General features: G+C 40.8%; 4 protein-coding genes across 8 annotated transcripts; 3 read left to right on the forward strand and 1 right to left on the reverse strand.

Annotated features, from left to right (window-relative positions):
• Positions 1–365: 365 nt before the first annotated feature.
• On the forward strand, positions 366–76,087 carry igf2bp2a (insulin-like growth factor 2 mRNA binding protein 2a). Of its 4 annotated transcripts, none has more exons than XR_008572413.1 (17): positions 366–767; positions 1,571–1,631; positions 39,641–39,689; positions 42,387–42,438; positions 44,119–44,182; positions 44,487–44,783; positions 46,009–46,143; positions 48,139–48,261; positions 49,607–49,742; positions 55,110–55,247; positions 55,691–55,759; positions 60,321–60,437; positions 60,545–60,619; positions 62,419–62,449; positions 62,920–63,051; positions 63,162–63,275; positions 65,433–65,468. XR_008572413.1 is itself a non-coding variant. In XM_054786608.1 (17 exons), the coding sequence occupies exons 2-17, from the start codon at positions 593–595 to the stop codon at positions 65,529–65,531; spliced, it is 1,836 nt and encodes a 611-aa protein (XP_054642583.1). In that variant the 5' UTR covers positions 369–455; positions 590–592; the 3' UTR covers positions 65,532–76,087. The 4 variants fall into 4 exon arrangements, 3 of the variants coding, with proteins under 3 accessions (XP_054642584.1, XP_054642583.1, XP_054642585.1); XM_054786608.1 differs by lacking the exon at positions 62,419–62,449 and having other exon boundaries at positions 369–455; positions 590–767; positions 65,433–76,087; XM_054786609.1 differs by lacking the exons at positions 55,691–55,759; positions 62,419–62,449 and having other exon boundaries at positions 65,433–76,087.
• tmem41aa (transmembrane protein 41aa) lies at positions 75,296–80,962 on the reverse strand. Its single transcript, XM_054786611.1, has 5 exons — positions 80,700–80,962; positions 79,947–80,097; positions 79,544–79,705; positions 79,319–79,457; positions 75,296–79,018 (listed from the first exon to the last, which is right to left on the reverse strand). The coding sequence occupies exons 1-5, from the start codon at positions 80,867–80,869 to the stop codon at positions 78,798–78,800; spliced, it is 843 nt and encodes a 280-aa protein (XP_054642586.1). The 5' UTR covers positions 80,870–80,962; the 3' UTR covers positions 75,296–78,797.
• A 1,068-nt stretch (positions 80,963–82,030) lies between these two features.
• ehhadh (enoyl-CoA, hydratase/3-hydroxyacyl CoA dehydrogenase) lies at positions 82,031–93,946 on the forward strand. The gene is made up of 7 exons (XM_054788265.1): positions 82,031–82,221; positions 82,572–82,675; positions 82,850–83,019; positions 84,486–84,597; positions 84,887–84,991; positions 89,908–90,249; positions 91,810–93,946. Exons 1-7 carry the CDS (start codon positions 82,145–82,147, stop codon positions 93,051–93,053), a joined length of 2,154 nt encoding a protein of 717 aa, XP_054644240.1. The 5' UTR covers positions 82,031–82,144; the 3' UTR covers positions 93,054–93,946.
• A 2,371-nt stretch (positions 93,947–96,317) lies between these two features.
• zgc:162707 (UPF0524 protein C3orf70 homolog B) lies at positions 96,318–115,400 on the forward strand. Of its 2 annotated transcripts, XM_054788030.1 has the most exons (3): positions 96,852–96,998; positions 108,636–108,833; positions 111,662–115,400. In XM_054788030.1, the coding sequence occupies exons 2-3, from the start codon at positions 108,806–108,808 to the stop codon at positions 112,348–112,350; spliced, it is 717 nt and encodes a 238-aa protein (XP_054644005.1). In that variant the 5' UTR covers positions 96,852–96,998; positions 108,636–108,805; the 3' UTR covers positions 112,351–115,400. The 2 variants fall into 2 exon arrangements, with proteins under 2 accessions (XP_054644004.1, XP_054644005.1); XM_054788029.1 differs by lacking the exon at positions 108,636–108,833 and having other exon boundaries at positions 96,318–96,998.
• Positions 115,401–115,628: the final 228 nt, after the last annotated feature.

Below are 115,628 nucleotides of genomic sequence, written 5' to 3' on the forward strand. Positions count from 1 at the left end.
AGTTTGCAATCGCTCAAGAGGAGTCACGTCGTTTTGTATGACTAGAATACCGGAAATAGTCTTTATTCTGTAAAAAAAACAAAGTCACAAAAATGAATTATTTTTTGCATGCACGCATTTAATTAACTGATGCAGGTGTGCAAAAATAAAAAAGGCACACTGCAACTGGCATTATGACATTTCCACAATATGGCTTCACTTATTTAATAAAATCCATAAAGTCCATCCCTTGATTGCCATTTTTTCTGGTGTTTTCCTCACAGTCCAAACCAGAAGGGAACCCCGCGTATAGGCTACCTTTTTTTTAATTTGAGGGGCGCTTTTATTTTAGAGGCGGTGCTTGTTGGCTCCAGAGTAGTGTCGTAACTCCCAGAGTCCCCGTGAAAAGAGTTTGTCCAGGGCCAGAGTTGCTGTTGCAGAGGGGGTAGCTTTGCTTATACAGCTTTTCCAAGGGGGTAACTACTGCTTTTGTCCCTCATTAGATCCTTTTTTTAAATTTAATTTTCTCTTTTATTTTTTTTTTTAAAACAGAATATCACCTCTCGCTTGGAGATTTATTGCCCCCTCCACTTCCTTCTCCTCCTGTCAGATCATGAACAAACTATATGTTGGGAATTTAAGTCCTTCGGTCACTGTGGAGGACTTGCAGCAGCTCTTCGGGGAGAGGAAGCTGCCCGTGGCCGAGCAGGTCCTCCTCAAATCCGGCTATGCCTTTGTGGACTTCCCCGACCAGAACTGGGCCGTGAAGGCTATAGAGACTCTCTCTGGTAAGTAAGAAGTGATGCTTGATGAGATGACACATTTAAAGGACATATGTTGAGTGTTTATTTATTTTTAAATATGATTTCACCCATATTTGGGGAGGCACGCGCATCAAGACTGATTGGTGATCGATAACCGGACACTTTTTTTTTTTTTTAAAGAGAATGGGTTGCTTTAATGTCCGCTTGAAGGTAACACAAGAATCGTAAGACAACACAAAAAGCGTGCAGATTCCGATATATAGTACAGCTTTTGTGGAATGTGTGCGTGTGTGCATGGGGTGCCTTTGATGCTTGGGGTAATTATTTTTCACTTATTTTTTCTCGTGATTTTATTGAAGGCAGCCGAGCGACACCCGCGCGGAAAACTTGTCAGCTTCGTGTTGCTAGGATGTCTGGCCGTGTTTTTACGAGGTGTCTTGGAGGTGGGTCGCGGGGGTCCGCAGGAAAGAGCCCATAAACAGGTAGCTGGAAAATGGGAGGTGGGGGGGGCGAGGAGGTGAGACGCTTAATTCCGGGCAGCACCGGGGGACCACTACGGAACCGCCTCTTAAGTACAGTGCACCCCACCCTGACTACCACCTTTAGGTGGTGCCCACCTTGCAGAACGTCTAATCCTTGTTGTCGTTTATGCGCGGAAAAGAGGCGAGGGATTGTGGGAGTGGAGAGCATGGCTGCCCCTCATGCACACACACACACACACACACTTTATATACAAGTTATTAGTCCTACATGCATTGTATGGTTGCGAGGGTTTGCACAAGCTTTGTACGGATTGCCTAATGTTGCTCCCCGTCTCCCTCCTACAGGTAAAGTAGAATTGCACGGGAAGGTGATAGAGGTGGACTACTCTGTTCCCAAAAAACTAAGGTAGGCCTTCAACGTGCACACACACCTGCATTGTTGCAAATGACGTTTTGCCCCCCACTTCTTTTCTTGTTGTGGTTGTTGTTGGTGACTTTTGCACATAAACGCACGAACACACACTCACTTCCAGATTGTTAAGTGGGTCGTAAATGACTTACATTGTCATACACTGTCCTGTGTACGTGTGTAACCAAGTCCTGCATCAGAGTCGTGTTTTTGTGTTTGCGCCACTACACAACTATCAATTGTAGGTGCTTTCCTGCCTTTCATTTTGCGCCCTTCGTGATATTCTATAAGTTTACGTCGAGGCATTGATTGCACACACGCGACCTCGCCTGTAGGGAGAGGCCACATTGCGTGACAAAAAGGTAAATATTCAACCCCCTTGTGGAGGAACACGTGACCATACATTATGTGCAACCAGCGCCCCCCCACCCCCCTTTTGTGTACGCTTTCCTACACTCCCACGAATTTAATGACGCGAACCATACGCCAGGAAACATTAAAAAGTAACCTAAATGTTGATTTTAACGTCATTTGGTATGCAGCTGCGCATTAAGGAGTGCACTAGGCGCACCAACATGGCGCACAATGGGTGCGCCACTCCCCTCGGCCAGCCAACGTGCACGTAGGCCATGATGGCTGAGCCTCATAATGGCTGCCACGATGGCCTTTCCTGCGTGGGGCGGGATCACACGGTGTGGGGGGAAAAATATGCATACATGTGTGTACGTGGTGCAAAAAAAGTGCACACACCCTTGTGTGTGGAGCCGTATGTGTGAAGGTACACCGCACACACACACGCACATATATACACTCTCCCCCCACTCGGTGTCACGCAATCCTCGCCATTGCAGGGAGGTTTCACATGTATGGGCGGAATCACATAGGCAGCACCGAACGTCTTTTCTACACGTTATGGATTTTTTCCCGCACACGTTTATAATTGAATTTCACGTTAACGTCTCCTCATTTGAAAGAATTGACTTGCTTTATATTGTAGAAGCAGTCACATAATTGCCAACTGCGGCCATACTAATTGGATTAAGCTGCAAATATATTCATTATATGTATGGATATTTGACACTATATTATTAGTACAGTATAACAATTAACAAAATTGAAATAGATATTTCCCCTGCTTATGTGATTTTATAATTCTTGCATTTAAATAGGATGAATAGTTAAAGCATGTTACAGTTGTGACATTTAGTCAAACAGCATGTAAGCAAATGTATCACTAGTGGTGTGTGTGTGTGTGTGTGTGTGTGCACGCATGTCCTCTGGCCTTGTGATTTTTGTTTTTTTTGTGTGTGTTAAATTTAGCATGGAATGGTTCAATCCTGGTGATTTTAATCATTTGATTGTTTAAATGTATTTGTAGAGGTAAAAAAAATAGGTGCATAGTTTGATCTTTCATAGTATTTTGCTGTGTTTTTTCTGTGAATGCCTTTTGAGCATCAAGTTGAAGACAACGTTGTAGTATTTGTTAGTTTAATTGTATTATCTTAGTCAAGTTGAAGTATTAATATTTTAATTCAGTCCAAAGATGACATTGTTTGCCTAGTTCTTAGTTTTAAAACATGTTGCATTTTTGGTATTATTAAAGCGGAATAACGCTGTTGAATACTTAGTCACAGCAGTTTTAAAATGTTGAATAAACACAACCATAACTTTTCTTATTTTAATATTGGAGATATAATTTTTGGTATAAGTCTTATTTCTAAATTTCTCTCTAGAGAGGACTCCATTTATTTTGTTTCCATTACTATTAAGTTTTTAATTGTATGCTGAAAAGAATCATTTAATTTAATAGCAGCACTGCTATAGAACACGAGGAAAATAATTACATTTTTCAGGCTTTTGCCCCACAGATTTTTGTGAATACATATGCTAGAAATTTAATTAGAAGGCGGAAATTTAATTTGAGCAGGAAATTAATTAATCTCCATCTGTTTGCCTGTATGTTTTTTTTAAACTATGACAGCTCATCTTATTTAAGTTGACGTGGTGTTGTCAGTCCACCTCAGTGTTATTTAATGAAGTGATATGCAGTGTTGTATGGCAATTAAACGTGCAGACTGTGTCACGTAAAATGTACTCTGGCTGTGCCTTAATTTGTGTACACATTTCTATGTTTGTCCCTTTGCACATTTGAGCGAAGGGGCCAATTGTGTTCTTGCATCAGTCTTTTTTTATTTTATTTACCAAGATGGATTGCAAGGCCATTTTGTTGTTTTGCAGATAATTATGAAACAAAGTGTAAACATCTGCATTGCACCACATGGTTTGTGAGTCAAAATAGCGATAGCCGTCAGTTGATCCATTCCGATTCCATTAAAACTCCCCAGTTGATCCCAAAGCTCTCGGTAAGGCTCTGGTGATAGCAGGAGGTTCTACACTGACCCCCTCCATCCCTTCCATCTCCTGACTCTTAATGTTTCCTCTCACCTGTCTTGAGTGGAGAACAATAAGGTACAAGAAATTAACAACATGCTCACATTCTTTTTTTTTTTTTAATTAATGAATCTACACGTACTCATTTGTGCAGCATCCATTAGCTTTATTCACAAAAAAGCGGTGTAGTGTATTTTTCCTCTTAAGCGGACTCGATGTAGCGCGATGAAGCACACATAGCTCAGGGGAGAGCCCAGATTTAGATGTGAGAGAATTGCAAATTGTGCCTCTCCGAGACTGCTGGGAATCACTGTTTAATCTCCTGGAGAGTTTTCCTGAATCTGCGCTTATACCAGCCCAGCGCTTCCAGCCCGTCCGTGGCTCCCTGGCAAGTTTTCATTCGACTCCAACCTGTTGCCTTACAGACGAAGTGAAACTATCAGTTAACTGGCCTGTTGTGGGAGACGATGGGGGTTGTCTCACCTTTTAGCTCTTTGAATATTCATTAGCACCTTTTTAAAGATGGGGCGAGAAGTGAAAGAAGAGCGTCGGTTGTTGCTGCACGCTCTGTTGGAGATTGTTTCACCTGCAGTGATGTGACAGAATCAGAGCAGATGTCAATGCAGAGATGGAGTGGACGCTCCTTTCACCTTTTCAGATGTTCTTGTCCTTGTCATAATATATCGCTGGTTTTTGCCTCTGCCTGAATGATGAGTGCTTTGATTTGATACAGAGGTGCTTTTACACCAGCATCGTCTGTCCATTTTCAATACCGCTTGTTCTCATTTGCCTCACGGTGAGCTGGAGCCTGTCCCAGCTGATTATGGGTGAGAGGAGGGGGACACACTGCATTGGTCACCAGTTAATTATATATTAGACCCATACATACGAGCAACCATTCACACCTATGCACAATTTAGAGTGTCCAGTTAACCCATCCTGCGTGTTTTTGGGTTGTGAGCGAAAAGAGAGAAATGCAAACTCTACACCTATGTTCCAACGGAGACTAAAACCCAGACCTTCTGATTGTGCGGCAGGCATGCTAACCACTAGTGCACTATGCTGCTCACACCAGCAGCCTTTGGTCCCTATGATTCAAATTCTTCTACTGTAGTTCCATGGTTTGTTTAGTTACATAGAGACATAGTACCTTAATTGAACTCTGGTTGGGATCATCAACTAGTCCAGGTGTTTTTAACGTGTGGCGAGTCTCCCCTCAGAATCTAATCCAGTTGGAACCTCCCTTACTCCCCGAAAAACTGATTTTCTAGAGCATATTTTGTGGCATTTACTGCTCACCCGATAGCCTACTATGTGTACTTTCACTGTAGGGAATAAAAATACATTTTCCTTTTAAAAACAACAGACTTTAGCTTAGCAGGTTGGAAAAATATGTTATTCTTTATTCCTCTCAAGCTGTTGCGTCGTAGTCTTGGTACCGTTTCTAACAAACTCCAGTCCAGTTGTGTTGAGAAAGCAGCCCAGTTCTTAAGCTGCCCCAACTGTCAAACAAAACAGTCAAGTTTGACCCTAAATGACTCAATGGTTTTATAGCGACAGATAGTAAACGGATGAAGCTGGTGACTCACTGAACACATCTTGGGTTTCGAGTCACTAACAGTAGAGTGCAGGGGTTCTCAATTTTCCTCCCCTGAACTGAAATACTATTGAGAACCTCATCAAATGTATTTATCTCTGCAAACCACTGCATGAGTTGCCGGCACAAGAATTCTGCTTCTAATCACCTGATGGAGTAGATGGAGAAAATGAGCTGAGATAACCTCTGCAACAACTTGAAACAATTTCCAAGTGAAGTGTATGAACACAGTTTGTAACATTTAAACAAGACTGCTGAGTCTGTGTGATTCTCAAAACAGAGAAAAAAAAGCACATCTTCTTTGTTTTTCTTTTCATTTCTGTCAGAAACGTCTCCATTGCTCAACTACCGTCAACTCTGCGCACCGGCGTTCCTGAGCACTTCTACTGGGTTGAACAGGCAGCCTGTTGATTTAGTTTGAACACTGCTGCCACCTAGATGGAGGCTTGTGTATAATTCAAACATGAATACAATGTATACACGCAATGCATGAAGAGACTAATACTGAAACCCCTCTCCCCCCCGCCTCTTACTGGACCAGGGTGGGTTCATTTCCCAGCTCAGTGATGTTGTAAACTTGAGTATTAATGAGAGTTTCTAAGCGTGCATTCACACGAGTTTGGTAGTTTGGTCCGGGCCAAAAGTTTAAAAAAAAAAAAAAAAAAAAAAAAAAAAGGATACTTGGTGGTCATTTTTTAGTGCAATCTGGTTTGCGTTCACACTTGTATTTTTGTAAGTGGACCAAGTAATGTTCTCTGTTTAAAGGAAAACTGCACTTTTTTGTAATTTTGCCCATCATCCGCAATCTTTATATGAGAGATGAACACACATTGTCTTTCTCTTTTCTGTGCGTTCTAAAGATATAAAAACGGCTCCAAAAACCTCCAACAGGGTTTTATATGCATGCTGAGACCATGTAGTAACAGGTACATTCATGATAAAATGTAATATTTGCAGTATTTTGTGGTATTTTGGCCCTTTTAAACATTACCGGAACTTCTTCCTGGGCGCTTCAATTTCGCATAGCAGCATAGAAACCTACACCTAGCATTAACTTTTCCCAACTCAAAAATAGGAACACAGCAGCAGCTCCAATATATGTAGCTTTACCCTTCGGTAGTTGCCCGAGGCGTTGTGAGCGCGTTGTGACGCACTGCGGGCAAGTGTGTGGTGAAGCTAGCCGATGTGGTGTGGCCAGGTGTCAATACGCCAGTAAGGTAGTTAGAGCTGCTTCAATCCATCCATCCATTTTCTTCTGCTTAGTCTCAGTAAGGAAGTCCAGACTTCCCGGTCCCTCTTTCAGTTCCACCGGGAGGACTCCAAGGTGTTCCCAGGCCAGCTGTGAGACATAATCCCTCCAGCGTGTCCTAGGTCTGCCCCGGGGCCTTTTCCTAGCTGGGTATGCTCGGAACACCTCACCAGGGAGGCGTCTGCCGTCGATCGGCGTAACAATGTTAATAATCCATCCACCTTCTATGCCGCTTATCCTCATTAGGGTCGCGGGTGTGCTGGAGCCTATCCCAGCTGACTTTGGGCAAGAGGCAGGGTACACCCTGGACTGGTTCAATGTTGGATGTAATACATGAACTGTGTGTCGTAATGAACGTTGCATAGCTAATTTGGCTGACATATTACCAGTACTCAGGTTATGTACACAACTGTTTAGGAGTTATGTGTAATTATCCTTATTTCCATATTGAAGTGAATTATGATAGCAACTACTTTTATTACCTGTAAACTTTGAAAATATTATATTAATCATTAATATTTACAATAGAACTTCAGAGTTTACTGGTTACATTTTGTATATGTTTTATAGAAAGAGGTAGATCATTTTGACTTGTGCTTGCATGCTGAGAGTGTGTGCACTGCTGATATACATAAATACGTACTCATATTTTAAAAAATTTAATATAGTAAATATATATACTTTCTATATGTATAGTAGTAAGTAGATCTTTGGGACTTGGTCATTTTAAAAGTAGCTCCCAGGCTAAAAAAGTGTGCGCACCCCAGCCTTAGACTATTGACAAAAGGGCTTCATCTTTATGATTTGTATGTTTGCGTCAATGCTGTTCTTCATGTTTCTTCACAGGAATGGCACCTTTTATTTTGATGTTTGCTTATAGACTGGGCGGCAGGGTGGTCTTGTGGTTAGCATGTTGGCCACAGTCAGGAGAACTGGAAGATCCCGTTTGAACCTCCATTGGACATCTCTGTGTGGCGTTTGCATGAGCATGCATGGATTTTGTAGTACTCCGGCTTCCTCCCACTGTAGATACAGTGCGCACATCCTGTTTGACTCTCTTCCTACACCGTAGTTTGAGGAAGTAGCTGTCACATTTTAGCTTAACTGGCAACTCTAAATTGCCCATAGCTACGAATGAGAGTGTGAATGGTTGTTTGCCTATACAGTATGTGCCCTGCGATTGGCTGGTGACCAGTCCGGGGTATACTCTGCTTTTCGCCCAAAAGTCAGCTGGGATAGGCTCCAGCATACCTGAGCGACCCTAGTGAGGGCAAGTGAGAAAACAAATTAATGATTATAGACTCCTTTTTTAGAAGGGTTTTTCCCCCCCCTGAAATTTATGCATGAAATATGTTCACACTCATTTTAAGGACAACAATTGAATCCCATTAGGCTATGATCCCCCTGGGCGGGTGGACAGCTGGGACACACAGCAGGTGGCGATTCTGTGAGGTTGTCCTGTATCAACACCTCATATGTGTAACTGTGCACTGATGGCTGCTGGACAGGTGGAGTGAAATGGTGAAAAGAAGGATGTGTCCAGCCCCAAGTGTACGCCGCCTTTTGTTTGTATCTTGGGACCCAGGTCTGAATGATTGATGGCTTTCAGCATATTAATCCTCTAGTGGTGAGAAAACCACACATGCTGCAAAAGACTGTTAGATATTCATCCAATAAATAATGCTAATGATATGTTTGGATAAGCGGCACAGTGGTTAACACTGTCGCCTCTAATCCCTGTGTAGAGTTTGCATGTTCTCTCTGTGCTTGTGTTCTCTATGAGGACTCCGGTATCCTCCCCACAGTCCAAAAACTTAGGTTCAGTTAAGACTATAGATAGATTGTAGGTGTGCGTGTCCATGTGTCAGTGATTGATTGGTGATCTATCCAGAGTGTACTGTGCGTCTTGCCTTTAAGAATACACATCAAGAAGCTAGTAAAGCTGTTTTTTGAAATACTCCGGTATTGTGTATGTACTTTGTGACATGCCAACATTGTCAAAACGTTCCCAGTTCCAGTTGTAGCAACGTGACTATTCGTTGCTCCGCCAGTCCCAATGTATTAATCTGCCTATGTATTACTCCGCCACGTACACGTAGGTAGTTCTCTTTTTCTTTTCGAACAGTATTAATAATTCATGGCAGTGCATATGTAACCACACAAAAATGCAGCAAAAGTTCTCATACTTGTCTCTGCTGACACTTATTTGCATGCACTATGTTTTCCAGCTTGTACATGGGTAATAATGGCATTTTTTTTAAAAACATGTACTTTGAGAGAGCGCCAGTTTCAGTTGTTTGTGTTTGTAAACCAACATCCAAACAGCACTTAAAAAAAAAAGTCAAACATGTCATGGTGTAAACAGCCTCTAAATAAGTTGGTATAAACGTCAGCTTCCCTGTGAGTGTTAACGTAATAAGCAACAAGAAGACCTTGTCATCTCTCAGTGGAGCAGAGATTGCCCACTTGTTGTAACTGCAGGTCCAGCATGTATTGGTGGCACACACCGTAGAGTGGTCAGAGTGCTGATTTTATTTGACAGTGAATACATATCCCAGCAAGCAGTCAAAGTAAAAATACCAGTGCTCATTCCGTTTCTCCGAGTGCAGCAAAAAGGAAAAAAAACTGCTGAGTCTGATCATGTGTCACAGCCCGAGCCCTTTTGTGACCTTTTTTTATTCATAAACCCAGCTCAGAGCCATCATTTTCCTGTTTTTCCATATGTATGTGCACCCACCGCAGGAGCAAGTCCTTCGCGGTTTGCTTGGCACAAAAGCTGACTGTCATAAGCCCGCCATTGTGCCTCCTCTTTTGTTTCTGAGCGAGAAGAGGAGGACACACAGGGACTTCCGAAAGATGGGAATATTTGTGTAGGCGCATGTCCGTTTCCCTGTCTGCTCCTGCAGTACGTGAGGAGACACAAGCACTGCTGATAGAGGGCAGCATTGCCTCCCCTTGTTTGTGGAGCTCATGGGGGCAGCAACAACTTGTTGCAGCTCACACAAAATTCTCCCAGTGGAATACAGAATGGATTGTCTAGATGGCTTTAGGGCTATTTTTGTCTGCTACTGAAATATATTACATTATACCACACATACGTCAACATTAGCTGCATGACATAGCAAACAAAACTGAAAGTTATTTTTCTAACCAATTAGCATTTTAAAATGAAGTATCACTTTAATATATATTGCTATAGATGCTTTTAAATGTGCCTTAAATTGTCACAAACATCCTCCAAAATAGCGATGTATTTTGCACGTAACATGGAGCTAGTGGGTGCACCCGGCTTCAAACTCAAACGAGACTCAACACTGTTATTTAAAACATTGCTTGTTTGCACTGAAGTAATACACTTCACATTCTACAGAAGCGTGATGTAAAAAAAAAAAAAAAACGTTCCCCAACATTTATTGCTTAGAAAAAATAGAATGAATCCTAAAGGTAATATATATTATATTATATAATATTACATTACATTACATGCAGCGGTGGTCCCCAACCTTTTTTGACCCACGGACCGGCTTGTGTTTCCACAAATCTCCTGCGGACCAGCGGGGAGTTTGTACATTATAGCGATCTAATTTATCTTATTTATTATGTATTATGTAAAACTAAGACATGAACAAAGTCAATTTAAAAGCACAAAATGAATGCAGACCCACCATGCACCAGTACAAGCCTGGAGTTTGTTTTTCAGACAGATGATTACATGGCTGTTTGACGTGTGTGGTAGAAGGCAGTGTGCTAGCATGAATTAACTTGAGACAAATGTGCACATTAGCAATCAATAAGTCATCAAAACTTACCTTTAAGCATTCTCGCATAGTATCAATCATGAGGTGAAAGAAAAACGGAAAAAATACAGTATAGTAGTCTATCTGTGCGGCATGAGAGAAAGTTAACACACACATTATGGTGCATTCACGGACCGTCGAACAAAGTGGGACAGGTCGCCAACTGAAATTGATATGCATTTACATAAAATTTGATAAAGATAAAATACTGATTTATATAAATGGTTTTTAGATTTAATTGTAGTTTGTGCACACCTGGAGGTAAGGTGGACTTGAACAAATGTTGTGTTGACCAACTGTACCTTTGGATTTGTTCTAATCAAACAGCACGGGCGGCACGGTGGTCTTGGCCACACAGTCAGGAGATCGAGAAGATCTGGGTTCGAATCTATGTTGGGCATCCTCCCACATTCCAAAAACATGCATGTTAGGTTAATTGGCGACTCTAAATTGTCCATAGGTATGAATGTGAGGTGAATGGTTGTTTGTCTATATGTGCCCTGAAGTCAGCTGGGATACCCGCGACCCTAGTGAGGATAGATGATGGATGGATGGATACTACTACACTACTATCAGGAGATTGTGCTCCGAGCAGCCGGTGTGCCGCTGCGGAAGTCAGGAGAACTGGAGTATGGAGTGGGAGGAGCCACCTGGCGTGGCCCAGGAAGATGCATTGCATTCGGTATGCTTCGACCAGCCGGTGTGACTCCACGGAGGTCTCTGGCAAGCCTTTTTCACTTTTCAAACGCTGCGCCCAGGCCCCAGGCCCCTTTGCTGGCATTTCAGGTGGCTGATAAGGTTGTTTTTTTGTGTGCGCTCGATGGGGAGCATTTGGTACAGCGAGCACGCAAAATGTCTTTCTCTTAAAGTGAGCTCAGGGGAAGTTACGACAGGCCGTAAACGTCGCAGGCAGAAGAAAAAAAGAGCACTTGATTTGCTCACCTGCACCGTACTGGTAATCTCACCCCATTGGATCGTTTTTTAAACAAAAATGATTAATGGGTTTAACATACACATGTACAGCAATCCCCGTGTCAAATGTCCATGCCTGTACACCAAAGTGAACCAGTTATTCAGGATCTTGCCTTGGCTGCAGGCTGTCCTTCATTTCCTGCTGAAGTGTTATTCAATATCGGCTATATTGCCTGTTTTTTCAGTCTACTGTATGTGATTGACTGTGACTGAGCAAGCCCAGTGAGGAGTTATTTTGGGCCAGGCAGGTGCTGGAGAGTCGAACAGACCATCAACAGTGGCATTTTTATGAGGATGGTGGGGCACCAACAATAAACGTACACACACTGTTTCTGTTTCTTCATCTGCTCTTATCCTCCATGAACCAGAAAGTAGTCTGCTAACAAGCCAAGGAAACGTGCTATAGTGGAGGTTTATGTGGCTGAAGCTTAACTTCCCATAGCGTCATAGTTCGCCCTCATAGTCCAACCCTGCGCACTCCGGGGCTCGAACCCTAATCCTAAGACAATGAGAATTAAGTCGAGCAGCACTAGCAAACAGGCTAAAAGTCCTGGGCTGTCAACTCATTGTCCAGTGCAGCTCTTAAGTCATCAAGGAGCTACTGTAGCTGGCATCCAGTACGTATGTCATGTTAAATTCTTTAGATGGCAAACAAGTAGAGACAAAACCAACAGCGTCTCTGCTGGTTGCAGTTAAGTAATGCATTCCATTTTGCCTCAGTAGGCTCCTGATTTTATCACCGCAAATAAACGCAAACTTAATTTTCCACACAGTAGACCACCACCGTCAAGGTCGTGAGCAGAATGAAAACAAACGTTTGTAAAAACTTGTTGTCTTGCTGGCTCTTTGATGATAGGAACCCTCCCCCCGAAGGGTGCAGAATATATTATGTATTTGACTAAATAGCCCGCAGTGGGGGCTTCTACCATCACAGGTGATTTGCTATCTCAGTTGTATTATTTTATACTTTGAGTGTCAAAATAGACGTTGCTAGGAGACTGGGAGTATATGTGTGTTTTCCATGGAGTTCCACATAGTTGTACAGTAGATTAGCTGGGCAGCACGTACAGTATCTTCAAGCACTGAGATACAGGTGAAGATGTTGCACTACAAGAAGGACATCCAGAGGCTTGGTGGGTTAATAAATATTTGATGGTGAAGCAGCCATGCATATGTTCTTGCAGCAGGGGCACTATTTTTATTTTTTTTTTGATGGCTAGAGGGGAGGTTATTCTCATTGATGGTAAATCTGCCGTTCACCTCCTTGCCTCATGCTCAAGGGAGCGTCACACCCTCTTTCCACTGCAGCATTCTCCTCCTCCTCCTCCTCCTCCTCCTCCTCCTCCTCACATGTGCACGTTTTGTGTCAGCATATAATGCCATGCACCCCCCCACCCAAGAACACCACCACCGGCCCGCCCCCATCCTCCAGCTGCCTTCCAACAATGTCGCTGCTTCCTGGCACAGTGTGGCAGCGCAGAATGAGGCCAGCTGTGCGTGAGTGGGTGTAAATAGTGTACAACTGTGTGTTATGTTCTGTAAGCTGAATGTGAGCCACCCCATGGTATGGAGTAACAGAGACAGGCGGTTTATTCTTAGCAGAAAGACCAGCTTACTCTTTATTGGCATTCCTCAACAGCAGTACACATCCTTTATGCATGTGTGTGTTTGCATGTCCTCTGCATGACGTTGCTGTGCTGCTACCATTCCCCGAGCGGGAGGCAGCAGTTCATCTCAGACGGATAATTGCTGTTATGGTTTTTTTTTTGTTTTAGGCGATGTGAGAATTGACTCCAGGCGGCGCGGTTTTCGCTTGATGTTGCGCAAGGAATAAATCACAAGACAGAAAATGACGAGCTTCAAAGCTGACTCTTGTCTCAAAGAGATGGTGGCGAAGACGAAATACGTTCTCTTGATTTATCACACGGCATGCTTGTTCTCCCCTAATACCCACAGATGGATGGAGTGAAGTGACGCTATTTCAAGACGACTGTAAACGTGTTTGCAGCCTAAAAAAGTTGTGATTTATGTCATGGGGACTTCTTGCCAAGTCATAATGGGGAATACCTGCTATACAACCACAATTGCCAGCAGACTAAACACTTCTTTACTGGCATATTTTGTTTGTAAAAAAATTGTAGGGTACCAACCACTGATGTAGGCTACATACCAGGAAAACTACTGTGCTTTCTCTTTCGGTTTGATTTATTTTATTCAAAACCACTTTCTTGTGATTATAAAACCTCATTTGAATAAAACCAAAGCGATCTAATAGTTGAGTTGGGAAAAAACAATGGAAAGGTATCTGAATCAGATAAAATACAGTATATCTGCAAGGTTTACATGGAGCAAATAACAGGGGAGATTGACTGTAGACGTGAAACTTTTCATTTTAGCGTCGACCCATACTCGTAACATTGAATAATAACAATAAATACTCATGTCCACACCAGAAGGGATCACTGGATGGAAACTATGTAATCCATAAGGCACACCTACATGTGCTGCTGGAAACTGACACGCATGTCTTCCGCTTGTCCAGTAGACTTACCGCTATGTGGTTACTTGAGTTACTTTGGAGTGTAAGACAAAAAAAAAACTGTATCAGGAGAATGTGGGTTGTCTTGCCAGTTAGAATATTCAGATATTATTTGAATATTCAGAATATTCAGATTTATATCTGCTCTGGAAGTCGTTTAAAAAAAACATTTCAGGGCACCCAGAACGTTGTCGCCGTGTGGATGAAAGGCTGAAACAATAAAATCCTCAAACGTTTGACCTGAAAACGTGCCCGTGTAGACAGTCCCTCAGACTCTTACTTTTTCCATTTGCCCATTTAAGTGGTTTGAACTTGGTTTTCAGTTTTCCAAAAATGCTTGTTTGTGTTTTTTGCACTTTTTCTTGACATTTGTTTGGTTACGTGGCTACTAGGGATGTCATTAGACACCCAACTCACGAGACCAGACGGTGTACAAGATTGGGTCCATGAGAACGAGACGAGATTGGAACATTAATTTTAAGAAAAGTACAATGAAAAAATATGACTGGACAAACCAACTTTTTAATTTAACCAAGTCATAAAACAATGCAGGTGCGTTTACATTTTTTCTAGTTGCATTAAGCCTTTCTACTCCATTTTTCTAATTTTGCTGGGCTTGTGTTTATGTCATTTCTGCAATGAGCCACGTTCCACAAATGGGCCCTGCGCCACACTTTGGACACACGTGTTTTTTGCCAGGGATGTAAGTGTGTCTAAGTGCTGCCTTCTTGGCGCTGTTTGTCAAGGGCTGGGTTGCAATGCTTTTACAACTTTCAGACGTCAATTGTACGGCGTTACGGCGGTGGAACTCACTCCCGCTCACCTGCTAGGCGGATACTTCACCTTTGTTGATTGCTTGTGTTTAATTACCGAATAAAATGCATGGCACAAGAAATACTTTTATGCACACTCTTACTTTGTATCTATCTACGTCTACGTGGATTTATCTGACACAATCTTAAGAAAAACTGATCAAATGTAGAATTACTACAATTTCTGCTTGGACATCAATAAGTAGCAAGCAGCCGTTTAACTCCGATGGGGGAAAAAAACAGCCACGCACCACTCGCTGACGCCGGGAACGCTGAGATAGGTTGGATTGCAAGGTGTGCCTAAAGCATTTAATATGCTCTTCCACTAATACCTTGCACACTGCCACTTCCATATTACTGTGTTATCATTCATAGTAGCAATGCCATAGTTCAGTCTGATTGACTTCTGGCCACCCTGTTCTCGCAATACAGTTTTTCTCTAGATGAGAAATCTTGGTATGTTTTAATCTCGTGAGATCTCGTCACATGAGTGTTGTGTAGTAATTCCAGCAATGCAGACGCAACCCAGCTGCTACTCTCGCTACTGGGGTGTGGCAATTTTAAACGAGGTAAAGAGTGGCTTAGATTATCTCAAGTGATCCTGTCATATTTGTAAGACACTTGTTGTTAGGCAGAATTCATTGAGCACAATCATTGCTAACTAATCAAGTATACGGGGCTGTCTGTGCTGGACATAGAGCAGGAACATGAAGTCAGACAGTCTATGACTCAGGGAAATATTACAGAAACAAAATTATAAGAATTATGAGACCTTGAATCATTTATTCTGTATTAATTGGAAGATACATTTGGATAGATGTTAAACTTTATGGGAATGAAATGGAACATTTGCATGTGTTTTTGTTGTACAATCTTGGTTAAAACTATTTGATTTTCCACAAATGTATTGGACCTTTACCTCACACTGTGCATGTCTGTCCTACATAACATACTACTATACTTACTGCAGGGCTATTAGGCCGCACCCTGTACATGCAATGGCCAGTCCTCCATAACATGCAGGCGCATGGGCCAAATTCACTACTACATCTTGTCTAGTAAGATGCATTTCTTTGCAGTAGCAAATAAATCAACCCATACAGCAACAGTGACATCGTGACAGAGATAAAGTGAAAATGTTAAAACTACTTTATGTTCATGGGTTTTGCGAGAAATCCATTAAGCTTAACTTCCCACTTTCTAGACATTGACCAGAAATGTTCCACCTGCTCCAAAACAGCATTTGAATGTATAATGTTTCATTCGTACACATTAATTTAGCAGCTGACTCTGTATTGAATATAAAATACATTAACAAAACTAAGAAAAATGGCTCCATCTGCCGGATCTGGTTGCATGCTGGTGCCCCTAGTTGCTTTTCCTCACCTTTTATTTCTACAGTCTTTCTACTCACCTGTATATGCATTACCCTTCTAGCAGGGGAGACATTTTCTGCTGTGCGTCATAAAGGATAAGTATGTCGATTTTCAGATCCAGTCCTCTATTAAGAACTTAACCTTTTGTTTAAAAAAAGTAGGCGAACCGAGAATGATGATGAAAGCAACTCGGCCTCTAAATGCTTGCAGATTTGTGTCTGTGGGGAGTTAGTATTTAAGCCTAGGCAGGGCTAGAAATAGAACAATTAGTTGTGTTATTGTGAGGCAATAGTGTTTATTCCTGGTGCAAGTGCCAGGTGTGTGGGCTTTGCTGAAACCTTTCACACAGCGGCTCCTCAAATGAGAACTTTCTAAGAAACTTTTTTTTCTGATTTTGCCTTTAATTTTCCATCTGAATTAGGCCGGTTGCAACTTGAAGTACACATGCACAATATAAAGATATCAAATACCACAGCGGTATCACGATTGTCACTGTCTGAGATACTGTATATTCATTTAACAACATCTTTATTATTTAGCTCCACAAGCGATGCAAACCCATAATAATAAGCATAATGTGAAATGAAAACCTTTTTGTGTAGAGTTTTTTGACAGTACTTTTAAGCGCTATTCTTTTCTGCATTTCTTCTATTGGATCTCTGTGCAGCTGTACCTAATATTGTGGCCAGTGAATGCACAGGCATCCCCCTCACATCTGTCGCTAACAACTTGACAGACACACACTCTTCCGAGTCCGAACCATGTCCAGTCCACTTCCTCCTTAAGCCCCCGCCTCATTTTAAAGAGTAGGATTTGGAGCCATTTTAGCCGCCAGATTAAAGGCTGACAGAGATAATGCCACTTGAGCCACTTTTCAGTCACGTGACACAAGACGGTCTGACGTTTGAGGACTACCGAAGTACTATGATGTCCTTCATATATTTTGCTTTGTCTAATCCAGACCTGGATGCCCATTACAGCCAAGAACTCCCTTTTTCACATTTTACAGGCTGCATGTTACTTTTCCACCCCTTCTGATCCAGCGTCTGCTGTAGTTTGTATCATATGATGTAACTTTTGTCTGCTGTGAAAACAACGCGCACAATGCTTCCTGTATGGATAATCCCGCCATTTTGCCAATCTCTTGATGCTTTTAAGACAAGGAGTAACACACTGTTGGACGCAACGATCCTGTAGAAAAAATCTATGATCTAAGGCAGGGGTCACCAACGTTTTTCCTTGTGAGACCTACTTTTAGAAAATGAAAATGGCCAAGAGCTACTCATTTTTGTAACATTTATTTTCAGAGCTTATTTTAAACCCAAACAAAGCGAATATGCTTGTTTTACCAGAACATTAACAAAATGCTGGTATCCACAACTCACATTTTGTATTTCAGAATGCATTTCTTTCTACTCTTCTTTCATTATTAACTGAAAACCTGAATGAAAAGCAGGCTTGCGGGCACCTCATGTGGTCGTGGGGGGCCACCTGGTGCCCGCGGGCACCACTTTGGTGACCCCTGATCTAAGGGTTAGTGTATTGTTTTTTTTTTTGTTTTTTTTTTACTAATTAATACAAAAATCTTTATGTCAAAATAGAAGCATAAGCAGAATGCCTACTGAATGCCATTTTAGAGACACTTCATCCACTTTCTATTATTGTCGTCTCTGGATTGAAGGACATTCTTTTGTTCCGGAACCAATTATGTGCTACAAAATGAAAACAAAATGAAAAATCAATAAAAAAAAATAAAATAAAACAAATGAGAATAATAAAAAAATGATCGGATGAAAATACACACAGATAATAGTAAATAAAACAATTATTTAAAAAGATTGATGATAAAAAATATATATTTAAAAGTAATTAAATAGTGACAATTAATTTTTATAATTAATTATATTGAACACATATACAATTGAACAACATATCGGTTCAAAATAATTATCTCATTCCACAAAAAAAAATCAATAAATGGATCATGGCTAATAAATGAAGCAAATTTTAAAAAATCTTTTTTTTTTAGATCAAATTATTTTTATCGATGGCATCCAGCCTCAGTGTGCCAATAGTACAATTAGTCTACAAAATAAATACCTTCAAAATATGTCCTAACTCTCCTCACCTCAGATTAAAATGAAGAGACATCATGCTTTCATGTGGCCTTTGACAAGTTGAACAAGAGAGGGCAGACTGTTGCAACTGGTCCTTGTGCCTTCACACCCCCCTTTTTAATCCTAGTCATCACTTTGAGCAGTACACGATTGAACTATCCTTGTCTGCTTTGGCCGTCCACATTCCTCAGTGGCCTCACATTCCTGCTCCGTCTCTCACCAAAAAGGGAAAGCATTTGAATTCAATTAAAATGTGTGTGAACGCAACAGTGCAAACCACCATAAATGTATGTTAGACGTCAGAGTAGAGCCGCTACTGTTTCACATCAAGAGGAGCCAGTGGCCGGTGGCTCGGGCATCTAGTCCGGATGCCTCCAGGACGCCTCCCTGGTGAGGTGTTCCGGGCATGCCCAGCTGGGAGAAGGCTCCGTGGCAGACCTTGGACACGCTGGAGGGATTATGTCTCACAGCTGGCCTGGGAACGCCTTGGTTTCCTCCCGGTGGAACTGGAAGAGGTGGCCGGGGACCGGGAAGTCTGGACTTCCCAGCTGAAACTGCTGCCCCCGCGACCCGGACCCGGATAAGTGGAAGAAAATGGATGGATGGATTTGTGCATTTGTTTTATTTCCTTTTTTTTCCTTTCATCACCACATAACCACCACTGTTGCTACACATTCTCTATTCTTTTCTCTCCTTACTATAAAAACGGGTGCCATTTAAACACTGGAAGTGAACAAAGTATCAGTGATTGCTAATAGATGGAAGAGGGGTAGGATTAAATAAGATCTGCTTTTTTCTATTCCTTTTCGCACAAGTTGAATTGTAATACGATGTTCCTTAATCTAACTTGTGAAGCATGTTCAAAACAAAACAGTTACCATCACCATGACTTAAAAATGCGCTTATTTTAATGTGATTCAGTTGTCCGCTGAAAACACTCAACCGTGCTTTTCGAGAGTAGAAAGCACGTTTGTGTGTTTCAGGCTTCCACAATGTTACAACCGTTAGCCCTGTCCAGTTGGTTTTCCCGAACTCATTCTCATTTGTCACTTGGAGCACATTACGCTACGTTAACACGCTCCACCTCTCCATCTTTTGTTTACCTTTGCATGTGATAACAAAAGTTGTTTGTACGGTATCAAGCCGAGCAAACAACAGCGAGGTTGTGAATTGATCCGTAAATGCAGCGGGTTGATATGTTTTTTTTTTTTTTTGCCGATTCACAACCATTTGTCAAAATCAAGGTGGCCATGCCTTAAAGTGTGCCGGGCTTTATCGTCATCCATCATCTTCAGGAAAAATACAAAGTAACCGCTGTGTTGTCGTGTAATAGACTCGGAACATGATTCACATGATTACATTTTCTGAAAAATGTTTACTGATTCAGTAACTCTTTCCCCATAGTCTTCAAAACTGTCCAATATATGTTGCTCCTCCTGACACTTTATGGGACTTCACTATTTGCTTCAGCTATTCATGGGAAGTAGAGGTAGTCTGTGGGTTACGTGCAAGTTTTATTCCTAAACTGTGATGTAAATGTGAGTTTTGGTACACGTCGAATCTTGCGCCTAAATTACAGTACAGTGGTACTTCGCGCTTTGAATTTTGCAGTTCACTCTAATCCAGTTTTTCAAAAATATATTAATTAATAAATCATGCCTTTTCGTGGTTAAATGTGGCCTATAATTAATTTGGGAGGTTGAGCGACAACCCAGTCCGGCGGGGCAGTGTTTGAACTCAAGTCAGGATCTCACTTATCACCTTCGACCTATCATCGAAACATCAATGAAGGAGGATGCCCACCTGACGACCCCACGGAAGTTTGAAAGCCACCCCCCACCCACGACGTCACCATACATCACCACACATCACCACAGCTTTGTGATGACCGATGCATACATCCTTAACATTCATGCCCCAGGCGTCTACTTGTGTTCATTCGGGGATTGATCCACCTAGTCTTAAAACAGAACAGTCAAAATATGCATATTTAAGCAAATGTTATGTATTTTCTGCCTAAATTAATCATTTTCAAGCATAAAAACTGCTAAATGAACCAAAATACAAATATGAGGCATTCAGAGACGATGAAATGTAGTATTCTACACTGGTTACTCGGGGTGAGATTAAATGGTGATGATTCTTGTTTAGAGAAGAGCTGTCTTCCGAGAACAGGGCAGCCAGAAGCCAATCAAACTGTGAACTTTGGCATTGCTTCTATGAATGATAATAAATGTGATATGGTAGTGGCAGTGTGCGAGGCATTATTCGAAGCGCATATTAAGTGCTTTACACACACTTTAAACTCTGCAATCCAACCTACCTTGGTGTTCCCAGTGTCAGCATCAGCGAGTGACGAGTGGACGTTTATCCATCACAATTAAACAGCTGTCACTCCAGTTAATATCCAAAGTTGCTAGCTTTATCAGGTCAAAACATCAGCTGTTCAGACTTCTTTGCACTTCTCTGCTTTTTGAAAAATTTTGCCCATCATCAACAATCCTTATGCGAGACATGAACACACGTCGTTCTCTTTTCTGTGCATTCTAAAAATTTAAAAACCGCTAAAAAGTAGTAACAGGCACATTCATGTAATACTTACAGTATTTTGCCGTACTTTGATCATTTTAAGTGTTATCGGAACTTTCTTTGTGGGCGCTTTGAACATAGAAACATCTTCATGGAATAGAATCTTTATCCTTATTGATGGTTGTGATAGTCGAATGTTTAATGCCAAAAGTGCAGCCAATATCGGTGGCTGTTTCTTTTCTCTCAGCGCTATGATGTCCATTTTCACTTCCATTGTGATGGCCTTTTCTTTTCCGTGTTGTGTTTCCGCCAGAAGAGCCTGCCTTATGCTTCGGAGACATAATGAAATGCATAAAGTTAATTAATAAGCGACGTGATCTATTCCATGTAGGTATGAAGGATGCACACACAATATTCATCCGCGGTGCACGTGACGAGCGCACACTGCATCCTTGCAGCTTAACTGAAACTAGTTCTGGAGCGAGTCTAGTGTTAATTACTTGTTAATTGCGTAACCACAATATGCCAAAACTCGGAATGTTGTAACTCCAAGGCCACATGTCATTGAATTGGGATTAAACTGTACCGGTGGCCAAACTGTCACCATCACAAAATCTTTATTCATTGATATACATTTTCAAAATAATATTTAAATAATTGAATTGTAAAAATGGGCCCTGTTAAAATAGAGAAACAATAATATGTGACCAACACAGTGACTTGGGAGGTGAATCTATTCACATAAAGACTAAAACTGCAACTTATTTCCATTGATTTTCTTCTATTATTGTTGTTGACCTATTGATGCTTTAGCCATGTTGTCCTGAGCAACCAGGACAGGGATGCATGGACGACTTTCCTATTTCTAGTTGTTTGGCTCCCATCACACTTTTACCCTTTGAAGGCACTGGTGCCCTTTTGCTGTGGCATCACAAATCATCATATAAACGCCAAAGAAAAAGCAAAACAGAGGTCATGAGATATGCTGAAGTCTCTCTTGATGTCATTCAGGATGGTAGTTGGGTTGATAGGTTTGTGTGTGCCAATTATTCCCCCATATTTTGGTTGTGCGACCAGGCTTGTCCAAAGAAGTTCAGGTGTTCTTATTGTAAACACAATCAATGCATCATACAACAGACACCTGCAACAGTGTAAGCCTGCCAGCCTGAGCTCAGGGTGAATTTCCGCATAGACGTGCTGCCAAAATGAGATGTAAAACACACCCAACTAACTGGAACTTGACACTTTTTTCCTTTTTAGTAATGTAATCTACACTCGCCAGTAGTCACTTCATTAGGTACACATGGAAATTTAATGAGACCCTGTACAAGAGCTGCATGACAAGAAAAAACCTCTTCTTGCGGTCTTATACATGCGACACTACACTCAATGGTGTCTCATTATTTTGAGCCACTCATGTAGCAAAATAATAAGGTAACCAAAATATGACAAACAGCTCTCAATATGATGCAGTGCAGTTGTACACCAAAACAAGCTACAAGCACAGGTATGAACCCATTGTTAAATGAATCATATCTGAGCATTATTGTCTATGTGAAGGCAGTATTTTTAATATGGTGTTGGATCTTAAGTGTATGTGTTTATCTGTGCATTTATGCACTTTTACAAATATGTTGTCTTATTTTCAGTGCTAACATACAGTAGGTAGCAACAAAATTGTGTTGCAGAATTTAATGAAGTATACTTGCCAAATTTAATGCTAAATTTAAAGTTTTTAATACAATTTTTTTATGTTTTTATGGCAAAACTTGTGTCTTTGTTGTATTTGAGATACTATTTATTTGCAGCTTGGATATCCATCCATTCATATTCTATGCTGCTTATCCTCATTAGGGTCGCGGGGGTAGGCTGGAGCCTATCCCAGCTGACTTTGGGCAAAAGACAGGGTACACCCTGGACTGGTCACCAGCCATTAACCTAACATGCATGTTTGTTTTTTGTTTTTTTTGGAATGTGGGAGGAAACCGGAGTAACCGGACAAAACCCACACACGAGAACATGCAAACTCCACACGGAGCTGCCCAAGTGATAGTTCTATTTCAATTCGAGGTTAAATTCCAAACTGCTGAGTGGTTAGAAAGACTTTTATAAAGGTTCACTGTTGTGCTTGATATATTCTGCGTAATTGCAAGTTACACCATACTTTTCTGCAGAAACGCAACTGCACGCACAAATTAAAGTATTTAGACAAGCGCTAAAAATTATGGGTTTTATTTGTAATTATGTCCCTTTGTCTATTAAGTATTCTATAAGTATTTGGACAGGTAACAAAAATGATGGTTATTATGTCCAAGAACTTTTGAAATGGCTTTGAATCCTAAATGGTAAATGCCGTGTGTTTGCAAAAGCTCTAAAATTACACCGCGTCCACAATTATTAGGCAATTTGCATTATTGATTATTATTTTTATTTGTTAAGAACAACAGTGCTCTTGGTCAATCCAAAATGTTAATAAACCTCAAATTTGAATATTTAAGGAAGTGAAAGTGAGGTTTTGGCTTTTGTTGAGAATATCTCTGTGTGCACAATTATTAGGCAACTCAAAGAAAAACAAAAATATTCCCATCACACTACTATTATTTAGATTTTTTTTAAAGTCAAAATGATAAACAAACACACACTTTACAAATAAATATTTCTGACATTTTCAAATGTACCAACATAGCCAATCTTCTTTTCAATAACACCGAAATGCCTTCCATCCATGGAAGGCATTCAGTTTCTTGATCATTTGACTTTTTGTGCATCAGCAACCAAAGCCTCCCAGCCACTGTTCAGAGAGGTGGACCTTTTTTCTTCACTGTAAATCTTACCTTTAAGGGCCCACAAGTACTCAATAGGGTTTAGGTCAGGTGAGCAAGCAGACTTTTCCCTCTACCACTGTGTGAAAAGTGGCAGTAGGTTTGGAAGTTGAGTTTGAGTCCACCTTCAACCTGAAAAGGCCCAACAAGCTCATCTTTGAATAATTCCAGCCCTTACCAGTACCCCACCTCCACCTTTCTGGCGTCTGAGATGGAGTGGAGCTCTCGGCCCATTGCTGATGCAGCCATGGGCCCATCCCTCTGGTCCATCAAGAGTCACTCTCATCTCATCAGTCCAGAAAACCTTTGAAAAATCTGTCTTCAGATATTTTTTGGCCAAGTCATAGCCTTTCAACTTGTGTGTCTTGTTCAGCGGTGGTCGAGTTTCAGCCTTTCTTAACTTGGCCGTGTCTCTGAGCACTGAGCAACATGTACCGTACTTCCGGACACTCCAGGTAGATTGCACTTCTGGAATATGACAGCACTTGAGGATAATGGGTTCCTGCGAGCTTTACGTTTGATTTTTCTCAAATATTTGGCAGTTAATTTACATGTTTTGCTCTCGACACCTTTCTTTCCCTTTCCCTTTTGTGCATTTGCAACAAAACATTGAATGGTTCTTTGGCCACGTCCTAATATCTTGGCAGTTGCGGCAATTTCAAGAGTGCTGCATCCCTATGAAAGATGTTTTACAGTTCTTGACTTTTAAGAGTCTGTCAAATCTATTTTTTGACCCATTTTGCCAGAGGAAAAGAAGCTGCCTAATGACTGTATATACCTAATAAAGGGTGTTGCTCTCCTAAGGCCGCACCTTCCCTCAGTGCACACATGCACATCACCTGGTATGCTTAAACCCAATAGGCATTCAAGTATATCCAGCTTGGGGTTGGAAAATATGCATAAAAATGAGAATATGGTCAAAATACTGACTTGCCTAATAATTGTGCACACAGTGTAAAGCTGAGCCTCTGCACTTCTGTCATGTCTTGATTGCTTTAACATCGCCATCGTCCAAATAATTCTGGCCTTAACTGTATAAATACTCCTTTGCAGACATCTCTGTGCATTCATCTCAATATGCACACACAGACATACTGTAGGAGCTGCACACATAAGAGAAGAACAAGTTTTGAGGTTCGTGCATGCGGTATTGATCCAGGTTAACCCCATGGGGACCCGCGTCTATGACGAGCAGAAAGACAGACAGACAGACAGGCACTCAAAGCAAGTCAGGCTCAGCCCTCCAGCTCCACTATAATACCTTATGGTGGGCAGATTAAAGGATGAGACCTGAGGAACAAGCTGCACGCGTAGACATATAAAGCAGCAATAGCCATGAGGAGCGGCTAGCGGCGGTGCGAGACATGCCCACCTGTCCAGCATCCTGCAGCACTGAGGAGTGTGAGAGTTACATGTGCATGTGGGGTAAGCGTGGCAGATAGCACTCTCGATGTTACTGTGTGATTGCATGGCAGTCTGTAGCGTGCACGTTGGACAGCTCGTCTTTCAGCGTCACTGCTGACTGTGTGCTTTGTGATGGACACTCAGAGGGGTTTGTGGAGCAGTGGTACAACTTGGCATGCATTGGAACATTGTGTGTGTTCATAACAGTACTTGACATTTGACATTTTTCAATTTGCACAATTTTAGTTGTCATTTTTTGTAAGAACTACACACTTTGTGTGTCTGCATTCACTTGTTTACTGGAAATGCATGAAGAAAAGTGGGGATGCGTTTTGCTAGTCTATGATAGTATGGCCATATCGATTCTCGATAGATAGATACTTCATTAATAAGAGAAATTCACATTTCCAGTAGTTCTCCAAAAATATCATAATGAACGTAATCACTAACTCACAAAATAAAACAACCAAGGTAAGACACACACTGACCAGAAGTGTTGTGTCTTCGAGCTCGAATTGACTAGCATGACACCGCCACATACAGTATTAATGTATTAATTTAAAAATAATTACGAGTATTAAACTGCTTGTGATATTTCAAGCAAAAATACACCGTCCCCTTACACTATGAAACTACGTTTTCAAACAAAAATCTTTTAAACAACTTCATTTTTGATCATTAATACAGAGGTACCTTGGTTAGTGTCATTAATTCGTTCCAGAAGGCCCGACTCTAACCAAATCAACCAAAGAAATCATGTAAATCCAATTAATCTGTTCCAGAGAGCCAGAAATGTTAACACAAAACACATTCCAAGATAGAAGTGATCCAAATAATAGCATTCCAAAATAATAGTGATCCAGATATAATTTCAAAACAAGAGACATGGATTGTCCAGGAGCTGCGACTGTTGTGATGAGGCGATGGGCGGAGCCTGGACTTTTATTTTTTACTTTAAGACACAAACTGGATGTTGATAGATGAGATTCAGACAATTTTCAGCCGTTTTGTTTTTTTACTCAGGCGTTCTATGTTCCGGAAATGTATTTAGACATTATGACACCGCCCAACGAAGACAGACAGAACTGTTAAACAGCAGTATGAGTATTAACATCCTTAACTGTCATACAAGTGTAAAAGTTACTCTACCTTAACTCTTATACTGTATAAAGTGTTGAGACACTGATGGAGTTTTTGACTTTCACCTTTTTTGTTCTCTTCTTGTGTTTGTCTTTGCTCAGCACACTTCTTGAGGCCGATCCTTTTGGAATAAGTGTCACAATAACGCCGCAAAAAGCCAAAGAAAAAGCTAACTCCATTTGAGTTTCCTTAGCTTAGGTCTCTCAGGGTTTGTTGACGTCCTATGTGACGACGTGGATAAAATTTGCCCAAAATTCAGACGACTTTACAGATGTCAGAGGTTCCAATATCAGCAGCACCTGTTAGGGTCCCATCTATGACCAAACAGTAACATTTTAAGATTACACTTTGCGTATTCTAGTTCTACTGTATTATATTTGCACAATAGCTTTTTACCACTGGATCTAAAAGAATTTAGTAGTATTTTGTACTGCAACCAGGTACTGTATTGACTCAAATAGTTTTGTGTTTTTACAAAAACAGGTCTTGAAAAAGAGGGGTTGTTGTTGTTGTTTTATATTCCTGGATGTCTTACATTTGGGTCAGTCCAGTAATTTGGGGTTTCATGAGAAAGCTTACTTTTCTTTATTCCTAAATGTAGTAATAAAATGAACAAGTACTTTTTTGATATTTTGGTAAAAGATGGCATTTTCTCACAGCATGTCAGCCATGTTTATGGACTCACCACTGTGCTGCTCAGGGGTGCGCGAGCACAGAGCTCTTTCTGCGTTTCTCCACGTAATTTTCATGCAATTACATTGAGGTGTGTTCTTGACAAGGTTTTGATGTCGGAGGAATCCAGATGAGCTGCGTGCAGGGTGCTGCGTTTTGCCCCATTCGTACAGCGTGTGAGCTCCCACTTTGGCTGAAAACAAATGTTTTGTGTTACCCTGCGAGACCACAGACATTCTTAATTGATCAAACACACATGCAGATGAAAAATGCCGAACACTTCTTTTATTCTAGTGTTGCCGGACCATCACGCGGCGTCCGTGTGCAACTGCCACCTGCTTGTGTCTGTGATGTTGGCTTTACAAAGTGGCAGAACGCACCAGGTTAGTCTTTATCATTATTTGTTCAAACAGCATGCTCATCACAAAAACCGCTCCGGAATTATAGGAATAGCCAATTTTGTGGCAAACAGGAAAAAGTCATGTTGGGTTATTGACACAAGCTCCTAACTTTAAAGTGAGAGGAGACACACTTTGTATAAGCCCTCTAACATGAAATAATACCCCTATAGTCACATTTACACTCATTCCCCAATATAGTCGATAGAGGAAATAAGCCATTTAAGACATAACAGCATGTGCGTGTTTCAATAAATGTTTTATACTGTATATACATATGTTGTGTTTTATAGTCAAAGATAGATCATGTCGACTTGTAACTTGCATGCTGAAAAAGTGTGTGCACCTCGATATACATGTACAGCGTACATAAATGCTCATATTTATAAATATAGCACACACACACACACACACATATATATATATATATATATATATATATATTTTCTATTTATAGGAGGAGGTAGATCTTTGGGACTTGGTCAAGTAGCTCGCAGGCTGAAAAAGTGTGAGCACCCCTGCCTTAAACTGTATTTGTATTTTAGTTAATTCTGAACTTTTTTTTTATGCTTGAAAATGCTTAATTTAGACCAAGAAGACATAACATTTGCTTAAATATGCATTTTTTTTGGGACTAATAATAGTCAACCGCAAAACAGCGCCCATTTATTAATTAATTTTTGAAAAACCACGGTAGAGAGAGCAACAGATGTTCGAACTGCGATTGAGCGAGCGACGACTGTATATTAAATGAATAAGGGCTATAAAACTCACTTGTAGGTGTGTTTGTGGAGTTGATGGTTTCTACATTCGAGTGCATCCAATTATTAAAAAGCCTAAAACAGTGGTTCTCAACTGGTTTGGCTGCGGGACGCACCATCATCCTTCATTGACAGGCGGCGACCCAAATTGCGGAATTTTTTAAACAAACTTCTCAAATAACTTTAATAAATTCCATTTATTTATTTAAGTTTTAAATGTAAAAAGACAGATTCCAGCGGTTACAGGGCTGCCTAGAGGGCGCTAACTTTTGACTGTGTTGCAAGCATTACGTCCCGCCTTGTTCCCTTCTCCAAGCATGTAAGCTGCGCCTCATATAACACACACATGCACAGGGGCCTTTGCTAAGCACAGGCGGTGTCATTTTGAGTCAATTGAAAGCAGTCCCATTAATGAAAAGACAAAGTGCAGTTTGAATTTGAGGTAGTGCCAAATAACACGGTGCGCCAGCACAAAACAAGTTTCACGATCAGTTCAGCAACAACACGTTTTTATCCTCAAATCCAAAAAGTGTGGGTAAAGGTTTTCAGTACATGTTATATCTGGGGAGTTGAACCAGAGCATTTTCACATGGACCCGGATGTAGAAGTGAAACAAGAAGTTGAAACTCCAGCGAGCCCAGTTGTTCTGATTCAACACTTCAAGTTTAAGAATAATAAATGGAACATTTCTTCTGCAGACAACCCCTCTGCCTGGCCAAGAGATGGAATTGGGCATTGAATGGTACCGTCATACTGTGTGCAGAATTCCCCCATGTAACACAACGTGAACTTTCGTTCTATGCCACGCTCTTCTCCAGTAGATATCGCGCTATTTAGCTGTGTGTGGGACGGACGTCACACATTAAGTCCACACTCGATATCCTTCCCCTCCCACTCAAGCTTGACCGAGTCCCACAAGTTGAGAATCACGGGCCCAAAACATTGCATGTGTTTATATATGATTGCACAGACAGATATTGTAATGTGTGTACGTGAATGGACAGGCTGTGTGTGATTGTAAGCGGGAACGGACACATGTTTACGTACTGCATTTGCATACATGAAAGGACAACCTTGTTATGTGTATACTATATGTGAGCAGACAGATGGGTGTACAGTATGTGAATTGGCAGAATAATGTTTGCATTGTGGGGATACGCGGATGGACAGACCTAATGTGTGCGATGTGACAAACAAACGTGACATAGACATACTAATCCGTGGAATGAGTTAACAAGGCTCCATCCCCCACCTCTGCAACTTGAAGTATGATTAGATGGATGGATTTTCAGATAAATTAGCTGGTTCATGTTATATGCATATTGTATATATCGATGTATGTAGATAATATTTTACTTTGGGAAGCAAAAAAAAAAAACCTCTCTACTCATACCGTTGCTACGGCACTGTGCGCCGCTGTTGAAGTTGCATGCATCCATCAGCTTGCGCTTCTGGTCTTCGCTGTCAGAAAAAGGCAGGAGAGCTTGCCTCTGCACTCTGATGAGCCTCTCACCCGCGGAGGGGCGAGCGGGGAAACACGGGCGCACGGGTGCTTCCTGCTGAGATGAGATGCGTAGCAGCGCCATGGAGCGACAGCTTCCACAGCTCTGCAGTGTCAGAGCGTCAAGAAGGTGCATCGCTTGTATGTGTGTGCTGCGGCTACAGGTGGGGATGGATTAAAGGATGAAGCTATAAAGGAAACTGTCGCTAGTATGGCATTCATGACGGGAGTGTTTTGTGTCACCCTACCTGTATGAATATATTGTATGTGTATATTCATCATGTAAAATTAGGCTCACAATGTTTCACTTTTCCACAAATTTCAGTTGTGAGAGACCAAATATGGGGTACGCTACACATGTTTTTTGAATGAGACCAAATTCATGAACTGTCAATCAAAATTGAGCATTATTGTAATTTCCCTGTGTGTGCATACGTGGGTGCCTGCGTGTGCGTGCGTGTGTGTGTGTGTGTGTGGAGCGGTGGATGTTGAAATAAGCCGTCTGTTTAAATTGGAAAATGATTGCATTATTTATGTCTCCATATCTGACGACATTTTATAATATGTTTGTATGTGAATGGACGGATTATGTGTATTTAAATGGTCAGACAGATAATTACATTGCGTGTGTGAACGGACAGACAGATGTTTACATTTTTATGTGTGCACTATGTGACGGGGGGGATCAATCTTGAAGTCACTTTTGTGTGTGAATGGACAGTCATGTCTACTATACAATGTGTGTTATGTGAATGAACAGACATATTTAAACTGTGTGTATGTGAATGGACAACGGGATGTGTCTATATTATGTATGTATATGAATTGACAGACGTGTTTACATTATGTGTGTATGTGAGCAGGTTGACTGATATGAACGTCATTTTTGTGCTTGAATGGACAGACTACATGTGAACGAACAGACATTTGCATGGTGTGTATGTAAATGGACAGACAGATGTTTACAATATGTGTGTACAGTATGTGCATGGTCAGCCAGATGTTTCCATGATGTGCTTGTGTGAACGTGCGTAGCGTGCATGTGAACGGTCGGATACTAAGTTTATATCATGTGTGTATGTGAACTGACAGAAATATGTTTACGTTATGTTTGTCCTGAGAGCGGGTCGACCAATGTTAACAACATTTTTGTGCTTGAATGGACAGACATACGTTTACTGTTTGTGCTTTTATGAATGGACTGACACCATCACTCAAAAGTGAGCATGATTTATCTTTTCCAAAGCAGAATTTTTGGTGTGTTTCTATTTCAGCGTCATGAAGCCTGTCCATTTCTGCGTAGCCCCAGTCACATGACTAGTTGCTTCCTGTATGATATTGATGAAGACCTTGTTATTAACCTGTCTGACATGCAATGATACGAGGCAAAATCCATTCACAAGTTGCAACAGTATTGAAGAGAATTTCATTTCCTGTTTTCTCTCTGTGGTATAGCTGTATGAAGAAAAGATTTTTTTTTTTTGATAGGACATCAATCTATCACCGCGCAATAAAAAGTGTTTGTGTGCAAGAAAGCAACAAATATATTCCTAGTAGGCTGTGATAATGGAGAATGTTGACAACTAAATGGGTTCAGAAGGAAGCAAGGTTGTAAAAAATAGTTTTTTTTGCATAAAGAACAATTAGGAGTGATGTTTGTGGAGGCTTTGTTAGACAGCATGCTGCGGGCTGGCCCAGTGGACTGAAAGGCTATTTGGGATGTCTCTTTATTCATCCAAAGTGAGCCTCCCGCTGGGCCTGTGAGCTGTCACTGACAGGACGGCCGTCCGCACACAACCGGGCAGGACGGACGGTTGATGTAAACAAGGCTTTCAGGGACCTCATTAAACGCAATACTTTTTTTGGAAAACATTTAAAATTCGCTGTGGGAAAAGGGACATTTTGTCCCCAAATCAAAGAACCGTTTTCGTTAGATGTATCCATTTTGTAGTTTTGAATCCATTCGGATTTCACAGAAAGAATTCCAAACTACTTCATTCATCACACACCAGTGACAATATTAGGCACACCTTTACGGTTGCAATCAGATATTCTACAAGATGTTCAGTTTGTCAGAAGTATTAATTCAATATGCTTATTCGTGTGGGGGCAGTTTGTGAAGTGCTGCAGTGCATCGTACTGAGAGCCATTTCTGATTTTTGTGACTTTTGTGGAGCTATATGGTAAGGTAACTCAATAATGTTATGTTGTGGCTGCACGGTGTATTGCTTTCAGTTTCTCAATGTTTACGTAACACATCATGAGCACGTGAAGCACAATTTTTCCATAAATATGACGTTATGTAACATTGAAGCGCTATTCACGGTGATATGTGAACAAAAATACATATTGGAATATTTCTGAATCTAAATAGCTTTCATATGTATCTAAAATCTTTGAAAATGCTTGCAATTGATTCAGCTGAGAAGAAAAATAATGATTATGGTTCATTATGGTGAAATGCTCAAGGTTTTATGTACTTTTTTAAAATGTAATCAACACAAAAGACTCTTGGGAAAATATCAGCTAAATAAATTATTAAAGCCTTTCCCACCTGGCGTTTAATTTGTCTTACACAGTGGAACTTTACTGAGCATCATTAATTCGTCCAGAAGGTCCAAAACAGACGCTAACCAAATAAATGTTTCTCTTAAGAAATAATGTAGATCCAATCAATTCTTTCCAGAAAGGAATTTTGTTTAACACAAACATGTTTTTATAGTTTTATAATTATAATTTTACATACAGAAAACAATTTGAAATGCATACAAATGATGAATAAAAGGGATAAATAAAAATTTAAGGTTACTTTGACCTTCATTGAAGGCATGATGTCCCAAAGACACGATGTGGCAGCGAGATCAACATCTACCTGTCCAACACCACCTTCAGGTTTTGCCATGAGTTATGTCTTGTTTTTTACACCTCGATAACACAAAATGGATTTTGATAAAGCAGGTGAGAAACTCTTTTAAAGGACACGATGTGGCAGCGAGATCAACACCTTCCTCTTCAAAACCACCTTCCTGTTTTGTCGTTTTTTTTCTTGAGTTCAAGTGTTTTTCACCTTCTTTATCAAAATGCCGGCACTTGCAACTTTCTTTAGCTCCATTTTGGGTTATTGCGGCAGCAAGCTAAGGATGCTAACAGGATGTTTTGTGATCAAATAAATTTAGAACACAGGTGGACTCGCGCAGTGTATTAACACAACAAGAGGCGCTTCATATTGTACGCTAATTGGAAAATGTCCGCAAACCGAGACAAAATTTTGGCGTCATTTTTTTTTTACGTTAACGGAAAAACACGCTAACCGGGGCGGACGCTAACCAAGGTTCCACTGTACTGTAAATTTGCAGTGCTTTCTTTCTTGACTTTTCTCTTGTGCCAGTTTTATAATGCAAGTAGTTAAACAATAAAAAAAATGCATATATCAGCATAAACAACAACAATAAGAAAAATGATCATATTATGCAAAACAAATCAGGCAGTTCATAAAAGAATAATCATACAAACTCTCGACTTTCCTCGTTGTGACTATAACATCATTAACTTATTTATCTCTGTAAAATAATTTACAAAAACAATCATTTAGTAGATTAACAATGATGGATAAATACAGCAGTCTGGGGCACATTGCTTTGAATAAAACATTTTTTCTGCCATTAATTGTGTAGTTTTAAATAAATAAGTTTGACGATAATTCATTGAGGTTGCGGTTGAGGTTACTTAAAATAGTACACATGAATACAGTCAGCGTGAGTCCTATAACAACCACTGATCATGTGATTTATAGTCCTAGCTCAGCTCGTAGACAAATAAGCCTCCTTGGCACAGACGAGTGACATTTTTTTTTGAAAGTGTCAATCCTCCACAGAGTGTCTGTCAGTGATGTTCATCGTCTTGTTGCTGGGCGAACACCGTCCAAATTCCTGGGCTTGTCCATGCGCAGACACACGGTGTTTCAGCTGCTGCAGGTGGGAGCTGTAAATATTAGCTTTTCAAATGAGCGCGGCCACCCTCGAATTATACTTAAAGGCCAAATTGAGAGGATTTCTACCTCCTTCCCTTGTTGGCTGCTCACCAGCAGCAGGCAGACTCGGTCACATTTACCAAACATTAAGTGACCATTCAGTTTGTATCCTCCTCGTCTGGCATTCGGAGAAAGGAGGAGCCGAGGAAGGGCTCTGGGTTCACCTTGTGTGTAAACAGCCCACAGTGTTATGGGTCTCTCTGCACATAGACAGACAGACAGGCGGGGATGTTCTGCTTAGCGTGCAGCCACAGGCATGCTTAAAATAAGATGAAGTGTCACTTTTTCCAAAAAGATGTCAATCCAGCAAGCTGCATATTTGTGAACAAAACACATGTTAAGACCAATGTGTTGTTCTTACTAAGACGATAAGACCTTAAACCAATAATTTCAGAATAAATGCCAATGAAAAGCGTTTCTGCCGTTGCCATGGCGATCATGGATCACCTGCTTTAGTGGTCTATAATTGGACCAGGACACCTGTTTCCCATTAGCTTCTATGCTAACGCTACTGTTTAGAGTTGTTTGCAGGGCTTCAATGCGTATTTCAGCCCACTCAATTAAACAAACGAAGTTAAGAAGCTAAAGCTGTCAAATGATGTTGTGAGTGAAGGGTAACTACAGTAGCTGAAATGCGCTGCAGTTGTAGTGCTTTGAAGTATTTCAAGACTTCTGTTGCTGCACATTTACGGCTCTCTGTTTGTATTTACCATATTTTTCTTATATACTAATTGTCAACAACTGTATTTTTTTCCCCCAATAGTGTATTGGACACAATCTAGCCTTGATAAAGCGTTGACATTTAGACAGTTTAAAAGTGCTTTGAGTAAGCCGTACAGGAAACACACTTATGTGTGTATGTGGCTTTAATGCCGAATACATTCAGGATTTATCCAATCCACCCATTTGTTGTTTGTTCTTAAACCTGATTGGACGTTAATAGATGGATTCAATGAGGCGGATTCAAAGGGAAAATATGCTGGACATTACCTAACGATTACGTTAGTTGAATACGTTGACTGGGGGCACATTTTACTCAAGACATTCACTGTATTTTCAAAGTCAAAGTCTGAGTCATTGATGTCCAAGTCCAAGTCGAGTTGCAAGTCTTTGATGATATTGTGAAGCAGAGTCCAAAGTGATCGAAATTGTGACTCGAGTCTGAGTCAAGTTCAAGTCGTGTGACTGGAGTTCACACCTTGGCTTTTGACAGACACTGTAACTCTGCACTTGTCCAACATAATAGATGTCATGTCGCATACAACAACGTAACCCTAAAGAGTGGGACAGGAGGACACAAACGTCAACAACACTAGCATAGCTATGTGAGCTACAGTGATGACTTTACAGTCATACAGCGGAACCTTCGTTAGCTTACGCCCAGATTAGCGTGTCTTTCGGTTTCCGCCTAAAATGTTTGCAAATATGTTGCCTCTGTTCGCTTACATTTCCCGGTTCACATACAGTGTAGCGTGCCTCTTGTGGTGTTATTAATTTCTTTTTGTAATGTTACGACTTTATTCCCATATTATAAGTTTTTCCCCAACCTAATTTTCAGAAAATTCCTTCATTAAAAAAAAACTTTATTTTGTTATGATGGTTTCTCATAATAGCGTACTTTTTCTTTCAAACTATTTAAACTCCATACTACTAAAATGGTATTTTTCTCATATTACGACTTTATTCTCGTCAAAATTGTGACTTTTTTTCTTGTTAGAATACAACTTTATTCTCTTAATATTTTGACGCTATTCTTGTAAAATTACTGCTGCAAGTTTCTCTTTGTAAATTTTTCTCCGCATAATTATGACTTTATTCCCGTAACATTGTAACTTTTTCTGCAAACTAATTTTCCCAAAAAATTACAGCAATTTCTTGTATTGTTCGGTTCTCATATTATATTATGACATAAAAATGTTTGTTTTCTTTAATATTTCAACTTTATGCCGCTATTAGGATGTTTTTCTCTTCAAATTACGACTTTTTCTCACTAGATTACCACTTTTTTCTCATAATTGACTTTATTTTTTGTCAAATTACTGCCGATTTTTCCATTTTTGCTGTTTTTTTTTTTAGTTGTTTTGTTAAATAATGTGCCACGGGCCGATAAAAAAACAGCTGCAAATAGCCTCCAGGCTGCACTTTGGACACCACTGCACTAGATGTCACGTAATCCCTATACTGCACACATACAGTATTTTAATTAATATATGTAGAATGGAGTCTGTAATGGCAGTGATGGCATTGTGATATTTTATCCTGCTGAAGTCCTCACCTCTTAGAATTCACAAGCTATTTGTAAGGGAATTGCTTTCTGGAGTTCAAGCGGTCTGCATTGCAGCACATCAGCACGGATCAATGTTGTCAATTAGCACAATCAATGCAAGATCCAAGCAGACATGAATGGACAAAATGGTCTCTTAGTGCCATACTCTGACACGTTCTGTTGTGCCTTTGCATGACTAGAACATGTTAAACACTCTGGTATGACCAGTTTTGATTTCCTTGAACAGTGGTGAGTGTCATCCCCTGCAAAATTCCAATTTAAAGCCCAGAATGGTGGAGTAGTAGCAGGAAAGTGCATATGTCAAACACATCAAACTTTAATTTGTTTGCGGTGTTGTTGGATGAATGAGGTGTGGAGTGGAATGTCTAAATCTGGGTGATGCTTTTTCCTTGAGAAGCACAATCAGAGAAGGAGTCATTCGTTCGTGTGCCGCTGCCAGCTCCCGTCTTTCCCGGAAACTCCAACCTGTGCTGTTTTCCGTGCACACACGCTTACAAGGAAAGATGCAAAAAATAAAAAAAACAAACCTTGATGAAGGAATGTGTTTCAAGCCGACCGCAGACGGCGCTAATTTCTCCCACTGTCAATCCATCCATCACTTCAGCTCCTGGAATGTCTACTAATTGTTCTTCCAAGGAGTTTTTTTTAGTGTTGGTGCTGAGCTGCTGCGTGATGGTGGTGCTTTTTTTTTTTTTTGTCTCCATATGAGCATCTCTGCTTCTTTCATCAACAGCTCTCACATATTTAATGTGCTACTTGCGGTGTTGTTTCTCACACTTTGTGGGTTGTGGTATTTATTTATTTATTTTTGCTTGAAGTTATAACACAGAATTGTTGTTATAAAACACAATGATTAAAAAAAATGATATTGATAATTAGCCAAATATTATATGCAGTCTATTTTGGAAAGTGTGGGATTTCCATCGAAATATAAAACAAGAGTTATGACGGCGACTAGATGAAATGTTGATGTTTAATGTCTTAAGTTGTTGCATAAAATCGCAGCTGGTGGCGTTATCTTATTATCTGAGTGTTCCTTCATAGTTCCCTCAAAGTTTACGTTAAGGAATATAATAACGCATATCTGAAAAAGAGTAGGAAGAAGACGTTATTTAATCCTACTCCTTCTCTGTGCCTCGGCAATGACTGGATTTGTTCACACTACGTGTTTAACACGCTCACACGTATAATAATTCCTGTGTTTTGCATTGTGTCGTTAAAACTTTGTTCGTTTCTTTTGTTTAAGTCTCACCATTTTCTAGTGGGAAGAGAAAAGAATGCATACATATAATAAATAAATATGAAATAATATGATAGCTTATGCAGTGATGAAGGAAAAGTGATGAAGGGGAAAAAGACATGTTGGAAAAATAAAATGGGTAAGTGAATAATGAGAATAGAAATATATATTAAAAAATAATGAATAGATAAATGGAACATAAGAAATAAAAAAAAAATTAAATATAAAGGAACAAATAAGCAAATAGTTAAAAAAAAACTAGAATATAGCTTGTGCGGCGATGAAGAAAAAAATGATAAGTAAATAATAAAATTAATATTTAAGTTAATAATAAATACAAATAATATAATTTAAAACAGAGATTCAATACAAATACTGGCAATGAAAGACACTCTTGAAAAAGAGATTTTTAATCTCAATGAGGTTCTCCTGGTTAAATAAAGGACAAATAAATAAGTGAAAAAAATGACAGAATTAACAATAACTTAGTAATGATCGATGAATGAGATATATTGCTTACTTTTATTGACATTGGCAATGCAACCTTCTGCCGTTGAGACTAATTGTTTTGTGTCAAATGTCCTGCTGTACTGTTCCTCCATGTAGTAAAAGAAGTTGTGACTAATGTTGGAAGAGAAATTACTGTACTGATCTTTGTCATTGTCCAGAAGAGTCGAGTTCCAGATCTTCTTTTTCAGCCATCTTTTGTGTGTTGTAGTGTTATAGTCGTCATCAATGACTTTATTCCGTCATACTCTATCATTCTTTGTTGTCTCTTCATTTTCCGTTATTTAATATTCGTCCAGTTCCTTCACGTGTTTGACGAGAAGTACTTTGGTTTCTTCCGTTTTTTCCGGCATTTAACTTGAGTTGGCCCTCCGAGTGCCTTGAATTTTCCCTTTTTCACTTAAGTCTCGTGCTTTCTTGGTGATGTCGGCGTTGTCTTTTGTCAAATGCTCGTTTATGTAGATGTTTGTTCCTTTCAGCCTTCTCCGCTTCAGCAATGCCGTTCTTGTTGGTGAACTTTATAACGACGACGGGTGTGGTTGTTATTTTTGCCATGCATTCCTATGTGAAACATTTGACATTGGAGTTACAGATACAAAAAACACTACAGTCCTCAGAAAAATCACTTTTTTTGTTGATACCTGTTTGTGTGTTAAATGTCTTGCTGTTAAATCATTTGGTTTAATTTGGAAGTAAGAGTGTCTGTAATGTAACCGGGCGTCTTTTGCAAGTACGATTACTATTGCAACACCATATCATCAGTAGCACAGATCTAACCTTCCAGCTCATGTTCCGTATTAGTGTGCGTGAACCTTGCATGGTGCCCTTAGGTTCTGTGCATTTATAGTAGTGCTATGTCTCTCTGTCAGTTATTTCAATTTCAGCTTAAATGCATCACCTGTTTTTTCAAATTTCCCACACGAAATAATGGAAATAATCTGTTCCAGGGTCAAACTGTTACTGTCGTAAAACTTTTATTTACTGTACATTGTTGTTAACATCTTAACTTGAATAACGAGTGCCTACGCGCAAAGTGATACTGGACAAAAAGATTGAGACGCAGGTCACATTTTTTGTTCTTTTCTCACATCCTGCAATAATGCTACAACACGCAACATGCGCTGATGCTATGATGCTTGCCCGTTATTTGCCGACGTCTTGTGTGGCGGAACGAAAATGTAAGTTGAAATTGAAACAACCAAAAAAAAATGTTCACGCTCAAGATGACATAATGTCATGTGATCTTCTAAACATCTTATGTCCCGCAATTGTAAACATAAGTTGATGTAAAAGCATCACACTTGGCCTGGATGGCACACATGGTCATGCCGGACTAAAGTACACTTCTTGTTGAGCCTGCTTCTTTTTTTCTTATCATTTTTCTTACATTTTACTGAAATTCAAACTTTTGGAGACTCCATTGTATTTTGGAGGCGAAAACTAAGCCTGGCAATGATGCAGGTACCTGATGATGATGATGATGATCTGAGTGAAGTGTAACCTTGGCAACTGAAGTGGATCTGGAGTTTATGGAGACAAGAGTAACTATCCGTGGAAGACATAATATCTCCTGCAAAAAAAAAAAAAACTTCGGAAGGTTTATGAAGCACCTTTAGCTACATCCCTCAGTTTAAGGATAAATAAGAAGATTTTGCCCAAGAAACAAAGTTGTGTGTGACACTTCAATTAGTTCTATATGGGTTTCTGAAGGGGAAAAGTGTTGTAGTTCACTTCTGATGGACACAAGTGAGATTTATAGATGGATAGATATGGAAGTAGGCAGGTAGCTGATGATTCTCAAGTGTGTACGTTTGCGTGCTTCAGGTCTGTTAAATTCACAGCATCTGTGTCTCTCATCTCCGCAGGAGTCGGAAGATCCAGATCCGGAACATTCCCCCTCATCTACAGTGGGAGGTGAGTTGTGTGTGTGTGCGTGTGTGCGTGTGTGCGTGTGCGTGTGTGCGTGTGTGTGTGTGCGGTCAAACAGTATGAGGTAGCGCATTAACAGTATTTCCTTGAAAATTACTCAGTGGCTTGTCATTAGTTCTGTATTTGCAGCATTCATGTTGTTGACTCAAGCGTCTTTTTGTTTAGTCCAGTGCAATGGCGTCACTAGGATTGAAAGATGGGGGGGCTCAGCCCCTAGAGCACTAGAGGTGTGTCATACCTGTCAACCGTCCTGTTTTCCCAGAGAAAATCCCCTATTTTGCCCTTCTTTCACGGGGTCCCCTCATTCCCGTATGTTTTCCGTATTTTTTAAGGTCCATGAAAAAAAAAATCCTTTCCACTAGGGGTGTTACGAAAAATTGGTATATCGAACTATCGCAATATTTAACCCTACGATGGATAATCGATACACTCTGTTATTATTAAAATACAGCCGCTATAAACGTCTCCCATCGTTCAACCTCAGTGAGTCGCCATTTTACATGTCATCCAGGAGCCAGTCCTTGCGACAGCGGCAGACAATTGGATGGGGGAAAAAACGAAGAGAAAGAAAATCCAAACAAATGCCACGTTAACGCCGCCCCGGATGGCGAAGTGACACTGAAAGATGCGCCGCTAAAGTTGAAATTAAAACAACAGTGGACTCAGACGCGGGACTCACACGCAGAATGTAAGAAGTGTATTACGAAAATACGGCACACGGGCAGCACAACAAAGCCACCTCCTTCGTCACCACGCTCGCGGAGAAGATTGTGCCAAGTAAGAGAAATGTTGGTTGTTGTATTTAAATGCTCATGTTGCTCAACCTTATGGGGGTTATTCTCTGTCTCTTATACTGTATCTCTTATATCACTACTACTACTACTACTACTACTACTACTACTACTACTACACTACAATCAATATTTATTTTTGTTCTGCTTAATACATTTGATCTACTTGAGAGACATGAGATGAGTTGAAAACAGTGTCACTGTCACTAAAACAGTCTCAACACTTTTGCACCATTGCTGATTGTATTCTGGTTAAAATATGCTGCAAAACATCCATCCGTCTTCACGAGTGAGCTGGAGCCTATCCCAGCTGAAGACTGCAAAAGACAAACTATGAAATACATGTTCTTGATTTGTTTCACCCTATCACCGTATCGAGATATTATCATTATCGTGAGCCATGTATCGTATTGTGAGGTACCCTGAGATTCCCAGCCTACTTTCTGGTTTTGCTGACAGCCAGGAACACAGTAACCTACTTACTAAAGGGTATGTTGACACATTACAGGCTATTTTCCCAGGAAATTGCACATATTTAAAAAAAAAATAGGCCTGTAACGATAATCGATAAATTGATTAATCAAACGATGAAAAAAAAACGGAGTGGGTAATTCAGCCGCCGCGTTAAATTGACATGTGCATGTATGCTAGTTTGTTGCCACACTGGCTGGATGACAAGGGTTCACTCAGTACAAGGGTTCACTCTGCATATGTCTTTGTGCATTGATTCTATAGTGGAATGAACTGAAAGAGTGAACCCTCCTCTCATTCAGCCTCTTTGTCCCCCAGTACGTGGAGGGGGGGCTACTAGTGAGTGGATGCACCGAGTGCTAGCAGCAAGCAAACGCTAATATGAACGAAGGCACAAAAGCCATGGTTTCTATGCCGAATGCCACAGCTCCAGTGTGCGGAGCAGCAGAACCTTCGTCCCGACAGTCAAGGCTTACTGAGGCGGTCGATCGGCAAAGTAAATATAAAACAAAACAGAGCAAAATGGTGCTCGCTCACATTGCAAAAGAAATGCAACCTTTCAATACTGGTTGAAAAGCCAACATTTCGGGAAATGTTAGAAATGTTTGACACGGTACGAATTGCCTGGGAGACCGTATACATGTGCAACATGTCACAAACAGCAATTCCTGAACTGTATAACCGAGTGAAAGAAGACGTGTTGAAGAACATCACAAACATTGCATTTTAGGGCGTCACTACAGATGTGTGGTCCAGCTCAAATATGACCCTCTACATTAGGAACAATACACTGCATAACTGTGTGTGTGTGTGTGTGTGTGTGTGTGTGTGCGCGCGCGTGTGTGTGTGCGTGTGCGCGCGTCGTTTTTATCGGAGTGTTTTTTTTCTTAACAGAGACTGTCTATTTTGTATTGTTTAGGGTTATAATTTAAGTGCATTTTTATTTTTATTTAAGGCATTTTTTGTATGTTTAATTTATTTAAAAGCTCTTGACATTCCAATTACAATGTTAATTCTTGAGAAATTAAAGTTTATTGCTTTTGATGGGTGCTCTCATTATTTTGCCATATGATCAATGAAAAAAAATGGTCCCCAAAAATGTTGTCAATAATATCGATTATCGACAATAATTTGTAGGACAATTATCGTCCAGCAAAATTTGTTATCGTGACAGGCTTATACACAAACACTAGTAAAAGATCCTTTGCACGACAGGATGTTGCTCCAAAGTTTTGAACTGAACTCTTGGGCCTGTCTGATTTCATTGACGGTCTCGATTTGGCCCACGGGCCGGCAGTTAAATATCCCAGGTGTACTTTGTTTTAGTATGTCCAAGTGCTTGTATGTTATTGGGCCATTTTTACTCATTTTTGTTCATTTTTTTTGTACTAACTTACTGACACTTTCATCTCTTTGTTAGGATTTTGATGGCCTGCTAGCTCAATATGGTACTGTCGAAAACGTGGAACAAGGTACAGAACTCTTCTCTTGTGTGTGTGTGTGTGTGTGTGTGTGTGTGCTGGCTGTGCAAGCAACACTCTGTGTGTACTTGTCTTCTGAAACACTCCTAATGTACTGTGTGAGCTGTAGCCCCGCCCACACAGACATCACAGTGAGAAATGCCAAGATTGTAAACCAGTGACGTGCGGTCAGGTGAGGCAGAGCTTCACAAAAAACAAATAATAACAAACTAAATATTAATATTGGTCCATTGAACTGTATTATAAATGTATTTTGTGTACGATTTCAATCATTTTAAACATTTTCTTAACATCGCTGAATTTGCACAATTCCTGATGAAATACTGGGGAGAAACCGAAGGAGAGGCCACAGTGAGTGTGGCCTCTCAGCTTAGTTTCTGTTTGTCAGCATGTGGCCAATAATCTTATGTTGCAGAAACATTTATGATAGTGATAGTGAAGTGCATGATGCTTGCTCTGAGGTCCTTCCACAGAGGAAAAGACAGTGTTTTAGTTTGTTTTTGTTTTTCTTTCTGCTGCTTTCAAATGCACTCAATATAGTTTTATGCTCTGCTGAATGAATGAATGAATGAATGAATTTCACTGCCAAGATGGAGGATTATACCCAAACTCACTAGGAGGTGATCAGACTTTTACAGCAAATTATTAGAACCTTTTCTGGAGACGCTAAACATAGCACGTAACTTAAGACCGTCATTTCCAACTGCCTGCAAGGTATGCTGGGCAGTCCAGCTGCAGCAACACAATGAACTATGGACAATAAAACATTGGATATCAAGAGTATGTTAACTCCTCCTCGTTTACTTCTCTGACAACCTCATCAACATATTTTGCAATCTAGTTAAATGTTGGGAGAAAGAGTACCACAAGCTACCCAGCATGCCTTGCGGCAGGACTATGTGGGTGGTTTTTTGGCATGGGTATTGCACATAGATATTTATTTGTATGCCCACATGATGCAGTAGGTAGGTTACTTTGTGCGTCGTATGTGTTGACGTGTCTTGTTTGGATGGCTTTTTTGGACAAGCTAGATTGCATGACTATTTTGGCGGCTCAAGCATGCCACGTTAGCACTGCATGTCATGTTGCTCGCGACACTTTCCATGTTGAAAGTTTAAAAAAAGGAATTTGGAAATGTGTGATGTGCTAGACTGAGATGCGTGGTAGGCCTAATATGACCCGCGGGCCGCAGTTTGCCCACCCCTGGTTTAAGAAGTATCTGACAACATTTTTGAAAACGTTTTTTCTCCTCTATTATTCTCCTCTTTTTTTTTTGGTTATCCTCTTAATGAACACCCTGTATTAACATTTAAAATAAAAATTCCAAAGGAGTTAGTGCCTCACCAGCCATGAACCTCATCCCACGTCACTGCTGTAAACATACACCAAACTACTACACACTGTCTTCATGACAGTTCTTAAAAATGAAGTCAGGTTGCTGTAAAACAGATACTGTACATCAAGGAATAACTGAAAGTGTGCACGTAAAGTGTTTTCAAGAAATGTTAATGTGTGTTTCTATTGGTGCTTAAACCTGTTAAATAGAGCTGGGCTGCAGTGGGCTATAGGATGTTATGATTATGTAATTGCATGTATACTTGTTCAGGAAAATCCTTGTTTAGCACTTAACCTTGATAATATCATGCTTGTATTGTCTTCCTGTTCTTTCAGTCAACACTGACACAGAAACCGCAGTGGTGAATGTTACGTACGCAACCAAGGAGGAAGCTAAAGAGTAAGTGGAGAATTTTTGTCATTTACAAACAGAACACAGACAGTTTTATTTTACTTTCCTGCCATTATTTGCATGCAGAGCTTTTAAAAAATTTGTCATAGCTTTTTTATATTTCGTACAGAGCAGCGATTCAATTGCAAAATCAATCTGATACATACTGTACATGTTTGGAAATGTTTTTTTTTGTGTGCCAAAATTAAGTGTGATATATTTTATGAACGTATGACAGTTTCTTTTGACTACCTCCTCAGTAGCCCCCCCTCTGCCTTGTCAAAAACTTTCTCTTTGTTCCTCCGTTCTGCAGAGCTATCGAGAAGCTGACAGGCCAGCAGTGTGACGACTACTCTTTCAAGGTGTCCTACATCATGGACTCAGATGCCGCTCCGCCCGTCCAGGCTTCTCGAAGTCGACGCGGTGGTGGCCGATTGTCACGGGACCAAGGACCCCCTCAGCCCGGGCCCTCTGGAGGCTTCAGCGTCCCGCGGCCTCGCCAGCAACACGACTTCCCCTTGCGCATGCTCGTGCCCACCCAGTTCGTGGGAGCCATCATCGGCAAGGAAGGACTGACCATTAAGAACGTCACCAAGCAGACACAGTCAAAGTAAGGAAAAAGAATAACAATCAACTGCTTTCTGCAACTTTTTATGTTTGAATTCATAAGTTAGAAAACAGAGCAGACCTCCACCAAGGCTTTTGACATTTGTCACATGTAACCAGTGAGTGAACGACTATTATGTAACGCTAAAAGGAGATCATTGCGATCAAATCTCCATTCAATTTAAACCAAAATTTATTTTGGATGAAAGTGAACCATATGTAAGCAGATCCTTCATAAACACAAATTACAACCTGGTCTGTGTCAAGGTACAAGCCTCTGATCATGTTGCAAATGACATTCTATCATACATGGATGCTAAATTTGCAGTCTGGATCAGATGCAGATTCAGTTTACGTTGATATTACGAAAAATGTATTAAGTTTGACCGAATTTATGTCTCTGAAAATGAAAAGTTGTAACCAATTCTAAAATGGGATCAAATCTCTGAACTTCTGACCATGCATGCACAGGCAAATTTTGTTCAAGGCAAACTTGATCTGACAGATTTTTTTTGCCACTTAAATATTAAGAAAACAATATTTTAAAATATGTTTTGGGAATTTGGATTATTTCAATTACCTTTTTTAAATTAATGAATTTATTCTCACAAAAACTTAATTCAGACGTACTTGTAACAATTTGTGTCAGCTTTATTTGACAATACACATTCTGACCCTGGATATACAGATCAAATTTAATTCCATTTGAAATAAAATTGACTAAACTACATATTTCTGTACATGTTAAAGTTCTGAATCCTGAACAATTACCCTATTTTCCAATTTATAGTTCAGAAAATACAATAATAGATTTTTATTATTTTATTTCCTCGCACATTTGAAAAGAAATATTAAAATTATTTAAATTGTAATCATTTGTGCATTTTTACCGTAATGTGAGCATTTTTATTGATATCAAATCCAGATTCAGTTTGGTTTGAAACTTACTACTTGGAAAATTAGATCTAAAGGGGTGTTTCAATTTCTGGATGACATCACATGAGGTTTTTTTGTAAAATGTAATGCAAATGCATCTGCCATGTTGCTAATTCCAGAAACTGTATACAGGAAGTTGCACAGTCGCAAAACTCCTTGCATCATGGTTTGTTGTTGCTGAATAATTTTCATTTTGACTGTTTTTTGGAACCATGCTCTATATATGTCATCTTGTGTCACCATTGAAATGCACAGATTTTTAAAAATTCTCTTTGTGATTGTCTTTCTGTCAGAGTTGACATCCATCGGAAGGAAAATGCAGGGGCGGCAGAGAAACCAATCACCATCCACTCCTCTCCTGAAGGCTGTTCGTCGGCCTGTCGCATGATCCTGGACATCATGCAGAAGGAGGCCAACGAGACCAAGACGTGAGTCTTAATTAAATTCACATTCACTCCAATGTGGCGAGCTTCCTGGAGGAGATTAGCCATAACGTCTGCAGGCTATAATCTTATCCTTTAACCTGCCTGCACACTTTTTAATCTCAGCGTGCATTTACCCCCCCTTGGACCACTAACACAGTAAACACAACACACTCACATAGGCCAACACGTGACCACGGCTTAGTGGTAAAGAAAGATGGCCGACATATCTAATTGGGTTTGGCACTTTTCTTACTCTGTGAGGAGCTTCTGTCAGAGCTGAGCATCCAACACTCAACACTCTTTGTTGTTGGTTAGGATGCTTTTAAATGAAATACTGGTGAAATGTGCACAACTTTCTCAGGGTGTGACCATCCTGTCTCTTCATAGTTAAAACCAAGGGACGGTTGTTAAAGCCATGTTTTTTTTTGTTTGCTTTAAGGCGTTAAATAGAATAAACATACTTTAATGCAGGGTAACAAATGTATTTTGGGATTTTTTTCTTACCATATTCGCTTTAGCATTCCCTCATCAATGATGGCAATGGGCGTTAATGACCCGTGTGAATTTTTTCTTGGAGATTAATAAAGTATCTATTTATCTTTGTTCGATACATGATCGCTGTAACATAACCCTATGGAAAGTAGTCCAGGGTAGTTATAGCTGGTGGACGAAGTGGCAAGGGAATTGGGCCATCCCTTTTATTTGACAGAACCTATTTAATCAACAGAGTACCTGGGGGAAACAAAATTAAAAGCTTTGATAAGCACTGAGTGCACAGAACAAATTTGATTAACATATCTGTTCAATTGCTTTTGTAATATATTTTTTATATTGTTAAGAGACGTTGTGGACACACTGTACAAATGCATAAAAATGTAGTGGCATTGTAGTAGAAATAATAATAATAATCTCATAATAATTGAATATTCATTAATTCCTGAATGAATGGGCCGCAGGATGGCCAAGTGGTTGGCATGTTGGCCACACATGTTGGGCATCTCTGTGTGGAGTTTGCATGTTCTTCCCATGCGTGCGTCGGTTTTATCCAGGTACTCCGGTTTCCTCCCACATGCCCAAAAACATGCATGCCGACTGGTAATAGTAATTTAATAATCATAATATAATAAAAAATAATAACTGAATATAATTAATATAAATGTAATAATTAGATTATGCTAAAATGTTAAAATCAGTATTCTTTTACAGTTACATAAATAAAATATAATTAAACCATAATGAAGTCATATTATAATTAAAAAAAATTACAATACAAAATAATAAGAGTAGTAATAATAATTTAATGAATAGCATGTAATATAATTATAATCAAATTACAATTAAGATCAAGGGTAAAATAAAAAAAAATGTAAAGTTTTTCGGTGTAACTCAGTTACATCATAACTATAAATATGACAAACATATAATGTAAATGTAAATAATAATGAGAAGAAATACAACTGCATTATTATTATTTATTATTATTATTATTATCATTATTACTATTATTATTAATATTATTATTGTTATTATTACAAAAACACCTGGGATAGTCTCCAGTTTACCTGTGACGCTTGTGAGGAGATGTGGCATAGAAAATGGATAGAAATAATAATTCAATTACATCATAATTGTTAACTATAAATACAACATATACATACTGTATATAATTAAACGTGAATAATACTAATAAGAAATACAACTTCATTATTATGATGATGATGATGATTATTGTTATATCATCAATGTACCCCACCTCTCACCTGAAGTCAGCTGGGATAGGCTTGAGCTTACCCATGACCCTAGTGAGGACAAGCAGTACAGAAGATATATGGATTACATCATCATTACTATGATCGGTATAGTAGGTGCAAAAAAAATTCAATTTTTCATCCTTTTCATGCCCATCACATGTTAAAATTCCATAACGCACCACGGTTGTGTTGCTTAACAAGTGTGTGTGTGTGTGTGTGTGTGTGTTTGTACCTGTTGCATGTGTAGGACAGAGGACATCCCTCTTAAAATCCTGGCCCACAACAGCCTGGTGGGCCGCCTCATTGGGAAGGAGGGTCGCAACTTGAAGAAGATCGAAGAGGAGACAGGGACCAAGATAACCATCTCCTCGTAAGTCACACACCACATAAACGCTGCTATGATGGCACCTTTGAGAGAACATACACAGTATTGGCCAAACATTTAAAAAAAAAAAAAAAAATTAAATTTAGAAGAATAAAAAATATTTTTTTGTGTGATTTTGTTGTCAGCACATTCAACTATGTAAAGAACAAAGTATGCAATAAGAATATTTCTTTCATTCAGATCTAGGATGTCTTATTTTACTATTCTAAATCCATCAAATCCGTCTTCTTCCGCTTATCCGAGGTCGGGTCGCGGGGGCAGCAGCCTGAGCAGGGAAGCCCAGACTTCCCTCTCGCCCACTTCGTCCAGCTCCTCCCGGCAGATCCCGAGGCGTTCCCAGGCCAGTTGAGAGACATAGTCTCTCCTGGGTCTTCCCCGAGGCTTTCTACCGGTTGGACATGCCCTGAACACCTCCCCAGGGAGGCGTCCAGGAGGCATCCTGACCAGATGCCCACGCCACCTCATCTGGCTCCTCTCAATGTGAAGGAGCAGAGGTTCTACTCTGAGCTTCCCCGGGATGACAATGCTTCTGACCTTATCTCTAAGGGAGAGCCCAGCCACCCTAAGGAGAATAAACTAATTTCGGCCGCTTGTGCCTGCAATCTTGTCATTTCGGTCATGACCCAAACTTCATGACAACAGGTGAGGGTAGGAACGGAGATCGACTGGTAAATTGAGAGCTTTGCCTTTTGCCTCAGCTCTCTTTTCACCACAACGGACCGATGCAGAGTCTGCATCACTGCAGACGCCACACCTGTCGATCTGTCGATCGCGCGTTCCATCCTTCCCTCACTCTTGAACAAGACCCCGAGCTACTTAAACTCCTCCACTTAGGGCAGGATCTCATCCCCGACCCGGATATGACACTCCACCCTTTTCCAGGCGAGAACCATGGACTCGGACGTGGAGATGGTGATTCTCATCCTGGCCGCTTCACACCGATGCAGTGAGAGTTGAAGGTCACGGCTCGATGAAGCCAGCAGGACAACATCATATGCAAAAAGTAGAGACCCAATCCTGCAGCCACCAAGCCGAAACCCCTCAATGCCCTGGCTGTGTCTAGAAATTCTGTCCATAAAAGTAATGAACAGAATCGGAAACTTCGGTTAATAATATTAAAACTTAATAGACATGTAATAAAAAAACTATATTGTTGCTTCTTTATCAGCATTAGTTGTAATGCCAGTTTCGAGTGCTCCATTCGTCATTAACTCGTCAGTGGAATCCAATTAAAATCCCTTGTGATAAAAAATAAGCAAAATATGACTTTTTTTTCCCTCCTCCCTTATATTTGCATATTAATTTTACACATTCATGTGCAACTGTCTAGGTTACAAGACTTAACCATTTACAACCCAGAGAGGACCATCACGGTGAAGGGGAGCTTGGAGACGTGTTGTAAAGCGGAGGCGGAGATCATGAAGAAACTGAGGGAGGCCTACGAGAACGACATTGCTGCTATAAATGTGAGTTTCATTTGTGTGTGTGTGTGACTCACAGACCAACAAGTGGGCATTGGTGTAGCTTATATGACAACGACAAGGTTGCGCCATACATAAGTGTAAACATAGTAATTAGTAGCAGCTCTTGGTAAACGGAGAGCAATCACTTAATGGCTGGAACTGGAGCGTGCCAAGCACCGCTTGTCTGCCTCTTTCACGGAGCCTCTGAGTCACACCCACCTCCCCGTTGTGCACGTCTGAATCCTCGCTGTAGTACAACTGCGTTTCCCAGCGTCCATCCGATCCCCTACACACTGCCCCTCCCATTGCATGACATCACCAGTGCTGCAGCCAGTGTTTGGTTACTTGTTGGTTGCACTTTGTGATCGTTTTACTCTGATGCTGGTGGCCAAAATAAAAGACACTCAACAAAGCACACACCTCCACAAAGGCTTAAACCTTCACTGAAATTCACTCACACATTTGAAGACAAAAATGTCCGTTTCCTGAACAATCTTGTGCAAATATTCCAAATTAAAATGTCCCCTTTAAATGAATCAATCTTTTAAAACAATTTCAGCGTGAAATATACATATCAACTGTGAATTGTATTTGAAGGGTTTTATCACCCTTTAAAGGCCAGTATGTTTACATCATGCCACGGTTTAAATAAATAAATAATTATAATAAATTCCAATCATTTTAGGGCTGTCAAAAAAACGTGCTAACGGCGGTAAGTAATTTATTTGTTTAATTACGTTAAATTTCTTAGTGTAATTAACGCATGCACACCAGAGCAAGCACGCCTCCGTTATGACGGCAGACGGACTCACAGTGGAGCGTCCCCACAGTCACACACACTCTGATGCTTTTTTATGACTTCATTCTGACCTGGACACATCAAAAACTGTACAATTCCAACACCATATACCGTATGTATCTCCAACTCACACACGTCTCTAGTCCGTTCATCCTGGGAACGATGCTTCCTCATTCTCATTGCAAGAACGCGAGATGCATTCTGGGACACTCTGAACATCACAAAAAGGGCTTTATAATGTGTGTGTGTGTGTGTGTGTGTGTAAATAAACAGGAAGATAAAAATCATTTGACAGCCCTCGTGAAAATATTATGTATACACAAATAATGTTTTCACTTTCAGTGAGTCCATCTTTTAAAACTACTTCAACCAGAAATATCAAATATGAATTATATTATGGAGACTTTTGAACCTTTTAAAGGCCAGTCCAGAGTGTACGACGCCTCTCGCCCGAAGACGGCTGGGATAGGCTCCAGCATACCCGCGACCCTAGTGAGGACAAGCGCTATAGTAAATGCATGGATGGATAATGCAGGATGCAGAAACAAACACTCTAGTCTGCCTGAGCCCTCCTGCAGAGAGGGACTTAGTTAGACTGCGTCTGATAAGGCGTGAGCCCCATCTAGTGTGATTCTGATGATATTACACAAAGCTGCTGCCATTCACCTTGGATATTAACCATTAACTTTAGGAAAAGGTGAATACAAGCTCACTCAAATGGGAGGTGAAATATTACTTGGTTTGAATGACATCCTCAGACCCACCTGTTTACTTGCTGTTGGCTGTGAAAGAGATTAAACAACATCTCAGGTGTCAGGAGTGGGAGAATGATTCCAAAACAGAACATATATTAGAGCAACAATATATAATAATTGTACTTTAAAACAACAGATGAAAAATCACGTTGATATGACACTGGCCTGTAATAAACACAACAGTATCTATGACATTGGATCACCTCTGGTAGTGATGTGTAATATTGGTGGACCATCCAGGACACCTTTGATGTTGTGTCCATGTTTGCAGCAATGCTAAAGTTACTTGTCAGTGTCTATGTTTAATAGCACAGGTCATCATAGAGTTTGCATTTTGTCACCTTTTTAACATAAGCTTTGAAATACTCCACTTGAACTTTGAAGCAGCATGGTAGCGTAGGCAATAGTCATGTAAGTGCAAAAATAAGTGATACATGCAATTGTTAAGAGGAAAATCTCAAAACGGTAAACACGTAGCAAACTCTTTTTGTGTCTACTATATTGTGTAAAACCATTTAAAGCTGCCATTACAATAGCCACCGCTGGACGTACGCTTTCCAGAAAGACCTGCAATTGGGCTTTACAACAGCCGACTACACAACACCACGGCAGCGTCTAGAAGTAGGCATCATGGCAGGCTGCCCAGTCTCGCCCCTGGCATTCACAATGGCCATGGTAATCACCATTAGGGCCTCTAGATGGGTGGTGGGAGGTGAATGAACAAAAAACGGAATCCGCCTTCCACCTATCCGAGCATTCGTGGATGACATGACCACGTTGGCCACTACTGCAGCATGCACCAGGCAACTACTTGGGAAGCTGCAGGAGAACATTAAGCCGAATAAGTCATGGAGCATCTCAATAGTCAAGGAAGAGCTTAAGAACGTGGGGTTCTGCATTGGTGGCGACCCAATTTTGATGGTGTCAGAGCAACCTGTCAAATGGTACAATGCAACCCTCGGGGACAAAGACCAAGTGCAGGTATTAAGGCTGGACATCACCACCAGTCTGGACACCGTCAACGAGACAATGCTGTCAGTGAAGCTCAAACTCTGGTGCCTACAATTTTGACGTCTCCCTAGGGTAATGTGGCCACCACGACCTACGAGGTCCCAATAACAACGGTGGAAAAGATGGAGCGAAACATAACTTTGTATGTGAAGAAGTGGCTTGGTGTCCCACGCTGTCTGACAAACATCAGCATCTATGGCAAAGGAGTCCTTGAACTATCTATCACGAGCCTCACTGAAGATTAGAAGTGCTCTAAAGTGAGACTACAGATGACATTGAAGGACTCCAGAGATCAGGCCGTTAGAAATGCTGCACCACCTCTGTCAACGGGAAGGAAATGGACACCATCACACGCAGTACAGCATGCTACGTCAGCCCTGAAGCACGACGACATTGTGGGACATGTCCAGCTGGGAAGAGGAGGATTTTGGCGTTGCAATGAACCAACTTGGCACAAAGCTTCAGCCTCACAAAGGAGGAAAATGGTGGTAGAGGAAGTGCACCGTCATGAGGAGGCTGAAAGAAGCGCAAAGGCTGTCTCTCTTGCCGAGCAGGGACAATGGATGAGGTGGGAAGGCGTGGAGAAGAGAAAGCTCACCTGGAGGCAGCTCTGGGAAATGGGAGCAAGAAACATCAGCTTCATTATAACAGCTACATATCATGTGCTCTCATCACGAAAAAACCTTCACCAGTGGTATGGAGAGGACCCAACTTGCGCCCTCTGCCCAAATTCAGCGACTCTCAAACACATCTTGACCAGTTGTAGGACCAGCCTTACACAAGGAGGCTGCTACACCTGGAGGCACAATCAGGTCCTCAAGAGTCTGGCAGCAGCCCTTGAGAGCAAGAGGGGACACCATCAACTCCTTGCCCTTGAGAGCTGCCAATTCCATCTCTGTGCAAACATTCGTTCGAGAGGGACAGAAACAGCCTAACCACCCAGCTACCAAACCAGAAACTGGACAGCTAGCCGTGGCCCGGGATTGGAAGATGCTAGAAGATGTTGGCAAGCAACTAATCTTTCCCTCAGAGATTGCAACCACCACCCTCAGGCCAGACTTGGTGATATGGTGCCATTCACTAAAGGTGGTCTGCATCATAGAGCTCACGGTCACATGGGAGGATTCCACCGAAGAGGCCTACGAATGAAGGAAACTGCGCTACACAGATCTGGCAGCAGATGCACAACAACGAGGATGGAAGGCCAAGGTCTATCTAGCTGAAGTAGGATGCAGAGGGTTTGTGGCTTCTGCCATCAGGCTTATGAAAGACCTTGGCATTCATGGACAGGCTCTGCGACAGACAATAAGATCAGTCTGAAGCGGCTGAAAGAAGCAACCAGTGGCTATGGATCAAGCGCAAGGACACTTGCTGGGCTCAAAGCAGAGGGGGCGCACAGGGGCCCAACATCAAAACATGAAAATGAAGGAGGGTACCCACCTGACGACCATAAAGACGTTTTAAACCCAGCCCTTTTCTTCCTGCCCTTACTCCGGGGAGTGCCATGGGAGGAAGGGGGGAGGCTGAGCGATGACCCGGTAGGCGGGGCAGTTTTTTTTTTTTAATCCCAGATGATGATGTGTCCCAAAATGTACATCCTTCCCATGGCTGAGATAAAGTTCCCACGCCACTCTCAACATCCACGCCTCATGTGATTACCATTTATTGGCACAAATGACTTTTTCCATCAAGTCCTGTGTATTTATGAACTTTCCTGATACTATTTTGAGTAATACAAATGTAAAGATGGCTATATGGGTGTTATTTCACATCTAGAGAGCTCTAATAATGTTAAAAAACGGATTTAGAAGATTTTAAACAGGTTTTCTATGCCATAACTATAAAAATAATCCATGTATTAATATTGAATGTCTCTTCTGTTGTTGTTGCTTAATTTATTGGTATTTATGTTTCTGATGTTCTTATTCATTTTCTTGCGTTTTTCTTTTTTTCTTTTTCTGGGAGAATGAACAGAACAAGAATTTCATTGCATAGCAGAACTACCTGTTTTACTGTGCATATGACAATAAAACTCTTGAATCTTGAATCATACTTTGTGGAAATTCACTTATTGGGGTCGGGTTTGGAAACAAATTAACCGCGATAAACAAGGGACGACTATATGTACTATATACACACACACAACACACACAAAAATAAGAAAATGCAAAAAAATATTGTAAGGAAAAAGATGAGCCACTTTCTCTCATCCCCTTTTTACTTCAGGGCAAAATCTTCCTTTATATTTTAGATTTTGGATGACATTTTTAGATAAAATTCCGAGTTATTTGGTCCACCGTATTCCTTTATTAGTCACATAGTATGCTTGTGTTAATAGCTGCTTTTACACAGAGATGCTACGTATGAAATAGCTGCATCAGAGCAATCTATCAATAGGGCGCCTTTGCTTTTTATGCAGAACCAAGTGTGGGCGGGTTACTGTGCGCTTACAGCAGCACGGCATTCTGCAATCAGATTATTGGATGCAACGCCAGCATCCAGTCTTACATATGAAATATTTGTCAGACAGTGACATTGCTTTCAACACAACAGGGTGGGAGAAGTGAGTGTGGAGTGTCGCGGCGTTCCCTTACACACAGGCATTGTCCTGGCTCTGACACTGATCCCTTCAATTTTGATCCCTTCATTGCATGTCAGTGCAGTTATACGGAAACAACCCGCAAAAAGACGGATAAATCCCGGATTGGACAGGCTGTGTAAAAGGAACTAATTGATCATCTGTCATCTTAGTATGTCAAGTTTGCTCCATTGTGTACTAACTTTTCCTGTGTTGTCCTCTGCCAGCAACAGGCCAACCTTATCCCAGGCTTGAACCTCAACGCCCTGGGCATCTTCTCCTCTGGTCTGCCAGTGCTGCCCCCTGCTGCTGGACCTCGCGGCGCAGTCCCTCCTGTGGCACCAGCAGGATACAACCCATTCTTAGTGAGTCTTTCTCTCCATGCTGTTAAAGTTGGGAAAACAGATTCCCTTAGAGTGACTTTGCCCCTGTTGACTGTAGCTGTTGGTGCAAAAAGTTGTTTATTGGTCAAACTGCTCTACCAGATGCCCCTGACAGGCTTTGCTCTACTATTAAAGTAGATCTTCCCGAGTAGTTCTCCAACACAGTTTGAATTCCCCCTCCATCCTCTCCAAAGATGAGTCAGTGAGTGTGTGAAACAAAGTTTGTACTCACTGCCGGAAGGCTGAGCCAAAGCAGTGTGAGACAGAATGTATTGGTGGGCTTCACAGAGCGTGATTCACTCTTGACTTCATGCCTTGAAAATTCCCCTCAGTTGGAGCAAAGCCTGGGCCGTGAGTTGAGTGTGTCTGGGAATGTGCGCGTATGTGCACCACCCTGATCCGCCTGCTTGTCACTTCACTTGCAGAGTCACTCTTCACATCTCAGTGGCCTGTACGGGGTTCCTCCAGCAAGTGCCATCCCCCACCAGCACTCAGTATGTCCTCCAAAAGCTGCACCACACTGAGTGTTGCCACGGTGACACCGGGCCACAACATTGGGTATTTTGCAGTGGTGTAGAATTGTACTGCATCAGGCTGTTTCTAATACTGTTTTTCCTCATATACAGTGGAACCTTGGTTAGCGTACGCCTCGGTTAACGTCCACAATTTACTTTCATTGTCCGGTTAGCATACAACGTGGTGCCCGTCTTGTTATTTATACACTGCGTGGGCCGAACTGTGTTTTTTATGTATTTTTTTTAAATCGCAAGCAGCCTATTAGCTTGCCACGACATGGAAACAGGAACCGGAAGTCAGCTCAGTCGCTTGTCTATGATGTCATGAGAGGTTGACTCTCAAAAATGTTAACACAAAACACGTTTTACAGTTTTACATGCATAAAACATTTCTAATTGCATATAAATGACAAATGAAATGACTAAATGAACACTTAAGGTTACTTTTACCTTCAATGAAGACGTGGCTGTTCCCAAAGACACGACATAGCAGTGAGATCAATACGGCTAGCACCTTCGACTTATTTCTTGAATTCGGTATTTTTTCTCACCTAAAATGATGGCACTTGCAACTTTCTTTGGCTCCATTTTAGGGTTATTGAGTTGAAAAACATTATTGAATTCAAGAAATTCAAGATGTTGTCCATGTTGATCTCGCTGCCACATCACGCCTTTTCCAGCAACACATTTTAATTATTCATTTATCCCTTTCATTCATCATTAATATGTATTATATGCAATAATAATTGTTTCTGCGTATACAACAATAATTGTAAAACTATAAAAATGTGTTTTGTGTTAACATTTTTGGTTTTCTGGAAGGGATTAATTGGATTTACATTATTTCTTATGAGACACCTCCTGACTTTCTTGAACGGATTAATGACGCTACCCAAGGTTCCACTGTAATGTCTAATGGTGTTTACAGTATTTGCTCAACTGGAGATGGTACCATGCATATATTAGCTGCCTTTATAAGGGTGGAGGCATCTAATAATAAATGATTCCATTTTGTATAATGGCCCCAGAAGAGTCTGCAAGTTTCGTAGAATTTTTTATGTCCGTAGACTTCCGTTTGCAAGTTTTACACGTCTGCTTTGCAGGTGTGGCATTATTTCTTATCTTGTTTAGCTGCAGGAAACTGCCAAAATATTAGAAACAGCTCTCAGTATGATGCAGTGCACTTATACACCACTGTAATCCGCTATATAATGCATATTGTAACTGTAAATGCTACAGCCAGGGCGCAAAGATTGGGGCATTCATTGGAAGCAGGTGATAATCAAAAAAAGAGTTTTGATAACTCATTATAAATAACATTTTTTTAACTACAAAAATGGTTTGGAGTGCATGACAAAGTGGAACTGAGAACCTAGGTCTCTTGGACCACATAATCATTTCTTAACAAGTGTATTACACAACATAGCAGCATCAGAACCAATGTTGTAATAGCAATATGGAGAATAATTGCTCAGCCAGCATTACAACCACTGATGAGTTCATTGTAAACGACAGTCCGGCAAGTGTAACGTGCATGAGTCTCACACCAACAGCTGCAACCAACATTTAAAAATGCGTGCAGCGATATATCAAGCTTATATAAATGAATGACTATAAACTAGGGACCACTCTTCTTTCTCAACGGGAAGATGAGTCTCAGTCTAGTTACTAATATTCCACAATGGCGGTTGCCTACAGCCACAACTGTTAATGCTAATTCTAATTGTTATTGTATCCGGTGGTAATGAGGGGCCCTGGCGGTTATATGCTTTTGTCGATGATGCACCCATTGACTGAATAGATTCAAGAGATTCAAGAGATTCAAGAGAGTTTTATTGTCATGTGCATAGTACAACAGCAGTTATACCATGCAATGAAAATCTTATTCTGTTCATTCTCCCAAGAAAAGAAAGAAAACAAATGAAAGAATAAGAACATAAGAAACATAAACACATAAACATATATACCAATAAATTAAGCAACAACAACAGAAGAGACATTAATACAAGTAAATAATACAAATAAATAAATAAATAAAGTGCTATGAGTGTGTGCGTGTGTTGCGTGCGGCGTGTGCGAGTGCTTCGTTGAGGAGTCTGATGGCCTGTGGGTAAAAGCTGTTTGCCAGCCTTGTGGTCCTGGACTTCAAACTCCTGTAGCGCCTGCCTGACGGTAGGAGTGTGAATAATGAGTGTTGTGGATGTGTGCTGTCCTTGATGAGGTTGTGTGTTCTGCGTAGGACTCTAGATGTATAAATGTCTTGCAGTGAGGGGAGGGCTGCCCCAACAATGTTCTGTGAGGTCTTGATCACCCGCTGGAGTGCCTTCCTATCACGTGTTGTACAGTTACCGTACCAAACAGTGATGGAGGCGGTAAGGACACTTTCGATAGTGCATCTGTAGAAGCAACTCAGGATTGTGGTGGACATGCCAAATTTCCTCAGTCTTCTCAGGAAGTACAGTCTCCTTTGGGACTTCTTCAGAATTTGTTGGGTGTTGTGAGACCAGGTGAGGTCCTCGCTGATGTGTGTGCCAAGGAACTTGAAGGTTTTCACCCTCTCCACCTCAGTCTCATCAATAAACAGGGGTCTATGCGGCTCCTTTTCCCTTGTTCTTGGGTCGATGATCATCTCTTTAGTCTTATCTGTATTGAGAAGGAGATTGTTATCACGACACCAAGCTATGAGGTCCGCCACCTCTCTTCTGTATGATGTTTCAACACCACCAGTGATCAGTCCGATGACTGTAGTGTCATCTGCAAATTTAATGATGCTGGTGTTGTTCTGGGAGGCCACGCAATCGTAGGTGAAGAGCGTGTAGAGGAGTGGACTCAGCACACACCCCTGTGGGGTCCCAGTGCTCACAATTCTTGAGCTGGATGTGCGGTTGTGGACTCTGACTGACTGGGGCCTGCCTGTGAGAAAGTTAAACACCCAGTTACAGAGGGAGGGAGACAGGCCAAGTGTGAGGAGCTTATCTGTGAGTTTGTGGGGGCTGACTGTATTAAAAGCAGAGCTATAGTCTATAAATAGCATTCTGACGTATGTGTCCTGGCCCTGTAGGTGAGAAAGGGCTGTGTGGATGGCAGTGTTGACTGCATCATCCGTGGACCGGTTCTGGCGATATGCAAACTGTAGAGGGTCCACGGTTGCCGCCGGGATGCTCTTTTTGATGTGGGTCATGACTAATCTTTCAAAGCACTTCATAACAATAGGAGTGAGTGCTATAGGGCGATAGTCATTCAAGCAGGTCACGTTGCTCTTCTTGGGTACGGGCACTATGGTGGTGGACTTAAAGCAGGTCGGTACAGATGCTTGTGCAAGCGACAGGTTAAATATGTCAGCAAGCACATCAGCTAGCTCTGATGAGCAAACCCGAAGTGCACGTCCTGAGATGTTGTCTGGCCCTGCTGCTTTTCGTGGGTTTGTTTTGTTTAGAACCCTGCGCACATCAGCTGATGTCACCATGAGAGGTGAGTCCTGTGTGCTCCCCAGGTTCAGCCACCCTCTCTGCTCATCAGGAGTTTGGGTGTCATATTAATGACAGAATAGCTGAATAGCAGAATAGCTGCGTTGACTGGAAAATACTGTACCTTTTCAATTTTCTATCAATTGTTTGTATTGGATCTCATGAGTGTGCTGGTGTACCTAATGTTGTGGCCAATGAGAGTAATTATTTAGAGCAATTTAAAACATGGCTTGTTGGGGGGGGGGCCCCCCCCGCGAGGGGTATGCACTTTTCATGAGTTTTTTTTTTTTTATCGAAGGATAAAGCTCCACTTTTCCTGTGTGTTTTTTTTTTTCTAAGGATAAAGCTTCTTAACTCCTTTAATCCACTCAGGGAAAAATAGAATGATTTAAGAGGAGTGGATAGGGTGACCAAAAAAATCCAAAACGGTCCCTCCTCGCCATTGGAGCATCACCACCAGAACACCACAACTATGTCTGAATCGAGAGTTCCAGCTCAGAGCTGAACTCTGAGCTCATTAAATCCACTCAATAAAACCACAAGTACGCAAATACACAAGCCTAGACCGCTAAACCTAAAATGTTACCAAACATTTTTGCTCAAAGGCAGATCAAAACATATGATTACGCCCGATGGATACCATCACCTTATGTCAAACATCATTTTTGGACAATGTTCTTCACAACTTCATTGTTGAACGAGCATTGAATTAGTGGAATTTCCAAAGAAAAATGCCATTATATTGTAAACACGCATAGTATATCTTTCTTCTATATGATATATACTTTCCTTATGCCACAGCAAGACATGGAAAAGTTTGTTGAAAAAAAAATGGATGGAAAATATGGATTCCTTGAAAGAAGCTGCACTGTCAAACTCAAACCCTGAAAACCACATTTAGATTATATCTGTCATGTTTTGACAGTAACTTTTCTAGTGTTTGTCCTCTCAAGAACTCTCAAGTGTGATGTTCAGTTCAATTCAGCTTTTATTCTCTGTCATCCTTTCTTGTCTGCTTCACAAAGAAGTTCAGTAAAAATGTTTGTTAAAGCCTTTTTGTTTCGTGACGACAGGCTCCAGAACAGGAGGTTGTCTACCTCTTTATTCCAACTCAGGCAGTGGGAGCTCTTATAGGCAAGAAGGGCCAGCACATCAAGCAGCTCGCCCACTTTGCTGGAGCCTCCATCAAGGTGCGTTAAAGAAGAGGCCTGCAAAACATGTAGTTGACTTAAATGTCAGTGCAGATAGGGCAAGCACAGCAGCTCTCTGTTCAAATGTTCTCCTGATTTGTATGCAGATCGCTCCAGCCGAGAGTCCAGATGTCACTGAGAGGATGGTGATCATTACTGGAACACCAGAGGCTCAGTTTAAGGTAAAAACACCACTGTGGTATTACGCAATATGAGCTTTTTTCATAAGTGTGTTCACAAGACAATCCTGACGAGAATCCAAAGATAAATATAACAAATATTGAGCATGTGTCATAAAACCATTTATTTATCAACTGCTGGTCTCTGGTTCTAACTGCATAAGTAAAGGCCTCGTGTTGCCTAGATAGAGTATAGGGAAAGACATAAAACTGCAGGATTCTGTGCAATGAGAAAAGGAAGAATTAACAAAAGTAAAAACTTAAAACGATGTTTTTTTTATGCATACACACAAAAAATGGAATTGGTTTGAAATCAACTAATATTAACTAATATACATATACTGTATCAGTGTGACTGAGGGCTTAGAACCGCACCCTAACTGCAACCTGCAACATAAATGCATAACTATATTTAGCTATAAATATCTGTTTACAAAATTTTGATATTTATAGTAATTGCAAATAATTTGTATCTTGATAAAAATGCACATTTATATGCACAACTTAAATGTACATAGTTATAATTACTTATGTTTTTTATTTCATCATAAGTAATAAAATAAAATACCAATGATTTTATTTCTGTATAACTGAATAGTGTGCGTACCGTACAGAAATCCCTCACTACTTTGCACTTTGAATTTTGCGGCTTCACTCTCACATTTTTTGACAAATATATTAATTTGTAAATCATGCTGTTTCATGCTTGAATACGGCCCAAATGAAGTATTTTCAAGAATTAAAATGGCTAAATGAACACAAATATAAATAGTCGTCACTCGTTTATCGCACTTAATTAGTTTCGGAAGTGAATATTAGTAAAAGGAATATTTTTGTAGTTAGAGCATAGAAAGCCTGTTTATGAACTTCTAAAACATTTTTTTTAACATTATTAGAGCCCTGTAGACATGAAATAGCGCCCCTACGGTCATGATTATACTACTATACCTAATATAGTAGACATATAAGCCATAATAAGACATAATAACAGGTTCGCATTGGGAAAGTTCCTGATTGTTGTATCTTGAACATAATGTGGGTCGATGGCATGGCATTAAAAAAAAGCCTATCATCCATCCTCACTATGATGTTTGTCACTCGATTGATATAAATATATATACGACAGCCAGTCTGACATGAATCTGACATACATACACTTACATTTGTAAAATAATGTACTACTGGCTTTGTGTACACCACATTGCGCAGCTCTTACTCGCAGGCTATGGGATCTCTGATCTCAGGAACATAAGAGACAGCAGCCACTTTAAGCATAGCAATCTACCGAGCTAACTACCGAGCTAGTTAGCCTCCATTTAAAATATTCTACACTTAAGAAAGTGTTTCAAACGGCGTGCGGAAGAAGGTCAAAGTAAGAGACCAGAAACACACCATATCCACACGGAATGGGAGAGCTTTTTTCACCATGACATGTCGAATGTCTTTCAATATCTTTTGGCTCATAATAGGCCATAGTCAACCACGAAACAGCGATCATTTAGTAATTAATTAATTTTTGAAAAACTGCGAAAACTGGATGACGACTGAATAATTCAAAAGACGCATTCAAAGACGTGATGATATGTAGTATTTTAAACTGGTCACTAGGTGTCAGTAATACTGTAATGTTCGGTGAGACACACAAGCACCAGACTGATCTCCGGAACCACAGGCTTTTATTGCAGGTTTGAATTATCTCACAACAGGCACAATAATCCCTAACGCAGGCTATTGTTGCATCCATAATTTACTCCAAGCTAAAACTCAACTCTGAACCCTCGACGTCACTTCTTGTCCCCTAGCAATGGAACACATTTACAGCAACACACACAGGTAAGAGTCTTATTTATGTCTTAAATGCCTTATTTTCTGTGATCATGTCTACTATGTTGGATAATACAAGTGTAAAGGTAACCATAGGACTGCTATTTAATGTCTAGAGGGCTATAATGATGTTTAAGAACCGTATTTAGGAGGTCGTAAACAGGTTTTTTATGCTTGAACTATGAAAATATTCCATTTATAAATAAGGAGTCCTATTTGCGGAAATTCACTTATCGGATCTGGAACCAATTAACCGCAATAAACGAGGTATCGCTGTATACTGTTTGGTCAATGTAATCGGATGTAAAAAAAAAAAATAAAAAATACAATTTATCTGCAAGAAGTTACTGTATAGTCAATGTTCTGTCATGAAAACATTGTGAAATGTATCATCTTTCACGTTTTCAAACCTGGTCTCTGCTGCCCCTCTCCTACCCACAGTCTATCCTGGCCTCACCTCACCCTCCTCTTTATTCTAGGCCCAAGGTCGGATATTTGGGAAGCTGAAAGAGGAGAACTTCTTCTCCGGAAAGGAGGAAGTCAAACTAGAGACACACATCAAAGTTCCTTCAACTGCAGCCGGCAGGGTCATCGGCAAAGGGGGGAAGACTGTGAGTTCAGTGGTGCTTTTTAGCGCAAAAAAAAGGATATATATATATATTACAAAAACAGCTCATTTTGAAACTACATAGACAATTAGCTACTGTTGTGTTCATTTCAGGTCAATGAGCTTCAGAACCTTACGAGCGCTGAGGTCATCGTACCGAGGGACCAAACTCCAGACGAGAATGATGAGGTGTTTGTGAAGATCAGTGGGCATTTCTTTGCCAGTCAGGTATACAAACACACAGTCACCTCTTTCTTTTTAATATGGTCTGTGACGTTGTTGCGTCCGCTTTTCATGGAAATTACATTTTGATTTGACCCATTTTTAGTTTTTTTGTGTGGTGTTCATCTTTGCTCACGTGTACTGCTTTTTGCCACTTCCTTTGCTTACTTGATAAAAGTAATTACATTGTTTGACGACTTCAGTTTCAGCTACTGTCAATTGTCGTATTTGGCTAAGAGCCATATAAAATAAATATCTTTTGGATCGATTTTGGAGGCATTTATATAAATGTGCTGTTGGGGTAGTTTTTGTAATTTTATTTTTGTATCTTATTTTTAACTTTTTGCTTTAGTTTTTGCACACCTGTAGGTATGAACGACTCAAACTGTACCTGTAGATTTGTCCTTACCAAATATCATGACATCACTACTATTAACAAAACATAAAAAATAGCAGTGGCTTAGAAGTACAAACCGTGACTCCAAGGGGTTTGCTAGCCGAAAAAATCCGGTGCCTTCAACAACGTGGAATTTTCTACATGTATAATCCATCTACATTGGACAGTGTGTGTACACAGCACATAAAGTTCACAAAAGTATGTCTTATTTTCCGTTATTATGTCTACTATATTAAAGTTGACTATATCTACCTATAGATAACCATATTTAGAAGGCCGTAAACAGGTAATATAATACAACAATATTACAGTACATTTATAAATAATGTGTCCTACTTCGCAGAAATTTGCTTATCACGGTCTGGTCTGGAACCCATTAACAGCGATAAATGAGGGACTGCTGTATACTTTTTCTTCTCACGTTCTTTTCTTAACCCACCTTTTGTGTCACAAAAAAAGAGAGCGAGAATGGCCTTTGCTTGTCACTTAGACAGCGGTACAAGCGAAATTGTGCAATCACCCGTCTGTACACATACAGCATGCCGTGCATATGACAGGGGGGTAGACAGGACGGGATGATTGGGTGATAAAAGGGGGAGAGGAAAGGGGAGAACAAGAGCAGAGAGGAGGAGAAAAAAAAGCTACAAACTACAATGGTGTGAAAAAGTCTTTGCCCCTTTCCGGATTTCATATTTTTTCTGCATGTTTGTTACACTTAAATAAAATTTCAGATCATCAAACAAATTTAAATATTAGTCAATGGCAACTTTTTATTATTAAGGGAGGAAAACAATCCAAACCTACATGGCCCTGTGTGAAAAAGTGCCAAAAGTTAACATTTTGGAATGTGTGTGTCCCATTACATCTGCCATAAAAGTAACGCCGCATTTCAGAAAAAGAACATGACACCAACAATAAAATATGGTGGTGGTAGTGTGATGGTCTGGGGCTGTTTTGCTGCTTCAGGATCTGGAAGACTTGCTGTGATAAATGGAACCATGAATTCTGCTGTCTACCGAAAAATCCTGAAGGAGAATGTCCGGCCATCTGTTGGTGACCTCAAGCTGAAACCAACTTGGGTTCTTTAGCAGGACAATGATCCAAAACACGCCAGCAAGTCCACCTCTGAATGGCTGAAGAAAAACAAAATGAAGACTTTGGTGTGGCCTAGTCAAAGTCCTGACCCGAATCCTATTGAGAAGCTGTGGCATGACCTGAAAAAGGCGGTTCATGCTGGAAAACCCTCCAATGTGGCTGAATTACAACAATTCTGCAAAGACGAGTGGGCCAAAATTCCTCCACAGCGCTGTAAGAGACTCATTGCAAGTTATAGCAAACGCTTGATTGCAGTTGTTGATACTCAGGGTGGTCCAACCAGTTATTAGGTTTAGGGGCCAATCACTTTTTCACACAGGGTCATGTTTGGTTTGAATTTTTCTTCTCCCTTAATAATAAAAAGTTTTAATTTAAAAACTGCATTTTGTGTTCATTTGTGTTGTCATTGACTAATTTGTTTGATGATCTGAAATATTTAAGTGTGACAAACGTGCAAAAATAAAGAAATCAGGAAGGGGGATACTGTAACACTGTAACCACTGTATGCTCGTATGGGGAAGTACAGTGTGGGACTAGAAAAAAGCCACCAAAAAACAGAAAAGCAAAATATGAACCAGGGTTGATCCGTTGCTGCTGTGGTTCAAACTTTCAAGATTTTGCATCTTTTGGGACACATTTTTCCTGAAAACTACCTGTGGCCTTCCCGACAGACTGCACAGAGGAAGATCCGGGAGATCATTCAGCAGGTCAAACAGCAGGAACAGAAGCACCAGCGAGGCGCCGCCGGGTCACCGCAACAATCCAAGTGACCAGCAGATGGCGGCTCCAGCGGGCGCCACCCAATGAATGTAGCCCTCCCACACGGACAGAGACCTCTACCCAGACTTAAGGCCACGGCCAAGAGGGACATGCAGGGCAGACCAGCAGCGCCGGGATCAAAAACCAAAGAAGTTCACTAAGGAGGGGAAGCGAGTGAGAGCCAAAGGCTGTGAGCATTGTGTGCACTGCCAGCCCTGCCACAGCACACAGAGCAGGATACTGATATTGCAAGAGAAAAAAACACGACCAGAACGAAAGCAAGAGAAGTGTCGTCTTCACAAGGTAAAACAGGAACTAGCACGTCACCCTGCGTAACATTCTCTTTAGTTGGATTGATTTAGACCTAACATGAATGATACTGTATTGACTGTAGAGTATACGAGACATGCTTAGAAGAAGAGCAAGATGAACTATCCTTAGCAGTATTAACACAGGGTAGAAGAGAATATTGACATTTAAAGAGCAACCACATAAAGCAGTTCCCCTATTTTGGAAAATGGAAAAAGTACAGTACAAGCCCGATCTGGAAACATGATGAATGCTTTTTGTAACAAGCCTGTGTGCATGAGTGTAAGTGTGTGTGTGTGTGTGTGTGTGTGTGTGTGTGTGTGTGTGTGTGTGTGTGTGTGTGTGTGTGTGTGTGTGTGTGTGTGTGAGAGAGAGCCACTGTCCCTATGAAATTATTTACACCATTTTTTATTTTATTTCTATCACTTTCTCATCACGCTCTCTCATCAATTTAGTTTTTAAGAGGACTTTTAAAAGTATTCCAAGGCATGAAACTCCAACCCCCAATCCTCACCCTCCGCCCCCGCAGTCTTTCTGATACGGTGTGCAGCGGATGCCATCTGGGTCCTATTCTCAAAAACATCATCTGTCTTTAAATGATTGAAGCAGAAATGAATACTTTGGACCTGCTGGTCAATAGACTTTTTCCGTGTGATGCCGGAACACTTCCGCTCTGAATCTTCACTATCGATGTGGTGACGTATGTATCTGCAAATGGAATAAGATGCAAATATAAGGACGCCATTTTTTTTTTTCAATGGCATTTGTGGCGTCCCCTGTGGATTGCGGTAAAAATGCTTTGGAAGGCATGCCGGCATTCGTGTAATACAGATTGTATAATCATTGTGGTGGTCAATGACGTATGGACAATTAGTTGCCAAGTCCCACACGTGGCCCTGCAAATATGTTTTGTTGATGGCGGCCATGTTTTGCAACCAATCTTGCTCCAATTTTACAGGCATGTACTTCTTAGTTCTCTAAAAGTGCATACCAATTTTTGTGGTGATTTGGTAAGCGTCCTGAAATTACAGTGGGTGGTTTGTAGAGCGCGTTTCAAGTCAGTCTGACTTATGGGGTTCAATAACAGCACCTCCATGTGGTTTATTTGCCTGAAAAATACAAGTACAGTACAGGCAACGCAGTAGGGGTGCGTGTTGTGACAAACATCTCCTCTTTTGTGCGCAGCGTTTGAGGAGTGGAAAAGGTAACTTGCACAGACAAATACACGTGGTCTTCGGGATAAGTGCGCGTTCTTTACCTTCCTCGATCGTGATGTTAGTCGAGTTTTGGTATAAATAGTTAAATTGACTTCTGAGTCACTCACACTGAACACATGAAAGACATAAAATACAGTCATAAAATGTTAATAACAATAATTACATGAAACAGTAATAAAGCAATAAGACAGCACGGCCAACCTTTCTATCTCAATAATAAGACCACTATGTTGCATACTTATTACTGTCGCTTTCATAGGAGCAGATCCTTTAACATGCTCAAGGATACTGACGGCAGTTGAGTTTTCTGATGTTGTTTTGGCTTTGTGCGGCCGACAGCAGCCTGTTTATTTTATGTAATTAAGAGATTGTTGATAGAGCACCTGCTCGTAATACTTACATCTAAGCAGACGTCGCAATAGCATCTTAATCTTTAATTATGGTGGCGACATACCAGTGTTGAGAGTGGTGTGGCTGTGCGTGAGCTGCACATAGTGTACCGCATTCTTTCACTGTAACCAGTTCTCGAGCAAGTCACTTGTTTGCGGATCAAAATGAAGTTTTTTAATTAATTTATGGGAGCCCATACGTAACCATGAAACGCCGAAATTCGGAATGCAGAAAGCCGAGGACCACCTGTACACGCAATTGTGACTGCAGCTCAACTTTCCGTGGCCGACACCGTCCTGAAACTACCTCAGACTAAATCAACAGCCAAGCAGTCTACTCCGTTTTGCCACAGTCGCATCAAGACATAATGAATACACGATGAATTCCACGCAATCAACACATTTCTGACAAGCTTATGACTTATGCTAGTCACCAGTCTGAGGGGTATACCGCGAAGCGACTTCAGTTGGTCAGCTATCTGAGTCCAAAGCCAGGCTTGCCTGCACGATGAAGGTGGCTCTCTTTTAAAGTGATTATATCACCATAGCTTGGGCTAAACTGTCCAGACTTTCAGCTTAAAATCTGCTCTGAAAGCGTCGCTGTGTTTTATATTACAATATTTGCTGGAGGAATAAGCACTCTGAGGCATCAATCAATGGGAAGAAAACACTTCTTTAAACTGAACAGTCAACACAACCACCTAGTGGTCACCACGAGGTACAGCGTGTCTCATGAGCACACTGATGTCAACCCAGTACTTATTTGTAACAGATAACGAGGAAAATTAATTATTTCACTTTGATGTGGCCATAGGGCAGTGTAAGCCCAAAAATCTTACCCGCTGGAGCTATTTTCACTGTCAAAAAAGACGTTATTGTCGGCGACAGTAGATAAGCGTGTTCATCTCGACACTGTAAAAAATGTATAGCCTATGCACATTCAGCCTTGCTTTCAATAAAGAAAACACACACACACATGCATTCTATAATTGAGATCAATAAAATATGAAAACAATAAAGACATCGTTCAAAAAATTTAAAAAGACAGTTGTTGTCCTCCCTTGCTCTACTGGCGGCAACAGTGTTACTTTTGGCAGTGATCGTCTTTCAGAACTCCTGATAACGCTCCGTAATAATTCTGTGCTCATGTGGTGTAAAATACACCGGCCGGGACTGCACCATTTTTGCGCAGCAGCAGAATAATATCACGTCAAACGCCCCCTTTTATGTGACTGCGCACTGAGCACAAAGCTGCAGCGTGAGCACGAAGCCTGAGTTTGTTGAGCTACTTCCGCCTCCGGTCACACACTGCTGTGGGATGGCATTCCCGAGTTTAACAGCTTACACTCGCTCCTCCCACCCTGTTGCGTTGAATGCAATTGTCGCTGTGTTTTAATACGTTTGACATCGCGCCTCTCGTTGTATGATTGTGGCATGCCATGCGCCACTTACAGAAAAATGAATTAGTGTTTACGTCTTATTCCATTAGCAAATACATGTAGAGGAAGTGACGCTAACTGGAGGAAGTGCTTTGACGTTCCCGTTAAAAGGGTCTGTTTGAATGTGTGCACACTCGCCTTAAGGGAATGTGTCATGGGATGGTGGTGGTTGGCTGGGTGGTTTTTAAGTGTGCATTGAAGCAAATGTGAAGGTGGGTTGTGGCACTTGAACGACCTGCGGCGCACACTCACGGTGGGCGGGTCGGCTTGAACCTTCTCTCATGGCCGGGGGACCTTTCTAAAAGGGCGTGAGAGCTGTGAATGTACCATAACACAGCCTTTTTAGAATCTAATAAACGCAATCAGCCCTCGTCTTGTCCAGCACAGGCCAGGCAGAGATCGTTATGCTTGAATTTCATTTTCTTTGCTGTTGTTTTTTTGCTGAGCTGGCTGACTGACTGACTGCTGTGCAAGTATGCTGGGCATGCGGGTCCCTAATGGAGACCATGGAAGCTTGTTGCCTTATTTTGTCATCTTTCACTCTTCATTGCAAAGCTTATTGCCACACCTTCCTCCATGCGTGTGTGTGTGTGCGTGCGTAGGTGCATGTGTGTGTATATATATATAAATATATATATATATAAATATATAAAAAAGAGAGAGTAATATTTATGAATCTATTTTTTTCCTATTTTGTGATGAGAGCTATTGATATGAAACAAAAGAAAACAAAAGTCCTCTTCTTTTTTTGCCCTCAGTGGGACACTGCCATATTATTTTGAAGGGAAGTGTTTATTTTCTTGAAAATGAATATAAAAGAGAACCTGAAAAAAACGTGAGAAGAGTAAAGTGAACCACCGCAGGATGTAAACAGTGCGCAGTCAGTATTGTGATCTACCTCAGGCTTCAGGGTACCTCAGTCCAATCTCTCATTCCCCCCCCCCTTTTCCACATTTTGTATGCCTTGTTAACTGATCATTTTGATCATTTAAAAATTTTTTTTTTTTAATGAATTAAAAAAAAAAAATAATGTAAAAGAAGAACAGGAGGGGCCATCTCAACCAGTTCCTCCAACTTAGTTTAACTTCGTAGTCTTTGCCGTGCAACCTCTTACTGACACTCACATGAATTCAAAAAAAAAAAAAAAAAAAAAAAGAGCGAGAATGGATCATGGAACGGGGGTACGCACTTGCCCGAAGTGGCTCGGAATGACGATGCTGTGTACTGAATACACCGGGGGTGTCCAAAGTGCAGCCCAGGGGCCATTTGGATAAGCACTCGGGATATTGTAAGCATAAAGTCAATTCACTGTTAATGGGATGTAGTCTTGGATATTACACTCATTTGCTTTGTCAGCTACTGTATATCACAAAGTTAAGATGCGGATGTTTTATACAGCCTACTCATTTATACTCATTTATACAGCCTAGCTGACACACGTTGGATTGGAATGTGCAAACTATCAACGTCACCGTCGATCTATCCCTACATCCTGCAGTTTGTATGCGTGCGGCCCCCGGTGGAAAAAGTTTGGACATCCCTGGATTACGCCATCTAAAAAGATGAGGGGGGGGGAAAAAAATCAAATCTGGTGATAGAAATTAACCAACTGTACCTCCTAGAAGTAAAATATAAAGTTTGAAAATGTGTGTTTTGGTAGATGATTTGATTTGTTGTAACAATGCTTCGTGGATAAAAATGTTATACCATTGGAAAGCCTGCTTATTTACCGTTTAAATGATGGGTCACTTCTAAGTAATAAACATTTAGGGGATGGCTTTTTAAATATTTTTTTAATCACAAATATCCTTGTTAGCATCTTTGGCTTACTAACAAACTGTGAACCGAAACCATATCATCAGCGGTTGATTCACAAAAATGTTAACACAAAACATGTTTCTACAGTTTTACATACAGTGCCCCCTTCCTGGTTCCTTTTATTTTGCATGTTTGTCACACTTAAATGTTTCAGATCGTCAAACTAATTTAAATATTAGTCAATGACAACACAGCGGAACACAAAATGCAGTTTTTCATGAAACTTTTTGTTATTAAAGGACAAAAAAAAATGAAAACCTACATGTCCCTGTGTGGGGAAAAAGTGATTGACACTGGGCAAAAACGGCCTGCATGGCGGAGTTCCAAGACCAACACCACTGCTGAACAAAAAGAACATTAAGGCAGAAAATATCTTCAAATACTCTGTGGTCTGACGAGACAAAAATTGAACGTTTTGGAAAGTGTGTCCCATTACATGTGGTGTAAAAATATCACCTCATTTCAGAAAAAGAACATCATACCAACAGTAAAACATGGTGGTAGTGTGATGGTCTGGGGTGGTTTTTCTGCTGCAGGACCTGGAAGACTTGCTGTGATAAATGGAATCATTAATTCTGCTGTCTACCGAAAAATCCTGAAGGAGAATGTCCGGCCATCTGTTTGTGACCTCAAGCTGAAACCAACTTGGGTTCTTTAGCAGGACAATGATCCAAAACACACCAGCAAGTCCACCTCTGAATGGCTGAAGAAAAACAAAATGAAGACTTTGGAGTGGCCTAGTCAAAGTCCTGACCTGAATCCTACTGAGATGCTGTGGCATGACCTTAAAAAGGCGCTTCATGCTGGAAAACCCTCCAATGTGGCTGAATCACAACAATTCTGCCAAAATTCCTCCACAGCGCTGTAAGAGACTCATTGCAAGTTATCACAAACGCTTGATTGCAGTTGTTGCTGCTAAGGGTGGTCCAACCAGTTATTAGGTTTAGGGGGCAATCACTTTTTCACACAGGGTCATGTAGGTTTGGGGTTTTTTTCTCCCTCAATAATGAAACATTTTATTTTAAAAAATGCATTTTGTGTTCAGTTGTGTTGTGAGTGATTGATATTTCAATTTGTTTGATCTGAAACATTTAAGTATGACAAAATAAGAAAACCAGGATGGAGGCAAACACTTTTTTACACCACTGTACATCACACAATTCTAAATGCATATAAGTGATGAATGAAAGGGATAAATAAATTAACATTTAAGGTTACTTTCATCTTCACTGATGATGTAGACACGCTGTGGCATCTTCCTCTTCAGCACCACCTTCCTGTTCTCTTCAATGCAGTCGTGTTTCTCACCTTCTTTACCAAAATGCTGGCACTTGCAACTTTTCTTTGGCTCCGTTTTGGGGTTATCGGGGAAACGCTGAGAAACTCACGGCAAAACAAGAAGGTGGTGATGAAAGAGGAAGGTGTTGATCTTGCTGCCACATTTTGTCTTTAGGAACACTCACGTCAAGATTCACATCCTCAATGAAGGTAAAAGTAACCTCAAATGTTCATTTATCGCTTTCAATCATCATTTATGCGTATTTTGAATAGTTTTCTGCATGTGAATCCATAATAACGTGTTTTGTGTTCACATCTTTAGCCTTCTGGAACAGGTCAATTGGATTAACATTATTTCTTAGGGGAAAAATTGATTCAGTTAGCGTCTGTTTAACTTAGAGTCGACCTTCAGGAACAAATTAATGACGCTAACCAATTTAAATTGAGAGCGAAGCCGCACGTCAAAAGGTCATGTTTGACCAGGGTCCCTGGTGGCATGACGGTACGCCCGCCTACCTTCCATGGCGCGTTTTACCTCCCACTCATGCACGTCGCTCACAAATCATTTCAAAGTGAAATTAATAATACTTTCCAGTGGTATGACGGCAAGAAGCATTGATTGAATTATCTAGCAAACACAAAACTCCGAGCTTTTTATTTTGTTTACCTTCTCCAGACTGTACCTCCTAGGAAAAACAAAAAGATTTGCCTGTGAATAAGGAATTTTGTAACACAAGTTTTACTCTCCTATTCTCTGTTAGTGGTTTTATTTTAATATAAGGAAGAACACACACAGAGCTGCAAAAATACACTGACTCTTGAATATGGTGTAAAAACAACAACAAAAAAAAAGTAGAATGTAGAATTTAGCTGGTGACACTAATGGACGTGAGACAATAAGTAGTGTCTCACGACAATGCATCGTGTCTGACACACATTTCGGTGTGCACCTGAGTGTCACTGCCGTTGTTGTTTTTTTTTTTAAATTTTTGTTTTTATTTTGTGCTGTACATTTCAGAATTACCTCTCTGAATCAAAGGCTGACTTTTAGTGACTAAAAAGAGATGCAGGGCAGTGGAGGGATCGTACAATGTCCCAGTGAACACACACTAGCAGTGCTTCAAATAATAAAACAAGGTCTCGTAACCTCACACAATGCCTGAGGCTGCTCCAGCCAGCCTCCCTCCAGCCGGTGCAGTACCTTCTCCTGATGATAGCTGGCCCTGTGGTATGTGGTGGTCTGCTAGCGGGCCTCTTCCTCGGCTTCTGCAGAGGACCGTCTGTCTGTCTGTCGTGTCTTTCATAAGTGCGGCGTTCCCTCTAAGGCGCTGCAGCAGCGCATCACGCTCACTGAGGTGAAGCCCTTGTGGTGTTTTCTAAGGTTTTTGGGGTGTTGCTAGACTTTAATATTCAGTAAAAACCACACTTACACGCATCACCGAGGCGGTTTTAGCGGTGTTAGTCATATCACAACGGTTGGTGGGTAGCTGTTGTTGTATTTTGTTGTTTTGTTTTGTCTTCCGCCGATCCGGTTTTCTTGTCACTTACACGGTTTTGATGATTCTTAGCTCTTGAGTTTCATTTCTATTAGATGGCTGCCAATACTAGTTAGTACCGCCGTGGGTTTAAACCACACGCAAGTTCATGTTCAAATCAAAGTGGCACACTAGAATGGCACTTAGTGAAGCGCAGACCTCCGCCAAGGCAGAAAACAATCATCATCAGTTTGGGATGGCACCATATTCTGTCATAGATATGAAATTTGACTGTTTTTTTTGGTCATTATTCACGGAAGTGTTGCAAAATGCATTATTTAAATATTCAATGTGGTTCTTTTGTGGCCTGTTCTCCACTCACTATTCCACAAAGTTGAAATTCCACAAGAATGAATTCATTATTTTGATGAGAATGAAGTGTACGAGTATTAGGACCGCACTGAAAATAGTCTGAATTTTCTAGGAGAATAAAGTCATAGTTATGAGAATAAAGTTAAAATGTTATGGGGGGGCAAAATAAGTCTATAAAGGGGTTTTGGGAGCACACACACTAATACTACTATGAAAATGTAATGAGAAGAATCAAAAAAGAGGGAAAGGTTGTAACTTTACAAGAATAAAGTAGGGCTGTCTCATGATTGAACATTTTCATCAAATTAATCACAGTTTTCAAGTTAATTGATCATGATTAATCACCATTTGCCACTAATGTATGTGTGAAATATGCTCATTTTGCTGTATTTTATGAAGAGAAAAATACATGACAGGCATGTATTCGTATGTATTAACATCTCCAAATACACAAAGTTTAAATCAAGCTAAATATAGCACAAATGTCTGAAAATGCGTTTGCCTAACGCTCGTCTCTTTAATAGTAGCAGAATCACAGTTTCATCAAGTTATTATGAGCCAGAGGGTTGCGTAACTTAAGTTGAATTCAGATGTCTTGAGTGTTTGATGTATTTTCTGGGGTTTCCGAGCATACTTAAAAGCAGAAAATCGTACTTCCGCAGTTAAGAGTAACGTTAGTGAGAGACAAGGATATCCACTTACTGTTTTTTCTTTGTCTTTCTGTGTAGCTAGACCACACATACACGCATAATAAAGAGGCTGATGTGATTTTCAGAGTGTCCCTGAATGCATCTTGCGGTTGTCTAGTAACAATAAGGAAGTATCGTTCCCAGGAGGCTGAATAAGGACACGTTTGAGTTGCCAATACAAGTATGGTGTTGGAATTGCACTGCTGTTGATGTGTTCAGATCAGAGTAAAGTTCTAAAAGAGCGGCAGACTCGGACTGTGTGACTCTGGGGGGCCGCTATTGTGGCTCCGTCTGCCATCATAAGAGATGTGGCTTGAGAAGATGCGCATGCGTTAACGAAGGTAAAAATTGTAACGTAGTTAATTAAATAAATGAGTTACCGCTGTTAATGCTCTATTTTTGATAGCCCTACAGTAAAGTATTTTTTAAAAATTCATAATTTCATGATAACGTGGTAATATTACCCCAGGAAAAAATTGTATGAGAATAAAGTTGTAATATTTCAAGCAAAACGTGATGTTAAAAAAATCCCAATAAAACATTAACTGAAAATAAAGAAGAATTAAGCTGTAATATTACAAAAACAAAAGTTATGAGAAAAAAAAAGTACAAATTTTACAAGAACAAAATTTTTGCATGGAAAAATTTTACAGGACAAATATGTATGTAATATGAAAAAACAGTATTTTAATTGAGAAAAAAATTGAACATTATCGTAATTTAATCAATAACGTCATCATATATTTAGAAAAAAGTTACAATTTTACAACAATAAAGTGGATATTCTTTATTTAAAAAATAAAACCGTGTTCTTGTAACATTAAAAGTTGTTTTCTCGAAACGTTTTGCTTTCAGTGTGGTCCTAATATACTGCACCTTCACCGCTCAAGGTGCCATGCGGTACAAATAAAAGCATGCAACTTGGCGGAGGTAAGCGCCGCACGCTAAAGAAGGTTAATAAAGGATCCAGGTGTGAATAGGATATCAACTACAGAACATCGGGACATGGCAGAGCAAAGGGCATTCTTGAAGCACCCGAGCAACATGGATCATCCAGTGTGGTTTATCAAATGTGAAGACAAGTGATACCATGCTGTCGTCCATCCAGGATGCACTTTGCGTCATCTCGCACTAAACTTTCAACTAGTAGTTTTACACATCTCACCATTTGGGAGATTCCTTCGTGTGTGTGTGTGTGTGTGTTTAATAGGTGAAACCCCTCAAAGGTCCCACATGCCCAGAGGTCTCAAACACCTCAAGGTCATGGATGACTGTGCGCTGGACTGACATTCGATCATTGTTTCACACTTGGTGGTGGATCCATGCCTTTTTGGTTCCAAGCATACTGTTGTTTGAGTTGTGAGTGTGAACTGTATTGCTGAGCAACCTGGATCTGAGCAATAAACACAATTTGCATCAACTTCTTGTCCGGCATTTTATTGTTGATTGTTGCCAACTCTGAAAATGCGGTAAATGCCTCACAAATGTCACGGCTGAAAAGGCGTCAAGTTATACGCGCCACAACACGAGGTACACCTGCACGATCTAAAGCTGGTCAGAGCTTATATTTTTGATCATTTTCTCTCTGAATGTTCTCAATAATGCTGCTCAGAAAGTTGCCATAGTGTAGCAGGAGCTCAACTTCCCGGTTTAGACTGAATCAACAGCGCCTCTACTGGTTGCATTGAAGTAGTGCACTCCATTTTACCTCAACTGCTTCAAGACTTGACATACTACAAGTATTAGTATTAGGCTAGCGACCCACTGGCCAACTGTCAACAGATCGGCCCACAATTCTATTGTTTGAATTTACAACAAGTGCTTTTGGGGTAGTCCTTAAATCAGCAGCAGAAGCAATGCTCTTTTTATATGGACAACCTTGTCAAATAGACACCCATGCTTGTCGGCAGCATAATTACTCTGCATTTTTGGTTGAAAAAAATACATCCATCTTTGCACACTACTTGCTGCTTAATAGTAAGCATTACTCTGTCATATAAATGATCTTTGGGACTCTTGGCTCATGTATTAAATCTTCCTGGAGGTCCTGTTCTTTTACTTATATATTACATACAGTAATGTATTACATATTAGTCATGTCATCATATAAAGCATGTAGTGGTGTGAAAGTGTTTGCCTCCTTCCTGATTTTTTTTTATTTTTTGCATGTTTGTCACACTTAAATGCTTCAGATAAATTTATTGTGATCTATCAGTCTGGAAAAGGGTGTAAAGCCATTTTTAAAGCTTTGGGACTCCAGCGAACCATAGTGACAGCCATTATCCACAAACAGCGAAAACATGGAACAGTGGTGAACCTTCCCAGGAGTGGCCGGCCAACCAAAATTACCCCAAGAGCGCAGCGAAGACTCATCCAAGAGGTCACAAAAGACCCCAAAACAACATCTAAAGAACTGCAGGCCTCACTTGCCTCAGTTAAGGTCAGTGTTCATGACTCCACCATAAGAAAGACACTGGGCAAAAAACAGCCTGCATGGCAGAGTTCCAAGACAAAAACCGCTGCTGAACAAAAAAACACATTAAGGATGGTTTTAATTTTGCCGAAAAACATCTTGATACCCAAGACCTTTGGGAAAATACTCTGTGGCCTGGCGAGACAAAAGTTGACCTTTTTGGAAGGTATGTGTCCCATTACACCTGGCGTAAAAACATACCAACAGTAAAATAAGGTGGTGGTAGTGTGATGGTCTGGGGCTGCCGCTTCAGGACCTGGAAGACTTGCTGTGATAAATGGAAGCATGAATTCTAGTCTACCAAAAAAATCCCCTAGGAGAATGTCCAGCCATCTGTTTGTGACCTTAAACCGAAATGAACTGGGGCTCTGGAGCAGGACAATCATCAAAAAAACAGCAGCCAGTCCATCTCTAAATGACTGAAGAAAAACAAAATGAAGACTTTGGAGCGGCTTCATCAAAGTCCTATTGAGATGCTGTGGCATGACCTTAAAAAGGCGCTTCATGCTGGAAAACCCTCCAATGTGGCTGAATTACAACAAATCTGCAAAGACGAGTGGGCCAAAATTCCTCCACAGCGCTGTAAGAGACTCATTGCAAGTTATCGCAAACGCTTGATTGCAGTTGTTGCTTCTAAGGGTGGCCCAACCAGTTAATAGGTTTAGGGGGCAATCACTTTTTCACACAGGGTCATGTAGGTTTGGATTTTTTCTTCCTTAATAAAAAGTTTCATTTAAAAACTACATTGTGTTCAGTTGTGTTGCCATTGACTAATATTTCCATTTGTTTGATGATCTGAAACTGTGACAAACAGGCAAAAAAAGAAATCAGGAAGGAGGCATACACTTTCACACCACTGTATATTAATCATATAAATATTGTACAGTAAATTAAATATATAAACCTTCCATTGTTAGAAAAACAAACAGTATTTCAAATAGAATTATCCCCATTCATAATATATATCCATCCATTTTCTACACCGCTTGTCCTCACTAGAGTCATGGCGGTATGCTGGAGTCTATCCCAGCTGATTTCGGGCGAGAGGCGGGGTACACCCTGGACTGGTCGCCAGCCAATCGCAGCCCATTCATAATAATCATAATTCTTAATTGCACTGCGGTTTTTCTAATAATTTGGTGCCTATTTAACTACACGAGAGGAACACAACCAGACACCCCATCCAAGTACAAAAATAAACACATGACAGGCTCTTATCTTTTGATTGGATGGCATAATATTGTACGGGTGTACCTAATGTTGTGGCCAATGAGCGACTATACGAAAACACCTCCTCGGGGATAGTCACCTTTCGTCCTCCGCACGGTCCATGGAACGAAGCCCAAGCAACAATGTTGTATTGCGAGGCTTTGTGCTGCCTGCATAAATGTTACATTCACTTCTACGAATGAAGATTCTATTGGATAAAAAAAAAAAAAAAAGACAGTAAAAAAATATGGCTGTACAGTTCACCACAAATGATAATGCGGGTTCTTCTGTAATAATCCCCAAATTCCTCACTGGACACTGCACAGCTACAACAGGTTACCTTTTACATTCAAACTGAATCTGAATGTTTTTGATAATGATCGTGTGATTGCGCTCCCTTTTTGCTTTGTCTTGTCAAACTGCGGCAGACACTCAACACTGATGATGTGAGGTAGTAGAAAACAGTCAACAGCAAAATTCCCCTCCCCTCTCCTGTTACGACCGTACACCCAGTAGATATCGTTGATGTTGGTCGTCTTCTAACATCAGGTGGCTCCAGTGGTCCAAATAAAACGTTCCACCGAGTAAGTCTCCCTTTTGAGGAGCAAATCACTGGACCTTCTTGTTGGCGAGGTCACCGTTCTGCTCATGCGCCTCCACTTTGAGGCGCCAGTGGCTGTACCGGCGGATGAGGGCGCCCGGCAGCAGAGCCATGCAGGCGATGGCCAGCAGCTGGATGAGGCGCTGCCAGGAGAACAGGTCGTCCAGTGACGACACTTCCGACAGCATGACACCAGTCTGGACGCAGATGAAGTTGTACGGAAGCAGGCCTGCAAGAGAACATCAGTGAGCACAAAACTTACGTACACCCCTTGCATAATATCACAGTACATGTTGGAATTCATGTTTCCCCTCAGTGAACCGTATCGCACCATTATCGGCTGCACTCATGCAGCCCCAGACCACGACACTACCACCACCAGGCTTGACTGTAGGCAATTATTGTAATACTTGTTTGTGTTGGCAGCTATTTTGGCAATAATGGCCACGCATTGACTCGTTTCCAGGGATAGTTAGTGAGCACAGTACAGGAGTGAGTACGTTTACTACGACGCCACTCTTGTGCTCACCGATGAAGACCGAGCAGAGGAAGAACATCACTGGGATGTTGACAACGGGGGCGGCCATATTCAAAAACCAGTTGGGCGTCATGGGAAAGAACCTCAAGAAGAGCAGGAAGAAGAACAAACAGTCCTTGTTGTCCTCCACCTGGCGAGGAAAGAACAACATGAGCTACCAGCAGTGCGTTTAACACGACCTAGTAGGAAAAAAAATACTGAAAAGCGTGTGTTGACCTTCCTCTGGAGCATGGAAACTTTATCAGGGAAGAGGTTCACAATGTGGTGTTTTCCGAAGGCCTGAGATAGAAGGTAGCACGTGGTGGAGCCCACAGTGGTAAGCACGCAGGCTAGCAGCAGACCTTCATGCAGGCCAAATATGGCTCCCGCTAAGATGTTCTACAGAGAAAAGGTTTGAATTAGTATTGCGCTTAATAATCGACGATAATTATCTGTGATGAATTGACCTGTTGATTGAACATGGGCCGAATGGAGCGCACGACTTGGCTAGTTAGTTGTTGCTAGCTAGTGGGTTGCTCATTTTCTCTTTGGTTTACCGAGAAAATGACTTTTTTGCGTCACAAAGACTTTTTCAACTTGTCTTCCGGCATCAGACCAAAGTACAGGAGCTTAACCTCACCAGGAATGAGGATCCGGGAATGGCAAAGGACTGCTTGTAAAGGTAAGCGCTGCAGAAGAGGAGCAACACGTATCCTGTGTGCTCTGTCTTGTAAAACTGAAGAAGCGCAGCCAGCTCCCGCAGCTCCTCCAAGTCAGAAGGGAATTTCAACCTACCAAAAATAGACAACAGAGACCCAGAAAAACCGTTGGAAGAAAAATGCACAATAAAGAAAATCTTTACATTCAGGCTTAAACTAACAATTGTTACTCCAATTGTCTCGTTGAGTCCACAATACGATGCCATCAAACGATCTCTACAGTATTTGACGAGACGACATCAAAACAAATACACACGAAAAAATAATTTAAAAAATGGCGTAAAGTGACGTGAATAAAGTCCAGTTTTTTGAGATATTCTTTTAACATTACGAAGTAGAACGTGCAATTAATGAACATCAAAATCCCCACAGTCTTAAACGCAACAGTAAATGCACTTGTCATAAACTATCGTTTTCGCGTAAAATTACTTCTATTACGTGTTTTTTCCTCTTCTTTATTTGCGTACATTCGACCAAAACAAGACATTAAAAACAGTTGAATTTTACTTCTGTCATTCAGTTATGTATAAAACGCAATACATCATGATCAAATAGCGTATATTTATTATAAGTGTTCTATTAGGAAAGTATGTTTTAGGGGGAAGCTACCTGGAAACAATCAAAATACTGCTTCACTTTAAAAGCTTATGTCACTTAAAGAGAAATACTACAACCTTCTGATCCCCTCCGTGCTCCCAACGGGCACTTTGGACTCTTCTGCTCCGACATGTTCGGTTGGTGTCCGAACAGGTCTTGGCGGTGCAGGGGGCAGGTACAGAGACAGTGAATAAAGGTAGAACGTAGCAGCTATAACAACAGTGATAAGTCCAACCAAAGAGCGCATATTCTCACAGCTTTTTGTTTTGTTTTTCGACAGCTAAAGCAGGAAGTGGGATCGGAAACGAAAGGGACAACGCGAACCGCCCATAACACGACGTCACTTCCGTCAATAGCCACACGCGACATCGTTACCAAAGACGTTCAAGTCATTTTTCACCGAATTCGACTCTTTTAATTGAAAACGTTGCAGATAAATTATTGGCAGGTCGCAAAATGTCTAATTTGAAAGCATTTAGCTGAAAAGTAACGGAATACAAAGAACAATTTTTGTCATCCAGGCCGGATAAGGGCGCTAATGCTCTATTGTGCTGTGAGGTAAACAGCAGTTTAGCTAACCAAAGACGCTAGACAGAAAGAATTTGTTCTACTACCACTTCCGTAGTTCCGTTCGGCCGCCATGATAGTAAGCAGAATCCAGAAACAGTGCACTGTGTGAAGATGTCCTCGGCGCGCAGATATGAATTGCTCAATAGACGGTCCAAAAGACCAGATTTGTAATTTTTCATGTGTCCCCCAAATAAAGAAATGCATGTGTGATAGAAACGTTGTACATTTATCACACTGCTTGTTGTAAATAAACGGGACAGTGCCCAAGCCAAGACTCCAAGGGGGTATTCTGCAAAGTGAGTTTAGTGGGTTAGCGGCTGTGTTGAGTGGAAAGCAGGACTTACGTGTTCAGCAAAGGTAGTTCTCTTTTAAAGCAGCCATATCACCATGGTAACTTGGGCTAAGCTAAAAGTTTATTTCCTACTGCTGCTCGGGTTTTTATTGACATCAACATACAGTATACTAGGTCATATTTGTGCAGTGTCATGGAGTTTTACATATATATGTACATATAAATTCATTCTGTTCATATAACATTAATTCATTTCATCAAATTGTAGGCACTGCATGGGCCGCACGGTGGCCGAGTGGTTAGCATGTTGGCCACACAGTCAGGACCGCGACCCTAGTGAGGATAAGCGGCATAGATAATGGATGGATGTAGGCACGGTGCTTAATTTTAAAACCAATACACGGTACACTGTTGCGCGCCTCGCCTTGCCCAGCTCGCTCGCTTGCTTACCATCATGGCGGACGTTTCGCTCCGTTGTGTACTATACTGTTACATGCATTTGCCGAGGAGTGTGCTGTCTTTGACCATGTAGCGTCTCTAGAGAACGATCATGTCAACAAGCTGTGAAGGTGTCCGGAGTTCAATTTGTTCTGCGAGCTAAACACTGAAGTTACAAAGTTCACTGCATGCAGTAAAAAGTGCAATTGATTGTGTGACACTATGGCTAAATATTCTCATATTTCGGGAACGACTGTCGGCTTGATTACGCTTCAAAATCCTCCTGTAAATGCACTAAGGTGAGTTTGAATAACGAATGTTACTCTTTGTACTGCAGGTTGACGACTACAGCATTTGGCCTCGATAGTTTTCGTCTTATTGCAGTCATTGGCCACTACGAACATATCAATGCAACTTTTTAATTAACACCGTTAGGGGGTGTTAATTCTGTAGATATTTGTTTTTATTAATGTGACTGTAGCACAGTGTTGCTTGTAATAAATTTATATTAATATTATTATATTATATTTATATTAAATTTATATCTCATTAGACTGTGCAAATTCCCTAAATTGTCCACACTACTGAATGCAGCCTGATGCAAAATTCCTGTATAAGTTTGCTTATCGTTTCTGTATTTGTGTTACAGCGCAGCAGTACGTCAGGGCATTGTGGACACAGTTAAGAGGGCCCTTGGTGACGCAGAGGCGAAATCTATTGTCATATGTGGTCAGAATGGAATCTTCTGTGGGGGTAGATGCTGTTTCCTTTACCGCCGATCACATATTGAGTCACATTGTTCATTTTAGGATAAAGTGTGGCTTTTTGCCAAGCATGCTATTGAAGCTTGATGCAACCGATGGACGACAATATTGATGTTTCTTTAATATGCATGAGACGCTGTTTATGTACTGTATTTCTAAACAGGGGCAGACATCAAGGCATTTGGGACCCCCATGTCTGGGCCTCCACTGGTGCCTATGATCCATGCTATAGAGGCTGCAGACAAGCCTGTGATTGCAGCCATAGAGGGGTTCGCTCTGGGTGGAGGCCTGGAGTTGGCGCTTGGCTGTCACTATCGAATAGCACACAGCAAGGTTAGTTCAATGTGTCCCAAATGGTGTCTCTCCTGACTTAAATAAAAGCAGTGTAGTGTCAATGTACCCGAGGAAGATACGTTTCCTCAAATAGTGTCCGAGCCTCAATTAATCGTGAGCCACACCTCATATCAAATAGACGCCCTCCCCTTCCATAAAGTAGCTGTAAAAAAACAAAAAACAAAAAAACAGGGCTTTTTTTCTTTAGACAAACCACACTGGGCTGAAAAGGAACATACGACAAAGCGAAAGTACTCCTGCCTTATATTCACTTCCATCGCAAGCGAAGAAGTCCGTTGATGCAGCTGTGTGCTTGTTATGTTCACCTTAACAGCTCAAACGCTGCAAAACAGTGTTTTGCGGTACGTGGCATGCACAAACTTAAGCAGGCAATAATTTGCTCTGCCTCCAACTGCGCGGCAAACAAAAACAAGGACATTTGTGATGTGATGTGAGGCAGTTACACATTCCGTTCCCATTGCGTCACGAAAGTGGTCATTTTCTGTCAACCGACCAACGGACAGAGGCGTGTCTCCTGAGAGCTTGAACAAGTACACTTACAAGTGACTCGGTGAGGGATGGAGCATGCAGCTGTCCCTTTTCAAGCATAAAAATGGCTAAATGAACTAAAATACAAATACAAGGCAGAAGAAGCATTCTAATTGTGAATGTAGTGTTCTACATCAGCCACTAGGTGTCAGTGATGGTTCGGTGAGGCAGGCTCCAGGCATTTGTTGCAGGTTCAGTTGGTTGCAGGCACAATAATACATTGCATAATAGTCATCATAATAGCACAGATACCGTTGGGGCCAAAAACCACAACAAGCTAAAAGTCAACTCTCAACCTCCGACCTCATTTTCTGTCCTCCGCACATCTGTCCGCCTGCCACTAAGGTCCCCTAGCGAACACATTTACCGCGACACACACAAGCAGGCGTTTTATTTATGTCTTAAATAGCTTATTTACTCTTACTACGCCCACTATATCGGGTTGTACGAGTGCAAAGCGGCCATTACAATGAATTGATGAGACGATAGCCACTGCAGGAAGGATGCTGTCCAGAAAAAAAAACAAGGAACTGTCAACATAAGATAACTGTTGTCTTATTTTTGTCCAATAAGTGTTATTTTCTGACTACTATATTGGGTCATACCGATGCAAAGGTTACGACATGGGTGTTTTTCCTGTCTAGAGGGCTCTAATAATGTTAAAAACCGTATTTAGAAGATTGTAAACAGGTTAAATATTACATTTATTAGTGTTGAATCCTTCATGGAAATTCACCGTCACCATCAATCATCGCGGTCGCATCTGGAAGCAATTAACCGTGATTAAACGAGCGACGTCTTTAAATTCATAACTTCAGATAATTAACAGGTACAATTCACTGTCGAGTATTTGAAGGATGCGCACTTTTTTTTAGTGAATTACACTGATTCAACTTCCTACCCGGCCTCAATTTCAGGCCATACTGGGGCTTCCGGAGGTGACTTTGGGTCTGCTGCCAGCTGCAGGGGGTACCCAGCGTTTGCCAAGGCTGACTGGGCTACCAGCTGCTTTGGACCTCATCACGACTGGTAATAACAACAGCTTTACTCTTTACACATGTCGCACGTGTTTCTGTAACCGCATTTTGAACAGCAGCAATGTACCTGTAGTGTACTCAAATGACCAGCAGATGTCAGCCTGCATCTCCCATTTTTCTGCTAAAGCAGTTTTGGTGTCACTTGAAGCATTTTGGCTTGACATGATACTATTTCAAAACAAATGAATGGAAATGTATAACACCTGCCGCTTCTCAGTCAGTGATCTTTGTGCGTTGGATGTCAACCGTGTGTGCTGAAAACTATCATGTGTTGTCACAAGGTCGTCATATCAGTGCTGCCGAAGCGCTCAAATTGGGAATAGTGGATGAGGTGACTGAACGCAGCACCGTGGACACGGCTGTCAAGTTTGCGCTGAGCGTCGCAGGTAAGACCAAAGCAAACCACAGACAGCTTTATGTCATTCAAGGACAGATAAACGCCAGCCCAATGAGGGATGGAGAATATTTCACATATTCCACAGACGGCGACATCCGGAATCGTTGACGTACAAGTAGCGGAAGTCGAGTCGAGGGAGGGGATGAGAAAAAGCCGGCTGCGGCTATGAATGTTTGATAGCGGTGTGAGATGTGCTCTGATGTCTTCTCTGCCTTTGCTGTATTATTCAGAAGGGTCAAATGGGACAAACATTCTGAGAATACCCACAGTGGAAGTTCTTTAATTAGTTTCATTTAGCCATGAATGTTTTAATCAGACTCACAAATGCATTTGTTCATGTTCTGTGACCACACACTTAAAGACTGAGTCATTGGCGTCTTGAAATATCACATTTATATTTAGTGCACCATCAAATTGGATTATAACAATAATACCTTATTTCCACAAAAGGTGGCCTCCAAAATCTTACCCCAGGTGAATAAATAAATAAATGCCTCATCTTTTTGCCCTTAAGAATGCCTTGTATTCTCTGCAGTTGAGTAAATCCATGCATCCACTATTTGAGAAAATGCAGTATTACCACTGCTGTTGTTTTACTTACAAAGTTATGATTAGCGTTACTCGTTATTTATACAATAATTCAGAAACACATTTGGAAGAATGTCAAGAAAATATGAAATGAAATGGAGCCTGTTTTTCTTGACCAACCGGTATATTGAACACTCTCTTATCATTATGGCAAACGAACATGAAGCAAGAGCTAGCTCTCTGCTAACTTTATTTAGCTTAGCTTAGCTTAGCTTAGCATAAAGACTGGACACATTAGCAAACAGTAAGTTTAATGTTAAAATAATGTCTGGATGTTGAAGTTCAAATGAGTCTATTGACTCATGTGAACTTCAACATCTCACAGAAAACCCCTTGCTATTTCTTTGGAAATAGTAAAAAAAAAAAAAAAAAAAAAAGCGGAATTTGAATGTGTTGTTTTTTAAATTGTTGTAGCCCACCATATGCAAAGCTAACTTGCTAGAGTATGTGTAATACACATACCATACACTAGCTTTCTTTCAGATTACTCATGTTTATGTGAGTGTTTATTTTTCCCCAAAAAGAACAAAAATGGGACATATACTGTACACATGTTTTTACAAATTGAACTAGTAAAGTAGAATGCAGCCTGTTTTTCTTTGCCAACCGATATACTCAACACTCTCTTGTCATCATGGCAAACGAACGTGAGGCAAGAGCTAGCTGTCTACTAGCTTTGTTTAGCTTAGCTTATCTTAGCTTAGCTTAGCATAAACACTGGCCACATTAGCAAACAGAAGGGCCAATGTTCAAATAATGTCCAGAAAGAGACTCATTCGAACTGTAAGATCTCAAGACGGAAAATCCTTTGCTATTTTTTTTGGGGGGAAATATTGGAAAAACTGAAAATTGTATTATTATATAATTGTATATTGTAAAAACGCTTAACTGAATAAATAAGAAACATTGTAAATACATAGAAAAATGATGAATGAAAGGGATAAATGAACATTTTAAGGTTACGTTTAACTTCGCTGAAGACGTAATTCTTGATGTGACTGTCCCCAAAGACACAACGCGGCAGTGAGACACTACACGGACGCCACCTTCCTGTTTTACCTTGAGTTCTTTCTTGAATTCAGTCGTGTTTCCCACCTCAGTAACCCAAAATGTAGCCAAAGAAAGTTTCAAGCGGCAGCATTTTGTGTTCATGGGCTCGGATGAACAGGTACGGTCAAATTAAAAAGAAATAAATAAAAGGCAGCGGCAAGTCGATACGTGGTGGTCCTCGTGTTTGAGCATGTCGCCTCTTGTTGGAACACATTTTCATTGAATCCCCTGTTGCCTTCTGGAATGTCAATTTTGCATATTTTCTTTCAAGTGTATAACCTTTTTTTTTTTTACGTGATGCCTACCGAGATGGAGTTGAGCGGGGTTGTTAGATGAAAATGAGGCTCAGAGTGAGTCAAGCAAGCAAAACGAGATGCGAGTCAATCAAACTAAAATCTTTGGACGGATGCTCCCGTCTTGAGCTAATTGGCGGGGTTGCTAAACGGTGACAAGGAGCGCCGGTTCCCACTTAAAAAGCTACCGCCGCTGAGTTTCTGCGAGGCAACCAGTGGAGCATCTCTGTGTCAGACTCGGGCAATATCGACACGGACACAGATATTTTGCAAAAACGCACATTTCCCACTCCTCGGTGTAAAAAAAAAAAAAAAAATCTACACGAGTGGAGTTGTTAAAAAATGTCTGTCCACATTAAAACACATCCACTGGCTGTCATGTGCATTTTGGCCAATTAGAAGCCTGAAAAAGCGACCACAGCTGACTCGATCACACATTACAACGCATCTGTTCATCAATAGAGTTAAGATTCCCTGTAGACTAGCTGGAAAATCAGCGCACACGTACATGGAGCCCAGGAAATGTGTGTTAGTCGCCCGTGCCTGTTGTAAGCTACATGCCGTCTATCGCCGCACGAAATGAAAGCAAAACCTGGAAGTCAAAAACGTCCATGTTGTGTTGTTAAATAAGAAATGACACAAACCAAAATGCTCTCTTACTCATCCACGCAAAAAAATGGAAGCCGTAGTTTGTTTTTTTTTAACCGTAGATTTCCAAAAACTGAGGTTTTTAAGGACGAAAACCTGTTTGCATGTAAAATATGCCTTTTTAAAATATCCGTATTCGTGCGTACGTAGCCTAAAACATTTGAATCATCCATCCATCTACTTTCTATGCCGCTTATCCTCATGAGGGGTGCGGGGGTATGCTGGAGCCTATCCCAGCTGACTTCGGGCGAGAGGTGGGGTACACCCTGGACTGGTCGCCAGCCAATGGCAGGGCACATATAGACAAACAACCATTCACGCTCACATTCATACTTATGGACAACTCATTTAGAGGCGCCAGTTAACCTAACCTGCATGTTTTTGGAATGTGGGAGGAAACCGGAGTACCCGGAGAAAACCCACGCACGCACGGGGAGAACATGCAAACTCCACACATGCCCAAGCGGAGATTCGAACCCAGATCTTCCCGATCTCCCGACCGTGCGGCCAACATGCTAACTCGGCGACCGTGCGGCCCCATTTGAATCGTTTCGTGGGTAAATATGGGTACCGAAACTCGGTATCGATATGGGACCGGAGCAAACATAAACAGCAGTAGGCCATGCTCAATTCCAACCCGGTAAACTTGCATTACACGTTACTCGGCTGCGTTCCACACACAAAATGATCCACCAACAGTGAGCGAGGTGCCTTCAAGGACACCGGAATTCTGAATGTCAACATGACAACACAGCTCGTCTTCAGAATTGTGTGTCAGTTATCGATTTCTACTGGAATTGCGTGACACGTAGGCGTTTAAACAGCAGAATGTATGCACTTAAAGTACTGTAGTATCTTGCGACTTGTTAGCACATTCCCTGTGTTCTGTATCGCTACTGGTTTTGCTGTGATAATTATGATCATTTCTTGTGGATTTTATTTCATATTCGTGGGTTTCTTACTTAATTATCATTTTATTTATGTCATTGAAGTATTTACATGACTATTCTCTTCAACTTGCATGTGACAAAATTATGTATATATGAAAAGACGTTGTTTTTAGGCGAAATTTGTATGTTTTCCATTTTTTAAGTCGCCGTTCTGGTACCGTTTTAAAAGTACCGATTTGGCACCGGTGTCAGATCATGTGCAAAGGATACCCATCCCTATGCACGTGTGTCTCCCAGACCCCACACATGCGCACACAGATGGGATTAAGTGTTTTAGCACAGTGGTTTGCAACATCTGCCCGTTACATCTGTCAGGACAACCAGGCGTCCCTCTCGCTGCAGGACAAATCCATCGAAACAGCTCAGCCATTTACAGATTAATGGCTCAATATAGTAAAGTACCTTGGGGTCCTGATGCTTCTCCCCGCTCGCATTGTGTTTCGACGATGAACGCAATGTATATGTTAGGATGGGCTAGGTCATAAATAACCTCACCCGTTCATTGTTTGGTTTGAAATATGGTTCCAGACTTCATTGAATTGATTATTGGACCAAACTGGAGACAGTGGATTGGATGGTGGCCCTTTAATCTATGCCACGCTGACCCATTTTCTGCAGCTCAGTGTAATTCAGCGGAGCTGTGAAGGATTCTGTCTTGTGTAATCATGTCAGGAGAGACGGGAGTGGGAATTAAGGTGGGAATATTCCCAGTGGCCATTTTCATTTCTGACCGGTTGAGATGACTGCAGACAGCAGATGCATGCGTGTGTTCTAATATTGAGTCTTCATGTGGACTTTCACCAGGAAATTTGCTTCAAAGTTAAATGACATTGGAAAAGGCAGTATGTCGGACCCGTGGCGTGGTTCTTTCTAACAGTGAAGAACTCATCAGTGCTGTCCAAACCTTTTCCGCTAAGGGCTGCATACTGAAAAATGGCCATTTTTAGATTTTTCATTTATTTCAGAGACTAAATGTATTTATTTATACTATAATATTAATTTTAATATGCAAAGAAGTTATATACTAGTGTATTTGAAATAAATCAGCCTGCATGTCACTTGTGTGTGAGTTATCAACATTTTTTAAACATTTTTTTTAGTCCTTGTTTGTTTTTTTTCTTTTTTTTTTTTTAGAGTTACCACTTGCAAAAATTTGCTTCGGGCCGCACTTTGGGCAACCCTGCAGTAAATGTTAGGACATATACATGCCATCGTTTCAACATGCAAAATCAACTTTCCTGATTGTGTGGATTATTTTGAGTCGTTGATGATGGGTTGAGGTTGAGGTGACCTTGATAATATGTCACGTCTATATTGACTTTGGCACTGTAATGTCAATGTTTAAAAACGCACTTCCTTTCACATTTCTCTTTTAGAACACATGCTGGATGCTCGCCGTGTAAGCACCCGTCCGTGCCCTTGCCCTCCTCATTTGGATGCTCTGTTTGAGGAGGCAATGCTGAAGGTGCGCCAGAGAACCCGTGGAGCCATAGCGCCAGTGGCTTGCATCCAGGCCCTGCAGGCAGCCGCCACCTTGCCCTATGCTCGAGGTATGGAGAGGGAAAAAGAGCTGATGGGAACACTGTTCACCTCTGGCCAGGCCCGGGCTCTGCAGTACAGTTTTTTTGCGCAGAGAGCCGTCACCAAGTGGAGCATGCCCAGTGGAGCTTGCTGGGACAACAGCAGACCCAGGCCCATCCATAAAACAGCGGTTATTGGTAAGACTGGAACACAAATACGTAGTGTATATTGACATGAGTAGAATTAGTGATTAGCATCTGTCCAATGTCCTTGTTTGATTACAGGAGAGTGTAACAGATGCTACCTTCGTACTTGGCTACGAGTTATTTCTTGAATTCAGTAGTTTTTCTCACGTTCATTCTCAAAGTTCTGGCACTTGAAACATGGTGGGGTATTTTGCAGCTGTACTCAATTAAAAAAAAAAAAAAAAAAAGAAAGAAAAAAGCACTGACTCTCCAAAAGCCTATTCGCCTAATACTGGCAGTGCGCTTGAATGCCTCATCGTGGTACACAGTGCTTAATAGGAGGAAGAAAGGAGACAGATATGGAGTTGTTCGCCGTTCATCACACACAAATAATAAAGATGATTACAAGATTCCCTGGCTGGAATCTGTCTCTAAAAGCAGAGCTACTGTATCCAGTCTTCAAAAAGACTGAGTCACCAATGCGTGGATGCTTTGTTTGGGCACTCGACTTGGCGGAATGATACGCGGGCAAAGAGACTAGTTTGTTAGGCGCACTGTTTGACCGTACGATAATCAAGACAGTGTTTTCGAAAACAGGAGATACAGTTTTGGCAGTCATTTTTGTCAAAAATCGAATCCTATGAAAATGAGCTGCAACTGTAGATAAAACTCATGTTTTTCCACAGTTAAGTCTCAATTGTAAGAGCTCATCTTGTTCTAACCTTTAGACAACAAACCATAGCTGCCTTGTGGAAGTAAACAAAAACACTCTAATGACCCTTTTCCACTGCATGGTAGCAGCTCTACTCGCTATTGACATCTATTGGTGAAAGCCGGTACTCGCAGGTACGAACACATGCTAACATTAGCTTGCCCCAATACTGCGCCATGTAGAGCTAAGGCACAATATTATACTCCTCATTCTCCACTTCCTTTTTCTTGCTGTCCGCAATCTCCTTTTGAATACAATATGTCTCAACCGCATGTAAATCCAAAACCTTGTTCGCCTCCGTTATTGCTGTTTGTTAGCGTGTCACGTTCGGACAACCGCAAACCCCTCCTCAAACTCAGCCAAGTGGAGTTGCGCCAACCTGAAAACTGTGCAGTGGAAAAGCAGCAAAGCAGCAAACCAATGTTTAAAATGGATTTCAAATACTTTAGCCTTGATTGTGCCTCTGGTGAATTGCAGAACTTGGGCCTCTATTACTTCCAACTTAATTTATTGCACAACAATACGCAAACATCCTCAGTAAGGGTAAACGGGAATGATACAAAATGATACTGAGTAGTTTCATCCCACCTCGTGCAAGTGGATGGACTGTGTTCTCGCCGCAGGAAGTGATGGTAGTTGAACATTCTGGACATGTGAAGCACAACAGCTTGTGCATTAAAATTTCAGGCTCACAAAAAATCTTCAAGGCAAAGAGAGTCTAGTGTAGTAAATACCTCACCAAAGCTGATCCTTCTGCAGTGTACTACAGTAAAATAAGCCACCTCCATTAAAGCAGGAATTTAGATTTTTCTCCATCAGACGTCACTTAAATGTCCTATTTTATGTGTTTGGTCTTGAAGGTCTCGGCACAATGGGGAGAGGCATAACAGTCTCCCTTGTTCAGGCGGGGTTTTCTGTGGTTGCTGTGGAGGCCCAGGAGAAACAACTGAATGACTCAAAGCGGGCTATATCAGGTATGCTGCAGCGGGGTGCCCAGAGACGAGGGCTGGCTCCTCCACTTGACATGGTCACTTATAGCTCCAGCCTCCAGGCAGTAGCGGATGTTGACCTGGTCATCGAAGCTGTGTTTGAGGATGCGGTCCTGAAGAAGAAGGTCTTCCAGCAGCTGTCTGCTGTGTGTAAACCGGGCACGTTCCTGTGCACCAACACGTCCGCAATAGACGTTGACCTCCTTGCCTCCCAGAGCCGCCATCCAGAGCTGGTGGTCGGGATGCATTTCTTTGCCCCGGCACATGTAATGAAGCTGCTGGAAGTGGTGTACGGATCGCGCTCCTCTCCCGAAGCTGTGGCCACCGCCATGAATCTGGGAAAGAAAATGGGCAAAGTTGGCGTGGCTGTGGGTAACTGCCGTGGCTTTGTCGGGAACCGCATGCTGAAGCCATACATGGAGCAAGGATTTTTTCTGTTGGAGGAGGGAGCCACGCCTGAGTTGGTGGATGCAGCTCTGGAGGAATTTGGTTTTGCCATGGGGCTCTTCAGAATGTCTGACCTTTCTGGGATTGATGTGGGCTGGAGGATTAGGAAGGAAGATGGTCTGGTGGAGCCGGGTGCAACAGGGCCGGCAGCCAGAGTCCGACAGGGCCGCAGGTACAGTCCTCTTGGAGATGTGCTCTGTGCACAAGGACGATTTGGCCAGAAGACAGGTCGCGGATGGTATAGCTATGACAACCGTCATGAAGCAAGGTTTGACCCATGGCTGCAACAGTTTTTGGAGGACTATCGATCTCAACATGGCCTGGTGGCACGCCGCATAGACCACCAGGAGGTGCTGGAACGCTGCTTGTACAGCCTAATCAACGAGGGCTTCCTTATCCTTGAGGAAGGAATAGCCGCCGGACCCGAAGACATCGATGTAATCTACGTGTTCGGCTATGGCTGGCCCAAGCACCGCGGAGGTCCCATGTTCTACGCGAGCATGGTGGGCTTGACCAAAGTTCTGGAGAGGCTGGAGCACTACCACCAGGTTCACCCTGATGTGCCTTACCTGCAGCCATGTGGGCTGCTCCGTAGGCTGGTGGCCAGCGGCAGCCCACCTCTACACAAGTGGAGGGGAATCATCAAGAAGGCTCACAGCCATCTTTAAATCTGCAAGGCTTCGTCATTTCCTCTAAAATGGACATTTTCAGCCTAACAACACTGATTTCCTATACATTATTCATGTATACTGTAAATGTAATAAAGTATATTGATTTGCCGATGTTTCAGAGGCATCTACAAATGGCTTTATTTACTCATATTGTGGCAGGAGGTGCTCATTCACTGAACTGCAGAGAATACCAGGCTTCTAATAGGATTTTTTTTAGCACTTATACAAATGCATTTTATAATCAAGTTGAAATGATGTAACATAAGTGTTTTCTCCACAAATATATAATGGTAATACTGTGTTTGTCCTGAACTTTTTCTTTTCCAAAGCCTAATTGTTTTCCTGTGCTTTGAAATAACGACACTTTTCTCTTTACACTGTAAAGTTCAGCTTTGCGGATGCCATTCCGACTGTCCAGGTGGTGTGTGTTGTGGTAAAGACGTCTACAGTATGTGAACATGACGGTATCAGTCATAGCGCAAGTAATGGCCACCTATGATATTTTTTGGGAGGTGTGAAAAGTCCGTTTCTAGTTGAAGTGTGGTGTTTAATTAGTGGCAGCCCAGCAATTTACTGAGGCATGGCATCTATTGGCCCAAAGGCCACTATTTGAGGAATTGCGTTATTTTTGTATGAAGTTGCAAGTAGTGTCTAGTACAGGGGTGTTGGTGGTGGTTCATTTATTTGCCCACGGCACATTCTAAGAATACAATTTAACAAGAAAACATAAATAACAGCAAGTAAGCAGAACTACTTCTTCATCACAGAAATCTGACCAGAACTGGACTTAGGAGACCAAGTGGGGGTAAGTCACTGTTATTGGACTACAATGCTGATGGGGATGTCATACAACTTCATGTCAAGAAATCCCAACTATCCCTTTAAGTTACTACAAATTCCATCGAAACGTACCACTAAGCTATTAAACATGGCTAAAGTTGTTGAAGCTTACAGTACTTACCATGTAAGAACATCTTAATACTAGATCTTTTTTTATGCTTCCACATCGCATTATGACTTAAGTCACTTTCCACAATGAATCCCCCTTTTGTTATTACATCTTGTTTCCTAATCATGAGGATTCAGGGCTTTTCCATGTTTTGTTGTGTTATTGCAAATGGTGTGTCTTTGAGTTTTATCTCATTTGGGAGGGAGTCGGACATCTAAATCCGACGATTACACAGCCAAGATTACAATGTGACTTGTGCAGTTGGCACACTATAAGCCCTCCTCCGCCTGACTAGCGCGGAGTGGATGGCGATTGTGCTCCCTGCTGATGTAAGGGATAAATGAGGCCAACACAAAGAGGAGGCTATACCCTTTTAGGTTCATGTGCAGGTCTTGTGAGTCTGTGTTTAGAACTCACATGCATTGAAGTAAACAACAAAATGTAGAATCTCTGGCCTGTAATAACCTGCAGGACACAATCTGCTTGAATAGCACGAACCACTCAATCAACATCTGCAACCCTTCTACAGGATCCCTGCACTAAATCATCCAACTACATTTTTCATGGTAAGCCAGTGAGTATCGTATTTACATTGTGTACCATATTAATTCAGAAAAGACATTTTGAACAATCCGATACAGTACAGAGCTTTACCAGAAACACTGCTATTGTTCTTTTATTAACTGACACTGTCAGAGCAGTATTGCTGCATTAATCCAAATATAAAACAACCCCTTTTTTGGGGGGGGAATTAATCAAAGACAAAATCTTTAATTCATGTTTTCAAAATCAGTGAAGATTTTATATTTCTTAGAAGACCGACGGTTGTTTGATAACACCATCATCTTAATTTGGCATCATGACTCCTTATCTGTTGTTTGCTAACTTGCCCAACCTTTGAGACCTTTTTTCCCCGTGGTGTTGTGGCTGCATCTCTCCAGGTGTGTAAGTGAGTGACAGGAAGAAAAGCTCCGATTCGTTTGGTGAGAAGTCGTGTGGTGCCATCTGTTGGTTTGCATGTACAGTGGAACCTTGGTTAGCATCGTTAATCAGTTACAGAAGGTCCGACTCTAACCTTGCCTTATTAACCGTGGCCACCTTTGGTCACTCTCAGGCCACCCACACAGCTGGGGGCCAATTTTGAGAAATGTGGCTGTGTGGTACAGAACATTAGTTCACCCTAGCCGCCGTTTCCGCTTTGACGCATTTCATTACAGCACACAACTTTGCGTGTGGAGGAGCTGTCAATAAAACCGTGTCTTGCATGAAGTGCAAGCGGTAGCTAAGTTTTCCATGATTACTTTGGTCGGTTCCGGTCAAGTTTTCTTACTATGTTCACTTTGACTTAAATTCTGAAGCGTGATTCAGCACATAAATCTTTTAATAATGGAAGCGCTCTGTAGCAGCATGAGTGGGCATTTAAACCAATCCGACAGCGGAGCTACAGGGTGGCCAGTGGTGACCGTGGTGTTAAGATACTAAGATACTAAGAAACTAATTTTAAGATCATGATGATCAGTAAAGCAGGGTCATCTAACAGTCCAGCAGCTAAGAAGAATGACATCCATCTGTCCATTTCTATACCACTTTACTAGATTTAAGACTATTTAGAGTCAATTAACCTAATACATTAAATGAGAAAACCCATGCAGTGCACAGGGAGAACATGCAAACTCTACAGATATATAGCAGATTCCAATGGCGATTTGAATCTGGATCTCCAAGCTGAGCAAAAAAAAGTTTACTACACAGTGAAATATTCATTTCTTAACCATTTTGATGATTATAGCTTACAGCTAATTAAAAAATAATAAGTCAATATCTCATGAAATTTGAAAAATTGTCCAAAAAGTTCAGTATTGTAAATTACTGGTCCATGCTCTAATCAGCAAATTAAACATCCTGAGCCTTTAATTGGTCTTTTCATTTGAATGAAATTCCTGAAAAATGAGCAGGTCCATCTGAAAGGCAGGATTTTTGGCACACCTTTTGAATTGATATTCAATTGTGCAGGTAATGCGGGTAATAGCTTGCCTCAATATAATACACTCTTATGTGCACACTGTGAATTATTGTGATTCAATTTCATGTATATTGAGAGACTTGTGTGAGAGAAAACAATCCCCTCTGAGGAAACAATATGTTAATGCTGAATCAGCTGGCAGCAAGTCCCTCTATAAAGCAATAGCTGCCTCGCATTTAAATCTCACGCCTACCATCGAGTGCTGCCACCAAGCGGCCGCTACCTCCAACCGGAAAAACCGTACATGTTTAATATTCTACAGTAAAATGCTGCTATTTACGCCCCACTCGGGAATCTGTCTAAAGCAGTGTTGTATAACCGTGTGAATGTGTGGGAGGGCTCCTTCCTTGTCAGCCTTGGTGTTTTTCCCGAGTGGGCAGAGCTTTGCAGACTCCTCCCGTCGTGTGATGAAGTTGAGATGTGAGCTTTCACACACACACGCACACACACACGTAGACTGGAGCCTCCCGACGGCTGGATGCCACGATGGGGAGAGGTGTGGAACACGATCGTGGAAGCCTTTAGGATAGGACCACAACGTCGAGCTTTACCCACTTTCACGGAACATGTCACCGCCTTTTGAGTAAAGAGGACCAGCATTCCCTCCCAGCGACACCACTGTCGTCTGCTTCCCCCGCTGAGGAGCCGCCTCCTTGGGCGGTCTTCGTGGATCTCCCTCTGCGGTGCTCCTTGTCGGTCATGTTGTAGTTTTGCCCAAAAGCGAGAGAAGTACTTTGCTCGTTTTCTATTTTTTGGAGGTGGCGGTGAAGTTCGGGCGATGGTGTTATGGCCACCTCCGGGGCTCCAAAGTGTCCGAAGAGTGAGAAGTTGGACGAGGCGCAGGCTTTGGCCAAAAGCTGCGCTGGTAGACCAGACTTCCTGCCTTGTGATGGACTCTCCATCTGCGCCACACACAGCCACGGCAAGTGCTTCAAGCTGCACTGGTGCTGCCACCTGGGATGGTGCCACTGTGAGTTTTTAGTCTTTCACTTTATGTACGTCTTCATTGTGTATTGCATGAACTGGGGCTGTGCTAAGTGTGTGCACAGTGAACCCCCCTCAGAGAATATAATAGAAAGCCGATTTTCTGTGGATTTCTCTGCTCACCCCAGGTTCAGTTTATGCTCTCATCATAGGAACTAAAAAGAAATTCATTTTTCGATTCACTTTAAAAATACATGAAGTTGGTTTTCAAGTTTGAAAAGGATGTTTTTCTTCATTTTTCTCAAGCAGCTGCGCCTCCGATAAAGTCTTCTGGTGCCTCACACTTTGAAAACCCCTGTAAAAACAATCAGTGTAGCCTTTATGACCAAACACGTGCACACTGAGATGGATTTAGCCTTTACACATGTCATAATGCTCAGTTGGACTTGATACTGTCAGCGATGTATCCATTATCAAAGTGTGTATTATACTCGCCGATCTCAGGACATCAAAATAGAGATATATATATATGAATAGGGAAGCAAAAAAATAACAATGTCCTCAACGTTGAATACAGCATAGCCATGTTTGGCCATCTGAACTAACTGTATGATCTGAATTAAACCTAAACAAAAACAGGAAAATCAGTACGGACGACCATTAACACAGTTTGCTTCATTTTGATTGTTAGTTATATATAAATTATTTTTGCAATACTTTTGTTAATTTGGTTGTAGAAGGAGTCTTAGTTATTAATAAATAAATAAATAAGTTCTAATAATAAATAAGTCTTAGTTCTTATTAAATAAATAAGAAATTAATATTTGTCAAATATGGGTTTTCCCTTTCATGTATTCATACTCCACCATCTGTTTGAATGTGTTAATGCATAAATAATCATTTTGACCATGTGTATACATGTGTACATAGTAGGGGTGTCACAAAACGAGACGATACATTTTACCATTACTTTTAAGAAAGGTACAATGAAAAATATACAATATATTGCAATTTATTAATTGATTTTCTACCAGACTACACTCTTCTGCACTCTGAGACAAAGAGACTGTATGACTGACAAAAGGGCTCCCTCTGTTCATGCCGTTGTTCTATGAAGCAAACGCGCCAAGGTGCTGAAAGCAATGCACAGAGTGAATCCTCTTCCTGCCTGTTTGGAGGCGGGAGACGAGGAAAACAGACACACATGCGCATGGCAATATATTGAAACCGGCAAAATTATAAAATTTCATTTATTGTGTGATTAATTAATTTTGTTATCATTCCAGGCCCTCAAGACAGATTTTTTTCTGAACGAGAAATCTTGTCACATTTTAATCTCCCAAGATCTTGTGGATTGTCATCCATCAAAGCTGCAAAAACCTTGAAAACTTACCTGGAAAGTACTTGAAAATGGCTTTCATTTGACCTTGTATCAGATGGATGATTGCTTACCTTTGTCTTCTTTCAAGGCATTATTGGATGTCAGTAGAATTAGATGGTGCAGTTAAGTGTACAGCATGTCGTTTTTTCATGAACACAAAAAAGCTTCACTGAAAATGTTCACAAACCTTCCATTTCATAATGAATTCCGTATGAATTCCATAGTGTTCGAGCCCCGAAGGCTTTAGCTTTCACATCACAGGCACATACTGTACTACTTGTATAGCTGGGCCTCTTAAAGCACATTCAACTGCATGTACCAGGGAAAACTACCACTTGCGTATATTACTCATTGTATTTTAGAGGATCCGCAAGCAGAAATCAAAATGTTTTAGAGCTCTGCTTTCAGTAGCCACTTTGTTCATGAGATATGTTTAAGCATGGAAGTGTAAGTGTGGTGGTATACTACACTGCATATATTTTATTCAAATACTCCTACATTGTTTGTGTTGCACCTGAATACACTGAATTTTTTGTAATTCGTCCACCATCAAAATACTCAGTGTACAAACCATATTTTTATTTAGGGCATGTTTACATTTTGTATTTATAACATTACTCATGGGCCATAAACATACAGAACCATTCTTCATTTTTGACAAATTGAGGGCATTTTTTGTCTAAGTGCAACTTCCCCACGAGATAGTACAACAATAAGTGCCCTAGAAGCTGTCCAGTTTGATACATCGTGGTCATCTACAACCATTTTTGTCTAGATTAACAAAGCAGTGACTATCCTCAACCCTACCGGGAGTGTAGTTTATATCTCATGCGTGCTGCTTATGAATAACTCATCACCGTACTGGAAAGGAACCCCCCTCTCTTTTAGATTTGCTTCAGGTTTATTGGAGGAAATTAGTGCCACCCATTTGACTTAAAAGAGAAGTCGGTTTTAGTTTTCATCATGTTAATATTTTTATCTAAAAAATGTGAATGCGCTTGTCCTGTTGTTATGCTGATGAGCCGCCTAGTCACAACATATTCTTTCATTTCGTTGAACACTGGCGCTGCAGTTTGAGTCAATCCCACCTACACCATCGTGCCCCTGCAGACACTCAGCATAATAACCAAACAAAATGTGTATCATTACGCAGGCCAAAGTAGTCCTTGACAACTGCACCTATTTCCTCCGTTTGAGTGAATTTGCTCAAGTTATTTTAGGCTTTGCAAAACACTTAAACTACATTTCACTTGTTTTTTAGTACTTGGCATGAATGAGTCTCACTGTATGGAGAGATAATGCAGTATAGCTGACACAATGTACCGAATTTACTGGCAATATAGTAGCTTGGCATGTTTATTTACTCAACTGCAGAGAGTACAGTTTTGTAATAATGTTGAATATTACAGCTTTATCAAATATTATTTCCACAAATACTAATGGATACTGATTTGAAATCAAATAAATTACAATAGCACAACAAAAATAACATAACAGTCGTCCCTCGTCACATTACGGTTCGAATTTCGCGGCTATCACAGTTTTTCAAAAATATATAAATAAATCATGCTGTTTCGTGGTTGAATATGGCCTATTAATAAAAAAATAGTATTCATATTTAAACAGATTTTAGATATTTTTTTGCCTAAATTAAGCATTTTCAAGCATAAAAATAGTTAAATGAAGAAAAAGAAAAATATACATTAAGACTCATTCAAATGCAGTGCAGTGTTCTACACTGGTCAGTCAGTGTCAGTAACGTGAAATATACAAGCACTAGTTGCCGGAACAACATGCTTTTATTGCAGGTTTGAATGATCTCACAACAGGCACAATAATAATAACATAATCATCATAATAATAACACAGGCTACTGTTGCGGCCGTAACCCATGCCAAGCTAAAACTCAATTTTGAATCTCTGACGTCACTTCCTGTCCTCCACACATCTGGAACACATCTATTGCAACACACACGAGTATGAGTTTTGTTTATGTCTTAAATGTCTTATTTTCGCTCATTATATGTACTATTTTGGGTAATAAAGTGTAAAGGTGAGTATATGGGTGTTATTTCATGTCTAGAGGGCTCTAATAATGTTCAAAACCATATATAGAAGGTTGTAAACAGGTTTTCTGTGCTTTATCTACGAAAATATTCCATTTATAAAGAAGTAATCCTACTTTGTGGAAATTCACTTATCACGGTCAGGTCTGGAGCCAATTAGCCGCGATAAACTAGGGATTACTGTACTGTGTAAGATGATACTGGAATTAGTTTTGTGTCTTATTCTATACAAATGTATTGAACAAAATCAACTAACTACAATAGTAACACTCATCACTGACTGTACATTTGCATCTGTGTTGTTCCACTTCGGGCCTGTAGATGGTGCTAATTACCATTTTAGACCATCAAAAACAAATGCTGAAGAAAATGGCATGGCATAACCTATTTGAGGTACAGAGTTTATTGATTGATTAATTGCAGTGGAGGCTATTTAAGGAAAAGCAGTGTTAGAAGGTTTTGCGTCCATCTAGCACCGCTTTTCCAGATGGTTGTCTTTTCTGACAAGCAAGGGATCACGCGATATGTTTTATTGACAGCGTGCAGAGCTCTGCTTAAAGGTCAGCATTTTTCTTTTCCCATATAGAAATGTCAGGGGTATTTTCGGTCCCAATGTTCGTAAGACTCTTTTCCACACTCGGCCTGACACTTTGACACCGCCACTGAATCACAGCGGGTGTGCCTCAACCTGACAGGTTGTCCCTCTCTTGTCTTCGTTTATCCTGTCTCCGGCTGCTCGGAAAATCCACAGATCAGCGTGGAGCACAATTACCATCCACTCTTGCGGCCGCTAGTCAGGGCTTAAAGTGTGCACAATGTAATCTTTGTCGTGTAATCATCGGATTTAGAGGTTCAGGATGTGCCTTGTGATTGAAATTATCGGATTCAGGCGGAAGATTTAAGAATCCTTTCCTGTGCTTATCGTTCGTGAGCCACGCCCGTGATAAATTATTCCCACCAAAGTCAATTCCGTGTTACATCATTTGTAAATATTTAGACTTTCTCCTCCTTCCTGATTTTGAAATATTTATCAGTGGTTGAAATGGTGCTGCTCTGCAACCACTTGTATCTTTTTATTTAATTTTGGTGTGTGTGACTGTGAAAACCCAACCAATAAAGAACCAGCCTTAGCACAGTTTATCTTCAGGATTTTTGTCCAGTGTGTCTTACAGCACAATCATGCACTACTAGACCAGCTTAGACGACTGAATCACGCAGAACCAGGACACCCGTGGAGAAAAGTAGAGCTGCTGGTTTTTGCGTGCAGTATCTTTCCTGTGATGTATGATATTACTGAATAGTAAAGACTGACACGTGGACAGGGAATGTAGATTTCCCGCAAGGAGCCTTCCTAAACGACATGTACACCCCCTTATTGAAAAGCAGTTAATAGAAAAAGTCAACCTCCATACAGTAGATTGCACATCAAACACTAAATATTTAAATTGTCCTGCCTTTGGGAACAGGACATTGTTTTTCTTGCCAGATAGTTATCTTTAGGATTTTTTTTGCTCTTTCATGCCAACAGCAGGGGATTGTGTTTGTTGCTTTACAGCCTTTCGGTCCTTTGCACGCAGCTGTGGCTTTGCCGTAGCATTACACTGAGAAAATGAGCTCGGTGAAAGCAGTGTTCGCAGCTGGTGACAGCATCAGTCCGAGCCTCTCATTAGTCATAATTAGCTGTGCTTAGTGTCCCCGCCAATATGTCATGTTTGATGAGAGATGCAGCTCGCAGCACTAATAAAACTGAATGGTTTGAATGCTTTTTCCCCCCTCCTTCCTGTGGTCCTTTGCAAACTGATTACAATCATCAGGCAAGGTAATTACTCATTAAGTTGAAAATCAAAGTCCTAATCAGTAAAAGTCTTCTCAGTTTGCTCCTGCATCTCCGATTGGCACTTTTGCAAAACTGGAAGGGTAATTTCATATGCCCAGATGTGTACTTGATTAGCAGGAGCTTGTGTCAATGCATGAAGTTACGTGACAGAACTGAAACGATCATCTATATTGCTGAAGCCTGTTTATGACCACTTGTTTTCTCTACTTTTGACGGTCGATCGGTTTTGAAGTTTCGGGTTTCATGATGATACTGCCTTTATCCTGAGCTACAGTAGATGAGCCGTACCAATTCAATGGGCCCACCAATTCATGGAGGACAGCGTTGTAAAATCCCCCAAAAAAACAAGCAATAAAGGCTTTGCGACACTAAAATAAATCCTGAAACTCTGCCAACTGTTAGCTACAGATATTGGAGCTGTCGATCATTTTGTTTTTCTTCAGTGAATAGGCTACATTAGCGTGATGTTGCTGTTAAACGGAGTTTAATGTTAGCACTGTAGCTCACATAGCTATGCTAGTGTTGCTCATGTTTGTGTCTTTCTGTCGTTGGATGTGATTGGCATCGATTCTATTGGCCAAGTGCCGAGTTACACTTTATATGCAGGAAGTGGATAAACAGCATGATCGTGCTTCTTGGAGAAAAACGCAGCTCATTAGCATTAAAGCTACAGACACGCAAACTGGCGTGTTCCCAGTCTGGGTTACTAAAAAGTACTTTTAAACTGCATTTCAGGTCAGGAACTTCACCCAAACTAAAATAATCATCCCCCTGTTCAAATTCTTACTGTTGCACTTGCACCTTCATAAAAAGGAACACTGTAAACCAGGGGTGTCCAAAATGCAGCCCCGGGGCCATTTTTGGCACACAGCTTTATTCTTTCTAATGAGATATATTGTTAGATAGTACACTAATTTGCTTTGTCACTGATAACACAAATCTTATATAGCTTATAGTAGAATTTTGGGGCCAATATTGAATTGGTTTTATCATCTTTAATATAAACATCAAAGTGCCCCCCCCACATCCTTCAATTTTTCCGTATTTGAGAATTTTATTTATTAGAGAATTAGCTGCCAGTATATTGCAATTACATTTTCATGCTTAATTTTAGTTGTTCTCTTTAAACACAAAAAATGTACCTGCACCATCTCACCCCTACTTGTAACCCCCGTTCTCAATTTCTGAACAATGGGACACTGCTTTTATCTACCTGTATTTGTCATGCAGTTTAACTGGAGGCGACATGTTCAAAAACGGAATAGGCTCTGGATTCTCCTTGGCACTATTGCTAGCCATGACTGCCGCTAGCCAAAGGCTGTTTCCATCCGTCTCGACCTCCGCTTCCACGCGGAATGCGTCCTCTTTTTGTCCACTTTCAGGCACACTACTCGGGCTTGTGAAGGTGCATCGCAACAGCCGATATACACTTCCTGTTTCTCACTTGAAATGTGGGCAATCGGTATGCAGCTGTATCGAATCAAGTGCCATAACGAAAAATCTGAATACGATTACGTTTGTATACTCCGAGTATAATAAAACAAATAATCAAAACACAAGCACAACACAAGTGGTTGTCACATAAAGCAAAAGAGAAAGCAAAAACCATAGCTGGCGTTAATGCTTTGATTGTTACTGAACTAATGTAGTGTATGTGGAGGGCTCATGTATGACGTCTAGTGTAACATCACACATGACAGATGTTTGACTGACAAAGTTGAGAGGCATATTTTTGCTGAAAAAGTTAACGCTGTGGGTGTAGAATGAAGAAAGTGGAAGCAGCAGTCTGGTGTGTTATCCCACATAACAGTAGTTGTGGATAATTCCACTGAGCTGCTTCTTGGATCTTTCCAAGTTCACTGCTGTGCTGAATCATTAAAAGCCGTAGCTATCATAAATAGATAAATACTGACTAAAGTTTGTTTATCTCAAAGTATTTATATGAAAGGCTGCCTTTAGCTTTAATGAGAAAGTGCAGAGGGACATTACAGTGGTGTTGCTCTCCTTTTAGCCGTCAGAGCGCTCCCAAGTCTTAAGTCTTATCACAGTACGACTCGTGTTATTGAGCCCGGACAATGCTGTTTGTGCAAAGAGGATTTGCAGATGAACGTAGCATCAACAATGCCTTTTGCAGCCCCCCCGTGCTAAATTCTTTCCTTTGTTCCAAATGACAAAGACCCCTCTTGTTCAGCGGATGTCTTCACAGCCATTTTGACAATGCATGCGTTGAACTCATAGGACGGCGTACTGCGTGGAGTCATGAGACAGGAAACAAGATATTTCACATGACACTCGGTCAGACCTTCCCCTTTGCTGAAATCTGAAACTCAAGTGTTGTCGCTCCAGCTGCAGCCCCTTTGCAAAACATTTCTCTTGACAGTATGAGCAGAGTACTGTGAAACATGACATCATCTGTTTAAATATTTGTTTCTGCTCACTGAGCCTTGTCAGTACGAGTTGGACTGAAGAGGCTTGTTAAGGACTTACTTGTTACTTTTGAAGCAAGCCGATATCGAAACGACAATCTGAGCTAGACTCATTGCTCTTGTTAAGCTTGCAGACATTTTCCATCCGGCTGCATTCTTTAAGGCCAAGAGGAAACATGGATGGACTGATGGTGAAGCACTCTGACAAGACTGAGAGATGAATGAGCACTCCTGCATTATTCAGAGAAGAGCTTCTTTTTTTAAATAGCCAACCAGGGCTTAGACAGAGCGTGCAAGATGGAGAAAGCTGCTTTCTCTTCTTCCTGGCCTCCACACGCTTATTATGAAAAACAATCTTCAGCTTCATAGGAGTGTGGTTCCATTAACTCAGGGGTGTCAAACTGGTGCCACGGAGGGCCAAGACGCTGCAGGTTTTTTTTCCAGCCGGTCACTAAAGCTCATCAATTAAATCGCTTGCTGGAGAAACTGGTTGGAGAGAAAATCTGCAGTGTCTCAGCCCTCCATTGACACATGTGCATCATACAGCAAATGTCTATTATCGCAGGTCTTTTTATATGCATTTTAGAAATAAATATGCTTGTACAATATGTTTTCAACAATTTCAATGGGAGAGGTGAACAGGGGACAAAAAGACTGAACTACATGTCACTTCGCTTTGTTTTTGGTGGCAAAGCATATTTATTCATAAGCGTAGAGGCTAAATAAAAATCGCAATGTTGAGTATGAGAATGACAAGTCAGTACATCTGCGAATGACTCGCTCATGTTGCGAGTTAACGCTTACATCACTTTGTAGGGTTGCAGTCAAGGGATGGGAGATGGGGTTGCTTTCTTGCCGGACGATAGCCGATATTGTCTCCAGCACTTCATTACCAATATCAACCGATATCGATGTAGGCAGCAGCTCTTTCCTCAAACTAATGTTGTGTAATGAACACATTGTGCTTCTTCTACTGTGATGCCACTGGATGCATTTCACAAATAAATACTGTTTGTGCAAAATAAGACAAATCCGGCAATATGCAGTGTAAGTTACAGAAAAACTGCCATTTTTTATTTAATTTTATTTGATTTTTGGCTCAACAAAATAGGCATTTAAAAAAGAAGACCGATAGTCAACTAAAATAACATGTTCTACTACTATCAATTGGTCACAAATAAGAATCAAAGTTAAATAATGCTGGCAACGATACAACGTGGAAAGCTGCACATTTATGTGGCACAAGCATCTGTATAAGAACAAAGTCAAGTGCATTTTCACCCTGCATGAGTGCAGCATTAACAAAACATATTAGATTCATGTATTTTCCGGACTATAAGTCGCACTTTTTTTCATGGTTTGGCTGGTCCTGTGACTTGTACTCCGGAGCGACTTATATATGACACATGACATACATGACTTTTTTTTCACACTGACAGCCGCAAGAGGGCGCTCTAGGCTGGTGTGCCAGTATCTGCTACTCCTATCACTCCAGTACCACTGAAAATGTACAATGTAACCATCAACTCATAAAGACAACTGAGGGGCTATCCACACGGAAACGTTTTCAGGCATTTTATTGTTTCAGCCTCTCATCCACACGCGAACGGTGATGAAATGTCTGTTCTCTGATTTTATAAAATACATTTCCCCCAAAAAATGCGACTTATAGTCCAGTGTGATTTATATGTTTTTTTTTTCCTCTTCATTGTGCATTTTTGGTTGGTGTGACTTATACTCTGGAGCGTATAAAGTATAGTTATACTTATAGTCTGGAAAATATGGTAGTATTAAAGGAAAATGCCTTACTCTGCCCTCACTTAACCAACACTTTCATTGCAAACTGCATATTTTCAATCCACAGACAAAAGTCGGAAATAATTCCAGACCGCGGAAAAACTGAGCTAGCAAGCTTGTTGCTGTGTGGAGCACAGCATCATCGCTCGCACGCCAACAGCATTATCGGCAGAAAAAACAATATTGATATGAAGAGATATCTTATTTTTATGCCAATATCAGTCGGCCGATATTTTGGAGAAGACTGCGAACGCAGCCTAATAACTGTGCACACCTTGATACAGGATGCTTGATCTACTGAGGGCACACCCTCGCCCATTACACATAATCCTCAAGTTTAATACGCATTCAAGTTCATACAGCTTGGAATTGGGAAATATGCATAAAAGTGAGGATATTTACATACAGTTTTGGAAAGTCTCCATCCTAGTTGCAGATTTACAGTTAAAAGTACAGTTTCTGTGTTAATAAAAGGCCAAAACCCTCAGACATTTTAAAAATGTTTTAATAATATCTGTATTCCTGTGGCAACATCTCCTTAGAGTTGCTAGCGTGACTACGACTTCTAAATACGCTAAATAATGAATCCTAGTGGCCTCATAAATATACTAATTATCTTGTGTCTCTGTATTGTCACCGTATCTTTGTGTTTTTTCCCCCCAATGACAAGGTTCATTACCTCCGGAAAGAGTCACCTCCTTAGCCTTTTATACATACTGCATCGTGATTAGATTTTTGTAATGAGGAGCTGTAATATCCCTTTTTCGACGTGCCCAACGGCCTCATTTGCATCTCCTACATCCCCCACAATGCCTTTCATCAACCCCTTTGTGATGCTGTTACTTTCAGGCAGTGGCATTTCAAAATGTGATGAAAGGCTCCTCCTCGGTCAAGCAATCAAGGCTCTGACCTTTTGTCCTATGGCCTTGTGTTGTAATGGGGCCTGTTGAAGGTGAAAAACATACTGTACGTGGGCATGTTTTATTCTCATGTCTCACGTTTATTTGAGCAGTTTTTAAAGGCTTGTCTTATCACACGTTTCCTTGCATCTCTTTACCAAGTTGAAGGGAAGAGCAGTTACTTTTTAACCATTTGGTCATAAAATCATATATAAACATATATATATATATATTTGCATATAAAATGTATGTAAATGTATTAAGTGCAGACAACCTTGAGCTTACTGTGACTATGAAAGCTGTTTTCTGTTCGGCTCCCACATGCACCACTACCCAAAATACTCAAGCTTTAAACCTATGTGTATTAATCTGCTGCTGAAATCCAAACATAGCCTAGTTTCCATAACGCCACTGTTCCAGTGCACTGCTTTACCTCCAAAACCATCTAACCATTATTTTTCTTGTTCATTTGTTGTTAAATTTCATTTCTTGTCTAGTTTTGTATTGTATTGTCTAACATATACAGTAGGTGCTACTAGAGCAGGGGTCGGCAACCTTTTCCGTCACACCAGCCATTTTGACGCCTCTTGTAAAGAAAAATAGTCTGGAGCCGCAAAACATGACACGGCTTATAAACTTGTAAAGTTGTAATCTTTTTTTAATTTTATTTGAACTGTTCCAACAACAGAATTCAACTAACAGAAGTGCAGAGTGCATGTGTCGGCCTACTTTGAAATAACTGGAACACCGAAGTAGGGAGGCCTTTTTGAGTATTTGTGTGAAATTAACGCCAACTTTAACATAACGTCACATCAGAGTTCACATACAGTATCTGCATATCGATGCTGTCTGCTCAATATCGTTTACATCACTTGACTCATCACAGGCGACTGAATATGCTTGCACTGAATTGATGCCATCACTAAGTATGTTTGCCCTGCTCAACCTTCCTTCGTAGTCGCTCTCTTAAGTCCATCTGCAGTTGGGTACCTTTGGGTGCTGACTGCTTTCTTCCAAGATTTTTCTTTTCAGGGACGTACTCATGGTTATGGATAGCTTACCGGGGTAGCACACTCAACAACAACTTGTTTTTCGTGTCTCACTGCATGCGCTGCCCCCCCGTCCTCCTTCTCTGGCTCATCCAATCAGCAGTCTGAACGCAGTCTAGACGCAATCACGGATTTGCAGAGAGTCGGATATTACAAACTCTTTTCAAAAATGTACATTTCCTCCACCTCCTGTGTTAAAAAAAAAAATCCCCCCCAAAAAAATCACAGAGCTTGGTGAAGGGAGACGCGACAAGGACGTCATCGCTGTCCAGATGAAGCAGTGTGGACTGGACCCTTCAGCTTTTCCAGCAGAAAAGAAAGGAATAGTTTGACATTCACTGGCACCCTTCACAGCATGCAGCTCCAGAGCTGCGGGTTGCCGACCCCTGCACTAGACGATGGGCATGTCGACACAAGAACTCTCAGGCAGGAACGAACACGGATATTTTCAAAAATACACATTTCTCTCACTCTGGTGTAACAAAAAAATCACAAAAAACACATTCCCTGGTTGTCATGTGCCTTTTGTCACAGCTGGCAGGCACATTGTAACGCATGGGTTCATCAGTGTAGTGATATATTAGACGTACAACGACGTGTACATTATCTTTCAAATCAGAGCCCAGGAAACATCATGTTTCTTAATCACCCGTGTGTGGCGGTAGGGCTGAACGGGAACCGCATTTGAAAATCTTTCATGGTGATGAGCTAGTGCGCTGCTAATGCTATTTACATCCTGTCCTCGGCTATGCCTGACAACAACTAGCAGCTCTTAACCCAAAGTTTCAAGCATAAAAATTAGCCGAGAGACAGCTCGCATCTAATACACACTCGTTGGTTGCCAAGATACCACTGTACAAATGACAATAAAAAATACCAGCAGTGCTACAGTAGTTTCTTGCTTCTCTTTGGCAGGCAATGTAATCCGTGACAACTCAAATCACAGCGATGGTAGTTACAAATAACTTTAGTCTTGTTGCGAGAGCCATCTGCCAGGCCTTTGAATACCCATTAAAATACCCCGTTTTTTCCATTTCTACTCAAGATTTGCTCCCGCTTGTAGCTCCACAGTCACTGCTGCGTTTCCTCAAAGTACGGTGTGGGCCAAGGGTCAAACAGGACATGTGCACGTTAATCGTGTAAAATTTCCTCACACGTTAACTTTGACAGCCCTAATTTTAATTATTTCATTCTGCTAATTGTGTTATTTGGAACAAAAAATATATTTTTGAACAATTCATTTACCATGAATTCATATTCCTCTAAAACAGAGGAATATGAATATGACGCGGTATCACGCCCATGAGGAAGGAGATTTTTCTTGCATTCGTTTAGACAGCAAGCTAGTTGAGACAAAGTCAACAGCACCTCTGCTGGTTGAAGCCAAGCAGTGCACTCTCAATGAATCGATTATTAAGCTAAACGCCAATAAAGAATACGTAAAAATGTGTTGCGCTCGCTGCGCAACTGTTATTGTTTTTCACGAGTGAGATGAATCCCCACTTTATCGTTGCATGACCTGGGATTGACGTAAAGCGTGGCATTTCTAACTTTGCGCAAATTTATTGACAGAAGCAGCTTGCAGACATATTGAAAATCTCTTTTTTCTGCAAAGGCAGGGTGACTCATGGAACCTAAATGTCATTGCCTCGGCATGCACACCTTCCACCTCGCTTGGCTGAATAAAATGCAGTTTTGATAGTAAAGTGGTCCATTTGAGTGAAAGCCTCTCTCGCTGTGCTGCATGACAGCATCCAGGAGAGACTCGTCATGTCAGCCAGTCAGCGATGCAAAACAGAGGCTCTTTTTGCTGTTAGTTCGATTGTGGGGCAGTAAAACAAGGACGTATTGCGAATCGGCTTGTCAGCTTCTGTACTTCGGTCTTCTCCAGGGAGCCACTTAAGCAAACATCTGAGCTTCTCTCTCCTGGCTGCACGGCTCCCAGACGGAGCCAATGGGCTGCAGACAATGACGGGCATTTGCAAGCTGGTGTTTTGCACCATCACCACAAGTTCATCCATTCATTCATTTTCCATACCACTTATTTCTACACATGGAGACACACAATCGTTCACGCAATCATAAATAACTTTTTTAAAAAAAGAATGTTGCCCGTCACCTAGAATTGGGAAAAAATGTAATAACTGTGTGGTGTAAGTGTGCACCTGCTAAAACTAATACGTGCATCTTTCTCCAATTTCTTTTTTTTTTTTTTTTACTGCTTTATTTTGCCAGAAATTCAATTTTTTTTTTATATTAAAAATTTTGTCTCCAAAAATGTATATTTCATTGTGATGTTTTTTTGTAACAACGACTTTACTTCATACATTTTTTTTCTCTTAAAATTGCGAGTTTATTCTCATAATATGATTTTTTTTACTTTTACAATTATAACTTTGTTGTCATACTGGGACTTACCTTATGACGTGTCTTTCTTTTTTTTCATGTAACTTTTCATGTAAATTTGACCTTAAAATACAGCTTCTGTTCCTCGCTTGTTTTGGAACTATGACTTTATTCTGACAATATTCGGATCATATTTTGGATTCATCTCATACAGTTTTATCTTCGTAAACTGTAAATGTATTGCTTGTAACTTTAAAAAAAATAAAATGACTACTTTTCTTGTAGCAATACACCTTTTCTTTTCTTGTAGGATTATCACTTTATTTTATAGTCATATTACATATTTTTTTATCGAAAAACAGACGACTTTTTCCTCGTGATATTAGGACGTGCCTCGTCAAATTCAGATTTGTGTCTTGAAGTCACACGTTTATTTTTAATCACCATATTCACCAACATCATGTAACATTACATCGTGTTCTCCTAACATTATGACTTTATTGTTTTAATATTAGGATTTATTTTGTAAAACTATGACTTTATTCCGATATCTGATATTGGGAATTAAATTCCAACTTTATCTTCCATTTTATCCTAACTTGTACAATTCCAACTCCTTTTCTTCTATCGTTGTTGTTGTTGCTTTTATTCAAATTATAACTTTTCTTCAAACAGGCAAACTTAAAACACATCTGCCTGTCTTGACTTTGTAACATTGTCTTTGCTTGTAACATAAAACGTGAGCTTAAAAATATGGTGTGTTCTCCTTGTTCTGTCAACGCTGCGTATCAAAGCGACCAATGAAAACATGTTTTATTTTGTTGTGTTTTTAACATCTGATTGCTCCCCTAAGGAATTGTGTCATTGTAGATTTGACTTTCATTCAAGTCTTGCTCTTCCTCCTTTAGGCAAGTACGTCTACCAGCCCATGACCAATGTGTGCCAGCTGCCCAGCACAGCGGTGCCCCCTGCTGACGCGGAGTACAGCAACACCATCGACCTGTCCGTCTCCCTGGCTGAGCGCTTCCTCAAGCTGGCGCCCTGCTTCCGTTCGCCTCCTCACTTGGAGTCACCAAAGTACTGTGTGATCGCAGACCTGTTCGTGGACGACTACGTCGTCAAACGAATCAACGGAAAGATGTGCTACGTGCAGCGCCCCGTGCCTGCGCTACCTGAACCGCCGCAACCTCCCGCTCCTCCCGCACCAGCTCCAGCTACACCTCAGAGGCCTCCGAATCCCCCTCAGCCACGACCCGCTGTCAAGCCCACGCCGCCGGACCAGCACACGCTTGCGCCACCAACAGGCCAACAGGTGCACAGTGAACACCAACACTCCTCGCCCCTGGACAAGATAAAGGGGCCCAAAATGGACCACTGCTCTTCTCCATCCAGCTCCGAGGACTCTGGCATCAACGCCCTGGGTCTGCACTGTATGGAATCCTGTGAGGAAGAAAGTGAGGAGGACGAGGAGGATGACGAGTTAAGCACAGATGGAAACTCCAGTCCTGGCAGCCTGTGGGATCAGGACGACAGCTCTCTGCTGTCTCCCTCCAAGTCTATGATTGAGATCATAGAAAAGATCGAAACAACTGTCTGAGAGCGACATCATGACATCAAGAACAGCACCTTAGGGTGTCTTGTAGATGACCCTGGAGGAGGCAAACACACTCCTCGATGGGGTTGGGGTCTTTTGGAGTTTTTCCTACAGGAGGTCACCTGCACTTCACATCCTCTACTCACATTCCCTGCATGGAGTCTGTTTCTACTACTTTCTACAATACAGGACACAAAGATGAAGCACAACATTAAAAAACACAGTGGACCAAACAGCACATGATGGGAACGGAAAATACTTCAAGGAAGGTGAAAACATAACCAGGCGCATTAATGCAGAGCCACACTGGAAAGAAAACATACGATTATACCATGAGGATACAGTCCTGCTTTTACGACAGTAAAGTCAGAAGTCTGAAAATGTTTTTTTCTTACATGTATAATTACAATTTCTTTACATTTTTTTTTTTGTAAAATTAAACATTAGGACTTTTTTCCTGCAAAATTATTCTCTTGCCAAATTTATTCTCGGAAAATTCTGACTTTGTTTCGCACAAACGTAATTACTACATGTAAATTACAACTTTATTCTTGTCAAATTCAAATATTCTCATCAAATGAAGACTGCTTTTTCTTCTAACGTGGCCATTTTTCATAACAGTGACTTTTTCAGCTTTTTTTTAAAAACCAACTTTTATTGTTACTAAATTATGACGTAGCAAAATATTACAACTTGTTTTTCTTGTAAAATTACTATTGTATTCTAATCTAACTTTTTTCTCATATAATTACTTTTTCTTGAAACATAACTGTTTTCGTAACGTTATTTATTTTCTTGTGACATCACAACGTAAATCTCGCCACGCTGACATAACACTTCGGTGCTTTATTCTTGTAAAATGACATGAAGACTTTATTTTCACAAAATGATCCCCTTTTTTTTTTTTGCAATGTTGCAACTTTTTCTCTCGTAACATGATTTTTTTTTTTGTAATAGTTTTTTTTTTAAATGTTATCTTATTTCTTGTAACATAACATAACTTTGTTTTGTAAAATCATTACTTTTTTTTATAACATTATGAGTTTTTCCTTCTAAAATTAGACATTTATTGTCATAAAATCATGCATTTTTTCCCACAATATGTCTTTGTGATGGTTTCTGGTTATGATGTATCACGTATAATTCTTTTTTCTTCTCATGTGACTTTTTTTTGGTAAAATTACAACTTTTTTTGTCACAATGACTTTATTTCCACAAAAAGATGACGTTTTTCTTGTATCATTACGGCATTTTTGTAAAAGCAGTACTTGTTTGGAACATTACAGCTTTTTTTTCCAATAACATGACTTCTCTTTGTAAAATCAACACTTTCTTTTTAAGTTTTTCTCATAACACAACGTTCCATCTATTGGGAACATTACAGCTTTTTTGTCATGGCACAACTGCTTCGTAAAAGTGTGACTTTTTTGTTAAACATGGCCACTTTTTTCTGATAAAATGACTTTGCTTTGTAAAATCAGTAAAAAAAATGTTGTTAAACATTCGACTTTTTTCTCATAACACAACGTTGCGTCGTAAAAGTACCTTTTTTTGGAACATTTCAACTTTTTTTCTCATAACGTGACTGTGCTGTAAAAGCATGACTTTATTTAATCATCGCCATTTTTTTCTCACAATACGGCATTGTTTCATAAAATCATGACTTTTTTCCTCATAACACCACTTTGCTTTCTAACGGCATTCGTTTTTTTGTTAAAAATTCCAACTTTTTTCTCATAAAATGACATTGTTTAGTAAAAATATTCATTTTCCTGAAACATTACGACTTTTTTGTCATAACATAACTGTGTCGTAAAATCATTACTTTTTTTTTTTTAACATTACGACTTTTTTCTTCTAACACGACTTTTGTTTCATAAAACTCTTACTTTTTTTGTAACATTAGAGCTTTTTCCTTCTAAAATTTGATATTTATGCCCCCCGTCCAGCTCTTTCTGTTGTCCTGTGAATCTGTAATTGTGTTCTGGCAGCAGTCTAATTTTGTTTTCTTGTCAGTGTGGCTCAAATGGTCCACCACTGAAACGGTTCAGTGAAACTTCCCGGCAGGTTTTTCCAATAGCAGCGTGAGTAAAAGTTGAAAGCGAGTTCTTGATGAAAATCCGCGGTTTGCTTGTCATCCAGCTGTCAGTCAGGTTTTTTTTCTTGTTCTTGCAGCCCACACAAACAAAAAAAGGCCGTATTGTAATGACAAGGCCAGCTACCTCTTACAGGGGAAACGTGCATCAAGCCTTTGAAAGCTGCGTTAGTCTGCACTTAACTGACGCCGACACGCCAGTGGTTTAGGTCAGTGATCGACAATCAAGGATTACACACAAGCACATTCCTACGCTGTGCCTGCCAGTGAGGACCAAGAACGATCTTCTCAAAGACTTATTGTCTCCTGTGCTCTTCAAGCCTAAAGTGGGCTTTAAACAAAGCGAGACTTGCGGTGACCTCCATTAGCCACCAAGAAATGAAATAGCGTGGATGTGTCTCAGTGGGCCTGAAAGTGGAGAAGGCGCAGCAAAGACCGAAGGGAAGGACACTACAACAAACAGGAAGTTCTATTAAAATTTAGCTACATTGTCATTTACTTTTTGGCCTTTAGAGTGAAATGTGTCGCCGTGTCTGCTCATATAGAGGATTGTGGGAATGGCGTTCCGGCCATGGATAGACTTGTGTGTCACTGTTATTTTGTGCCGTTCAAATGCACCTTTCAAAGAGAGGAACAGGATTGTGAATACAGTACATGTGTGTGGTGCATATAATGAACAAGACAGGCCCTTTATTGTGGCGTTCAGAAATTAAGTCACCCCCGATTTTAAATTACTATTCAACCAAATGGCATCAACAATTCAGTTTGCATGTCTATATTTACCTGCAAAATGCCAATTTAACCAAATGTGTTGTTCAGAACGTTGAAGGTGAAGAGAGAAAAGGCTTTTCTAGTATTGACGTTATACAGAACAGTCCCTCTTTAAATGGAGTTTCATGTTTTATGTTCTTATTATGCCTATACTATTTTCTTATGAATAAATACTAATGAAACTGCACTTCACTTCATTTTTGTCTTTTGTAGCTACAATTGAACATCGAAATATTTCAGTTGCACTCAAAATGTTTCCCCAATGTAAATAACATTTATTTTGAGTACAAACTTAAAGTCGATGCTGCCATTATGGAAATGATGGAGCTGGACGAACGACCCTTATATAAAACGTTAAAATCGGTATCGGTCTTGAGTCATCCCTTCAGGCATCCCTCGCAATATCGCAGTTCGA

Source organism: Dunckerocampus dactyliophorus, chromosome 9 (assembly GCF_027744805.1).
Source record: "Dunckerocampus dactyliophorus isolate RoL2022-P2 chromosome 9, RoL_Ddac_1.1, whole genome shotgun sequence".
Classification (NCBI taxonomy): domain Eukaryota; kingdom Metazoa; phylum Chordata; class Actinopteri; order Syngnathiformes; family Syngnathidae; genus Dunckerocampus; species Dunckerocampus dactyliophorus.

Bases quoted from the DNA above. Each gene is read 5' to 3' on its own strand.
- tmem41aa (XM_054786611.1), bottom strand. From the start codon at position 80,869: ATGCGCTCTTTGGTTGGACTTATCACTGTTGTTATAGCTGCTACGTTC. The intron at 79,458-79,543 runs GTCAACACACGC...TTTCCTCGCCAG, and splicing joins TTTCCATGCTCCAGAGGAAG to GTGGAGGACAACAAGGACTG. The intron at 79,019-79,318 runs GTGAGCACAAGA...GTTCTCTTGCAG, and splicing joins CCTCTGCTCGGTCTTCATCG to GCCTGCTTCCGTACAACTTC.
- ehhadh (XM_054788265.1), top strand. From the start codon at position 82,145: ATGGCTAAATATTCTCATATTTCGGGAACGACTGTCGGCTTGATTACG. The intron at 82,222-82,571 runs GTGAGTTTGAAT...TTTGTGTTACAG, and splicing joins CCTCCTGTAAATGCACTAAG to CGCAGCAGTACGTCAGGGCA. The intron at 84,598-84,886 runs GTAATAACAACA...TGTTGTCACAAG, and splicing joins TTTGGACCTCATCACGACTG to GTCGTCATATCAGTGCTGCC.
- igf2bp2a (XM_054786608.1), top strand. From the start codon at position 593: ATGAACAAACTATATGTTGGGAATTTAAGTCCTTCGGTCACTGTGGAG. The intron at 768-1,570 runs GTAAGTAAGAAG...TCCCTCCTACAG, and splicing joins GGCTATAGAGACTCTCTCTG to GTAAAGTAGAATTGCACGGG. The intron at 44,183-44,486 runs GTAAGTGGAGAA...TCCGTTCTGCAG, and splicing joins ACCAAGGAGGAAGCTAAAGA to AGCTATCGAGAAGCTGACAG.
- zgc:162707 (XM_054788029.1), top strand. From the start codon at position 96,815: ATGGCCACCTCCGGGGCTCCAAAGTGTCCGAAGAGTGAGAAGTTGGAC. The intron at 96,999-111,661 runs GTGAGTTTTTAG...TTCCTCCTTTAG, and splicing joins CCACCTGGGATGGTGCCACT to GCAAGTACGTCTACCAGCCC.